The sequence below is a fragment of the Pelodiscus sinensis genome, chromosome 1 (genome assembly GCF_052426305.1).
Source record: "Pelodiscus sinensis isolate ZL-2025 chromosome 1, ASM5242630v1, whole genome shotgun sequence".
NCBI classification, from domain to species: Eukaryota; Metazoa; Chordata; order Testudines; family Trionychidae; genus Pelodiscus; species Pelodiscus sinensis.
In genome coordinates this window covers 317,283,070-317,411,451 of record NC_143052.1, presented here as the reverse complement: position 1 = coordinate 317,411,451, position 128,382 = coordinate 317,283,070, and the positions used below count along the sequence as shown (strand labels likewise).

At 46.0% G+C, this 128,382-nt stretch overlaps 2 protein-coding genes and 2 long non-coding RNA genes across 4 annotated transcripts; 1 reads left to right on the top strand and 3 right to left on the bottom strand.

Moving 5' to 3' along the window:
* Positions 1-22,194: 22,194 nt before the first annotated feature.
* LOC149525896 (uncharacterized) lies at positions 22,195-51,270 on the top strand. The gene is made up of 3 exons (XR_016348903.1): positions 22,195-22,474; positions 23,080-23,242; positions 50,142-51,270. It is a non-coding gene; the product is annotated as an uncharacterized LOC149525896 (long non-coding RNA).
* Positions 51,271-59,258: 7,988 nt separating this feature from the next.
* LOC149525895 (uncharacterized) lies at positions 59,259-63,048 on the bottom strand. The gene is made up of 3 exons (XR_016348902.1): positions 62,739-63,048; positions 61,700-61,765; positions 59,259-59,605 (listed from the first exon to the last, which is right to left on the bottom strand). It is a non-coding gene; the product is annotated as an uncharacterized LOC149525895 (long non-coding RNA).
* A 3,058-nt stretch (positions 63,049-66,106) lies between these two features.
* LOC149525894 (protein maestro-like) lies at positions 66,107-69,296 on the bottom strand. The gene is made up of 3 exons (XM_089776479.1): positions 68,954-69,296; positions 67,774-67,956; positions 66,107-66,889 (listed from the first exon to the last, which is right to left on the bottom strand). The coding sequence occupies exons 1-3, from the start codon at positions 69,140-69,142 to the stop codon at positions 66,713-66,715; spliced, it is 549 nt and encodes a 182-aa protein (XP_089632605.1). The 5' UTR covers positions 69,143-69,296; the 3' UTR covers positions 66,107-66,712.
* A 4,265-nt stretch (positions 69,297-73,561) lies between these two features.
* Positions 73,562-103,934, bottom strand: LOC149525893 (maestro heat-like repeat-containing protein family member 2B). Its single transcript, XM_089778055.1, has 16 exons — positions 103,798-103,934; positions 100,731-100,873; positions 97,267-97,389; positions 96,275-96,437; positions 95,676-95,774; positions 94,022-94,173; positions 92,945-93,088; positions 84,343-84,465; positions 82,772-82,895; positions 81,264-81,373; positions 79,016-79,168; positions 77,650-77,804; positions 75,969-76,131; positions 75,329-75,525; positions 73,888-74,025; positions 73,562-73,679 (listed from the first exon to the last, which is right to left on the bottom strand). The coding sequence occupies exons 1-16, from the start codon at positions 103,835-103,837 to the stop codon at positions 73,562-73,564; spliced, it is 2,145 nt and encodes a 714-aa protein (XP_089634181.1). The 5' UTR covers positions 103,838-103,934.
* Between the last annotated feature and the right edge of the window lie 24,448 nt (positions 103,935-128,382).

Genomic DNA, 128,382 nt, shown 5'->3' with positions numbered 1-128,382 from the left:
AAGCACTCTCTCTCTTACATACATTCCTTAATTAATGTTTCCCATACAATATTTTTGTATAAGAATAACTTTACATATCTCAGAGTTGTAGTTACAAAAAGTTTCTGGGTGGTATTGCTTAAAACATTCTCTGAGTGCTGAATAAAGTTGCAATGTTTTAAAGAGAACAGGCGTTAAGTAATAATGCCCTTAGTCAATTACAGGGCTTGGATCCCATAGCAGAGTTAGTGGATTGACAGTGCATTGTTACAATGTATTTCTGCAATGTCAATTTCAAGCAGCCCCTTGCACAAGCTTGAGCATGCCCTGGAGCACAGAGGGGGGGGCTGTTTCTGGCTACATAGGATTACATTCTTAACACTTCTAAATTACATAACCTAATACATTATATTCTAAAGGGGCAATAATAATGATAAATCTAAACATTTAACAATCTTAACAAATAATAATAATAATAAGAAGAAGAAGAATTAATAATAAATCTAAACACTTTAAGTTGTGGGGAACAAATTATGGGGAGTCACTTTCATTTGGGGGAATCATTTTCAATATATGAATATGTTATCCCTACATCTGCACATCCCCAACCTGACAGTCACGCTGGGGGAAGAATGTGCCAACCTCCAGCTAGTGGTAGAGGCTGGAATTCCTGAAAATGTGTGCATCGTGAGCTCTGCCAAACCACCCAACAAAAATGTCCATGAACTGTCCATGGTGGTAGACCAGGGCCTGCAGCACCATGCAGAAATAGCCCTTGCAGTTGATGTATTGGGCGGCTCGATGCTGTGGTGCATGCATGGGAATATGGGTTCCATCTATGGCCCCACCGCAGGTGGGGAAGCCCAGGGTGGCAAATCTGGCCATGATTGGGTCCAGGTCTCCCAAGCAGATGACCCTGTATAGCAGGATGGAGTTAGGCCTTCACCACCTGCAGAAGGAGACAAAGAAATACAGAAAACAAAGAATGAGAGGGGGTGCCTGAGCCCTTGGGAGGTTCCGGAGTCCCTCTTCCTCCTTTCCCCCTCAAACACCACAGGAGCCACCCCCTATGAGTCGTCCCCCACCCCCTGCAGGACTGTGTGAGGGCGGGATGGCACATCCCCCCCAGGGATGGGACTTTCCCTCCACTCCCAGCCCACCCCCCACAGCCTCACACCCCTTTTCCTAGGGTCCCCTTTTCCAAGACTTCCCCCTCCCCCAGAGATTCTGAGAACACCTTACTTCCATGAGGAGGGCCCGGACAGTGGACTTTCCCATGCCAAACTACTTGCCCATAGACCACTAACTGTCTGGGGTGGCGAGCTTCCAGACAGCGATGGTGACCCACTTGTCCAGGGGGATGGCGGGTCGTATCTGGGTATCCCGTCAATGGAGGGCAGGGGCAAGCCAGGCACACAGCTCCATGAAGGTGGCCTTCTTCATACGAAAGTTATGGAGCCATTGCTGGTTGTCCCACCACTCCATGACCAGCTGGTCGCACCAGTCGGAACTGGTGTCCAGCCTCCAAAACCGTCTCTTCACTGTGGGATGCAGTTGCCAGGGCCTTGCTCCGCACACAGGGAGAGGGTCTCAATGATGAGCTTGGTGTCGAGCTCGTGCAGGGCCAGGAAGCAGCCTGCACAAACAGAAGCTGCAGCAGTGTGGGGCCATCGCATGCCCACAGGCAGCTTCGGCTCCATGGCAAAGAGTATGCCGTGGTGTCCAAAAGCCGGGCAACCAGAGCACACACTGCAAAAGCTTTGCTGTCCCTCGGAGAGGTAGGCAAGCAAGCAGCGGGGTCCCTTTAAGCACATGTCTCAGCTAGCCTTAGGCAACAGCACCCAGAAGCAACTCCTGGTAAACCTCATTGCAGGAGGAATAACAGCTAATTCAATTTAGGGCTTTAATTTGGAATCCCGTTTCACTGCCGCGTGTAGACGCGGGCAGTTACTTCGGCCTAGTCAATTTCTAAAATGGCGACTGGCCGGGAACATGCTAATGAAACGCGGGATATTTAAATCCTGCGCTTCATTTGCAATTTCGGTCACCCTCGTTAGCCTCCCTAGATCGAACTAGGGGGCTAGTGTAGACATACCCTTCCAGAAAAGCTTATTCCAAAAGAAGCTTGCAGTCTAGACGTAGCCCTAAAGTCCATTGCTTTCAATGGATGTTAGAAGGCTAAATACCTTTATGGATCTGGGCCCTACTCCTACAAAATGATCCACACAGATAGATCTGTGTGTCTGCATTCATGTCAATGGTACTCTACACAGACACAATGAAAGATAAAGGAGTAAAGGATATTTATTTGTGATATATCTCTTCAGACACGCACATACATGCCTGCATACACAGTAGCCCAACAGTTAGTTTGTTCTTTTAAAGAAATAATGTGACACACATAAGGCTGACTCAAAGGCAGGGACTCATAAAAACGTGTAGTGATATATGCCTGTCAACTTGTACAACTATAATCATTAGGAAATACAACTTAAACCCGTTTTATTTCCTAACATGCAGAGCACATGTAGGCAGGGAATAGCAAGCACTTTGAAATGTATCCACACACTTGCTGAGCTGTATATGGAGAGCGACAGTCTCCATCCATAAACTCCAAGGCTAGCATGTCGGATCCAAAGCAATGAGCAAAAGTCTTAGGGTGTGTCTAGACTACATGCCTCCGTCGACGGAGGCATGTAGATTAGCCAGATCGGCAGAGGGAAATGAAGCCGTGATTAAAATAATCGCGGCTTCATTTAAATTTAAATGGCTGCCCCGCTCTACCGATCAGCTGTTTGTCGGGAGATCGGGGCAGTCTGGATGCGACGCGCCGACAAAGAAGCCATTCTTGATGGGCACAGGTAAACCTGGTTTCACGAGGCATACCTGTGCCGATCAAGAAAGGCTTCTTTGTCGGCGCGGCGCGTCCAGACTGCCCCGATCTGCCGACAAACAGCTGATCGGCAGAGCGGGGCAGCCATTTAAATTTAAATGAAGCCGCGATTATTTTAATCACGGCTTCATTTCCCTCTGCCGATCTGGCTAATCTACATGCCTCCGTCGACGGAGGCATGTAGTTTAGACGTACCCTTAGTGTCATCAACTTCCACAGATGTCAGTGGGAGCTCCAGATACTGAGAGCTTCTCAGCACAATATGATTATCTATGTGTGTGGCCAACTTTAGCAGGATTTTGTTTGGTTAGTTTTGTTTTTCCTCCAAGCCCTAGCTCTTGGATTCATGATTATGTACAACTCAGTTTTTGCCTTCAAAAAGTAAGTTTCTATCCGTCATGATTACAGAGAAGTTTAAAATATGACATGAGTTCACCCAAATGACTCAGAATCCAGAAAACAGTCCAAAAATAATTTTTTTTAAAAAAACCCTCATGATTTTTAAGCCAAATGAATGACTTTTTTCAGGCCTGACCTGAGATATTTGTTATGCTTGGGTTTAGAAATATTAATAACATGTTAGAAGCAATTTATATGCTGGGCTCTTGCAGTGCATTAGAAAGCCTGATGAGTGCTATCCCACGAGAAGTACTGTTTTCCAACTGAACAGGGGAGAGGATCTGTGGGATCACGTGAGGATTACTTGTATTCCCTCCCTCTGGGGTATCTGGTGTTGGCCACTGTTGGCAGACAAGATACTGGGTTAGATGCACCTTTGCTCTGACCCAGTCTGGCCATTCTTATGTTCGTATCAAGCTCCCATGCTGAGTGAGAATGTGAATGGAGCAGACAGGGTATGTCTACTAGGGATGTTAAAAGTTGATTAAATAGGTAACTATGTGACCACTGAAAATCTCATGGGCAACATGCTGCATGCTCTTAAATAAGCATTATATTGCTGAGCCCACAGCGATGCCTCCCTGAGAGCAGGCCTGTCAGCCCCTGCTGGCCTGGCTCCCAGGGAAGTGGTTTCCCTGCAACAGTGAAGCTACATCCCTGGGAACTGCCTAAGTTTAACCGACAAGCGTCAACTTATCCGTTAAACGGTTAGCTGGTTACACTCTAACATCCCTAATGTCTTCACCAGTGGCCACCAACCTTTTTATGCACAAGAACATTTTTTAAGTATTAGGGCAACTCGGGATTTACCCACCCTACCCCTGAGGCTCCACAGACTTCATTCCCTGCTCTCTCCATCACTTGCTCTCCCCACACACACACTTTCATTAGGCTGGGACAGGGGGTGCAGGCTCCAGGCTGGAACCAAGAGTTCTGGGAGCAGGAGGGGGTAAGAGATGCAAGCTCTGGGAGGGAAACTGGGTGCAGGAAAGGGGCGCTAGGCTGGAGCACAGTGTTAGGGTGCAGGTGAGGTATAGGGTACTGAGCAAACACCCAGGCCAAGGAGAAAGTCTCGGAGGGTATGTCTACACTAAGCCTAGTTCGAACTTACTAGTTCGAATTAAGGGGTGTGTAGCTCCTTAATTCGAACTAGTGGGAGGTTAGCCCTTCCCAGGTTTCCCTGGTGGCCACTCTGGCCAACACCAGGGAAACTCGTCTGCCCCCCTCCCGGCCCCGCACCCCTTAAAGGGGCACGGGCTGGCTACGGTGCCCGTGCCAGGTGCAAGCCTGCCAGCACCCAGCCAGCAGACCCTGCACCTGGCACGGCTCGAGCCACTCACCCGATGCCCCCCAGCCCTCCGCCTCTTCCCGGGAACAGGCTGGCGGCTCCTGGGAGCTTGCCCGGGACCGCAAGAGGCGGGCACCCACCTGGGCTAGTGCGGACATCGTGGACCTCATCCATGACCTCCACACTGGGCACAGGAAAGTGGCCGTCTAGGGCACGAGAGCTGCCAGCCTGGCCACCCGGGAGCAGGTGTGCATAAAAATCGAGGTGGTCCACAGAGACCCCTGACCCTGAGCCCTGAGCTTACAATGGCCGTACTGGCTCAGACCAAAGGTCCATCTAGCCCAGTAGCCTGTCTGCCGACAGTGGCCAACCCTAGGGACCCTGGAGGGGACGGACCGAAACAATGACCAAGCCATTTGTCTCGTGCCATCCCTCTCCAGCCTTCCACAAACTTGGGGCAGGGACACCACTTCTACCCCCTGGCTAAAAGCACTCCATGGACCCAACCTCCATCACTTTATCTCACTTCTCTTTAAACTCTGTTCTAGTTCTAGCCTTCACAGCCTCCTGCAGCAAGGAGTTCCACAGGTTGACTCTTTGCTTTGTGAAGAACAACTTTCTGTTACTAGTTTGAAGCCTGCTACCCATTCCTTTCCTTTGGTGTCCTCTAGTCCTTCTACTATGGGAACTAATGAAGAACTTTTCTGTATGCACCCTCTCCACCCCACTCCTGCTTTTAGAGACCTCTATCCGGTCCCCTCTCCGTCTCCTCTTTTCTAAGCTGAAAAGTCCCAGTCTCTTTAGCCTCTCTTCATATGGGACCTGTTCCGAACCCCTGATCATTTTAGTTGCCCTCCCCTCTTCCACCCTCTCTCTTTCCCTCTCCCACCTCCTTTTCCCAGTCTCCCCCAGTTTTGTTCAATAAAGACAGATTCCATTTTGGAAGACACTTGTCCTTTATTTTGTACATCAAGAAGAGGGGCTAAGGAGGGATAAGTGGAAGGAGGTGAGGGAGGAATGGGGTACGAGCCCCCGATGGGGAGGACTGGGCTGACTCTGCGGGCTTCTGGGGGTGGAAGCTCTCCTGCAGCCCCCCAATTGCCCCCTCTCCCCAGATGGCAGCCTGTGGCAAGTGCAGCTGGGCTGATGGCCGAGTGGTGTGATGTGCCCAGTGTGGGTACTCCGGGCAATCCAAGCCAGGACTGCTCTGCAAGCGGGGAACCCCTGAGAACTGTCTGTCCGGGGTGGGGGTCGGGACCCTTTAAGCACAGCCCTCGGCTAGCCTGAGAAAGCGTCTCTACGCTCTAAGTTCTTCTCTGATGCCCTGCCGGCACTGCTTCCGGCCATCCTTAACCCCGGTTTAGGGTCCACTTAATGTGGACATGCTAGTTCGAATTAGCAAAATGCTAATTCGAACTAGTTTTTTTGTCTGGATGCGTTAGTTCGAATTAGCTTAGTTCGAATTAACTTTGTAGTGTAGACGTACCCTAAGAGTGTAAAATGGGACAGTTGTAATGGGTTGGATCACAGGGGTCCACTTGGGATTGTAACATGGTGAGCTGAACTAGCCACTGATGCCCACCTCTGGAGTCCCCACCACCTTGTCCCGCAGGATCATCAGCTCTGGTCTCCCCCAGCCAGGCATAGACTTGGAGTTACTGTACCCCTGCAGAGCAACACAGATGCTGAACCAGTTTAGTTCTGAAAGGATTCAGCTATAACACTGTTGACAGCACCTAGGGACTCAACCCACAAGGGACCAAAACCCCAAATAAATCGATCTTACTCTGTAAAACATTTTCATAAAAAAAGGTCATAAAGATATTCCTCTCCTTAATCAATGAAAGAAAGATGAGCGTTGATTGCTCTGCCCAGTTAACAGTTATTTACAGTAGGCTCATTGAGAAACAAAAGTGCTTTTTGCTAAGTATTAAAAGTAGTTGCAAGTGAAAAAGAAAGGTCAAAGTAAGTTACTAAGGTAAAATAAATAAAACATGTCACCTAATTCAAATAGAATAAGAAACTTGTTCCATGCAAATTCTTACCCTATACAGCTGTTCTTATCTCAAGCCAAAGTTGATCTTTTTCTGACCTTGGCCTAGCAGCTTTGTTTTTACCCTTTTGCTACAGTTCTTTGTTTCCAGGTTTCTTCATGTGTATCCTCTTAGGATGGGGAGGCAGTTTTCAAGCCACTGAAGACAAATGCCTGATTGTTTTTCATTCCTTCCATAGACTTTTCCCTGCGGCAGGGACCCTTTATTCAGTCTCCCCATCCCTATTAAAAAGTACCAAATTCAAAATGGATTCTAGTGCCAGGTCTTTCTAGGACCAATCACAGTTTGGGCTTCCATGACAAACATGACCATTCACAAGTCATTGGTTTGAGTTCCTACAGTATCGCTAATGGCGCTCATTAGCACATTTAGAATTAAAAACAGATCCACATACAATAATGATACATACACAAAAATAGGATATACAGACCCAGCAGGTTATGAATTTAAAAATGATATGTTACATGACCTGTTTCACATAAAACATCTGTGAATTATGCATATTCATGTTCATAAGTCAATTTTCATACACCATGGGGTGTGATAGGGGGAATACCAGGAGAGATACTCCTAGAAATAAGGTTCAGATAAATTGGGCAATGTATGCAGCTGCATAAAATTTCATGGCATTTTATTCATAGGACCACTAGGTGGCACAATATACATCATTCTAATCTAAGCAATCCTGAAGAAATCAAAAGAAGTCACTGAAATGGAGATATGCAGTATTCTGCAAACTTGTAAAACAATTAGTGCTATACAATGCAATAGGTGATGGTGAACTCTTCAATGGGGAGCGGAATAACAAAGTTGACTCTGCAATAGAAGACACTGTAGCAAAAATTAAATGTGATCCTTTAAATTCTAACGTGAGCTTTATTATAATAGGAATTTTCAAGAGAGGTGCTATTCATTCTTTCGCTTTTGGGCAGAGCCTCAGTTCACAAACTGCGATGTTTTTAGCATGTACTGACAGCTTTTTAAGATTATTCCATGATGTTTGACAATTCTGACATCACTCACCCATAACTTCCAAGTTTTCATGACAATCCTCCAGCTTTCATGACAACCCTATAGCTATTACACACTGGAGCCAGTAGATGCCAGCAACCACACGCTGAAAGAGGTTCCAAAGACAAGGTGATTAAATACAAGTGTTGATTGCAAGTATAGACAGGATAAGCAGTAAGCAGTTAGCAGATGAGTTAGATTTAATACGCAAAAAGTCATGTGGACTCATAAAAGAAAATTTCATACAAATGAAAGTCAAGAATTTATAGTGTGATTGTTTATCTTTTCTGAAAAATTTCACCAACATGATCCATTAACCCATGTAAGCTCTTTGGGTCAGGACCATCTCTTTTGTTCTATGTTAGTAGAGTATCTAATACAAGACTGTCAAGTCCATGACTAGGGCTCCTTGTCTCTATGCCAATACAAATAATAAAAAAAAATAGATGGATGTTACCCTAAGAAAAGATAAAATACGAGTAAACGCCATTTAAAAGAAATTTAAAAGCTTGAAACCTTGCCTCTTTCCCTAGCAGGTAAATCCAGTAAAAGATATTACGTCCTTCAACTTGTCTCTCATTTAAAAGACATGTAATTTGACCAAATCTGACTCCCTATATTGCCAAACGTGTAAATATTTTTTTTTTAAACAGGGCAAATAGCCACATACTCTCAGCCTAACATTCACAACAAACAATGTAGAGCTGGGACTGAGTCATAAATATTTTCATAGAATTATAGAATACTAGGACCGTAAGGGACCTCGACAGGTCATCGAGTCTAGTCCCCTGCCCTCATGGCAGGACCAAATACTGTCTAGACCATCCCTGATAGACGTTTATCTAACCTACTCTTAAATATCTCCACAGATGGGAATTCCACAATCTCCCTGGGCAATTTATTCCAGTGTTTGACTACCCTGACATTTTGCTACATTTACATTGAAGTGTTATGGCAAATTAAAAAAAAAATAGTACTAAGAATATGCAATGTCATACAGGGCATCCCCGTTATACATCCATGATATGTTAAAAAAAAAGCGGGCATATAGTGAAAGGACATAACGTAGGGAATTTTTTTCCTATATCTGACTTCTAATTCCTTAAATTGGTCTTTTTTTTTGCAATGGAAGAGCGGGAAATGGGGAGACTTAAAACAGAACAGTTCCCACAAGCGTCTACGACACTAGTGCAGAACCAACATACACCAGGGCAATTTGTAGTAGGGGTGCTCTGTACCACTGTTATTATTGTGGAATATTCATATTGGTGTTTCACATCTTTTTATGAGTTTATCTATGCAAACTTGCTGCTGTATGGAAAGATTTTTTAATATAAATATCTTAGTTTAGCAAACAAAATAAGTTGTCCATGCTTAATAATGCTGACATTAGTATGGTACAAAAAGTTTATGGCTTATTGTGGGGATTTGGGTGGGGAAAAATTGAGTTCTCACCAACTCAGGCTATTGTTTGGCTGAAATAAATATATGGTGAGACTGGATAAACAGGGTAGCAGTACACAGATTTACAAAGTGAAGCTGTATCTTTTAAATGGAAAAAGATAGGAGGATAAGAGCTAATTCTCCTCTCATTCCTGTTTTAAACTGGTGTCACTCTAGGGAATATACACAAGAATCAGCGAGAAAAAAAATCGAGCCCATTATTTTTACTAAATGAAATTTTTTAACTTGAAGATAAATACAAATAGAATGTAGCAAAAATTAATAAAGACCCTAAATTAAAAAATTTTATTTCCACATGTGAAATTTTGTGAAGGTTTTGCTTTATGTGTGAATGTGAATCTCCTTGTGAATTCTGGCACAAGCAGTGTGTATACCTGCCAGGCTAGGCCTCGACAATGCACAGTGTTGTCAGAAAAAGGGTGGGATTCATTCGGTTAACATAAGAGCAACTATACTGGGTGAGAAGAAAAGCCCATGTCGCCCAATAGCCTAATTTCTGACTAGCCTCAGAACCAATGAACAGAGCAAGTAATCAAGTGATCCGTCCCATTGTCTAATCCCAGCTTCTGGCAAACAGATGCTAGGTTTGATCAGTTATGGAAAGTTTTATTCTAAATACTAAGGATCACCACCAGACTAATGTCGCACTTAAGTGATAAATTAATCTGCTAATAAATTAATCTGACAAATTAACTTTATGATAATGACAAATAAAATGAGTCCCTTCTTTAAAAGTAATGTTTGCTTTTAAATTCTTGACCTTTTTCTCGGTGAACAGTACAGCCCCACGCAGTCATTCCAACTTTATTACTCCTATGATGTAGCAAATTACACATCCAGTCTTAGTCATGCAGACCTCTATCAAGCAGTAAAGATGGGGTTAAAAGCATTGAGTAATGAAGCCCCATTAAAATTCATCAGAACAAGCACAGGGGAAACAGATCTGATCTGAAAGTGGAGATAAATATTCAAATCAGAACCACCATAAATAAGATCAAACATGTCTCTGTAATATTGTTAAAGGATAACACCTCTTACACCTTGAGATAAAATGGGCAAAACTGTGAAAATTAGTTGTTTGCTCAGAAAGTACAAAATATTTTATTTTGCACTAGACCCATAACGTAATCCTATTTTCTGACACCGTTTTAACTCTTATACTGTGTAGTCTAGGTGAACCTGTAGCTATGCATAGTATTGCATTGAAGGGGGGTTGAGAAATGTTCCTAGTCTGGATGAGTTCATTCTCCTACCTGCATGCAGCTAATTCATCCCCATGGACCCACATCACTCCAAGCCTAATCCGGGTCAACATATTTTAAGGACAATGAAGCCATCAAAAGCAGATGGAAGGAGAGATTTGAAGAGTCTCAGAGGGATAGCCATGTTAGTCTGTAACTTTAAAAACAATGAGTAGTCCTGTGGCACCGTAGGCTAAGACTACACTGCAGCACTATTTCGGGATACCTCTGATATCCCAAAATAGCTATTCCACATCTTTTGACCGTGCCTGTTATTTCAAAATATCCTGACAATGCACAGTTACAATGCACAAAACCTCATTCCACAAGGAGTAAGGGATGTGATTTATTTTGAAATAAGCTCTGCCTGGACAGCACTAAATTTGAAAATAAGCTATTTCAAAATTGACTTGAAATAAGCTACTCAAAAATAGTAGCATCCTGAGCTTTTGTGGGCAAAACCCACTTCTTCAGATGAGTTTGAGTGGAGGAAAAAAGGGGGACCCTCAGACCGAACCTTGAGTCAACTTTTTCTGGTGCCACTATTGAATTGATACTTCAACTATGTGAAAGAATCTCTTGCTGACATCCCCCTGCTTAAAGAAGTAACAAGTCATTATGAAACGAGAGCCACAAGGCATCAGGCCAGATAGCACGCCAGCTGAAGTCTGCAAGAATTGGTTAGGAAGTTCCACACACTTTTTCCTTCATGTCTGGATAATGAGATGATTACAGAAGACCTGAGTAATGTTAACATTGTTATAGTCTTTAAGAAAGAAGATAAGTCTGAGTGCAAAAACTATCAAAGCATTTCTGTGCTATCTATAACAGAAAATTTTTTGCCTATATCCTCTTAAATTGATTATTTTCCCTGCCAGAGGAAATATTGCCAGAAGCCTGTACATGGCCTTCATCGATTTGAGAAAAGCCTTTGATTCTGTCAATAGTGAAGCCCTGTGGAAGGTGCTGGCCAGATTTGTCTACCCTCCAACATTTATTAAGGTCTTAAGTCTTTTCCATGATCATATAACTGCCACACTTCTCTGCAATGGCCTTGAAACAGAACTTTTCGACATCAGAAATTGGGTTAAGCAAAGATGAGTTATTGCCCCAACCCCGTTCTCCTTTTATCACTCTATTTAGTAGTCTTTTTGGTCCTTGTTAATGCTGCTGATCTCTGACATTCAATTCAGAATGGATGGGTCACTCTTTAATCTTCAACATTTTTGCTCAACATCTAAAGTCTTAAGGTTGTCCATTATTGATCTCCAGTATGCCGATGACTGTGTCCTCAGGCACAATAAGCACGACATCCATACTGGATTTTCTTGCACAAGCTTACCAAAGACTAGGACTCTTTCTCAATATTGATAAGACTAAAGTGCACTATTATTGTGCTTCAGGACTTGGACATGACTCATCAAAGAAGCACCTTTGAGGGTCAGACTTGGAGACAATTGAGACTTTTTGCTACCTCAATAGCCAGCTTTCTCAAAATGCAAAAATGGACAGATCACAGTACACAAGTGCTTCCTTTGTGGTGGTCAAAAGAATTGCTACAAAGACACACTTAAGAATACTGACATGGACATCATAAACTGGAAAGAACAAGCTACCAACTGACCCCAATGGCACCACATCCTCCAGCTTCAAGGAGAAGCACTTTGCCCTGAAGCTGAAAAAAGAGAGAAGGAAGAGGTACTTTCTCCCAGAAGGCAGCTGGCCCACCATAAATGTCTGTGCCTACAGCAGGCAGATTTGTGGTTCAAGGTTTGGACTCCCGAGTCATCTCAAATCCATGCTAGAGATCATCCTCTAATAAAGGGATCACCAATTAATGAATTTGTCCCCATTCAAAGATGTCTTTTAGTCCTTGTTCATACATGTACTTGTACAAAGGGACATTCTGTCCTTGAAATGGCCCTTTAGTAGATATAAGATGGGAGATTTGTTTTGAGTTTTCATTTCCCGAGGAAAGGTACCAGCTTACAGTGATTTTCTTTCCTTGTGTGCAATTTTTTTCATTTGGGCAATGGTTATGAGATTTACGTGGACATAGGACTGGGAGGGATCTTCTTCATCACTGAATCCAGTTCCTTGCTATCACAAACAATCCCATCACATAACCCTGTTCATAAATGGATCAACACACACACACACACACACACACACACACACACACACACACACACACTATTTATTTTGGAAGGTTGTTCCACAATATCAGTCCTCTGATAGCTAGAATTCTTCATCCAAAAACCACCTTTAATTTCTTTGTGTCCAGTTTATATCCATTGTTTTTGTGCTGACATTGCCCTTCAGTGTAAGGAACTCTTCTCCTTCCTTGGTGTTTACCCCTCAGGGCTGTGTCTACACTAGCATGAATTTCCGGAAATGCTTAAAACGGAATACTATTCTGTTTTCAGTTTTTCCGGAAAAGGAGCGTCTACATTGGCAGGCTGCAGAATAGCGGGAGCAGAATAGTTTTTCCGGAATAGCGGCTGATTTTGTACAGTGGAGCATCGTTGCTTTTCCGGAAATTCAAGGGCCAGCGTAGACAGCTCGCAGCTAATTCCGGAAAAGCAGCTGATTTTCCGGAATAAGTGGCCCAGTGTAGACACAGCCGAAGTGTTTAGAGACAGTGATTATATACCCTTTTGGCCTTAATTCTGATAGGCTAAAGAAACCAAGCTCGTTAATTAGTTTAATGTCTTCTAGTTTCATCTCCTAAGATTTGATCGCCATTCCTCTGTGATTTTCCAAGACTGGATTGGCTGGCTCCACAGTTGATTTGTGCAAAGCCTGTGGAAGTTGGGACGAATACATACTTTTCCTGGCTGAGTTTGAACCTGTTTTGATCACTGAGACTCTGGTGGCATGAGGGGAGCTTTGGGCTCCAAATGTTATCTGAATCCATTCCAAATTTACTATGAGACTGGTAAAATTCAGGTTGATAGAACCCTAACTTTTCCCAGAAGCTCTGAGTTTTATTGTTCTGGGCATCTTGGCTGTGCAAGCTCAGGGCCTGAGTAATTATGCCTGGGACTTACATCCTCCACACCTCTTCTGTGTTGCTCTTAACCCAGACCACTTTGCTTTTCATTTCTTCTTTTCCTAGAATAACTTGCGAAATGCCCAGCCTGACACAAAGCCATTTCTATTTTCAATTACTGTAAATAGCTTGCGAGTCATATGCCTTTTCTGTACCAGGAGATGTTTGAAACATGCCTCACAACTCCTAAGGCTATGTCTACACTACTGAGGGTTTTTTTTGGAAAAATGGCTATTTTTCCAAAAAAACTTCATTTATGTCATCACTGCAATCACATTCTTTTGGGGAAAAAATCAAAAGAACAGAGGGGTTAAAATTGTTAAACCTCTTTCTACAAGGAAGAAGCCTATTCCTGAAAGAGCTCTTTCAGAAAAAGGCATGTGTGGGTGGGGAAGAGGGAGTTCTTTCGAAAGAAAAGGAAAGAGGAAAAAGTACAGGTGCCCTGGTGGTCACTCTGTCCATAGTAATCGTAGTTTCAATGTGAGATAGTATCCATTCAGTGTGGACACTATCTTTCAAAAAAGCAGATCACCTTTTCGATGCATTTTGGCAGTGTGGACGCTCCCTTTCGAAAAAAGTTTTTTGAAAGATCTCTTCTGGAAAAGCATCTTCCGAAGGAAGCCTGCAGTCCTGACATAGCCTAACAAACATCTGCTTGCAGCAAAAAAGAGGGGAAATGTCATGCTCAGGGAAAGCCTAACAATATGTTTTGGGGAGAGCTGTGTTCATGTGACACTCCTAGGGTATGTCTACACTACAGCACTAGTTCGAACTAACTTAATTCGAATTAGTGAACTCGAACTAAGCTAATTCAAACTAGTGCATGTAGACCTAAAAACTAGTTTGAACTGGCATTTTGCTAATTCAAACTAGCATGTCCACATTGAGTGGACCCTGAACCGAGGTTAAGGATGGCCGGAAGCAGTGCCGGCAGGGCATCAGATTAGGACTTAGAGCATGGAGCTGCTGTCTCTGGCTAGCTGAGGGCTGTGCTTAAAGGGACCCGACCCCTACCCCGGACAGACAGTTCTCAGGGGTTCCCCGCTCGCTTGTCCTACTCGATGAGGGACAGCAAAGCAGTCCTGGCTCGGAGTGCCCTGAATGCCCACACTCGGCACATCACAGCACTCGGCCATCAGCCCGGCTGCACTTGCTGCAGGCTGCCATCCCGGGGGGAGGTCAATCGGGGGGCTGCAGGAGAGCTTGCACCCCGAGGAGCCTGCAGAGCCACCCCAGTCCTCCCCATCGTCGGCTTGTACCCCATTCCTCCCTCACCTCCTTCCACTTACCCTTCCCTAGCCCCCCTTCCTGATGTACAAAATAAAGGACACGTGTGTTCAAAAGTAGAAACTCTCTTTATTGAACAAATCTCGGGGAGATTGGGAAAAGGAGGTGGGAGAGGGGAAGAGAGAGGGTGGGAGAGGGGAGGGCAACTAAAATGATCAGGGGTTTGGAACAGGCCCCATATGAAGAGAGGCTAAAGAGACTGGGACTTTTCAGCTTAGAAAAGAGGAGACTGAGGGGGGATATGATAGAGGTCTATAAAAGCATGAGTGGTGTGGAGAGGGTGCATAAAGAAAATTTCTTCATTAGTTCCCATAATAGAAGGACTAGAGGACACCAAATGAAATGAATAGGTAGTAGTCTTCAAACTAACAACAGAAAGTTCTTCTTCACAAAGCAAATAGTCAACCTGTAGAACTCCTTGCCGCAGGAGGCGGTGAAGGCTAGAACAATAACAGAGTTTAAAGAGAAGTTAGATAAATTCATGGAGGTTGGGTCCATGGAGTGCTATTAGCCAGGGGGTAGAAATGGTGTCCCTGGCCTCTGTTTGTGGAAGGCTGGAGATGGGTGGCACGAGACAAATGGCTTGGTCATTGTCTTCGGTCCATCCCCTCTGGGGTAGCTGGTGTTGGCCGCTGTCAGTAGACAGGCTACTGGGCTAGATGGACCTTTGGTCTGACCCAGTACGGCCGTTCTTATGTTCTTATGTTCTAAGCTCAGGGCTCAGGGTCTGGGGTCTCACTGGACCACCCTGATTTTCATGCAAACCTGCTTCTGGATGGCCAGGCTGGCAGCTATCCTGCCCTAGACGGCCACTTTCCTGTGCCTAGTGCGGAGGTCGTGGATGAGGTCCACGATCTCCGCACTACACCAGGCGGGCGCCCGCCTCTTGCGGTCCCGGGCAAGCTCCCGGGAGCCGCCAGCCTGGTTCCGGGAAGAGGCGGAGGGCTGGGTGGCAGCGGGTGGCTGGTTCGTGCCGTGCCAGGTGCAGGGTCTGCTGGCTGGGTGCTGGCAGGCTTGCACCTGGCACGGGCACTGTAGCCAGCCCGTGCCCCTTTAAGGGCTCCGGGGCCGGGAGGGGGGCAGAAGAATTTCCCTGGGGGTGCCCAGAGTGGCCACCAGGGAAAGCTGGGGAGGGCTAGCCTCCCTCTAGTTCAAATTAAGTGGCTACACAGCCCTTAATTCGAACTACTTAATTCAAACTAGGCGTTAGTCCTCGTAGAATGAGGTTTACCTAGTTCGAATTAAGCGCTCCGCTAGTTCGAACTAAGTTTGAACTAGCAGTTTACCTGTGTAGCACCTATTAAAGTTAATTCGAACTAACGTCTGTTAGTTCATATTAACTTTGTAGTGTAGACATACCCCTATAGAGGCAAAATCGTCTCTTGACGTCATACCAGACCAAAACCTTACAATAGTATCTGGCTGTTCTGCTGAGGCCCATTGGATTGGGCAGTATTTTTGGCAACCATACAGACTAGGAGAATTAAGCACCCAAATATCAGAATTTGGTGCCTGAGTCTCTTGGGCTCCTTTGCAATCCCTTCCACAAGCATGGGTAGGGTAGCATCCTGTTGGAGTGCAGAGGCAGACCACTTTCTCCCCCTTCCTGCCTATCTTCTTCTTTTTAATTCCTTCCTTTGGTTTCATTACCTGCCTTCTTTGGAGGATTTAAGATTTCAAGGAAAAATTGGAACTCCTCTGACAAGGAGGCAAGGAAGGAGCTAGTTTACAAGAAGCCATAAAACTACCAGGAAGAAAAGAGGAACTTAAAATGAAGAAAATCACTTGAATCATAGAATCATAGAATACTAGAACTGGAAGGGACCTCGAGAGCTCATCGAGTCCAGTCCCCGCCCTCATGGCAGGACCAAATACTGTCTAGACCATCCCTGATAGACATTTATCTAACCTACTCTTAAATATCTCCACAGATGGAGATTCCACAACCTCCCTGGGCAATTTATTCCAGTGTTTGGCTACCCTGACAGTTAGGAACTTTTTCCTAATGTCTAACCTAAACCTCTCTTGCTGCAGTTTAAGCCCATTGCTTCTTGTTCTACCCTCAGAGGCCAAGATGAACAAGTTTTCTTCCTCCTCCTTAGGACACCCTTTTAGATACCTGAAAACTGCTATCATGTTCCCCCTCAATCTTCTCTTTTCTAAACTAAACAAACCTAATTCCTTCAGTCTTTCCTCATAGGTCATGTTCTCTAAACCTTTAATCATTCTTGTTGCTCTTCTCTGGACCCTCTCCAATTTCTCCACAGCTTTCTTGAAATGCGGTGCCCAGAACTGAACACAATACTCCAATTGAGGCCTAACCAGCACAGAGTAGAGCAGATGAATGACTTCTCGTGTCTTGCTCACAACACGTCTGTTAATGCATCTGTGACGGGGCAGGCACAGGGTCCGCGCCGCCCCGCACTGAGACGGGGAACCCGGGAGCAGGAGCCCCGGCCGAGACGGCCGTCGGCCCGCCGCTTTCCCCGGCGCCGGGCGATGACGTCACCGGAGGCGACGGGGAGAGCGCGGAGAGGGGCGGGGCCTGGAGTCACGGGACCACGCCGTCCCCGGCGTCCGCAGGGGAGCGGGCCGTCCAAAAGGCGCCTGACCATGGACCGGGGGAGAGGAGCGCTGGAGGCAGGACGGAGGAACCTAGCCCGTTGGGAGGCCCTGGGGAGGAGACGCGTGACCCGCGGCGGCTGAAGCCCCACCCAAGACAGGGGCTCCGGGTGAGTCTGTCCCCTTGCTGGGGGGGGAACGTGCCGAACAACCGGCCGGGAAGAAGTGACCCAGGGCGGGGCCGTGGTCCCCGCGAGTGGAGGGTTTGGGGGAACGTAACCCCCTCCACTGACTAGGGACTAGCGTCCCCGTCTTAGGGCCCTGGGTCGGGGCTCGGAGTGAGGGAGGGCCCGAGCCCCCTTCCCGGCGTCTGCGAGCCAGTGCGGGCTCTGACATCCCACACGGTCGGTCGGGAGCTAGGATCAGACGGAGGGCCAGGAATCCGATCAGCTGGTTAGGACGAGGGTCACCCGAACTCGGGGTGACCACCAGGGCAACGGGTTACACGTGGTGGAGAATGTGGGCATGACCTGAGCCCCGGTTAAGGGGGCACATATACACACACTCAAAAAAAAAAAAAAAAAAAAAAAGGAGGGGGGGGGCCTAGAGTTAAGGGAGTGAAACAGGTCGGTCTTCCCAGGGGCAGGGTCCTTCCTCCGGTTATAACAAGCTAATTTCCCCAGGGATAATGGAGCTGAACAAAGTAGTGGACTGGTTAATAGATAACCAGAAACAGTGGCAGCAGCAGCAGTCGCAGGCGCTGCAACAGGTCCTGGATAAGCTCCAGGAGCATCAAGCGGGAACCAGCATGGCCGGTGGGGGCGCGACACCGGCGGGAAATGACGAAGACGTGGTGGGCCGCCAACTCCCCATCAGGTTGACGAAGCTGGGCCCTGAAGACGACCCAGAGGCCTTTCTGGTAACCTTCGAACGGGTGGCGTTGGCGGCGAAATGGCCACAGGACCAATGGGCAACACTCCTAGCTCCCTACTTGTTGGGGGCGGCCCAACTCGCTTACCGAGGAATGTCCGCAAGAGACGCGTTATGCTACTATAAGGTAAAGGAGGCCATCCTAGATCAACTGGGGATCTCCCCGGAATTCCACCGGCAAAAGTTCCGTGAGGCCCGGTACGGCCCAGGGGAACGCCCGCGGGCTGTGGCTCAGAGGGTACGGGAAGCGGGGATGCGCTGGCTGGAACCCGAAAATAAGTCCGGAACACAAGTGGCCGAGGCGGTGATCTTAGAACAGTATGTGAAGATCCTCCCAGCCGAGGGGCAGCGTTGGGTGAGACGACACCTCCCAGAGACTCTCGAGGAAGCCATCACCTTGATGGAACGCTTCCTTGCCGCCGAAGGAACAGAAACGCCACGTCCCCGCGCCGGGCCACGAGAACCACATTTAGGAGGCCTTGCCCCAGCGAGAAGTGGCACAAAAACACACGGCCCCAGAACACCGGCAGGCCCAACCATGGGACGAGGACTGGCACCCCGGTGGGACCACCCGGAGGGACGAACCCCAGATGCCGGAGGGCCAACCCCAGGGACGGAGAGGAACCCACAACCCGAAGGAGGAACCAAAGGAGCCTGCTACCAGTGCGGACAGGAGGGGCACTTTAAGAAAGACTGCCCCATGATGGATTGCACCTTCGGACAAGGCCCCATGCGAAAGGTAACCCGGGGCGAACAGGGGCGGAGGCAAATGTTGCATGAGATAAGGGTTAATGGACGCCGGGTGCAGGCGGTGCTAGACTCCGGGTGTGGGCAAACGATAATCCGGGCCAACATCCTGGGGTCCCAAGTGCCCCAGGGGCTGAGAGTGTACATGAAATGTGTACATGGGGATATCCACCCCTATGCGACGACAAGGGTGGAAATTGACGATGGGAGGATAAGGGACTCATGTATAGTTGCAGTGGGCCCCAATCTAGCGTACCCCGCGCTGCTAGGCCGGGACTGGCCCGGACTGGGGTACCTACTAAGTAATTGGGGGTTGGAACAACGGAGTAAAAAGGGGGAAAGGGACAAAAACCCCAGGTTTGCAGCTCACGGGGAGGAAGTAGACGACCCAGCCGCCGGAGAGGAGGGGACGAACGGGACAGAGACACCCATGCCCCACCTGGACCTGGACGAAGGCGATTTCCTCGCACTCCAGAGAGAGGACCCGACCTTGCAACACGCGTGGGCTCAGGTAGGAGAAGCCAGAGACACCGGAAGAGGGGGACAGGGTCCTCGGTTCGAGGTGCATCAGGATCGCTTGTTCCGAGTCACTCCACAAGAGGTGGGGACGGAGGAGAAGCACCAGCTGCTCGTGCCAAAGCCCTACCGGGGGGGGGGGTGCTAGAGCTCGCCCACGATCACACCTGGGCTGGACACCTAGGGACAGAAAAAACACAGCACCGGGTGCTCCAGAGGTTCTACTGGCCGGGGGTATATCAGGACATAAAAAATTATTGCGCCTCATGCCCCCAGTGCCAAAAGACGTCGCCTACCAGGGTGCCTCCGGCGCCTCTTATACCTTTACCCATCGTAGGGACGCCTTTCGAGCGTATTGCACTAGACCTGGTGGGGCCACTAGAAAAGTCCAGCAGGGGCTACGTCTACATCCTCGTCATTATAGACTACGCCACGCGATTCCCCGAAGCCGTCCCCTTGAGACGGGCAACCGCGGGGGCGATAGCTGAAGAGCTAATGAAGCTATTCTCGCGGGTAGGCCTACCAAAGGAACTATTGACAGACCAGGGGACGAATCTAACGTCCCGAATAATGACGGAGTTATGCAAGGTTTTACAGGTACGAAAACTACGGACGTCGGTATACCACCCTCAGACAGACGGCCTTGTGGAAAGATTCAATCGTACCCTGAAAGAGATGTTACGAAAATTTGTCAAGGAGGATCCGCGGGACTGGGACCAACTACTACCCGCTCTGATGTTCACGGTACGTGAAGTCCCCCAGGCATCGCTAGGCTTCTCGCCCTTTGAGTTGCTGTATGGGAGGCAACCCCGAGGGATCCTAGACCTGATAAAGGAGGGATGGGAGGAACAGAGAACACCGGCCCTGGGAGTAGCCCAGTACGTGGGCAAGTTAAAAGGGAACCTCCGCAGGTTGGCAGAATGGGCCCAGGAGAACCTGAGGAAAGCCCAAGAGAAACAGCAGGCCCACTATAACCGAAGGGCCCAGGTAAGGGCGTTCGCACCGGGTGACCTAGTCCTCCTCCTACTCCCGAAGGGAGACTCCAAGCTAATGGCCAAATGGCAAGGGCCCTTTAAGGTAGTGCGACAAGTGGGGCCCGTAGATTACGAGGTATTGATTAACAGCAACCGAAAGGAGACACAAGTCTATCATATAAATTTACTAAAAAGGTGGAACCCGCGGGAAGCGCTCCTAATAGACCCGCGACCCCTAGATATCGAGTTCGGGCCCTGGGGTGAACCGGAGGTAGCGGTCGGCCAGGCCCAAACAGGGGAGGGTCTGTCACCCACCCAACAAGACCAAGTGAGGGCAGTCCTGCGGCAGTTCCAAGAGACCTTGACCAGCCGACCGGGGCAGACACAGGAAGTCTACCATGAGATAGCAACTGAGCCAGGCAAGATAGTTCGAGACCACTTGCGGCCCGTACCCCGGAAAATGTGGGATACAGTGAAGAAAGAACTGCAGAAGATGCTAGAATGGGGGGTGATTCAGGAATCACGCAGTGAGTGGCGGAGCCCCATAGTGTTGGTCCCAAAACCAGATGGGACCACTAGATTTTGTATAGATTTTCGAAAGGTAAACGCCATATCACGATTCGACGCGTACCCCATGCCGCGCGTAGACGAATTACTTAACCGGGTGGGGAAGGCCCAGTACTTGTCAACAATAGACTTAACAAAGGGATACTGGCAGATACCCCTGTCCCCCGAAGCTCAGAAGAAAACGGCGTTCGCTACGCCCTTCGGACTATACCAATTCTTAAACATGCCATTCGGCTTACAGGGAGCGGCCGCTACCTTCCAGAGACTAATGGACCACCTGTTACGGGACCACCACGAATACGCCACCGCCTACATAGACGATATTGTCATTTTCAGCAGGTCCTGGGAACAACACCTCGAGCACATCGCGGCCGTTCTAGAGACACTCAGACGGGCAAACCTGACGGCTAACCCAAAAAAGTGTCATTTTGGGGAACGAGAGGTCTCTTACCTAGGATATACAGTGGGGCAAGGCAGGCTTAAACCCCTGCTGAGCAAAATCCAGGCAGTTCGGGATTACCCGGCCCCCACCACAAAGAAACAGGTCCGCCAGTTCCTCGGGCTAGCCGGATATTACCGACGGTTCGTAGATAACTTTGCGACGGTAGCCGCACCCCTAACGGACCTCACCCGGAAGGAGCAGCCCCAAAATGTGAAATGGACGGAGCAATGCAACAACGCATTCGAAAGACTGAAATATGAGCTCACTCATGCCCCAGTGTTAATTCAACCCGATTTTAATAAGCCATTTATCTTACAGACGGACGCGTCGGACCTCGGACTGGGAGCAGTACTCGCCCAGGAAGAGGAAGGGGCCGAACACCCCGTGTTGTACTTGAGTCGCAAATTGTTCCCACGGGAAAAAGCCTACGCTACTATTGAAAAGGAAGCCTTGGCCCTTAAATGGGCCGTTGACTCTTTACGATATTTCCTTTTAGGTTCCGAGTTCACGCTGGTAACGGACCACGCCCCCCTCCGATGGATCCAGGGGATGAAGGATACGAACCCCCGTATAATGAGATGGTACCTGAGCCTGCAACCCTACAAATTTGAAGTAAAACATAGGTCAGGTACTACAAACGGAAATGCTGACTGTTTGTCGCGGGTACCAGAAAAGGGGACCGGGGGAGAGGCGGGGGTAAATAGGAGCCTAAGGGGGGAGGGATGTGACGGGGCAGGCACAGGGTCCGCGCCGCCCCGCACTGAGACGGGGAACCCGGAAGCAGGAGCCCCGGCCGAGACGGCCGTCGGCCCGCCGCTTTCCCCGGCGCCGGGCGATGACGTCACCGGAGGCGACGGGGAGAGCGCGGAGAGGGGCGGGGCCTGGAGTCACGGGACCACGCCGGCCCCGGCGTCCGCAGGGGAGCGGGCCGTCCAAAAGGCGCCTGACCATGGACCGGGGGAGAGGAGCGCTGGAGGCAGGACGGAGGAACCGAGCCCGTTGGGAGGCCCTGGGGAGGAGACGCGTGACCCGCGGCGGCTGAAGCCCCACCCAAGACAGGGGCTCCGGGTGAGTCTGTCCCCTTGCTGGGGGGGGAACGTGCCGAACAACCGGCCGGGAAGAAGTGACCCAGGGCGGGGCCGTGGTCCCCGCGAGTGGAGGGTTTGGGGGAACGTAACCCCCTCCACTGACTAGGGACTAGCGTCCCCGTCTTAGGGCCCTGGGTCGGGGCTCGGAGTGAGGGAGGGCCCGAGTCCCCTTCCCGGCGTCTGCGAGCCAGTGCGGGCTCTGACATCCCACACGGTCGGTCGGGAGCTAGGATCGGACGGAGGGCCAGGAATCCGATCAGCTGGTTAGGACGAGGGTCACCCGAACTCGGGGTGACCACCAGGGCAACGGGTTACAGCATCCCAGAATCATGGTTACTTTTTTTGCAACAGCATCACACTGTAGTTGAGCGTGGCGGTTGCCCATTTGAGAAACATGTACAAGACTTAGCTTAGGACTGGGACACCTTTAGCTCTCCCTGACAAAAGAGGTTGATCCAAGCAGCAGTGAGATACACACACACACACACACACACACACCCCTCTAATTTCTTATTAAAGATAAAACTTTCATAAGAATAATCCCTACTCATTAGATACATTGCTTCCTCTTCCTATTCTCCCCAGTGTTGCCTGTGGGTGAGGCTAAGACAGAGACTAAAGGATAGAGAATTGGTTGTAGTGAATACAAAGAAGATTTTCCGTTGAAGCCACTGGCCACACACGCAACCTGCAGTTTTCCCTGGCTTTCTATCTGAGAGACTCATGCTGGATCCATCAAAGCACTTCAGTAAGTCCCAATAAAGACACTTGCATGCCTAAAGTTAACCATGAGCTCAAGAAATTTGCTGTATCATGGCCTAACTAAATGCAGCCTGTGATGTCCCCAGTCACCATGCAGGGTTTCCCAAAGTCTTAGCCTGAACATGAAGAGCAGAATCTGTAGCATGGACAGGACACTGGCATGCTCCATTCCCGCTCACAGCATGTTTATATGGGGCTGTGTAAATAATATAAAGAGTCCATATTTTCAACATCTACAAGTCAAACATTTCACTGTGGTATCTGGATATAAGATGATCCTTTTAAGACCTTGAAATACATTTGAGGAGGTGACCCAGGAGAAAGCTGGAACAAGATTTAATTTCTAAGATATATATGATTGTGATTGGAACAGATGTTGACAGGGCCACCAACAGGGAGGAGCAAAGGGGGAAGTTGCACCAGGGCCTGGTAATTTCAAAGGGCCCAGGGATTTGAGCTACTACTGCAGCAGCAACAGCAGCCATAGCCCTGGGCCCTTTAAATCATCACCAGAGCCCTATGTATTGAGATTCCGGTGGCACTGAGGCCTGGCCAAAAAAGGCTACCCCAAGTGCCACCTCTTCCACAAAGCCCCACCAGGGCCTGGAGTTGAGCCCCACCCACATTGCCCAGATCTGGGCAAAGTCTGTGGCCAGTCCTGGATGCAGAAAAGAAAACACAGATGGAAAGATGAGAGGAATTTGTACAAAATGATTGATTTGAATGATGGGTCTTTATTTGGGAGAAGAATCTATGTATTTGATTTGTAGAGCTCAAAGAATATTTTTAAAATGTCTGTATCAAAGGTAATCAACTCCAGTTAGGGTCCATTATATATTTGCTGTGAGGAAGATGCTGTATTGGAGGGCTTGCACGAAAAGGAGAACATACTTGCAGAGGCGATGGTTTTGTCCGGGAAATATTTGTGTCCTGGGGATTCCCAACCTTCTTACTTAATGTTGCAGTAATGAAGCTGCATTTTAAACAGAACAAATTAATTTCTTAGCATCAGGAACTGATATTTCATGTTACAGGAAATATGCAACTTCTCCTATGTTTTTTTGGTACTCTCTAGTCCGGAACTCTTGGGACCTGACCAATTCTGAAGGAGAGAATTTTTTGGACCACAGGATGTCAATATTGTCTAGCAGCATTACCAACACTTCTACAGCTTACTGTGCTGCTAGAGGGCACTTAGGGGTAAATTAGAACTAAATAATAACACAGAACACTAAGAGATAGGACAGGTGGATGTAAACAAACTTTATGGGACCACAGGAAACTTGGCCACACACATGAAATGATGGATGAGAGAGTTCTGGATTAGAGAGGTTCAACCTGTATAGTAAATTATGTGCTGCCCTTGTAATGGAAAAACTTTCACATCAAGTAGGTACAAAGAGAGGTGCCTAAAATAACAAGTATCTACTAATTTGCTCACCTGTTTTAGTATACTCAGAGGTGGGCTCCCCAGCCAGCAAGCCAGTCTTTAGTCAGGTTCTTTGCATATTAGCCTGATCCTCAATAAGTAATGTAGGATGTAGCGTTGTGACTTGTCTCAGTAAAATGTTTTTAAAAACCCACAGTGACTTGCATGGTGACAAATGTCAGAAGGGTAGCCATTTTTGTCTGTCTATACAAAAGCAATGAGAAGTCCTGCGGTACCTTAAAAACTAACAGATTTATTTGGGCATAAGCTTTTGTAGTTGAAAAGCTCCTCGTTGTTTAATAAAAAAATAGTGCCCCATCAGTGGTAGAGTAGGAGCAGGTTTCTTGACAATTGACAGAACTTTAGAAGCCAGAGCTGGAGAGTGAGCAACCTGTTTATAACAGTCCTGGAAGACCAGACTGAGACAGCAGCCACAACATTTAGGAGAGGGGCTCAATTTTGTTTGAAAATGTTTGTTTCTTAAACTTCTGGAGGATCTTTTCTTCCACGAGAAATTATGAAAATTCTACTTGTCATTCCAAAAATGGATTATTTTTCAGAATTTTGGAATTTTTTATAGAATGGAAACTTCTAATCTCTAATCAACCCCCATATTCACCAGAACAGAGTTTTAGATTTTGCAGAGCACCATACACTGTACAAGTCCTGTCTTTGGCACCAAACAAGGCCCAAAAGAAAAATCTATAGGCAAGAAAACCCTTGACTGCAAAATTCCCAGGTCAGATAATATAAAGGAAGACACTCAAACTTTATTTAAAGACTTCAAATGTTGGAAAAGTTTCCACGCACACTGATGACGTGTTTTAGTCATTAATTAGCCTCATTTAAAAATGTTAACAGCAAACTAAAAATTATTAATGAGAGCACAGTTTTGTCCCCCTTATTTTTTAGATTTAAATTATGATAAAGGAAGACATGCCAACAGCTCTAGGCACCCTGACACAGCATTATAAATATATACTACACCATTATTAAAATGAGCATTTCAACAGGCACTCAGCCAGACACATTACCCTAAGCCCAATTAAACAGGTTTCTATTGAAGCTTGGCTGGAAGATCACCATGTTTGGACTGTCTTGGACCATGGAGGTAAGTTTGTCAACCCTCCAAGAATTAAAGATCAATCTTTAATAAAGATGATGTCATAAGAGCTCCAGGAACAAGTCCAACTGAAATTAGCAACCCAACAAGGAGGGGAGCAAGTTCTGAGTTGTCGAGCCCTTTTACACAGAAAAGAGCAGTTCTGGTCCCAGGCCTCTCGGGGCTTTTTTTTGGATTAACCCAGACTTAATACCCCATCTGGAGACCAAAGTGTAGTGAATGCAAAAGCTGGAGTGCTGGTGTCATATGCTCCCAGCAAGACACCCCGCTCAGTGAGTCACTGCATTGTGCACTGGCTTCAGCCTGACTCATGCTGAGAGATCGCCCTGGGATTGTTTCAGACAGTTAGGATGGAAGAACTGGGCCCCCAGTTAGTTTCAGAGAAACCAACAACCCCTGTATAGCATATGTCATGTTTCACAGGGCCACGTTAGAGGGCAACCTGAGGGTTTCAACTGCAGCATCAACTGCAGGGGCTTTTGTGAAAACATGCAGCACACTGATGCAGCTCTTAAAACAAACTCTTCTTTACGGGAGATGAATGTTACAGGTGCATTCATTACTGCCTTTCTTTTTAGGAAATCTTTCCCTAGCTACAATGTTTTATTCTGTAGAATGAAAAAGGAGGTTGCTAAGTAGATTGCGAAGTCTGGGGTAAAGGGAATTCCACTCCCATAGGTTAAAGCCTGGGGAGGATAGCTAAGCAGTATCTGATACTTGAACACAGATACAAATCAGGAAAAGGCCTTTAATACACCTCAGGCCAACATTGCTACTGGTTTGAAAAATCACTAGTTTACAGTTAAAATTAGAACTGGTCAAAAATGTTTTGTCAAAAAAGTGACATCTTTCCATTTTCTCAATTAAAAATGATAACTAAAAAATTGATTTTCAGTCTCTCAGTGTTCCCCTTCCCCTCCTTTCTATATGCATCTTTTCTCATTTGCCACTGAAAAATCATGGGGGAATTAAAAAAAGATTAAGAGTTATTTTTTCCCCTCAAAAATGAATCCGATTTTTTTTAAATCTATGCACATTTTAATTTTCTAAATAAAAAAGGCATTTTGTCAGAATGATTGTTTACCAGATTTCAATCAGACCTACTTTAAAAATAGCAGTCTACACTTGACAAGCATTCTGTAAACTACGATACCCACATGAGGAAATGAGGAGACAGATTAACAGGGCCAAGCATGTACCCAGAAGCCTCCTGCTACAGGACAAGCCCAAGAAAGAAACCAACAGACCACCACTGGCCATCACCTACAGTCCTCAGCTAAAACCTCTTCAACATATCATTAGTGATCTACAACCCATCCTGGACAATGATCCCTCGCTTTCACAGGCCTTGGGAGTCAGGCCAGTCCTCGCCCACAGACAACCCGCCAACCTGAAGCATATTCTCACCAGCAACTATACACCGCACCATAATAACTCTAACTCAGGAACCAATCCATGCAACAAACCTCAGTGCCAACTCTGCCCACATATATACGCCAGCAACACCATCACAGGACCTAACCAGATCAGCCATACTGTCACTGGTTCATTCTCCTGCACATCTACTAACGTAATAAACGTCATCATGTGCCAACAATGCCCCTCTGCTATATACATTGGCCAAACTGGACAGTCCCTACGTAAAAGAATAAATGGACACAAATCAGATAGTAGGAATGGCAATATACAAAACCCTGTAGGGTTTTTTCAATCTCCCTGAACACACAATTGCAGATCTAAAGGTAGCCATCCTGCAGCAAAAATAATTCAAGACCAGACTTCAAAGAGAAACTTCTGAGCTACAGTTCATCTTCAAGTTGGACACAATCATCTCAGGATTAAACAAAGACTGTGAATGGCTAGCTAACTACAAAAGCAGCTTCTCCTCTCTTGGTATTCACACCTCCAGATAAGCTACTAGAAGTGGGCCTCATACTCCCTGATTGGATCCACCTCGTCATGTCTAGCCTGATTCTGGCCTGCATATTTATACCTCCCTCTGGAAATTTCCACAACATGCACCTGACGAAGTGGGTCTTTGCCCATGAAAGCTTATGCTCCGACACTTCAGTTAGTCTATAAGGTGCCACAGGATTCCTCACCACTTTTGCAGATTCAGACTAACACGGCTACCCCTCTGATACTCATGCACTTTACTAGCAGACAATATTGGAAGGTGGCAAGATGATAGGGAACAGCCAGCGTGGATTTGTAAAGAACAACTCATGTCAAACCAATTTGAAAGCTTTCTTTGATAGGATGAGTCTTGTGGATAAGAGAGAAGTGGTAGATGTGGTATACCTAGACTTTAGTAAGGCATTTGATACGGTCTCGCATGATATTCTTATCAATAAATTAGGCAAATACAACTTAGATGGGGCTACTATAAGGTGGGTACATAACTGGCTGGATAACCGTACTCAGAGAGTAGTTATTAATGGTTCACAATCCTGCTGGAAAGGCATAACAAGTGGGGTTCCACAGGGATCTGTATTGGTGCCGGCTCTCTTCAATACCTTCATCAACGATTTAGATATTGGCATAGAAAGTACGCTTATTAAGTTTGCAGATGATTCCAAGCTGGGAGGGGTTGCGACTGCTCTAGAGGATAGGGTCATAATTCAAAATGATCTGGACAAATTGGAGAAATGGTCTGAGGTAAACAGGATGAAGTTTAATAAAGACAAATGCAAAGTGCTCCACTTAGGAAGGAACAATCAGTTTCACGCATACAGAATGGGAAGCGACTGTCTAGGAAGGAGTACGGCAGAAGGGTATCTAGGGGTTATAGTGGACCACAAGCTGAACATGAGCCAGCAGTGTGATGCTGTTGCAAAGAAAGGAAACATGATTCTGGGATGCATGAACAGATGTGTTGTGAGCAATACACGAGAAGTCATTCTTCCACTCTACTCTGCACTGTTTAGGCCTCAGTTGGAGTATTGTGTCCAGTTCTCGGCACCGCATTTCAAAAAGGATGTGGAGAAATTAGAGAGGGTCCAGAGAAGAGCAACAAGAATGATGAAAGGTCTAGAGAACATGACCTATGAGGGAAGGCTGAAAGAATTGGGTTTGTTTAGTTTGGAAAAGAGAAGATTGAGGGGGGACATGATAGCAGTTTTCAGGTATCTAAAAGGGTGTCCTAAGGAGGAGGAAGAAAACTTGTTCATCTTGGCCTCTGAGGATAAAACAAGAAGCAATGGGCTTAAACTGCAGCAAGGGAGGTTTAGATTGGACATTAGGAAAAAGTTCCTAACTGTCAGGGTAGTCAAACACTGGAATAAATTGCCCAGGGAGGTTGTGGAATCTCCATCTGTGGAGATATTTAAGAGTAGGTTAGATAAATGTGTATCAGGGATGGTCTAGATAGTATTTGGTCCTGCCATGAGGGCAGGGGACTGGACTCGATGACCTCTCGAGGTCCCTTCCAGTCCTAGTAATCTATGATTCTATATAAAGTATGCTGAATGGATGTAATATTATTACAGTTGCTCAAACCAGTGAGCAAACACATTGCTTCATTCTGAACAAACTGCATGTACCAAAGCTGTTCATCTGAAAGCCACGTGAAGATATTAGACTGTGCAGCCAGAAGTACGTGTCTATTTTGCAAGGTCATGAACCATAGATTAAATAAATGCTGCATTGGAAAATCATGCAAGTGAAAAGCAATGACATATAACTGGTGTTTTGGTTGCCATGGTTGAGAATGGTCAAAATTGACACCAAAAACTTCTAGCCTAACTACCCCTCATTGCTGTGAGACTAAAGTATGGATCTGGAGGACACTGATAGTTGTTCCTGACATATTTTTTCCACCAATCCTAATCAATTTTCAGTTGACCTCAAACACACCTGCTAGCTCAGCAGCAAGGCTGTGTTCCCCTGAATATTTGTTGTCCTTCTCAATTTGTTCTTACTAGAAAGCTTGAGCTAAAGGAAGGTGTAAATTTGACTCTGACCCATAGGAGAAAATGTGGTATTAATCAGTTCCTCCTGAGGAGGTCCTTTTACAGGCCTCTCAGCCCCTTTTGGTCAAGTAGTTTCTTAGCCCTACTTATTATTTTTTCTAGTGTGCCTTTGTTCAAATGTTTCATATGTATAATTATTCTTCACAGTCCATCTCACAGCACTATATGGAACGTTTTACTGCAATCTACATACTGTGATACATTAGCAGCATTCCAGTTCACCACTCAGGGCAAGATTGTACCTACTCCAACACAGCTGCATAGGGGAAAGGTAAAGATTTCTGCACGCTCACTAAGTGTTAGAACAGGAATGGGCAACCAGGAATGAGGGATGGGTCACAGGAGTGGCCCTCCTTCACCTCAGTGGTCTGCAGCAGCCTATGGCCCACTGGGGCTCCACCTCTGGCCCTGTGGACCCCCTGTATTTGTCCATCGCCCCCCCCCCCATGCACCTCTCTCAAACACTGGGGTACCAGAGCCCTGCACTTACCTGCTCCTCACCATCCCTCCCAGCACTTTTGGCCTGTGTCTAGACTGGCATGATTTTGCACAAAATCTTGCCGCCTCTATACACTGGCCACGAGTATTTGCGCAAGAACACTGACTTTGTAATGTACAAAATCAGTGGTTCTTGTGCAAATACTCTGATGCTCCCACTCAGGGATAAGCCCTCTTGTGGAAGTATTCTTGCACAGGAGGGCCAGTGTAGACAGGTAACATCCATTTCTTGCATAAGAAAGCCCGATGGCTAAAATGGCCATCTGAGCTTTCTTGTGCAAGAGAGCGTCTACACTGGCATAGATGCTTTTGCACAAAAGCAAATCTTTTGCGCAAAGGCACATGCCAGTATAGATGTTTTCTTGCACAAATACTTTTAATGGAAAAACTTTTCTGTTGAAAGTATTGTGCAAAATCATACCAGTCTAGACGCAGCCTTGGAGTATGCAAACTGCCTGATTCGTGCTTCATCCCCTCGCCTACTCCCCCCCATTTACCAGAACTAGAATGCTGTGAACAGCTGATTCGTGATATTCCATATCTGGGAGAGAGGGGTAGGAGCGGGGATGGAACATGAATCAGATGATTCACATGCTCCAAAAGTGCTGGGAAGGAAGTGCAGGGCTCTGGTGCCCTGGTGCATCAGAGGTGTGTAGAGAAGGGCGGGGGGGGGGGGGGGGAAGGGGGAGGGGCAGCCAGGAGGTTTGTGGGCTGCATGTGGAGCCCAGTAGATCCACTGCGTTAGAGTTACTAGGGTCTTAGTCCCAACTGCTGAGGGAAGCTCAAGAATTGCACTCCAGATGTTTTCCAATAGATACTTCAGTTGGAAAATGGCAGGAACTGGGCAAAGTTTTAGCCCCAAATCTTCCCTTAAACTAGTCTCTGGAGTTGGCTAGCTATAGTGTGTGTGTGTTTGGGAGGGCAGTAAGTAACACCTTGAAAAGGGCTGTTAGCAAGCCCCTTTGTCCCCGTGCACCTTGGATGCCCCCATACTCTAGTTTTTGCATAAAATACACCAGCTAGTTTTCAATCAGTAACTACGCTGAAGAATGATTACTGTTCCAAGGATATTTTTATGTTACAAATAGAGACCTTGGCATAGGCCTATTCATGATAATGTCTTTATTAATTATATGATATTCCAAACTGATAGTCTCTTCTCCCAAAGCTATAGTGAGGAAAAAGAAAGATGGAAAAAGACTTCAAAGAGCGCTGGGTGAGGAGTCTGCAGGGATTAGAGGCAAAAGAGATGCAGCAACAGAAGTGAGTAGATAGTATTATACACACACATATGTAACAGTCCTAACACTCATGAACATTCGTGGGAGGAAGGCATGTAAGTAATAGACCCATTGTCATTCTCTATAAACAAATGGGTATTTTTTAAATAATACTGGATGATACCTTCAGCTGGTTTGAATTTACTTAGCTCTGTAGAGAGCTACTACAGTAGATGGGTTGCATGGGACTATTATATTGCCATACTAATTTCAACCCCCAATATTTGATATTAATTTTAACTAGCCTTTTTCATATTTACTTTTTAAATGTTCTGAAATCCTCCAATTTTCTGTTGAAAAAAACCTGCAAAATGCAAGAACTGAGTTCCCAGTTAAGAAAAATTCTTAATTTTCATCATTGTTTATGGGAAATGTTAATCCTCCTTGAACACACAGAGAAAAATAAACTATTCTTCTATCCATAAATGAATTGAAGACCTTCTACATATCACATATATAGTAGGGAAGCTCCAACGCCAAAATATCAATTAAGTTCAGCTTAATGTTAGAGTACACGTAATGCAAGCAAGTGACCGGTTCACATTGAGAATAGCCTGATACTGCTCTTAGCCGAAGTACTTGCTCCATCAGCTTAAGTGGTAACGGCCAACATTTTAGAGCAGAAGGTTTTGTGTTTAATAACCATTATAAAGGTCCAATGAATAAGCAACCCCTTGTCAATAGAAGAAACCTAGCCATAAAAGTAACTAAACATTTAAAATGTCTTATCTTCAGAATGTAATTTCCAAATATAAATTTGCTTATGTAAAAATTATGAAACCAAGAGTGCAGAGTTAAAAACATGATAAACATTATTTATACTAAGACAGATAACAATAACAATGAAAGCGCATCCAATAGGTTTTTACACTTTCAAAATTGGGACTCTCTGCTCCGGCAACATCCATGGTCCGGCAGAGCCGCAGATGTTGCTGGACCAGAGAGTCCCAGAGGCAAAGAGCTGAAGCCAGCCAGGAGAATGCAGGGCTGGGAAGCTCTGGCTGGGCCAGCAGTGGCTGGGCCAGGTGGTGCCTGGGGAGCCCTGGTCCGGCCAGAGAACCCCCGGCCTCAGCAGGACCATGTGGTGAACAGGGAGCCCCCGCCCCGGGCAGGGAACCCCTGGTGTCAGCCAGGCCAAGCAGCAAATAGGGAGTCCCTGCCCCGCCTGGGGAACCCCTTGCAGCAGCAGGGCCAGGCGGCAGCACAGGCAGCCCCAGGGAAGCCAGGTCGGAGCAGGACTGGCCCCCGCAGCGGAGCTGGTGGCAGCCAGGCAGCACCAGCCAGGGAATCCCGGGAAACACCCAGTGGCAGCTGGCTGGGCAGCTGGGTGGCCCCAGCCAGAGAACTCCCCGATGTTGTCAGGGGCAGGTGGCCAGGGAGCCCCAGCCAGGGAACCCCTGGAATTCCCAGTGCAGTGAGGTTGGGGTGGCCAGGTAGCCCTGGCCAGAGAACCCCCAGCAGCAGCGAGGCAGGCAGCAGTAGGTGAGCCTTGGTCAGGGAGCCCTGGGGAATCCCAAACGGTAGCGAGGCTGTGGCATCTGAACAGGCTGGTGGTATCTAGGTGGCCCCGGCAGCAGAACCTGGGGAACTCCGGGTAGCAGCAAGAAGGAGCCCCAGTTTGGGAAGCCTGGGAGTGGGACAGCCAACATGGGAACACTGACCTCCCCTGGTCTGGCAAGCCGCCTGGTTTGGGACTGCTCAGGTCCTGACAGTGCCGGACCAAGAAGGTCCAACCTGTAGTTGCATGTTACATTTTCAGGAGTTGTGCGTGTGTTCCAGTCAACACCAAACAAACAGACTGGCAGACCACTGTTTCCATTGGACCAGAACAAATTGTGGCAGTATCAAGAAAATGCATCTGGGAGTTATGTCTACTGACTACTGTGAAATCCTTCTTCACAACTCAATAAGAAAATGAGCTAGTGGTATTGCCGCTGGGCTTTTTAGCCTGAAGATACCAGGAGAGGCATTCTAGGGGCAGAATTGGCAGAGCTCTACTTCATCACAGCAACCCTCAACTGACCATTTAATTTATCAGAGGAATAAATTAAAGCTTCATGAGACGTTGTCTAAGGGTATGGCTACATTAGCAACCCTAGTTCGAACTAGGGTGGCTAGTGCAGCCATACCCTAAGTTACATCAAGGCCCATGCCTGCCCTTAGTAATTGGCTCCCTGGTGCTTCCCATCACAAGAAGAAGGTGATCAGAGAGGGTGTGCAGTCCCTAATGGATGAAGGAGGTAAGCTAGTGACAGAGGATGTGGGGAAAGCTGAAGTACTCAATTCTTTCTTTGCCTCTGTATTCACGGACAAGGTCGGCTCCTGGACTTCTGTGCTAAGTGATGCAAGATGGGAAGAAGATGGACAGCCCTTGGTGGGTAAAGAACAGGTTAGGAACTATTTAGAAAAGCTAAACGTACACAAATCCATGGGTCCAGACTTAATGCACCCGAGGGTACTGAGGGAGTTGGCAAATGTCATTGAGGAGCCTTTGGCCATTATCTTTGAAAAGTCGTGGAGATCGGGAGAAATCCCAGATGACTGGAAAAAGGCAAATGTAGTGCCCATCTTCAAAAAAGGGAAGAAGGACGATCCAGGGAACTATAGGCCGGTCAGTCTTACCTCGGTTCCCGGAAAAATCATGGAAGGGATCCTAAAGGAATCCATTTTGAGACACTTGGATGAGAGGAAAGTGATCAGGAATAGTCAGCATGGATTCACAAAGGGCAAGTCGTGCCTGACCAATCTGATTAGCTTCTATGATGAGGTAACTGGCTCGGTGGACATGGGAAAGTCAGTGGATGTTATATACCTTGACTTTAGCAAGGCTTTTGATACCGTCTCCCACAATATTCTTGCCAGCAAGTTAAGAGAATGTGGATTGGATAAATGGACGGTAAGATGGATAGAAAGATGGCTAGAAGGCCGGGCCCAGCGGGTAGTGATCAACGGTTCGATGTCAGGATGGCGGTCGGTTTCTAGTGGAGTGCCCCAAGGTTCGGTTCTAGGACCAGTTTTGTTCAATATCTTTATTAATGACCTGGATGAGGGGATAGATTGCACCCTCAGCAAGTTTGCAGATGACACTAAGCTGGGGGGAGAGGTAGATACGCTTAAGGGCAGAGATAGGATCCAGAGTGACTTAGACAAATTGGAGGATTGGGCCACTAGAAATCTCATGAGATTCAACAAAGACAAATGTAGAGTCCTGCACTTGGGACGGAAGAATCCCAAGCATAGTTACAGGCTGGGGACCAGCCAGTTAAGTTGTAGTTCTGCAGAAAAGGACCTGGGGGTTACAGTGGATGAGAAGCTAGATATGAGTCAACAGTGTGCCCTTGTAGCCAAGAAGGCTAATGGCATATTAGGATGCATTAAGAGGAGCATTGCCAGCAGATCCAGAGATGTCATTATTCCCCTTTATTCGGCTTTGGTGAGGCCACATCTGGAGTATTGTGTCCAGTTCTGGGCCCCCCACTACAAAAAGGATGCGGAAGCATTGGAGAGGGTCCAGCGGAGGGCAACCAAAATGATTAGGGGGCCGGAGCATATGACCTCCGAGGAGATGCTGAGGGACTTGGGTCTGTTTAGTCTGCAGAAGCGAAGAGTGAGGGGGGATTTGATAGCAGCCTTCAACTTCCTGAAGGGAGGTTCCAAAGAGGCTGGAGAGAGGCTGTTCTCAGTAGTGACAGATGGCAGAACAAGGAGCAATGGTCTCAAGTTGTGGTGGGAGAGGTCCAGATTGGATATTAGGAAAAACTATTTTACTAGAAGGGTAGTGAAGCATTGGAATGGGTTACCTAGGGAAGTAGTGGAGTCTCCATCCCTAGAGGTATTTAAGTCTTGGCTTGACAAAGCCCTGGCCGGGTTGATTTAGATGGGATTGGTCCTGCCTACAGCGGGGGGCTGGACTTGACGACCTTCTGGGGTCTCTTCCAGTTCTAGGATTCTATAAGGGGATGGTTGGATGAAATAACATGATCTTGGTAACTAATTGACCATTCATTATCAGTTGGAAATAGGTCAATGGAGGGATGATAGGAGTTGCTCTAGGGAACTTTCTGGGTGTCTGGCTGGTGAGTCTTGCCCACATGCTCAGGGTTTAGCTGATCGCCATATTTGGGGTCGGGAAGGAATTTTCCTCCAGGGTAGATTGGCAGAGGCCCTGGAGGTTTTTCGCCTTACTCTGTAGCATTGGGCACAGATTACAGCTGAAGGACTCTCTGCATGTTGGGTCCTTCAAAGTATTTGAATGCTTCAATATCTTTGATATAGGTGAGAGGATTATTCTAAGAGGGGTGGTTGAGATTCTGTGGCCTGCACTGTGCAGGGGGTCAGACTAGATGATCATAATGGTCCCTTCTGACCTTAAAGTCTATGAGTCTATGAGAATCCTCACCCCTTTCTTACTCATTGGCAGAGGAGACAATCACACCCTCTATATTTATATAGCCCTTAGTGCAATGGGGACCAAATCCTAAGTAGGAACTCTGGCACTATTATACAGACAAATGGAATACAGCTTGAACTTGACACTCTAAGCTTAGAGGCAGCAAAGGCCAAAGGAATCAGTAGCTGATGGATCATCATTTCATGACTACTGCTATAATTCTTCACTAAAGAAAGAGAAATACTGAATTCAGCTCTAGGGAGATTAAGTCTGCGTAATTTCTTATGCCTATGCTAATATGTAGCTCCAAAATTCTAATGGGCAATAAGAAAGAAAGAAAGAAAGAAAGAAAGAAAGACACAGAATATCTATCTGTTTTCAGCAAGCCAAACATTCTGCAAGCTCTCTGCACATGTAAATACAAAATATTGTGATAGAGCCCTTACAAGAAGTTAGTTTCTGCAATCAGCCTTTCCTCTTTTTATTTTAGGAAGCATTTTTTTCTTTCCTGGCCCTAAAAGCCCATACATTTGATAGGGATGAAAGATGTGGTTAGTGCTGTGACATCCGGTCCTTAGGTTGATTGCTAAAATGAAACTTGTATTAGATCATCAAATGCATCTGGTGAGAACTGAAAACTGGAGCACAAGGCCCAGAATACAGAATAGCCCCTTTCTGTCATTTTCCCTTTCACTGGTCATTTTGCAAAGTCATTGTTATCACTCAATTCAGAAAACACAAGACTGTTAAAACACAGTCTCTAATCTGTAGTCAGAAAGAGAGGAGGGGAGAGGACAAACCATGGGCCAGAGCAGACAAACAACCGCATACAAAGGAATCCAATGCATCAGGGAAGGGCAGACAAATAAGCAGTGGCAAATTTTTAAAGTGCTTGTACACAAATGCTAGGAGTCTGATTACTAAGATGGGTGAACTAGAGTATCTCGTATTAAATGAGGAGACTGACATAATAGACATCACTGAAACCTGGTGGAATGAGGAAAATCTGTGGGACACAATCATACTGGGATATAAAATAGATAGAAAGGATAGAGCAGGCCGAGTGGGTGGCGGAGTGGTACTGTATGTGAAAGATAATGTAGAATCAAACGAAATAAAAATATTAAGTGAATCAACATGTTCAATAGAATCGCTATGGATAGTAATTCCATGCTCCAATAATAAGAAATTAGCAGTAGGGATATATTACCGACCACCTGACCAGGACAGCGATACTGACATTGAAATGCTGAGGGAGATTAGAGAGGCTACCAAAATAAAGAACTCTATAATAATGGGAGATTTTAATTACCCCCATATTGACTGGATACATGTCACCTCAGGAAGAGAGGTGGAGATAAAATTTCTCAATGGCTTAAATGACTGCTTCTTGGAGCAGCTGGTGCAGGAACACACAAGGGGAGAGGCAATTCTCAGTTTAGTCCTGAGTGGAGTGCAGGATCAGGTCCAGGATATAACCGTTACCGGACCGCTTGGGAATAGTGACCATAATATAATAACATTCAACATTCCTGTGGTGGAAAGAACACCACAGCAGTCCAGCATCCTGGCATTTAATTTCAAAAAGGGGAATTACACAAAAATGAGGAGGTTAGTGAAACAGAAATTAAAAGGCACAGAGACTAGAGCCAAATCCCTGAAAGCTGCATGGAAACTTTTTAAAGACACCATAATAGAGGCCCAACTTAAATGTATACCCCAAATTAAAAAACATAGCAAGAGACCTAAAAAAGAGTCACTGCGGCTTAACCACCATGTAAAAGAAGCAGTGAGGGACAAAAAGGTATCTTTTAAGAAGTGGAAGTCCAGTCCTAGTGAGATAAATAGAAGAGAACATAAACACTGTCAAATCAAGTGTAAAAATGTAATAAGAAAAGCAAAAAAAGATTTTGAGGAACAGCTAGCCAAAAACTCAAAAAGAAATAACAAAATGTTTTTTAAGTACATTAGAAGCAGGAAGCCTGTTAAAAAACCTGAGGGTCCCCTACATGATCGAGCTATAAAAGGATCAATCAAGGACGATAAAGTCATTGCGAAGAAACTAAATGATTTCTTTGCTTCAGTCTTTACAGCTGAGGACGTTGGGGAGATTCCTGAATCTGCACTGTCCTTTGTGGGTGATGAATCGGAGGAACTGTCCCGGATTGCAGTGTCTTTAGAGGAGGTTTTGGAACAAATAGAAAAACTTAATGTTAACAAATCTCCGGGACCGGATGCCATTCATCCAAGGGTTCTAAAAGAACTCAAATGGGAAATTGCTGAGCTATTATCTGTGGTTTGTAACCTATCCTTTAAATCGGCTTCCGTACCTAATGTCTGGAAGGTAGCCAACATGACACCAATATTTAAAAAGGGCTCTAGAGGCGATCCTGACAATTACAGACCGGTAAGTCTAACTTCAGTACCGGGCAAATTAGTAGAAACAATAGTAAAGAATAAAATTGAGAAGCATGTAGAAGAACATAATTTGTTGGACAAAAGTCAACATGGCTTCTGTAAAGGAAAATCCTGTCTTACTAATCTGTTAGGGTACGTCTACACTACAACGTTAATTCAAACTAAGCTAATTCGAACTAACGGATCCAGACTAAAAAACTAGTTCGAATTAGCATTTTGCTAATTTGAACTAGCATGTCCACATTAAGTGGACCCTGAACCGGGCTTAAGGATGGCCGGAAGGAGTGCTGGCAGGGCATCAGAGGAGGAATTAGAGTGTGGAGATGCTTTCTCAGGCTAGCCGAGGGCTGTGCTTAAAGGGTCCCTACCCTCACCCCGGACAGACAGTTCTCAGGAGTGCCCCGCTTGCAGAGCAGTCCTGGCTTGGATTGCGTGGACTACCCACACTGGGCACATCACAGCACTCGGCCATCAGACCGGCTGCACTTGCCGCAGGCTGCCATCTGGGGAGAGGGGGCAATTGGGGGGCTGCAGGAGAGCTTCTACCCCCAGAAGCCCGCAGAGCCAGCCCAGTCCTCCCCATCGGGGGCTCGTGCCCCATTCCTCCCTCACCTCCTTCCACTTACCCCTCCCTAGCCCCTCTTCTTGATGTACAAAATAAAGGACACGTGTCTTCCAAAATGGAATCTGTCTTTATTGAACAAAAGTGGGGGAGACCAGGAAAAGGAGGTGGGAGAGGGGAAGAGAGAGGGTGGGAGAGGGGAGGGCAACTACAATGATGAGGGGTTTGGAACAAGTCCCATATGAAAAGAAGCTAAAGAGACTGGGACTTTTCAGCTTAGAAAAGAGGAGAAGGAGGGGGGACAGGATAGAGGTCTCTAAAAGCAGGAGTGGGGTGGAGAGGGTGCATACAGAAAAGTTCTTCATTAGTTCCCATACTAGAAGGACTAGAGGACACCAAAGGAAAGGAATGGGTAGCAGGCTTCAAACTAGTAACACAAAGTTGTTCTTCACAAAGCAGAGTCAACCTGTGGAACTCCTTGCTCCAGGAGGCTGTGAAGGCTAGAACTAGAACAGAGTTTAAAGAGAAGTGAGATAAGTGTCTTTCTGCCTGTTCTCCAAGGCTACAAGTGAGCTCTTGTTTGTATGGATGGATGTTTTTAAGTCAGATGTTTATAACTCAGGGATTGCCTGAACACAGCCTGGTGACATCAGGTAACAGTCTGTCATGGATTACATCCATACACACAGTGATGAAAAATATATTCATTACAAATGTAAAGGAAAATTAATGTATAGGAAAACTTGAGTATTGAAATTTCTCTGGTATTTTGCCATTCATTGATCTTTCTAGTCAAACAGGGCTTGTTCCCTAATAGTTATGGAAGAATGCAAATAATGAAGTCACAGGGAAACAAAATGGGCCATGTTGCAAAGGCTGGGGAAAAGCTGGGGATGATCGGCGAATATCCTGCTTCCTGTATTAAACATTAATGCAGAGATCCAAACATAACTAAAGTGCAGTTGTTCCTGGTTTGTGGTCAGGGAAAAATAATGGTGAATCATCTTCAGAACCAACAGATGACATAAAGATGGCCCATGGTGAGTAGATTACAAGCCAGCACAGCCGCGCAGCGCGGTCTGCACATGCGCAGTGTGCCGAACCGCACAGCTGGCGAGCGGGACTCGCTGCCACTTGGTGAGTCCCTGTTTATGGGCCTCACTGTAACATTCATTTTCCTCACAGACACAGTACAGGAGCAGAAGCTCAATAGAATGTGTCATATAGCAACATGCCTTACCTTACCTGGTGCCTTCTATGGGTACGTCTAAACTACATGCCTCCGTCGACGGAGGCATGTAGATTAGCCAGATCGGCAGAGGGAAATGAAGCCGCGATTAAAATAATCGCGGCTTCATTTAAATTTAAATGGCTGCCCCGCTCTGCCGATCAGCTGTTTGTCGGCAGATCGGGGCAGTCTAGACGCGCCGCGCCGACAAAGAAGCCTTTGTTAAGTCCGGTGCGGAGGGTGTCGAATTTTAGCATGAATGCCAGTTCAGAGGATTCCCTTTCAAGTGCAGATTTGAATGTCTTCTGAAGTAGGATGCAGGTTAGCAGGTCATTGAGACTGTGTCCTTTCTGGTTGAAATGACAAGAAACTGTTTTCTCTTTGTGATCTTGTCTGATATCTGTTTTGTGGGCATTAATCCTTTGGCGAAGTGTCTGAGATGTTTGTCCAATGTACATAGCAGACGGACACTTTCGGCACATGATAGCATAGATTATATTTCTGGATGCGCAGGAATATGTGTTCTTGATCTTATAACTCACTTGGTTAGGTCCAATAATGGTATCAGCAGAATGAATATGTGGACAAAGCTGGCAACGGGGTTTGTTGCAAGGGAAGGTACCAGGGTTGGTATTAGTGTGCTATGTCCTGTGGTGGTTGGTAAGAATCATCTTGAGGTTAGGTGGTTGTCTATAGGAGACTATGGGTCTGTCTCCCAGAGCCTCTTTGAGTATGGTATCCTGTTCCAATATAGGCTGTAGTTTATTGATAATGTGTTGGACAGGTTTAAGTTGGCATTCAAATCTGCACTTGAAAGGGAATCCTCTGAACTGGCATTCATGCTAAAATTCGACACCCTCCGCACCGGACTTAACAAAGACCCCAACTATCTTACACATTACAAAGATAGCTTCCCCAATTATCACCTCTAATACTATTAACTCACAGACATTTCCCCTTCCCCACCTCTAATATCATTAACTCACTGGCATTCACCTTCCTTCTTCCCCCCCCCCCCTCCACATCCTCCTTCTGTTCTGTAATGTGATTTGTCCTTTTCATGTGTGTTCATTTTCTTAAATTGTATCCTTTGGTATATATGGTTGTGACTGTTTTCTTCCATTATTTGATCTGAGGAAGTGGGTCTGGCCCACGAAAGCTCATCATCTAATAAACCATCTTGTTAGTCTTTAAAGTGCTACATTGTCCTATAAAGACTAAGAAAATGCTTGCAACTTTTAAAATATGCCAGTTACTTGCTGTTTGATGCACAAAGCTATTTTTAAAAAATTCCAGTATGTAATAGGTACTTTCCAGGCAGAAAAGAAAGAATCATCCCTGCTCCAAACAGCTAACAGTCTAAGCTTAGGTTGGTGGACAAATAGACATTGAATTATAGATTCTTTACCATTCCTGCCAATCCTTTTTTGTGTGGCTATTCTTTCTGCTTCCAAATCAAATTTAATACAACAAAAATTGCTTTCCAGAAAAAAAAAATCTTATATAACGCTGGTATGGGTCTGTCACCATGAAATAAAGAGATTAGATGTCCATGTAGATCAGGGTCTTGCCTTGATCTGGCCCCAAGGCTCAGGGTTCCCATCTTCCTTTTTTTTTTTTTTTTTTTTTTTTTTTTTTTGCTTCTCTCTTGTGTGTAGTTCCCAGCTGGCTTTTCTGTGGGTCTGGGAATGGAGATTATAACTGAAATATTCGTACTACTGAACAAAACAATATGGTTGTTCTTTCCAAAATGTACAACTGAGCACAGACCAGTGTAACTTTGAAAATTTACTAGACAGAAGAAAAATGCTGCTTTTAATCATCTTAATGCACATGAACAAGCACAGAAACAATTTCCTTGCCTTCTCATTTTCTTAAATTTTTCCCCTTTATTGTTTTAGTCCTAAACATTTTTCATGGCACTAGACTGTATTTTTTTTTGGGGGGGGGTGGTTTTTGGGGGTTTTTTTTGTCCCTTTTGCTGCCTGATTGGTCAGTTTCAGTTCCAAATGAGGTCTGGGGTTTGACTGGTAAGTTTGTAATTCTGGTGTTTGTAACTCTGAGGTTCTACTGTATTTCTAATTGTTAGATAGCTAGAAATGGGCATATCTGCTGAAAGAATGTGAGTTTGAGAAGACAGCTGTCTGAAAGCAGCAGTCCTTTCCCTCCCTGAGAATCCTTTGGTGTACAGTGAAAGTCAGTGTTAAGTTAATTTTTTTCCCTCAACATTACTATGAGGTGGTTTACACTAGAATATTAGATCAGTTTAACTTCTTCAGACAGAGGTGTGAAGAATCCACACTTCTGAGTGGAGTGAGGTGACAGAACTAGCTACTGCCTCATGGGAGGGCGGATCACCTACTTTGGCACGGTAATCCCTTTGGTTGGCATAAGTAGTATCTACACTTACCTGCTACAACGGGTCTCCTGCAGTGGTGCCACTATAGTTTAAATGTAGACAAACGATTTAAAAGTGCCTCCACACTCATCTGTTCTGTCAATCTGTCCAGTCAAAGCAATATTCACTTCCTTACTTCCCAAAATACATTTTTACCATCTTTAACACCAGTTACCACTGCAAAACCAATGCAGATATGGGAGAGTCTAATGTGGCTGCCCTGGCTCATCCACTTCTAATGGAGCAGTTAATTAAGTTTCCTGTGCATGTGCTTAGCTTTTCCTTCCCAGCTCCAATAAAGACAATGAGCTTCTGTGGGTGTAACTGAACACACATATTGAAAACAATGGTATTGAATAAGTGTAGCAGAGTTATCATCAGACCTGCAAAGTCTTTATTACTGGAGACAATGAGCAAACTAGAAAGAACATAACCTGAGTTCCTATTCCAGGATAGAATTTGTATGGATGGCAATTAGGAAATAATATATGTACTCATAATTGGCATAAAACCGACATGAAAAACTTTTATTATTAACAACAGCATCCCAGTAATGCCTAGAGACCCCAGATAAGATCAGAGACTCATTCAAATAGGAATTGTGCAAGTATGGAAACTACACCTCGCCTGAGGTACTTTCAATCTAAATAGATCAGCGGAAGTGAGGGAGAAAAGAAGCAATCTGATCCCTATTTTACAAATGAGGAACTGAGGCAGAGTCATTTAAGTAACTTAGTCTAGGTCACACAGGAACTTTGTAGCAAACCCAGGCATCAAACCCGGAAGGCCAGGAACAATGATTTAACCACATGCTCAGACTTCTTAGGTAGATTCACCATACTGAAAAAATGACCCCTCCCACGTCATTTATTTTAAACATAGATTTTGTTCAGTTCCATAAAATCTATGTGGGTTCTTGAAAGTCATGAGCTTCCAAAGGCTACTTCTACACTGTTCGTTTTTTGCAGAAAAGGAAATGCAAGTGAAGTGCTCATTAGTAAATCTTGCACTCTCATTTGCACATTCTCTTCCGATCCTTTTTGTGGAAGAGGTTTTTGAAAAAAAAACAAAAAACCCCACAGTGAATAGGAATAAGGGTTCTTGCGCAAAAGGTTTTTTTTTTTTCCAAAAAATGGCCCCATTTACACTGCATTTTTTCCATAAAAACCTCTTCCGCATATGCAAATGAGAGCGTAAGATTTGCTAATGCACACTTCATTTGCATTTCCACTTCTGCAAAAAACGAATAGTGTAGACGTAGCCAAAAGGAAGCTTAAAAACCTGTTAAAAAGGGAAGAATCCTATGCACTGGGGTTATAATAGTGGAGATGTTTGCAACAAAGGGAGACAGTTTACATAGAAGCTGAAGTTAACCTATGGAATTCACTCTTGCAAGAAATAAGTCTGATCACAGACTTCTCCCCACTTGCAGCAAGAAATGCAAACTCATTTATTTGACTGAGCTGCTTGTGACAGATGCAATAATCACAAACAACAAAAAACCCATAAGCCAACTAAACATTTTCTCCTAAAAAAAAGAAAGAAACATTTTGCATACTGTGATAAGGATTAGAAAAACAAACAGAGTAATGAATAAGTGGCACCCAGTGTGAAGTTAATGCATGGGAAATCTTGTGGGGGTTGCCTCTGCTGAAATAAACTTGGTTAAGAATAGTTAGAGAGCACAAAAGCAAAAGTGAGTAAAAAAATTAACAGAATAAGTTCTTCATTTCAGGCTATGGAGGAAGTTCTGAAAATGAGTCACTTTAAACAGGACTCTTGAGTTAAACAGTACTTCAGCCTCTGCTTCAAATATTGCCAGCGCCTGCCTTTAAATATGGGACATTTGAGCCTACCGTAGGTGTTCAAGTAAAGTTCCTGCACCAGGGTTTTTCTAACTAACCTGACAGGTGTAAAAGGCGTGGTCAGGTAGAAAGTACTACCACTCCTTTCCTAAACTATCACTACACAAATCCCAACTGCAGGAATCAAATTTTCCCCCTTTAACATGGAAACTCAGGTCATTCAAGTAGCAGACTGGCAACCGTCCTCCACAGCACCTCAGAGCTATTCAGAGCACACAGGCAGGCGTAAGGGCAGGCAGCCCAGAATGAAGCACTAATAGAGCCAATAGCAGCCTCTGTCCTCATCAGGTCTGGGGTACAGGTTGGAGGCAGTGTCTTACAATCACCTGTATGTAACTGCCTCTCTGTCCATGCCTGCGTACTAACCAGACAAGTGGATCTCTCCTGGTGGTGCAGAGGTGAGCCCTTCCTCTTCAGTTTTCACAGCCAGAGAATGCACTCTCCTGGTCAACGAGAGGACCACATGTACTTTGTCCCCGGGGGCTGTGGAGCAAGTTCTTCAGCTGTCACCTAGGACTTTGTGTGGAAATGCTGGGGGAGAAGGACCCACTAGCAGTCCTTCTGGGATTTGGCTTCACATTGTGCCTTTCACAAGGAACCCATTCTGGAAACCATTCAGCATCTAGTTTAAAGCTAGTTTTTGCCCTCCTCTTATGAGGCCGTGCAAGAGACAGTAAGACCCTGTCTACTCTCAAATGGCCATGGAAAGGGCCACACAGAATGGCAGCCTCTATGCTGAGGGAAGTGCAAGGGCTAATGCAAAGATGATTTCCCCACAAACCTCAGGGAAAAATTCAGCAGAGGTGGGATAGGGAGAAAGTGAACTCATGCTTCCCTCCTCCCTGCATGTACCAGCAAATAAAGCCTACAGTACAGGGCAAAGAGGCTGCACCCTTTAAAGGGGTACGGTGCATCAGTGCTGCGTCTGAAGTAGTGCAGCTTCATTTGGCACCTAGTGTGTATAAGACCTGCTCCAAAGCTTACTGAAGACAATGGAAGTTTTTCTGTTTACTTCAGTGAACTTTGGAGCAGGCCTATAAAATGGACGAGCCTCATTTCAGGAAAGATCATAAGCATTCAATGAGTCTACTCTACCATTACTTAATTGTACGGGGTCCTAACTTACCACTTACCAGGCCCAAATATGGAATGAAGACCAAACTGAGGGACACAAAAATATTATTCATGTAGAACACTTACAATGTTGTGAGATTACTGTAATCAGCTCTACATCTAATCTCCCTCTTATGACTCTGCATTTGTAATCTTCGTCATCTCCAGCAATAAAAGTGGAAGGACAGAAAATTTGCCATTTGATGGGTATAAAGGCGAGATTGGAAGGTGAATGACAATTTGGCTCCGTGTAAAACTTCCAGCAGGCTCAGAATGTAGGAGCAGACTCTGAATATAATCTTCATAAATGGTCAATTTTTCATAAATAAAAATGTGAACTGTAGCTTTTCCTGGTGAATTTAATAAATGCAGATATGAAAAATATATTTGTCAGACTGAATACTCAGACAGCATAGCAAAAAGGATTGAACGTCTTAGCTATCAAAAGTCTTGTAATAACAGATGTACAGTATAATAAAGTTCACAAGTGGGCTAACAGAAACGTTTCTCATGATTTCATGACTTTTTATGGCAATTCTTTCTTCTGAGCATCAGCCAATACACTTGAGTCACTCTTGAACTCTTCATTAAGGACAGGGTCAAGTGTTGCCTAAAATACATGTATTCAGAACTTGTCTCAGTTCTCTCATCCAACACAATGACCAGTGAATATTCAACAGTGAATCACTAGATTCTACTTCACTTTTTCACATATCTGAAGAAGATTAAAAACACTGAATGACAAAATATAGAATGTATTGTATCAGAAATTATACATAGTTCCTAGTGCAATGGGGAAATGCTGATAGGCACTTTTGCCTACAGCACTAAAATTCCCTGCTCAGTCAGTGGGACTATTCAACAAGCATTGTTTCTCATAGAATGATTACTTACCAGCATAAAGATCCTAGGTATGAAGCTTTAGATGGCAAGGTCATGAGCTTTTTTTATATAGTATTAAGATGCTTCATTGTGTGGAAAATAAATATTACAAAATAAATATTACAGAACAGCTCTTAGTCTAACATGCTATCGCTTTCAATAACTTTCATCTCCGAGGTTGAAATTTCCCAATTTGGGGCCAGGCTTTCTACTGCCCTCAGTTTCCATTAAGTACAGCAGAGTGAGGGGTGCTAGTGAGCTGGTTGTGGCTCCCTGATTCTCTGGTTCAGCTTTGGCCCTTGCCCCTGTAAGAGAATCCTAGATGCTGCTCTAATTAGTGTGGGCTAGTCATGGGCTTCATTGACCTTGGCATTTTTCTGATTTGTATGAGGAACAAGATCATTTCCCTGAATGACATTTCCTCAGAATGACAGAGCACAACGTGGCTTACATCTGTCTTTTAAGTATCACCCATTTTCAGCTGTGCCAAAGCACAGCTCAGCCACAGGCATCTTTGTATTAGCTTCAGTCAGAATAAAATGGGGCCCTAGGGTCCCTCTTCTGCAGTTAAATACACGCTTAACTTTATGCATGTGAGTAGTTCCATGGTGAAATACAACAGATACCTCTTACGCAGTCACAGTGCCGGATACTGCTGGGAGGAGGGCTATTTCTCCTTGTGCTGCAGCTTAGCTCCATTGTCACTAAGCTGTGCACCCAAAATGCAACAGTACGCTGATATTTGGCTGAAGTACCCTATGAAAGAAATTCATCCATTGCTTGCTGTAGCATTCCATGGAGCGCAAATGAGGCCTGCTGCTCACTGAAATCCACCAGAACTGAGTACGGCTCCTTACTCTTCCGTAGAAGCATCTGGGATTTTTTTCCACATAGGATCATTCTAGCTCCTTTATTTTATACTAAATAATCCTTTTTAAAGACTGATTCATCAGAGCTCATCAGATTTGAGGTCAAAAAACTTTAAGGGACTCCATAATCTTTCCACATATAGAAGTGGCCAGATTCAGAGCTTAGTTAAATATGGACAAACCTTATTAGCATCACTAAGGGTGTGTCTAGACTACATGCCTCCTTCGACGGAGGCATGTAGATTAGCCAGATCGGAAGAGGGAAATGAAGCCGCGATTAAAATAATCGCGGCTTCATTTAAATTTAAATGGCTGCCCCGATCTGCCGATCAGCTGTTTGTCGGCAGATCGGGGGAGTCTGGACGCGATGCCCCGACAAAGAAGCCTTTCTTCATCGACACAGGTAAGCCTCGTGAAACCAGGCTTACCTGTGTCGATGAAGAAAGGCTTCTTTGTCGGGGCATCGCGTCCAGACTCCCCCGATCTGCCGACAAACAGCTGATCGGCAGATCGGGGCAGCCATTTAAATTTAAATGAAGCCGCGATTATTTTAATCGCGGCTTCATTTCCCTCTTCCGATCTGGCTAATCTACATGCCTCCGTCGAAGGAGGCATGTAGTCTAGACACACCCTTAATTTCCTCTGGATTTTCAGAATTTGCACTAGAATGCTTAAATAGAAACTTTCACACGGGCAGGTATTACAAAGCATGTAGTTTTAAGTGATTTCTCTCGCACGGCACTTACACTTATGTAGTCACGTCCTCTGCAGTCAATCAACACATGTAGACTAGATATCAAGCCAGAAGGATGCTGCAATGTGCATTAATGGCACCAAGGTAATGTTGGAAAGCTGAGATTGGTCAGCAAGCAAATGTGTTGACTGAGGTTAAGAAAACTAACATCCCTCTGCCCCTGTGGTTTTTGCACCTGAATCATATGAAAGGAAGATAAAGAAAGTTGGCTGCTCTTAAATATCTCCAGAGATGGAGATTCCACAACCTCCCTAGGCAATTTATTCCAGTGTTTAACCACCCTGACAGTTAGGAAGTTTTCCTAATGTCTAACCTAAACTTTCCTTGCTGCAGTTTAAGCCCATTGTGTCTTCTCCTAGGCTACGTCTACACTGGCCCCTTTTCCGAAAGGGGCATGGTAATTTCAGAGATCATAATAGGGAAATTCGCGGGGGATTTAAATATCCCCCGCGGCATTTAAATAAAAATGTCCGCCGCTTTTTTCCGGCTTTTTTTGCCTCATTAGAGACAAACACAAATACAACAGAGCTTCTTTCCACTGTAGTCCAACGCAAGGGGGACTATTTTGGATTACAGTTTTATTTTAGGCTTCCAAGAAGTCTGAAAGGGGGAGAATGTGTGTGTATACGCACACATGCACATACTTTAGTTCCTCTCTCACTACAACTACAGGGCACCCCTCTTTCACAAAAGCCTATGCAACTGACGCACCGATTAGCATATTGTCATGCTTCATTTGCATAATTCATTAGAGGCCATTTTTGCGCAAGAGTCTTTGTGCAAAAAAGAGCCATCTACACAGCTCCTTTTTGCACAAAAACACCCTCTTGCGCAAGAGCTATTCTTTCTGAAAAAATTGAGAAGAATGGCTCTTGTGAAAGAGGGTGTTTTTGCCCAAAAAGGAGCTGTGTAGAGGGCTACTTTTTGTGCAAAAGCCTCTTGTGCAAAAATGTCCCCTGATTAATTATGCAAATGAAGCAGGAAAATATGCTAATCTGCACTTTGTTTGCATAGGCTTTTGTGCTAAAGAGATGCAGTGTAGACATACAAGTGTTAGTCCTCCTCTTAAGTGCTGTTTACACTAGATTTTTATTTTGATAAAGCTATGTCCCTCGGTCGGTCGGCTGTGTGAAAAATCCTGACCCTTGAGAGTCATCTATACTAGCCAGTGTAGACTAGTGCTAGGTCAAGAGGAGACTTCTCCCATTGACCTAGCTACCCCTTCTTGGGGAGGTGATGTACCTCCACCAAGGAGAGAACTCCTATTACTGTGGGCACTACTTATGCTGAAGTGCTACAGTGGTGCAGCTGTAGCATTCTGAGTGTAGCCAAACCCTTAAAGATTCATCCCCAAACATCCAATAGTACAATAATGTTGTACTGTCTTCCTGGGTTATGAATTTTTGACAACTGTCCTGCAAATCCTTGAATTCCAGCAAGAAATTGTAGCCCTTCTTATAGGCAGAAGAGGAGAGTCAACCTTTTCCATCCAACCTCCAGCTGAAGATCCAGACACCTCAGCCACTCTTACGGGAGATTCTAACAGAAGACACATTAAATTAGTTTACCAAATGAGAGGCTCAGTTTTTCAAAGCAGTGGTTCCCTAAAATCAATCACTTGAAGTAGTACAGGTAGTGCAGGTAGCATAATCTATCCTTATTATTGCCCAATGCTGTCAATTCTAGGACCTTGCCTTCAGATGCTTATAACTTTGCAAAACTTAAGCCAGACATTTTCTCACTTGGTTTCAGCCTCAGGCTGAAATTTTGGAAAGTTTCAGAGAAGATGATTCAGCCATTACTGAGAAAATGCCCTCCATAAGACAGAAGTCCATGGGAAAAAATAGTTTGCAATCATGGAATTAAAAACTGGACCATAATGTGCACACACATGGGAGCTGAGTTCATTGAACAGGCAATCTTAAGTGTGACATTTCCTACCTTTTGAATGTTTGACTTTGCAACCTTAACATCATTTTAGTCTCATTTTAATATATTATTATCTACAATGAATAAAAGCAAATTCTAAACTTCAAGATATGTAACTGTGTTTAAAATGAATCATTGTGTTAATTGATGACATATTAATTTCCTTTCCTATGCAGCACACGGCGACCAGTCTCCCTTTGATGGAAGGGGGGGAGTACTGGCTCATGCCTTTGCACCAAGCCCAGGGATAGGAGGAGATACTCATTTTGATGAAGCTGAGAAATGGTCACAAAATCATATAGGTAAAGTATTTCCTGTGCCCTTCGCAACAAATTCAGCTCCTTCTACACAAAGCCCTGGCGTTTTCTTCCTATAACTGTTCGTCCCTCTCTCTTATATATAATGTAACATACTTACCTTTGCCTGCCATAGCATATATATAAGGTCTGTATTCTGTGGAGCTTAAATCACTTTACAAAAGTGGGAGAGCAATATTATCCTGGTGTTTTTGTAAGTTAGACACAACTTTAAGTGATTTGCCTATGGTCAAAAGGTGGGCCATTAACAAAAGGAGAGTCAGGAATAGATTGCAGGTTTCCTGACTTCCCATTCATGGCCTCTGAAAAATTCTTACTAAAACATGGGAGAGCAGATAAACTTAAATTAAACCTATAGGATTTCATCACAATGAAAAGATGTGAATTCTCCTGCTTGTGATTCTCTGTTCCATTGTATGTTAACAATTCTTTTCCGCTTTTTTATATATGAAAATTTTAGGAACAAATTTGTTCCTTGTTGCTGCTCATGAATTTGGCCATTCTTTGGGACTGGGTCATTCAAATGTTCAAGGTGCTCTGACGTACCCTATTTATCGCTACTGGGATCCAAACACCTTCGTCCTTCCAGATGACGACAGACAAGGAATTCAGCGATTATATGGTAATTTCAGTGTCAGATGTTAATTTTGATATAAAAAATACCAAAAAGGGATAGATTTTGTCATACTTTAAGTCCCTTACTCAGACAGCCAAACTGGTTTGAATGGTCTACTCTCTGAGCAAGGTACTACTCAGTGAGAGTACCTAAATTTAGACCAAGCCAACATGATATACTTTATCCCTTCCGCCTATTCTTTCTGGAGTCTAAGAGTAAGCTGTCCATATCGCAAAACCACCTAATGGAGTTATAGACCGGGACTGACAAAGGGTCCCCTACACACCAGTGCTTTGCAGAAATCAATGATGGCATGCTGCTAACCTAACTGCCAGTGAGTAGTACCTTGCTCTACCAAAGAGGATATTGAAAGCAGTATGGCTGCTTGCTGAATGTGAGATTGTGTAATGTGGCTGTGTCTAGACTGGCCAGTTTTTCCGCAAAATCAGCTGCTTTTGCGGAAAAACTTGCTAGCTGTCCACACTGGCTGCTTGAATTTCTGCAAGAACACTGACGATCTCATGTAAGATTGTCATTGTTCTTGCGGAAATACTATGCTGCTCCAGTTTGGGCAAAAGCCCTCTTGCGCAAATCATTTGCGCAAGAGGGCCAGTGTAGACAGCACAGTACTGTTTTGCACAAAAAAGCCCTGATGGCTAAAATGGCGATCGGGGCTTTTTTGCGCCAAAGCGCGTCTAGATTGGCACAGATGCTTTTCCGCAAAAAGTGCTTTTGCGGAAAAGCGTCCATGCCAATCTAGATGCTCTTTTCTGAAAATGCTTTTAACAGAAAACTTTTCCATTAAAAGCATTTCCGGAAATCATGCCAGTCTAGACGTAGCCTGTAAGTATGGCAGAATCTGGCCCTCACATCACTGTTCTCGGGGTCAGGACCTACTCATTCTAGGTTACAGTGGCAAAACTGTTCTCTAAAACTATGGCACTTGTGTGTGAACATTTGCTTCCATCAGACACTTCACAAAGGGACAGCAATCATGGTACATATTTCTCTGAATTTTGTCTCAAACAAATACCTTATTGTTTCCGTATTTCTATTCCACAGGCAGAAAAAGAGAAAACTTCTAAAGAACCATGGTGTTTTTAAAGAGAATGAAGAAGTCAGCAAGTGTACTTTTCTTTCACACCAGAAATGTTTCATTTTATTTCTTTAAATGGCAAATGTTTGAAGATCAATTTCTGCTCCTATACATTTAGGCTACATCTAGACAGCAGTGCTATTTTGGGATATCCAAAGTATCCACAAATAGCTATTTCGCATCTTTAAATGCACCCATGACTTCGAAATATATTCCGGTGTCCCTGTAGCCCTCGTTCCATGAAGGTTAAGGGACTTGCTGGAATAGCGCTTTATTTTGAAATTTTAAAATAATCTATTTCAAAATTAGATTGAAATAAGATATGCAATTTGCGTAGCTCAAATTGCGTAGCTTATTTTGACCTACTGGTGCAGTGGAGATGCACCTTTCCTGAGATTTGAAAACCTCTTTAAATGTATTCAGTAGTTTCTATGAAAATAAAAATTCTCCCAGCACTATTCTGCCATCCTACATTCCTGTCTGTCAAACGCTGGTGGTTTGCATTTCACTGGGGGGCTCGGTGACTACTATATGGTCAATGCATGCAGGACAAAAATTGTCAGGTGGGTGCTTGAAGTGCATCTAACATCACGATTTAGGCTCTCTGTTCCCAGCCCATCCCCTTCTCCTCCTTACTGCATATACATACCCAGACTCTGAGTACCCTCCACAAGGCCCAGAGAAAGCATGTAAGGCAGTGAGTGGTTCACAAAGTGTGGGCTGCAACCATCTTGCAGGTAAGCTGCAGGCTCTGGGTTCACACACCCCTATACTGGGGAACCTACACTGGTGCTCCAGCTCTGCAGCTCCCCTCTTGGGGGAGGATCCTCATGGGCCAGATCTAGCTCATGGGGACAGGAAGCAGCTCCATGCACTCCCACTCCTCCTCCTCTGAGCTGGGGGATTGGCAGTCCAAGAAACTGTTCACCTGAAAGCTTTCCCTGCTGCTTCCATTGGCCAGATTCATGGTGCCTGAGAGCGACAGGAGGTACAGAGCCAGGTAAGTGTCGTCCCCTCCGCCCCACCTTCATATCCAAACTTCACACTCCCATTCCCGTCAGGCACCATTCCTTTTTACCCTGCAAGGTAAAGTAAGGGCTGGCAGAGCCTTGAGAAGATTGGATGGGTGGCTCACGGACTGGTGGTGTTATCGAGTTAACATCAAGTCAACTCAGGGATGGTCTAGACAGTATTTGGTCCTGCCATGAGGGCAGGGGACTGGACTCGATGACCTCTCAAGGTCCCTTCCAGTGCTAGTATTCTGTGATTCTATGATTCAAGCCTGAGAAATTCTTCCTCTTGCTGAAGGGGTAACAAGATGAGTCAGAGCCCTAGGCACTCCAAGAAAATGACATACATACCCCTGTAAGCTCCTTTTCCTCCTCCGTGTCTTGGCCAAACCCACATACGGCCAGACCTTCAAATATGTTCAAACCATGTTCATATATGTTATGGACTGTTATAAAGAGAATGAGATCAACTGTTCTCCATGTGGACTGAAAGTAGGAGAAGTAGCAATCAGCTTAATCTGCAGCAAGGGAGATTTAGGTTCAATATTAGGAGAAACTTTCTAAGTAACTATAAAAACAGTTAAGCTACGGAGTAGGCTTCAAAGGGAGGTTCTGGAATCTCCATCCCTGCAGGTTTTTAAGAACCAGTTAGACAAAAGTGTGTAGGAATACTTGGTCCTGTCTCAGCACAGGGAGCTGGACTAGGGGGTCTTTCTAGGTCACTTCCACCCTGCATTTCTATGATTCTCTGTAGAGCTTAACTGGTGATCATCACAGCGAAACTGACCCTCCAGCCTTCACCCAGCTCCCGTCCAATGTGAATTATTAACAAATGAGCTGGTCCCTGATATAGAGAAGTCATAAGACCAGTGAGCCTAGCAGCCCTGTCAGTGATATCTCAGGACAGCCATTCCCTCATAGAACAGTGGGGGAAGCTAGGGGATCCAATCGTTCCTCCCTGATAAAGGTCTGCAAAGCACAAACAGGGACTTAGCTTAAAAAAGCAGAGATGCCTTCCCTCAATCACTATTACAGGCACCTATCCTAAGTCTGTAAGTAAACACATGGGCTACGTCTACATTGGCCCCTTTTCAGGAAGGGGCATGTTAATTTCAGAGGTCGTAATAAGGAAATCCGCGGGGGATTTAAATATCCCCCGCGGCATTTAAATAAAAATGTCCGCTGCTTTTTTCCAGCTTTTAGAAAAGACGGAAAAGAGCGTCTACACTGGCCCCGAACCTCCAGAAAAAACACCCTTTTCCGGAGGATCTTATTCCTACTTATTCAAAGTAGCATCTACACAGCCAAACTGCTATTTCGAAATTAATTTGAAATAGCGGAGCACTTATTCCAAATTTGGTAAACCTCATTCCATGAGGAATAAAGCCAAATTCAAAATAGCTATTTCGAAATAAGTGCTGTGTAAACACATCAAAATAGGGGGCCTCCAGCCTTCCCAGGGTGCCCTGGTGGCCACTCCAGCCTCAACCAAGATCACTCCTCTCCTTCCTCCCTCCCTCCCCGGAGCCTTTAGGGGTTGACTCTGGCCACAGTGTCTGTGCCAGTTCCAAGCCTGCCAGGCCAGAGCCAGCAGTCACTACCCCTGACCCATTGGCCCCCAAACATGAGCCAGCAAAGACTGGCAGCCAGCCCTCCACCACTCGCCAGGAGCAGTCTGCCAGCTCCCAGGAGCCTGACAGGGGCTGGAGAAGGCGGGCGCCTTCCTGGTCCAGGGTGGAGATCATGGACCTTATTCAGGTTTGGGGGGATTGCCCCCAATGTCCATGATCTCTGCGCTAGAGAGAGGAATGCGGCCATCAATGGCAGGATAGCTGCCAGCGTGGCACTAAAGGCCACATGTGAACCCAGGAGCAAGTTTGCGTGAAAATCAAGTTGGTCTGGAGAGCCCCCCCAACCCTGAGCCTTGACCTTCCCCTTCCCTTTCTTCCCCTTGCTTCCTCCCCCCAAGTTTTCACCCTCCCCTCTCCCCCCCTCTTCTCCCCTCTCCCGCCTCCTTTCCCCAGTCTCACCAGAGTTTCATTCTCCCCCCTCTCCCCCGGGGTTTTGTTAAATAAAGATAGTTTGTGTTCATGAAAATACGTGTATTTTATTTGACATCAGCAAGGGGGGTTAGGGAGAGGTCAGTGGAAGGACGTGAGGGAGGAATGAGGCACAAGCCCCCAGTGGGGCAGACCAGAGAGGCTCTGAGGGCTCCTCAGGATGGAAGCTCGCCCGCAGGGCCTCCTGGATACTGACAGCCCCCTGATGGACCTCTCAGATGGCAGCCTGCAGAAAGTTCAGACAGGTCCGCAGCAACGCGTCCATGAAAAGCACCAGAGTGCCCAGAGGCAGCTCTGGCTTCATGTTGCAGAGTGCTGTGATGTCCCGAGTGAAGGCAACCAGAGCACACAGAGACAAAATGGTTTCCTGTCCCTCATGGAGGTAGGCAAGCAAGCAGGGAAACCTGAGAACTGGCTGTCCAGGGGGGTGCCTTTAAGCACAGGCCTCAGACAGCCTCAGGCAGCAGCCACATGAAGTAACTCCTGACCTGATGCCCTGCCGGACCTGGTTCTGTCCGGCCTTAAATGCGATTCACCGTCCACTCAGTGTGGACGCTCTATTTCAAAATAGCAAAAGGCTATTTCACAATGCATTTCGAAATAAGATATTTTGAAATAATGCTGTAGTGTAGACATACTCTGAAAGAAGAAATCAGGCCCCTGAGTAATTGAAACAGATACTTCAAAGAGTTTAATTGGAAACATGTGCACAGTAAATACAAACACTATATTATTTACAGGGGAGGGTTATTTACAGGTGACTGTTTGTGACACACAGCATGGCCAACACCTGAGAAATAAACTTAAAGAGTCATCAGCATTTGTACAATGCCCCTTAATAAATATAATAACATGGGTTGGGATTAAGCTGCTGGATATGGAATGGAAAACAATCTCCAAAACAGGAAACACCACAAGATTAGGGGAACTCCTATTACCTAATATAGTGAATTATCAGAAAGTGTCAATTCAACAGGGGAAAACACTGATCCCCTTCCCATATTCAGCCATCACAGGAAGATTCTCTCCCCACTGAGAACCACAGACAATGATATCCCAGACCCCCTCAGCCTTTTACCCTCCTTTGCTAACTGTTGTCTGGTGACTCCTCATAGGCCCAGAACCCAGGAGGGCAAGAGTAAAGTTCTGAGAGAGACTAGAAACCTAACTATTCAGGAAACTTTTTCTATAAGGTGGAGGATCATACCCTCTAAATTTGGAGGACGAATGATATGTGCACAGTAAAAACAAACACTATATTATTTACAGGGGAGGGTTATTTACAGGTGACTGTTTGTGACACACAGCATGGCCAGCACCTGAGAAATAAACTTAAAGAGTCATCAGCATTTGTACAATGCCCCTTAATAAATATAATAACATGGGTTGGGATTAAGCTGCTGGATATGGAATGGAAAACAATCTCCAAAACAGGAAACACCACAAGATTAGGGGAACTCCTATTACCTAATATAGTGAATTATCAGAAAGTGTCAATTCAACAGGGGAAAACACTGATCCCCTTCCCATATTCAGCCATCACAGGAAGATTCTCTCCCCATTGAGAACCACAGACAATGATATCCCAGACCCCCTCAGCCTTTTACCCTCCTTTGCTTACTGTTGTCTGGTGACTCCTCATAGGCCCAGAACCCAGGAGGGCAAGAGTAAAGTGCTGAGAGAGACTAGAAACCTAACTATTCAGGAAACTTTTTCTATGAGGTGGAGGATCATAGCCTCTAAATTTGGAGGACGAATGATATCTGCTGAGTACCTTCTTTGAAGGGCAGAGTGTTCTGAACTCCCAATAACATCAGAGGGAGTTTGAGGACACTCAGCAACTTATGGGACTGGACAATACAAGCACAGTTAAAGGCCCTGGATATCTAAAGGAAATCACCAAAATCCACAGTTAGATGTTTAAATGCCAATTAAAGCCACCCTTAGTGAATTCCTCCCGCATGTGTAATCCCCTAAGTAGTATAAGGGCCCTACCATCAATCAAACGTTAGCCCTGCCCCCTGCCCCCGGAAGTCCCGCCCCCTGACCGCCAGAATTCCCTTCTCCCCTGTCACCGGAAATCCGGCCACTGGATGGTAGTACATCCGGGTCAAGAGGGACAGCTGACCGGGTGTCATGTGACCCCCGTTAGGCCCGTCCCCTGTCACCGGAAGTCCCGCCCTTGGGGGTAATACATCCGGGGTCAAGAGGGGCAGGTGAGCGGAAGTAAGGAGTGTCATGTGACCCCTCTAAGGACTTGCCCCACCTCCCTCTACCAATCAGGAAGGGTTTTTCCCCTGTAGGACCGCCCCGCGAACCGCTTCGACCAATCGGGGGGGCAGTTCTGGGATCCGATGACTCGCCGAGCAGTGGGTCGTGTGACCCCTCTAAGAACTTGCCCCGCCGCCCTCTACCAATCAGGAGGGGGTTTTTCCCTGTAGGACCGCCCTGCGAACTCCTTTGACCAATTGGGGGGCAGTTTTGGGACCGGATGACCCGCCCAGCAGTGGGTTGTGTGACCCCTCTAAGAACTCGCCCCGCCTCCCTCTACCAATCAGGAGGGTTTTTTCCCTGTAGGACCGCCCCACGAATTGCTTTGACCAATCCGGAGAGTGCAGTTCCGGGACCCGTTGACCAGACCGGAGGCGGGTCGTGTGACCCCTCTAAGAGCTTCCCGTGACACCCTTTGCCAATCAGAGCATAGAACTTCCCCGTAAGTTCTAGCACCACACAAAAGAGGCCCTCTTGTTCCAAGAGCGCGTGTTTCAGAGAGCGTGCAAACGCTGAGCGGAAACATGGCTTCTTTCACCAACTTTGTTTTGGTGCCGAGAAGAAAGCGCTACATCAGCGACAGTTCCGAGGAGGAAGGAGAAGTTGAAGGGAGCCCTTTGGCCCAGCCGCTGATGGATACACCAATATCTGACGCCGAAACCCAACCGCTCACGATGCAGCCAGACAAGCTAGATGGCCTGGAGGAAGAAGGTGCCCATGGCTCCCAGGAGTCGGACAAGACACATGGAAAAGAAGCCAAATAGGTAAATGAAAGATCGAAGTTGGGGCATCATGGAGTTAGGAAACCGGGATTTTGAAAACTTTAAAAAAAAAATGACCAGAGCGTCTTACATTATTTCTTTCTGGCAATCTTTTGACAGCTTGATGATGCCTTTCTAGCTGACCGTCAGACCCGGGACAGCATTGCATCGGACGAGGAAGACGAACCGGGCCCACCTTGTTTTTGCTCAATACTGATACAAAGCATTGAAGAGAACGCCAAGGATGATACTGGTGTATCCAATAGCAGAGGGGGCAAAGGGCCCCTTTTCGCCTCTCCCTTGTCCTCGGAACTGTTGCTGATGTGGCGCTTTCTTCTCATGTGGTGGAAGGCCCTCGTCACCAAAACAAACTCCAAACTTCTGGTGGGGGTGGTGAAGGAGTCCATGTTTCCGCTCAGCGTTTGCACGCTCTCTGAAACACGCGCTCTTGGAACAAGATGGCCTCTTTTGTGTGGCGCTAGAACTTATGGGGAAGTGCTATGCTCTGATTGACAGAGGGTGTCACGGGAAGCTCTTAGAGGGGTCACACGACCAGCTTCCGGTCTGGTCAACGGGTCCCAGAACTGCACCCCCCGAATGGTGAAAGCGATTTGTGGGGCGGTCCTACAGGGAAAAAAACCTTCCTGATTGGTAGAGGGAGGGAGGGTGAGTTCTTAGAGGGGTCACACAACCCACTGCTGGGCGGGTCATCCGGTCCCGGAACTGCCCCCCGATTGGTCAAAGCAGTTCACGAGGCGGTCCTACAGGGAAAAAAACCCTCCTGATTGGTGGAGGGAGGTGGAGTGAGTTCTTAGAGGGGTCACATGACCCACTTCTGGGCGGGTCATCCGGTCCCGGAATTGCCCCCCCATTGGTCAAAGCGGTTCGCGGGGCGGTCCTACGGGGAAAGCCCTTCCTGATTGGTAGAGGGAGGTGGGGCAAGTCCTTAGAGGGGTCACATGACACCCCTTACTTCCGGTCACCTGCCCCTCTTGACCCCGGATGTATTACCCCCAAGGGCGGGACTTCTGGTGACAGGGGACGGGCCTAACGGGGGTCACATGACATCCTTTTTACTTCCGGTCACCTGTCCCTCTCGACCCGGATGTACTACCCTCCAGGGGCGGGACTGCCGGTGACAAGGGAGAAGGGACTTCCGGGGAGTCGGGGGGGGGGGGGACTTCCGGATTCAGGGGGCAGAGCTAATGTTTGATTGATGGTAGGGCCCTTATACTACTCCCTTACCCCATAGAGAGCTAGCAGATATATCGTTCAGTCACTGTAGCTGGCCGCATACCACCAAGCTGAAACAGAAGCTGGCACAGACAGAGCACATTGTTCTCCAGAAATCCCCACTGAAGCAATGGATGTGACAAGGTAGCAGGAGCTCTTCGTTCTATTTGTCTGTGCTTCATTCCCCGAGCACTCATCCAGGTCAGATGTCTCTTAGGACCTGAGTTGCCACCAGCTGGACAATGGGACTTGGGTCATTCTGTAGGACCTGGAGAGCTGGAATTACAGAGAATATGACTCACTTTTCATATAGTCACCTATGCCTGCAGTAGCTGGAGATTTAGTACCAGTGAGTACCAAGCTACAGCAGCTCTCTGTACAAACAAAGATTTAGGTTCCTCCATTGGGATCCTTCCAAGCTCCAAACTGAGATGGAGGAGGGGGGAGAGGGGAGACCCTGACCCTACCAGAAACTCATCCAATTGGAAGGTGCTCCATTGACTCAATAGCTTCTGCTTTTAAGTTATTTTACATCTCCTGACAGAAATAAATCTGATGGTGTGGAGTTTGGGGTAGCAAAAAGTGGCTCCCAGGGAGCCGATGGAGCCCAAAGAGTGGATCACACAGGTTGGGAAGAGGCATTGCCAGGATAGCCAGGAGATGCACTGACTTATATCACACTGGCTGCAGTTTCCTCCAGGTACGTCTACACCACAAAGTTAATTCAAAATAACAGCTGTTATTTTGAATTAACTTTAATAGCATCTATACATGCAAACCGCTATTTCGAAATTAATTCGAAATAGCAGAGCGCTTCATTCAAATTTGGTAAACCTCATTCTACGAGGAGTAACACCAAATTTGAAATAGCTATTTCAAATTAAGTGCTGTGTAGACAATTAATTCAAAATAGGGGGCCTCCAGCCCTTCCCAGGGAGCCCTGGTGGCCACTCTGGGCACAACCAGGAAAACTTCCTCTCCTCTCCCCCTGGCCCCAGAGCCATTAAAGGAATAGACCCTGGCCCGTGCCAGATCCAAGCCTACCAGCCAAGAGCCAGCAGTGGCCACCGGGGCCCCTGAGCCAGTAGCCACAAAACGTGAGCCAGCAAGGCACTGGCAGCCAACCCTCCACTGCTCCTCAGGAGCAGTCTGCCAGCACCCAGGAGCCTGACAGGGGCTGGAGAAGGCGGGTGCCTTCCTGGTCCAGGGTGGAGATCATGGACCTTATTCAGGTTTGGGAGGGATGCCCCAGCATCCATGATCTCCGCACTAGACAGAGGAACACGGCCGTCAATGGCAGGATAGCTGCCAGCCTGGCCACCAAAGGCCACATGCGAACCCAGGAGCAGGTTTGCATGACAATCAAGTTGGTGCGGTGAGACCCCCAACCTTGGGCCCTGATCTTCCCTTCTCCTTTCTTCCCTTTGCTTCTCCCTTCCAACTTCCTCCTCCCAGGTTTCACCCTCCCCTCTCCCACCCACTCTATTCCTCTCTCCCACCTCCTTTTCCCAGTCTCCCCAGAGGTTCACCCTGTTGTTCAATAAACCCAGTTTCTATTTTTGAACATACATGTCTTTTATTTGACATCAGGAAGGGAGGCTAGGGAGGAGTAAGTAGATGGACGTGAGGGAGGAATGGGGCACGAGCCCATGGTGGGGAGGACCGGGGTGGCTCTGAGGGCTCCTCGGGGTGGACACTCTCCTGCAGGGCCTCCTGGATCCTGACAGCCCCCCGATGGACTCCCCGGACGGTAGCCTGCAGCAAGTGCAGCTGGGCTGATGGCAACAACACTACGAGACGCACCGGTGTGCCCAGGGGCAGCTCTGGCTCCATGTGGCCGAGCGCTGTGGTGTCCCGAGTGCAGGCACTCAGGGCACTCCAAGACAGGACTGCTTTGCTGTCCCTCATCGGGGTAGACAAGCGAGCAGGGAACCCAAGAACTGTCTGTTCGGGGTGGGGGTAGGGTCCCGTGAAGCACGGAGCTCAGTTAGCCTGAGGCAGCAGCCCCACACACTATGTCCTAACCTGATGCCCTGCCAGCACTGGTTCCGGCCAGCCTGAACTTCGGTTCAGGGTCCACTCAGTGTGGACGCGCTATTTCAAAATAACAAAATGCTATTTTGAAATAGGTTTTGTGTATAGATGCATAATTCGAATTAGCTTATTTCAAATTAACTATTTCGAATTAAGTTAACTTGAATTAACGCTGTAGTGTAGACGTACCTCTTTCAGAGCAGACTAAAGCTGAATCTGTCCTTTGATGTGTGGCTGATGCACTTCACACCTGTGGTATCAGTTACTGCTTGCTTGTCAGCTAAATTTCTTTATAACTCACTAATGAATAGGATTTCACCTGTATTTGTTACTTACAGGTCAACAGATGTTCCATGTCCAGCCATTTCATATTCTTGGTGTCCGTATGTTCCAGGATGATGCCTAAATAAGCAGTGTAAAATAAACATCAATAAAAAACCTTCTCTTGTTAAGTGCAAGGTGATAACATTGGCCCTTTGGCTTCTATTGTGAGTCTAAGGTGAGCTGTAGGCAAGACAATACTAGAAAAGTTTAGCGTCCACACTGAAGAGAATAAGAGAAAAAAATTAAGAATGTTTACATAAAACCTCATTTGCTTTAAACAATCTATGTTCCTCTTGCCACTGCTGTCAGTTATTGGAGATATACTAGGATAGTGTATTAATCTAGTGGTGTGAACAAAGGGGCTGGGGCCAGGAATAAGTGCGTACTAAGCAAGGATCTCACCTGGATAAATTAATTAGGCCACAATGCTTGCCTGGCTTGCATGGGTGTGCTAAGGAAAGGATGGCACAGGGCCAAAGGGGAGGAATCTAGTGCTTCCTGGGCAAGGCAATCAGGAACCTGCAACAGCAGGCACTGTGTGGCGGTGGGCTGCCTACCTCCCAGTGATGAAGCACCAGTAAGGAACAGTGAACAACACTGAGCTTAGGTCTATAGTTTGAGTCCACACTAACTCTGACTACTAAAAATAGAGTGCAGGTAAGATGACAGAAGCAGTCGGAGGAGCTAGCCACCTTGAGAACAGACTTTTGGGTTTGGATGGGCTCATCCTTGGAATAGTTAACCCCTCCTGCTACTCCTGCCACAGCTACTCTATTTTTAGCACACTAGTTTGATCGGAGAATAAACATACCCTACGTGACAGTGTGCCAGCCTCTGCTACTAAATGACTGCGCCATCTCAAAGCATTCAATTGCAAATTACAAATTCCTCCTAACACCACACTGAAGAAGTAGGAGAACATTAACATCTCCATTTATGCATGAGAAGTCACAGCACGGAGAGATTAATAGTAGCTCAGTGCTGCACACAGGGACTTTTTCTGTCTACCTCAAAGGGAATACCAAAAGGGACACGGCACACTTTCTCTCACCAGCTAACTTGGCTGCAGCTGCCCGGATCTCTTCCCAGCTGCTGCGGAAGTATCTGATGGTGCTTTTGTAAAAGTTCTCCAGTAGCTCAGCCTTCTCTTTGGCCTAGAGAAAATCAGGGACACATGAGCTCTCTCTGGCTAGAAATGCCCTTTGACTGCCAACACATGCCTTTACAAACCACAAGTAAACAGTCTGTGTTCCTCTTGCCACTGCTGTCAGTTATTGGATTCACTCAGACTTTTTTTTTAATTTAAACAAGTAAATAGAAGAAAGGACAGGAGGCTGTGTAGAAGTGGGGAAAGTGGGAATCTATGGCAGATTTACATTCCTCTCACCCTCAGTCCTGTATCCCACTCTAATAGGGTACGTCTACACTACAACGTTAATTCGAACTAACTTAGTTCGAATTACTTAATTCGAACTAAGCTAATTCAAACTAACGGATCTAGACTAAAAAACTAGTTCGAATTAGCATTTTACTAATTCGAACTAGCATGTCCACATTAAGTGGACCCTGAACCGGGCTTAAGGATGGCCGGAAGCAGTGCCGGCAGGGCATCAGAGGAGGACTTAGAGCGTGGCGATGCTCTCTCAGGCTAGCCGAGGGCTGTGTTTAAAGGGTCCCAACCCCCACCCCGGACAGACAGTTCTCAGGGGTGCCCCGCTTGCAAAGCAGTCTTGGCTTGGAGTGCCCGGAGTACCCACACTGGGCACATCACAGCACTTGGCCATCAGACCGGCTGCACTTGCCGCAGCCTGCCATCTGGGGAGATGGGGCAATTGGGGGGCTGCAGGAGAGCTTCCACCCCAAAAGCCCGCAGAGCCAGCCCAGTCCTCCCCATCAGGGGCGCGTACCCCATTCCTCCCTCAACTCCTTCCCCTTACCCTTCCCTAGCCCCTCTTCTTGATGTACAAAATAAAGGACAATTGTGTTCAAAAATGGAATCTGTCTTTATTGAACAAAACTGGGGGAGACTGGGAAAAGCGGGTGGGAGAGGGGAAGAGAGAGGGTGGCAGAGGGGAGGGCAACTAAAATGATCAGGGGTTGGGAACAGGTCTCATATGAAGAGAGGCTAAAGAGACTGGGACTGTTCAGCTTAGAAAAGAGGAGACGGAGGGGGGACAGGATAGAGGTCTCTAAAACCAGGAGTTGGGTGGAGAGGGTGCATACAGAAAAGTTCTTCATTAGTTCCCATAAAGAAGGACTAGAGGACACCAAAGGAAAGGAATGGGTAACAGGCTTCAAACTAGTAACAGAAAGTTGTTCTTCACAAAGCAAAGAGTCAACCTGTGGAACTCCTTGCTGCAGGAGGCTGTGAAGGCTAGAACTAGAACAGAGTTTAAAGAGAAGTGAGATAAGTGTCTTTCTGCCTGTTCTCCAAGGCTACAAGTGAGCTCTTGTTTGTATGGATGGATGTTTTTAAGTCAGATGTTTATAACTCAGGGATTGCCTGAACACAGCCTGGTGACATCAGGTAACAGTCTGTCATGGATTACATCCATACACACAGTGATGAAAAATATATTCATTACAAATGTAAAGGAAAATTAATGTATAGGAAAACTTGAGTATTGAAATTTCTCTGGTATTTTGCCATTCATTGATCTTTCTAGTCAAACAGGGCTTGTTCCCTAATAGTTATGGAAGAATGCAAATAATGAAGTCACAGGGAAACAAAATGGGCCATGTTGCAAAGGCTGGGGAAAAGCTGGGGATGATCGGCGAAAGGAAAGGAATGGGTAACAGGCTTCAAACTAGTAACAGAAAGTTGTTCTTCACAAAGCACAGAGTCAACCTGTGGAACTCCTTGCTGCAGGAGGCTGTGAAGGCTACAACTAGAACAGAGTTTAAAGGGAAGTGAGATCAAGCCATGGAGGTTGGGTCCATGGAGTGGTATTAGCCAGGGGGTAGGAGAGGTGTCCCTGCCCAAAGTTTGTGGAAGGCTGGAGAGGGATGGCACGAGACAAATGGCTTGGTCACTGTCTTCGGTCCATCCCCTCCAGGGTCCCTAGGGTTGGCCGCTGTCGGCAGACAGGCTACGGGATAGATGAACCTTTGGTCTGACCCAGGATGGCCATTGTATGCTCAGGGCTCAGGGTCGTGGGGTCTCAGTGGACCACCTTGATTTTCATGCACTCCTGCTCCTGGGTGGCCAGGCTGGCAGCTCTCCTGCCCTAGCCGGCCACCTTCCTGTGCCTAGTGCGGAGATCGTGGACGAGGTCCACGATGTCCGCACTAGCCCAGGAGGGAGCCCGCCTTTTGCGGTCCCGGGCAAGCTCCCAGGACCCGCCAGCCTGGTCCCGGGAAGAGGGGGAGGGCTGGGGGGCATCGGGTGGGTGGCTCGATCCGCACCAGGTGCAGGGTCTGCTGGCTGGGTGCTGGCAGGCTTGCACCTGGCACGGGCACCGTAGCCATCCCGTGCCCCTTTAAAGGGTCCGGGGCCGGGAGGGGGGCATAGAGTTTCCCTGGTGTTGGCCGGAGTGGCCACCAGGGAAACCTGGGGAGGGCTAGCCTCCCACTAGTTCGCATTAAGGGGCTACACAGCCCTTAATTCGAACTAGTAAGTTTGAACTAGGCTTAATCCTCGTGGAATGAGGATTACCTAGTTCGAACTAAGCGCTCCGCTAGTTCGAATTAAATTCAAACTAACGGAGCGCTAGTGTAGCGCCTATGAAAGTTAGTTCGAACTAACGTCCGTTAGTTCAAACTAACTTTGTAGCGTAGACATACCCATAGATACTTACATTGCCCATCACACATTCCCCCTGCTTCTATATCACAAGCCTATGCTGTCAATAATCTCATATAATTCTATAGGTCACTCACAAGGTGTCTGCAGATATCCATCTGGAGCTCCTCAGGGTTCAGCTCGGTTCTCCAACTAAGATGCTCATTAAGTATAGTTTGGAGCCTCTTCAGTCCCAAAAATGGGGCACAGAGATGAAATGTAGCTCTGCACTCCTGAAAAAGAGGGTTGCACCAGTGAATTGTTCCATAACACGTATTGTGCTCATTCAAATGGAACTCATGTCCTTGACTGCTCATCTACCCCAAGAATAAAAGGGATTCCCCTGAAGTAATAGACAGAAAATATGCCAGCATGACTTTAATAGGGGGAAAGGGATTCTACTTCTGGAGTATTGCATCCAATTCTGGGCACCCCATTACTTAAAAAATGTTGATACATTGGAGAAAGTCCAACGGAGGGCAACAAAAATGATTAGGAGGCTGGAACACATGATTTACAAGGAGAGGCTGAGGGATTTGGGATTATTTAGTCTTCAGAAGAGAAGAGTGAGGGGAGCTTTGATAGAAGGCTTTAACTACCTGAAGGGGGATTTCAAAGAGGATGGAGAGAGGCTGTTCTCAGTGGTACTAGATGACTGAATGAGGAGCAATGGTCTCAAGTTACAGTGGGGGAGGTCTAGGTTGGATAGTCGGAAAAACTATTTTACTAGGAAGGTGGTGAAGCACTGGAATGGGTTACCTAGGGAGGCAACGGAACCTCTAAATCTAGAGTTTTCAAGTCCTAGCTTGACAAAGCCCTGGCTGGGATTGTTTAGTTGTGGCTGGTCCTGTTTTGGGCAGGAGGTTGGACTCAGTGACCTCCTGAGGTCTCCTCCAAACCTATGGTTCTATGATTTTATAATACTGAAAACTGGAGATAGCAGCAATGTTTTTTCAGAACAGATGTAGCTATGAAAGCTGCTTCACTAGGCATAGCTGTGATCTTTCCTCTGTTGTGGGGAGGCAGGAACGTGGGGTGCAGAGATAGGCAGGAATGAACTCTTGGGATCAGACCCATGACCTATCCTGAACTCCAGTGAGACAACCCTGGCTGCTAAGGACCAGCCTGTCTGGGATTGACTCAAAAGGAGGGCAATGAACTGAGGGAAGAATTTAGGTCTCCACTGCAGGAAGGAATAGCAGAGCTCCCCTGGCAACAGGAGGAAGATTCTTTTTGCTTAGTATTTAAGTCACTGTCATTCTTACCATTGAAACTTCAGGGCTTGGATCTTGCAGGTGCAGCAGAAGCGTGACCAAGCTCTGTCTAACCTGCTTGGCAAAATAGTCCTTCCATTTTCTCTTTGCAGAGCCGGCCAGGATACCAAACAGGACAAAGGCCAATGCACGAAGAGTGTTGTCCTTCTATAGCCAAGAAAGCCACACAGGTTGGTAACGAAGAGATAACCACATCATGTATCTAGCACAGCTGTCTCTTCTACATTAGAGTAGAGTGATTCCAACTACAGAAGTTTAGAAGAACTGGAATTAATCAAGTTTGGGCCAAATGTGTTGATTCTTCAAAATACTTTGAAGACAGTTCAATTTTGACAAAATTCTTCCAGAAGCCAAGTAGGGGTACTTGGTCAGCTTCTTGGTGACCCATCTAGCAGGCTAACTGAGATCTTGGGCTTCCTGGCCCTCACCTTCAGAACAGCCTGTTTGGCAGGCTGACAAGGAGCCAGGAAATGTGTACCCTGGCACCTCTAATTCCCAGTGCTTCCAGGTTCCCTGTCTCCAGCATAGTCTGCCAGTAGACTGCCCTCAGGCAAGGCTCCCAGTAGAGCTGGGTTGAGAATAGTATTACTGTTTCACAAAGAGATTTGAAATTTGGGCTGGGGGGTGTGTCCCCCAAATAGGAACAAAACCAAAATTTGAAATCTCAAACTTCTCTGCAAAATGGAATAATTTCAACCAGGTGACATAAAAATCGTATGGAGCAGGCCCAAAACAGTCCATTACACCCTGTATGCCCATTTTCCTTGTTATGCAGCTACCTAATCTAGTATTCATACTTCCTTTGCCATTCTCATTGGAAATAAAGATGAACAGAAGGGTGAGACTGAAGGAGCAGGGATGGCATCCTCATTTTCTTAATTCTCTGCTCCGCCATAAAACACATCTCTTCCCTAAGGCCTAAAATCACTTCATTCTGACATGAACAATGCCCAGTGAGGACACATCATGCATTGTAAATGGAGCCTCATCAATGTCAGCTGAACTGGGGTTGAAGGCTTCTGTTCACGTACATTATCGAAGTACTTCCGGATCTGTATGGTGAGGTCTCTGAAGGAAGAACCTATGTCCTTCCCTTTCAGCTCCTTCAGGACTTTGGCCAGTGCCTTCATGCATTCGATAATGATTTCAAAACTGAAAGTCTCTTCTAAAGTCCTGATCAGTGTCTCCAGAAGAAACTTCTTGTACTTTTTCACCTGTTCAGACATATGACATTAAAAAACACTTTCCACTAACCACATTTCTAATATGTTTTTTAGCAATTATGAAGCAGTGGGAATTTCATCTGCCCCCTAGTGACCTATAGCTATATTTTACATCAGGTACTAGCTACAATAAGCCAAACTCTGTGCCATATTACACCTATGTAATCCTATTAGATTTCTAATTACTTAGATTTGAAGGCCAAAAGGGACCATTGTGACCTCCTTCCCAACACAGAACCTCCCCAAAATAATGTCTGTTTGACTAGAGCACCTCTTTTAGAAAAACAGCCCATCTTGTTTTTAAAGTTGCTACTGATAGAGAACCCACCACAACCCTTGGTAAATGGTTCCAATGATTAAAATTACCATTAAAATGTATGCCTTACTATCAGTCTGAATTAGTTTAGCTTCATTCCTCCCCCCCTCCCCCCCATTGAATCTAAAGGCACATTTTCTAGCCCTTTGAAAATTCTTGTGACTCTTCTCCAATTTATCAGAATCCTTCTTGAATTGCAGGCATGATCCTGACATAGTATTCTAACAGTTCTCACACCAGTGCCATAAGCAGAGGTAAAATAACTTCTTTATTCTTATTCAGAATCCCTCTGTCTATGCCTCCGAGGATCACCTCAGCTCTTTTGGTCACAGCTTTGTACTGGGCGCTTACGTTCAGCTGATTATCTATCATGATTTGAGTTTTTTAGTGTCTCTGTTTCCTGGAATAGAATCTCTCATCTTGGAAGTATGGCCTACACTCTTCATTCCTAGGAGTATACATTTACATATGATCATATTAAGTACATATTGTTTCCTTATGCCCAGCTTACCAAGGGAACCAACCTGCTGTGTATTGACTGCAAAGAGGTTACAGGGGTATGAGAGAGCAGAAGTTGGCCTAGTGCATTGTGCATGGCCTCTGTAAATCCTGAGCAATTGTTTCCTTTAGTTTCTCTAGTTATGCTGCATTGTATTCAGTATTCTATCTTACCTTCTCAGGTGCCCCATAGACTACATTTCCCAGGCCTCTTACAGCCATTCGACGGACAATCCAGTAGTTGTCCTCTAACCTTTCTTCTAAGATGTGTAAGACACACTTAAGCAACTTCTTCTCCCTGAGTATGGGATCAGTCATTAGCTGAAATAAAATCAACATGTCCATTAGCTCTAATATGTTCATTAAGATAGCGAATATAATTTGAGGAGACACGTAATACACTGTAATTTATTATTCTATATGAATGAGTACTGTGTTAAAAACATGGATTTTTCCTTTTAGGCACTATAATGGGTGATTGCTCATCCCTTGAGAGCCTCTCAGTGACTGCATTTGATACCACAGTCCTTTTCTCGCCCAGGTGCATCCTGCCAGTCGATCTTAGTGAGTCTTCCATGGCTCAGCCCTCTGGCCAAGTCCCAAAGTCCAAACAAATGCCTTTTAGGTCCTGTTGCCCTCACTAGGGTCTTCAGCCCCAACTCTGGACCCTTTATATTCTGTTCTTTGTTCAACCTCTCCATAAGCCCTGTCCCCTTCATCGGGTTTATGCCACTGGGGAACCTGGGCCTGCCCACTACTCTTGGTTCCAACCTAGAAATAGCAGCGAGTCATTGCTTCATTTCAGTTCATTGCTACTTTTTCCTTGGGTTCTTCCTATGGGGCCACTTTCAGTTTCTCCCTCAAATTATATGTTTAAGGCTCGTAAGGACTCTCTCTCTGCAAATTCAGCTTCAGAAAATGCTGCCTGAAATAAACCCCTGTGAATTGGTTTGGCCAGAGAATAGCATCCTTTCTCGGCCCTCCACTTCCTGAAAGAAACTGACCTAATAAAGCCCTGTAGCTCCATATATCTGAGCCAGCTGGCAGCTTTCATGAGGCCTCTCTAGGCAGACCTTGAAAACCCACGTTTGTGACTCCTTTCCTAGGTGGGGTGTAGAAAGATTTTGGGGCACAAACAGATTCCTAGAACCACCAGATGAGCCTCTAAAATAGCGACTTAGCGTAAATGTGAAATATGACACAGACGTTATAGCAAGGCTGTGGAGAGGGAGGATGCTCCAGTAGTTAGCAGCCTAGGACTTAGGAGGTTCCAGTTCAATTTCCTGCACCCTCAAAGACTTCCTAGATGATGTTGGGCAAGTCACTTAGGCCTTCTGTGCATCAGTTTCCTCTTTGCAAAATGGGACTAATAGTGTTTCCCTGCCTCACAGGGGTATTGTAGGGATACATACTTTTAAAGAGTTTTGAGGCACTCAGATACTACATTATCGTTTTGAAGTACTCAGATAATACAAGTTTCTAAAAGGATGTTTTAAGGAAGATGGAGAAAAATTGTTCTCCTTGGCCTCTAAGGATAGGATAAGAAGCAATGAGCTTAAATTACATCAAGGGAGGTTTAGGTTGGACAGCAGGAAAAACGTCCTGCCTGTCAGGGTGGTTAAACCCTGCAATAAATTGCCTCAGGAGGTTGTGGAATCTGAATCACTAGAAATATTTAAGAGCAGGTTAGACAAACACCTGTCAGGGATGATCTAGACTGTGCTTGGTCCTGCCGTGATGGCTGGGGATTGGACTCGAAGACCTCTCAAGATCCCTTCCAGTTCGAATGTTCTATGAATCTATTATTCTACATTAATGAGAATCTAAGATAGATGTTAATGTATTTGTATGTTGCTTATTTTATAGTATTAGGACACTAGATTCATTTAGAAGATTTGCTGAGCTAGACCAAAATCAGGAGCTGTTGGTTAGTATTAGCCCTAGGAATTGTCAGAAAAGGTCTAGTAACTCAAATTCTATGGCTACATCTACATTGGCATGATTTTGCGCAAAAGCAGCTGCCTGTCTACACTGGCGGGGAGTTCTTGCGCAAGAACACTGACATTCTAATGTCTAAAATCAGTGCTTCTTGCGCAAAAACTATGATGCTCCCGCTCAGGAAAAAGCCCTCCTGTGCAACTGTTCTTGCGCAAGAGGCCAGTGTAGACAGGCCACATTAATTTCTTGTGCAAGAAAGCCCAATGGCTAAAATGGCCATCGGAGCTTTCTTGCGCAAGAGAGCGTCTACACTGGCACGGATGATTTTGCACAAAAGCGCCTCTTAGCGCAACAGCACATGCCAGTGTAGACGCTCTGTTGCGCAAATATTCTAACGCAAAAACTCTCACGTTAAAAGTATGGGTATGTCTACACTACAAAGTTAATTCGAACTAACAGCCGTTAGTTCGAATTAACTTTAATAGCGGCTATACATACAAACTGCTAGTTCGAATTTCAATCGAACTAGCGGAGCGCTTAATTCGAACTAGGTAAACCTCATTCTACGAGGAGTAACGCCTCGTTCGAATTAAGTAGTTCAAATTAAGGGCTGTGTAGCCACTTAATTCGAACTAGTTGGAGGCTAACCCTAATCAGGTTGCCCTGATGGCCACTCTGGGCCAAACCAGGGAAACTTTTCTGCCCCTCTCTCAGCCCCAGAGCCCTTAAAGGGGCACGGTTTGGCTACAGTGCCTGTGCCAGTTGCAAGCCTGCCAGCACCCAGCCAGCAGACCCTGCACCTGGCATGGCATGAGCCAGCCACCCGCTGCCACCCAGCCCTCCGCCTCTTCCCAGGACCAGGCTGGCGGCTCCTAGGAGCCTGCCCAGGGCCACGAGAGGCAGGCGCCCGCCTGGTCTAGTGCGGAGATCATGGACATTATCGAGGTTTGGGGGGGAGGCCTCCAGCGTCCACGACCTCCACACTAGGCACAGGAATGCAGCCGTCTAGGGCAGGATAGCTGCCAGCCTGGCCACCAAAGGCCACATCCAAACCCAGGAGCAGGTTTGCATGAAAATCAAGTTGTTCCAGTGAGACCCCCCGACCCTGAGCCCTGCGCTTAGAACATAAGAACATAAGAATGGCCGTACTGGGTCAGACCAAAGGTCCATCTAGTCCAGTAGCCTGTCTGCCGACAGCGGCCAACACCAGGTACCCCAGAGGGGATGGACCGAAGACAATGACCAAGCCATTTGTCTCGTGCCATCCATCTTCAGCCTTCCACAAACAGAGGCCAGGGACACCATTCCTACCCCCTGGCTAATAGCACTCCACGGACCCAACCTCCATGAATTTATCTAACTTCTCTTTAAACTCTGTTATAGTTCTAGGCTTCACAGCCTCCTGTGGCAAGGAGTTCCACAGGTTGACTATAAGAAGAACTTTGTGTGAAGAAGAACTTTCTTTTATTAGTTTTAAACCTGATGTCCATTCATTTCATTTGGTGTCCTCTAGTCCTTATATTATGGGAACTAATGAAGAACTTTTCTTTATGCACCCTCTCCACACCACTCATGATTTTATAGACCTCTATCATATCCCCCCTCAGTCTCCTCTTTTCTAAGCTGAAAAGTCCCAGTCTCTTTAGCCTCTCTTCATATGGGACCTGTTCCAAACCCCTAATCATTGTACTTGCCCTTTTCTGAACCCTTTCCAAGGCCATATCTTTTTTGAGGTGAGAAGACCACATCTGTACACAGTTCTGAAGATATGGCGTACCATAGGTTTATACTTCCCCTCCTCCTTCTTCCCCTGGCTTCCCCCTTGCAGCTCCCTCCTCCCAGGTTTCCACCTCCCCTCTCCCACCCTCTTTCTTCCCCTCTCCCACCTTCTTTTCCCAGTCCCCCAGAGGTTAATCCCTCCCACCCCCAGTTTTGTTAAATAAAGAGAGTTTCTATTTTTGAACACGTGTCCTTTATTTTTTACATCAGGAAGAAGGGGCTCGGGAAGGGTAAGTGGAAGGAGGTGAGAGAGGAATGGGGCACGAGCCCCCGATGGGGAGGACTGGGGTGGCTCTGCGGGCTCCTCGGGGTGGAAGCTTTCCTGTAGGGCCTCCTGGATCCTGATAGCCCCCTGATTGACCTCCCCTGGATGGCAGCCTGCGGCAAGTGCAGACGGGCTGATGGTCGAGTGCTGAAATGTGCCGAGTGTGGGCATTCAGGGCACTCCAAGACAGGACTGCTTTGATGTCCCCATCGAGTTAGACATGCAAGCGGGGAATCCTGAGAACTGTCTGTCCGGGGTGGGGGTCAGGTCCTTTTAAGCACAGCCCTCGGCTAGCCTGAGGAAGCAGCTCCACACCTTAAGTCCTAACCTGATGCCCTGACGGCACTGGTTCTGGCCAGCCTTAACTTCGGTTCAGGGTCCACTCAATGTGGACATGCTATTTCGAATTAGCAAAATGCTCATTCGAATTAGTTTTTAGGTCTAAATGCACTCATTCGAATTAGCTTATTTCAAATTAACTAATTTGAATTAAGTTAATTCGAATTAGTGCTGTAGTGTAGACATACCCTATTTGCGCAAAATCTTGCCAATGTAGACGTAGCCTATCTATATCTTTCTCACTCTCTCTTAACCACCAACTAGAATAGGCAGCTAGGCTAGGCTGGTATAGGCCCCAAAAATAACAAAGAGAAAATGATTAAGAAAGGTGTAATGAAGTTCCTTATGAGATTTCCTTATAAAGGACACATTCTACTATCTAAAATGAATTCCTATGAACTGAACTGTACAATTCCTCAGAGAAAGGTAAACAACAGATAACAGCCTAATGGTGGAACTGCTCATACCTGAGCAAAGAAAGCTGTGCTGGTGACTCGCTGGTTTTCTGATGGGGAATTTACCCAGGGAAGGAGGCTCTGTATGATCTCCACTGTTATTAGGCCAGATCTTTGCAGAACCCTGGAAGACAAAAGGAACCACTTATGGGGCAGACTGTGCACTTCAATAGCTTAGCTGCTATGACCATACAACTCTAAAACCTACGCATGGAAGCTCTGTGTTTCTCACCCAGGGCACCCCGCACAAAGCTATACCTGAAAGTTCCCTGTCAGTCACTCTATTTGTTGCCGATCCCTGAGGATGAAGTGCTGTCTCCTAGATCTCTTACCTCACCAGCAAACACACCCCCTCGTGGTGAGTCTGCAGATTTTCAAGAAGCATCCAAGTTTTCTGCTTCCAGAGAGTTCTTATCAGCTTCTCATTCATAGCCTTGAGAAGCACAGCCTCTAATGCTTCAATAGAACGCCTGGGGGAAAAGAGGCACAGAACTGTAGTAACCAATAGAAAGGCACAGCCTAAGCAGTCAGGAAACCCCAGTTACTTGTCAGGTCTGTTGTTCATTGACAGTTCATCCATTGACAGTGTCCTGGGGACCACTGTTTTTGGAAGGACTTAATTCCAGGAGGTATTTCAGTCTCATACATCTCATATTACTAGTGTTGCTATGGACAATATTTTGCAGTCACTTTCTCCTATCTGCAAGGTGTATGGGCACTAGCACAGTACAGTAATATGGAAAAAATACACAACCAGACCCCAAAAGCTGGGACACAGAGAGATTAGTGATCACTAATGGATATTTTGGGGCCCTATGTCCAGCGAGATGTGACAGGGTGCTGAGAGCTTGTACTTGGGGTCAGCACTCTGGTAACTACTAGTACTAATTAGCTTCCCCAGAGAAAGCCTAATTGGATAGAAATGTACCTGATTGCCTGGCTAGAGTGGGGCTATAGAATCAACAAACCTATTATCCCATTAATAAGGAATCTGCCTAAAGGGACATCCACAGGACTGTTTGAGGGAAACAGAGAGCAAAAGAGACAAAATGCTAGAGGCATCTAGATAGACTTATGTGTAGTGCTGTGGAGGAGCCGGTGGTCGTGGTACATGTAGGTCTCAATGACATAGGGAAGGGTAGGAGAGATGTCCTGGAGGCCAAATTTAGGTTGCTAGGAAAGAGACTGAAATCCAGGACCTCTATGGTGGCATTCTTGGAAATGCTTCCAGTTCCACGCGCAGGACCAGCTAAGCAGGCAAAGCTTCAGAGTCTCAATGCGTGGATGAGACGATGGTGTGGGGAAGAGGGGTTTGGATTTATCAAGAACTGGGGACACTTTTGGGAGAGGGGGAGCCTATACAGGAAGGATGGGCTCCACCTAAACCAGGGTGGAACCAGACTACTGGCACTAAACATTAAAAAGGCCGTAGAGCAGTTTTTAAACTAAGAGATGGGGGAAAGCCGATTCGTGGAGAGATGCACGTAAATCGCAGGGAGACTTCTCTTAGAGGAGAATCCGTTGATAGAGATTCTCTAAGTTGTAGTCAGAAAGAGAGGACAAAGAGACTGAGGCCTGAGGAGGCCTAGATAGTAGTGTTTGTGTTGCCAGAGCTTGGTGGTTTCAGGGAACTGACCTATAGCAAGCACAAACAAGACTTTCTCATATTAAAAGCAGGTGATGGTAAGGTGCCTCATAACCCTGAGAACTCCTGGGGAGTGTCACACAAATGGACTGGGATTCTCTTTGTTTTGCTCCCTTTCTTCTAATTACCTGCAAGGGTTGCCCTCACGTAGTTGTTGTCCTTTTCTAAATAACCTCTTTCGGCTGCTCATCCTGGGCAAAGGCATCTTTTGTCCTAGGGTTTGGCTGATCTGCTGCAGAAGAACAGTGAACAACTCCGGGAACAGCTCCTGCACAGTTTTGCTCAACTGCAATGCTGACACCACTTCAAAGATGGCACATGTTGCCTGAAAGGAGAGCATGGTAAAAGAAGAGGTCTCTTCCTAACACTATCACACTCTCTCCCCTTCTGATACCTGCTGGACTAAATTCTCACTCCTGTCACTAACTTGATGAATGACCGAGAGCAATTCACTCCATGTGTGCCTTAGCGTCCCATATCTGTAAAAATGTGTACGACCTATCAAGGCATGTTATGAGTTGCACAAAACATTTGCAAAGCACTGTAAGAAATCTGATTCAAAGACTTTCTAATTGCCAGATATTATTAAGTGAATCAGCCACATACTCTAAATCTGCCATCTGTTGTTCCACAGAAAGCACAGCTGGAATCCAGGAAACAGTACTTCAGAAAAGAAGTGCCCATATGACAATATTATACCACTCATCTAGCTTTCCATCAGCATGTTTGTCACAAGGCAGAGAAATACATGTCTGTCGTCTAACTTACTGTGAGAGGTTCAGCAGCTGCTAAATGCAGGTCAGTTTCTGTCTCTGAGGTCATGCTTCCTTCTTGGCTTGTTGGAGTCTTTATTCTTTCTATTAGGACCTTCAGGACTTGAGGGGCGAGCAAGGGATCTTTCCCCAGAGATCTCCACAGCTCAGTGGTGTCACTGCAATTTAACAGAAGTTATATGTGACCCCTGGAGACTTTTGTGGCTCTGACTATATGCATCATATTCAAGTAAAGAACACATTTTCTCCTTGACTATGATCAGGGCTCACCAGCCGCACTGTCCGGCGATCTGCGCATGCACAGATCGCCCGAACCCGGCTCTTCCAGGTTACAATCTACACGCCATGGATGAGTAGATTGTATTATTTGTCAAGCCCTGCCTATGATGAGCAAGTTCAGAGTGCTGTCCTCCTTATATGGTCCTCATGTTTTACATATTGAGTTTCTAGTTACAGAACTAAGTTAAGTTACATTTCAGGTTACATTTCTACAGTGCATGACTATTTTGGGATCCTGGAGGTATCCCGAAATAGCTACCCCACATTTACACAAGCAGCCCGTTATTTTGAAATATTTTTCAAAATAATGGGCACACTATTTTGCCATCCCAATAAACTTTGTTGCATGAGGGATAAGGGATGGCTTGAAATAGCACATTATTTCGACATTTGGTGCTGTGTAGAAGCGCCACATTTCAAAATAGGCTATGCAAAATATGATACGCAATTTGCGGAGTGCAAATTGTGCATCTTATTTCAAGTTTAGGGTGCTGTATAGACACAACCTTAGCCTTACTGCACCATAACCATTAATGCTAGACTTCAGAAGGAAAGGACACAGAGCTCTAATCACAGTTCCTGTTTTCCTACTTCTCAGTAGATATGGAATCATGAGCATGTGATGCCCAAAGATCTAGGGCCTGGGAGACAAGTTGAAGAAAGAAAAATGATCTTCCTACTAACTGGATGTACAACTATGAGAACAAATATTTGTGGCTAGCCCATGACCTCTTCACAAATGGCATTCCCTGGCCTCTATTTGCCAGAATGGGCATGTTCTGTTCACTCCCTATGGGGCACCTGGCATTGGCCACTGTCTGAAGACAGGATCCTGGGCTAGATGGACATTTGGTCTGACCCACTACAGCCGTTCTTATGTTCTTAGATTCCAGCACAGATGACTGATAATTCAGCTAGGGATGTTTGAATGAAATGATAGATATGCTTACCGCCCTGTCTTTAAGTACCAAGAATGACAACTCCATTCCAGCAGCCATACCCTTCCTGATACCAAAAGCCTGGTGCCCTATCCTTGCTAATCAGCCAGGAATTTGGATTTGAAGCTTTCATGCTACCAGAAAACGAACAGTCACTGGCAATTGCCAGGGTGATGTTAGTTCAGGGGTCTGGAGAGGCAAAAGTCCACTCCAGTGATGCCAGTAAAGGGAAGTCTTTAGGATGCCAAAGCAACTATTAATTAATGGAAACAGAATGAAACTTAATTTCTCCCTGCACCCACCTTGACATGGTCTTGGACCTTTCTGCAGAAAGACCCAAGCTATTAACCTTTAGGAATTATCTCAAACTGTCTGTGGCTTAAATGAAGCCTTACATCTTCCAGTGAAGCCGTGGGATCCATGGTTACCAAAATGAACACTGTAAGGAGCAGTATATACCTGTCCATCGGCAGAGGTTTGATGAGGAGGCTGAAGATCACTGCCTCTAGGTGATGGTGAGCAAGAATGGACACTGCCTCCACCAGGAACTGCCTCAAGCTACCCTGCTTGATGGTAGGCATATAATTATATATTCTACTCAGGATATCTGGCACCTGGACAGAATAAAACCAGAAAAAATGTCCCTTTTCCATTCTCTCCATTCATTCTGCAGAGCCAAAACGTTTATTTAGTCGTTTAGCAATTTGCTGTTCTTGTAGAAAATCCTCCCTTCAAAAAACAAGTATTTAGACATGGCTGCATAGATTTAACCCACAAACATTATGCATATCTCTGCCCATACCTGGCTGCAACACCGGGTTAAGACATGCTGAGGCCCTAAGCTATGTCAAGTTAAAGAGGCCTCATTGCATTTCCAAAAAAACATGTATTATTCTAACAGAAAGGACAATGAAAATAGAAATAATAAAGTTATCTATCTATCTATCTATCTATCTATCTATCTATCTATCTATCTATCTATCTATCTATCTGTACATAGGCAAAGAGGCAAGTAAAAACTAGTAATTTGGGGGTATTTTTAGAGACCCCTCATTATCTGAGGCCCTAAGATGTAGTTCACTTAGCTTGTCTCTTGGGGCCAGATATTCTCTTTTTGCATTTTACTCGGAGTCTAATTTTTCCAAGCCTTTCATGGCTGGAAACTGTGACAACAAGATAGACAAATAATCAAGCATCTTCCTTTTCCCTTGGGGTACGGCTACACTAGCTCGTTAGTTCGAGCTAGGTAGGGTAATGAGGGCAAGCAGAGTTGCAAATGAAGCCCAGGATTTAAATATCCCAGGCTTCATTTGCATGTTCCCGGGTGCTGCCATTTTAAAATCCTCCTTAATCTGAACTCCGTGCCCGCGGCTACACGCGGCACGGAGTAGGTAGTTCTAATTAAAGATCCTAATTCCATGAGGAGTAACGGTAGTTCGAATTAGGATCTTTAATTTGAACTACCTAGTCCATGCCGCATGTAGCCGCGGGCACGGAGTTTGGAGTAAGGGGGATTTAAAAATGGTGGCGCCAGGGAACATGCAAATGAAGCCCGGGATATTTAAATCTCGGGCTTCATTTGCAACTCCGCTTGCCCTCATTACACTCCCGAGCTCGAACTAACGAGCTAGTGCAGATGTACCGTTAGATTATCTCTGTCTTCTGCTGTTGATTCCCCCATTGCCTGACTCAGGATAGGAACACAGATGGAATTAACTTCCAATCCCAGGGGGAGAAACAGCAAGACTTGTGTTCACTGCAAATGATGGCAAAGATCTGAAAGCCTGCAGGTTAGCCAGAAAAACCTCTCCAGCTTCTATTTTACCTCATCCAGCATGGCACCTCCACACTCCTTCAGGATGATCTTCATCCACAGACCGGCTGCTGTGGCACAGGAGGGGCTAGCAGACAGCATACCATCCAGTATGGCCTCAATAAAATCTGTGGCTTGTTCAGAGGGAAAGTACTTACTAACCACCTGTGGACAGATCAAAAACAGGAAAGATTGCAATGATAGTCGGCTCCAGTACTTTTAAGAAAGGAGGCCTAAGAGCTGTATTGGAAAATAATGTATTCATCAGCAAATTGCTAATTGGGCTCATATCTGGCAAGGCAGTTGCAATTAACATTTTCTCTGTAATCTTTCTAGCTACCACATCTCTATTCTACACTAATAATATCAGGTTAGATCTTAGATTGTACAGTTAGCACAACATTGTATGGGACAAACAGGATGTAAATTTCCAGTTTATATTCTATTATGTACATGACATCTTTTCACAAAATATAAAAATATGCAAAGAGATGCATGCACACAAATATAGGTTCAGGTAAACACACAAGGTGCCAAGACTGGTTTCTCAGCTTGATGTCCCGCTCACATATTTTCCCCCTGGATGGATGGATGGATGGATGGATGTGCGCGCGCACATGCATGGGCATGTTCATGCAACTGTCTGGAATCTGTTTGTTTTTTACATGGCATTCATAGCATATACCTATGAAAAGCATGTTACTGATTACCCATGAATGCCTCACTCCCATAGCTCGCTCCAAGTGTGGAAAGACATCACAAAAGCATAAAACAATCACAGAATCATAGAATACTAGGACTGGAAGGGACCTTGAGAGTTCATCGAGTCCAATCCCCTGCCCTCATGGCAGGACCAAATACTGTCTAGACCATCCCTGATAGACATTTATCTAACCTACTCTTAAATATCTCCAGAAATGGAGATTCCACAACCTCCCTGGGCAATTTATTCCAGTGTTTGACTACCCTGACAATTAGGAACTTTTTCCTAATGTCCAATCTAAATCTCCCTTGCTTCAGTTTAAGCCCATTGCTTCTTGTTCTACCCCCATAGGCCAAGATGAACAAGTTTTCTCCCTCCTCCTTATGGCACCCTTTTAGATATCTGAAAACTGCTATCATGTTCCCCCTCGATCTTCTCTTTTCTAAACTAAACAAACCTAATTCCTTCAGCCTTCTCTCATAGGTCATGTTCTCTAGACCTTTCATCATTCTCGTTGCTCTTCTCTGGACCCTCTCCAATTTCTCCACATCTTTCTTGAAATGCGGTGCTCAGAACTGAACACAATACTCCAATTGAGGCCTAACCAGCGCAGAGTAGAGCGGAAGAATGACTTCTCATGTCTTGCTCACAACACCCCTGTTAATGCATCTCAGAATTATGTTTGCTTTCTTTGCAACGGCATCACACTGCTGACTCATATTCAACTTGTGGTCCACTATAACCCCTAGATCCCTTTCTGCCGTACTCCTTCCCAGACAGTCGCTTCCCATTCTGTATGTATGAAACTGATTGTTCCTTCCTAAGTGGAGAACTTGGCATTTGTCTTAAACTTCATCCTATTTACCTCAGACCATTTCTCCAATTTGTCCAAGTCATTTTGAATTAGTGACCCTATCCTGCAGATTAGTCGCAACCCCTCCCAGCTTGGTATCATCTGCAAACTTAATAAGCGTACTTTCTATATCAATATCTAAATTGTTGATGAAGATATTGAACAAAGCCGGTCCCAAAACAGACCCCTGTGGAACCCCACTTGTTATGCCTTTCCAGCAGGATTGTGAACCATTAATAACTACTCTCTGAGTATGGTTATCCAGCCAGTTATGCACCCACCTTATAGTAGCCCCATCTAAGTTGTATTTACCTAGTTTATTGATAAGAATATCATGCGAGACTGTATCAAATGCCTTACTAAAGTCTAGGTATACCACATCCACCGCTTCTCCCTTATCCACAAGACTCGTTATCCTATCAAAGAAAACTATCAGATTGGTTTGACATGATTTGTTCTTTACAAATCCAGGCTGGCTGTTCCCTATCACCTTGCCACTTTCCAAGTGTTTACAGACGATTTCCTTAATTACTTGCTCCATTATCTTCCCAGGCACAGAAGTTAAACTAACTGGTCTGTAGTTTCCTGGGTTGTTCTTATTTCCCTTTTTATAGATGGGCACTATATTTGCCCTTTTCCAGTCCTCTGGACAAGGGAAAATGAATGGTGCACAGCCACTAGGACAGTCACCTAGTGTTTGTTACCTTAGCCATTTTGGAAGATGCTTGAAACAGAGCCTCAGGGTCTGGAGTTGTTAGTGCCTCACGGAGACAACTCAGCTCCTCCTCTGCTGACCCCAGGTTAGTGCACTGACCTAGGATAGAGAAAAGGAGAAAAAGTATGGCAACATTAAATAAAACTGAACCTCTGATCCATAGATAATCATACAGGAGGATCTATGGGGTATGTTATTACCAGCTGTGTGTGAAATTTTGGCCCCACTAAAGCCAATGACGAAATTCTTATTGACTTTAACGGAGTCAGAATTTTACCGTCAGGCTATGTCTAGACTACATCCCTTTTTCGGAAAAGGGATGTAAATTAGACGTATCGCAATTGCTAATGAAGCGGGGATTTAAATCTCCCCTGCTTCATTAGCATAAAAATGGCTGCAGCTTTTTTCGGCACGGAGCTTTGCCGGAGAAAAGCGCCAGTCTAGATGCTGATCTTGCAGAAAATTAAGCCTTTTCCGAAAGATCCCTTATCCCTCCGAAAAAGGGATGTAGTCTAGACGTAGCCCCTATGTCTGAAAGTTAACAGTAATGGCATGTGATTCATTGTGATTCATACAGGATTAAACAGGCACTGTATTCTGTGTGGAGCATCTTTCTCTGTATATCTGGTTTCAGTAGCCACTCTGCTCTCAGTATTTAAATCTAATCTCATAGTCAAGCACAACTCATGTAGATTGATCTGAGGTTCTGATTTGGAGGAGAATCCCTCCACTGAACTCTCATTGTAAAAGAGATGGGGCTGACCAAAAGCTTAGGTAGGAAACCCAGGATCTTCGCTCACTTCTAAATCATGAACTGTCTCTTTAAGGGAAAGCTGTCCTGCTCTGTCATCTCCCTCTCCCCACCCCACTCTGCAGAGCGGGGGCATATGGGCATATGGCGGGGGAGAGAGTGTGTGTGAGACAATGTGTGTGTGTGTGTGTGTGAGAGAGAGAGAGAGAGAGAGAGAGAGGGACATGCTGGCTGCCAGAGAAATCTTAGAAACAGTGCCTCTTTAGATAGGCACTCCGTTACTCACCATACTTCAGACTGGAGCAGCACTATTGTATGTGTCCCTCTCCCCAAACTCTGCTCTGCAGAGATGATGACAGGGGCAAAGGGGTCACCCTGACTTCTGCACGTCTCCCTGCTCACCTCCCCTCCACACACCACTAGCAGCAGATAGGATGGAGCAAGGTCGGAGAGGGGCAGCTGAACACATGCTGCTGGCATGCTTGCTAATCAGCTGAGCGCTCCAGACAGAAATTCTGGGGAGAAGGGCAGATCTGGCCTGTGTGCTGTATTTTGTCCACCCTCTAATATTTGCAGATTATTTATTATTTGTGCAGTTCTCTTCCAGCAATGTACTTACAAGGCCCCAATCGTTCTGTTATATAAGTGTCGCTAACAAGACAGAAAGAATTACAGATGGAAAAAATGGTCATTACAACAATGAAAGAAAGTGAAGAGTTACTTACACCTGCTCATGGTCTCCTCACCTTGTATATTGAGAAGACAGTTGATACAGTCAACCACCCTCTGACGCGATGTCGTAACTGAAGCACAGGTATATGGTGCTAACAGCCCAATCAGAGATCCAATGTGATGAAAAGTTTCCTGAGGCTAATTTTAAAAGAATGAAGAATGAAAGTTCTCCGGCTATTATTTGCCTTCCTTATTGTGAACTCCATTACTGTACCTGGGTACGGCACATTGGAAAACATAATCCTTGTTGTACATGCAAATTGATGGGGTCTAAATTAGCTGTAGCACTCAAGAAAAATCTCAGAGTCATTGTGGATAGTCCTCTAAAAACATCTGTTCAACATGAGCTGCAGTTAAAAATGCTAATGGTATGTTAGGAACCACTAGGAAAAGGGATGAATAATAATATGATAAATATCATCATGCCACTGTTTCAAATCCATGGTACACCCACACCTTGAATATTGCAAGCAATTGTAGTCCTCCAACTTAAATAAAGTTAGGTTATAATTGGAAAAAGTTCAGAGAAAAGCAACAAAAATGATATGGGATATGGGACAAGTCATACAAGGAGAAGTTAAAAGGACTGGGACCATTCATCTTAGAAAAGAGATGCTTACAGGTGGGTATGATAGAGCCATATAAGATGATCAGAGATGCATGATATGGGTGTCCCTATATCTCTGACTGCCTGGGGCTGGGACTGGACAACAGGGGAGAGATCACTCAACAATTGCCTTGTTCTGTTTGTTCCCTCTGATGCATATAACATCCACCACTGTCAGAAGACAGGCTACATGAACCATTTGTCTGGGGGATCCAGAATGGCCATTCATGTTTTATGTTCTTATCTGATTAAATAGAAATAGAAATTCAACTTTAACAGCGATAGAAATGTAGCTGTGTTAGTCTGGGGTAGCTGAAGCAAATGCAGGACAATGTAGCACTTTAAAGACTAACAAGATTTATTTATTTTTATTTTTTTTTAAGATGGTTTATTAGATGATGAGATTTCGTGGGCCAGACCCACTTCCTCAGATCAGGAAGTGGGTCTGGCCCACGAAAGCTCATCATCTAATAAACCATCTTGTTAGTCTTTAAAGTGCTACATTGTCCTGCATTTTGCTTCAACTTTAACAGCCTGAGAGTATAGGAATGCATCTATGACACTGACACAGGCAACCTATGTGTGACCACAATAACTTAACAAGCGGCACTGCAATTGTATCAAGAGTCTATTTATAAAAAAGATGTGCTTCCTTATACAAGAGCATTTCACTGAAAGATTGTGTTGTCAGAATTTTCACTGACTTGCCCGAGGTCTAAGGAATGTAGGTCGCACTGTCAGATGTAAATATCCAGAATCAGATTCTGGTCTCTGTTCCACTTGTGTAAATCCAAAATAATGCCACTGAAGTCAGGGGCATTACCCTGGCTTTACACGAATATCACTGATCAGATTCTAGCTCTAATCCTTCAGTCCAGCTGCATCCTTGAGCATCCAAAGCTCCCACTGAAGTCAAGGGGAACAATCAGCATGCCAGAATGGCAGAACTGAGTCCTAAGTGTTAAGAACTCTCCTTACCAGATTTCTGGTGGACACATCGAGCTCTCTGAATACATAGGCGACCATATCCCCTGCTGCACAATTCTCCACACTTCCTGAACTGAGCAGCTTCAGGACAAAATGGAGACCTGCCATCCTCACCTGCAAGGGTAGAGATTATGCACGAGTTATTATTATCTCTTCTGCATGCAATATGAGACAGGATATGAGAGTCCTTTTGCTTTTGCTTTTATCTCTTTGGAATAGTGGCTGAAGTACAAATGATTAACACATCTGTTATGTAAATTCCTTGCAACACTGGCTACAGAAGTACCATGCAAATGCCAGTTTTCACTTTCAGGTGACACTGTAATTCGGAAAAAGGCAGCATTTTCTCCTATAAATGTAAACAAACTTGTTTGTCTTAGTGTCTGGCTGAACAAGAAGTAGGTCTGAATGGACTTGTAGACTCTAAAGTTTTACATTGTTTCGTTACGGTTAACAAAAAATATCTACATTTGTAAGTTGCATTTTCACGCTAAAGAGATTGCTCTACATCACTTCTATGAGATGAATTGAAAAATATTATTTCTTTTGTCATTTTTACAATGCAAATGTTTGTTATAAAAATAATATAAAGTGCATAGTACACACTTGTCATTGTGTTGTAATTGAAATCAATCTATTTGAAAATGTAAAAAACCACAAAAATATTTAATAAATTTCCATTTTTAATCGCATTAATTTTTAGTTAACTGTGATTAATTGAAACCCTATTAATAATCTCAGCCTAAAAATGTGTCTCATTGCCAGACTCTCCACTGAGTGAAATACTTCCCAGATATTAACAGCAATACCACTATTCCACACACAATCTTACCTTAGCACTCTGATCACTGAGAGCAGATTGCACTGCCTTCACAATCAGAAACTTTCTAACTCTTGTCTCAGGCACTGAAAGATAAGGAGAAGTGTGCAATATAGTATATCTTTGTTCCAAACACTCATGCTCCACATTAGAATGTGTCCTGTGCCCTATTTAAGAGTGCTACCAAGCTTCACTCATATACAGAATCAGCGGGGAAAATATAGGACCAGACTCTGATCTCAGTTACACCAGTCTAAGTCTGAAGTATTTCCACTTCTGTAAATAGCACCATCATACTATCCTGATGGAAATATTGTAAGAGAGTTAGACAAATGGAGGTCAGTGAAGTTAGTCTGTGTTTACCACCAGTATAGCAGAATTCGGAATCTATTCTAGAGTGTCTAATACTTATTCAGTCAGGAGTACTATTTTGTTTTTATCTCATTATTATTAACATGCATCCGCCACAAGATTACATTTGTATTTGTACCTTGAAAATATTTTAGGCTACATTCAGCACTTAATTAACCCTGTTGATTTCTGCGTGACCACATGGGAGTAACTTAGAGCAGCACTGGGTCCCTTTAGTGAATTTCCAACCCTCTGGTGAGCATGCATCTAAAAGGGTGTCACAAGGAGAAGGGAGAAAAATTGTTCTCTTTGGCCTCTGATGATAGGACAAGAAACAATGGGCTTAAATTGCAGCAAGGGAGGTTTAGGTTGGACATTAGGAAAAACGTCCCAACTGTTAGGTTGGTTAAACACTGTGAAAAATTGCCCAGGGAAGTTTTGGAATCTCCACCACTGGAAATACTTAAGAGCAGATTGGATAGACACCTATCAGGGGTGATCTAGACAGTGCTTGGTCCTGCCATGAGGGCAGGGGACTGGACTTGATAACCTCTCAAGGTCCCTTCCAGTTCTAATAATCTATGACTATATGACTCTATGTGTTGCAGCAGGGGCAGATGACCGTTTTGCGGGGCCCCGGGCAGCATAATTCCGCGGGGCCCCCCCTTTGCCACGGCGCATGCACAGTGACGCCATGCTCATGCACGGTGGCACCACGGCGCGTGCGCGGGGCTTTTTGAAGCGCGGGACCCGGGGCGGCCACCCCGCTCGCCCTGCCCTATATCCGCCCCTGTGTTACAGATCCTCTGTGCCCCGTTTGCAGAGATCATGAGTATGTTATAGCCCTACCATGCCTGCAAAGCCTTGGTTCTTTAGATCAACCTATAGCAGCTCATGCTTTTAGCTCTGGATGTCCCCAACTCAACCCCCAGCACGACGGCGATGATCGCAGCAGTCACAGTTACTCCTGTGTTACTTACAGTCAGCACCAATAATAGCTGTGAGCAGATTCAGGGATGCCACACGAACAGTCTCATTCTCAATCTTCAGCTGCGAGTGCAGATATGCTATGAGGTCATCAGGAGAAGAACGGGCTGCAAAGGAAGAAATCACATCCTCACTAACAACTGAAAGCTCATTCTTACCACACCTACAAAAGAAGGAAGTTACAAGGAAACGACTGTGTAATTTGGAGTCTCTTCCCCTACCTAGCAGTAGGATACAATAGCACAGCTCCATTTGATTTTCCATGATGAGCTGCTGAGTTGGAGAACAGATCTGTGGGAAGAAGAGAAGTGATCAAAGGAAAACTAATCAGAACAAGCAACTGAAAAGAAGATGCTCAATTAATTTCTAAGCACTCACTTCCTACCTTTCCAACCAAATAGAGCTCTGAACCCAAAATAAATGGTACTGACTGCACAACAAGAATCAGAAACAATGACCGATACACTGGATAACAGAAGTTCCTGCTTTCAAAGTGTTTTTAGCAGCAGAGCTAATTGAATCAAGACTTGACCCTTGGTAACTGGTTCAAATGGTTAATTATTCCACCATAAAAATGTAGGCCTTATTTGCAGTCTGAATTTGTCCAGCTTCATTTTCTAGTTATTGGCTCACGTTATGCCTTTCTCTGCTAGATTATTACATATGTTTCCCCACATAGATATTATAGACTGCAATTAAGTCACCCTGTCACAGGATAGGTCCTCCCCATTTGGATGGGATCAGTTTTTACTATATAACTCTAACTCCCTCTAAGAACTGGCTTATGCTAAAATTGCTTTACAAACTGAGCTGGATTTTAGCTAATAAAATGAGACCACTATCTGCTTATTCTTAAGCCAGCAGAAACCAATAAGGCATGAGAAGGTCTCCGGGCTCTTCACTAGCATTCAAAAGATGTTTATTCTTAATATGCTTCAGATCTGCTGTGCTTAAGCTCAAGTGATACAAGAACAAGTTCCCCTCACCCGGTCGTGCAGAGCACTGCAGATGGCTTGAAATTTCCCTTCAGGTAGAAGGATCTTATATTCACCAGAAACTTCCAAGAGCTGCCTCAGACTCTACAACAGAGGGTGAAAGTTAGAAGGTGGGCATACAAAGGAGCAATATGCAATGACTGAAGCAGGTTCATGGAATTCATAGATTCCAAGGCCAAAAGGGATGATTGTCATCAACTAGTCAGGCCTTCTGTATGACACAGGCCTTAGAAATTGCCAAACTAATTCCTAAAGCAGAACTTTCAGAAAAAAATCCCATCTTGATTTTAAAATGATCACCTTGACTCTTGGTAAATGGTTTGAATGGCTAATATCCCACCACTGAAAAGGTAGACCTTATTTCCCATCTGAATGGATCCTGTTTCAGTTTGTAGCCACTGGATCATGTCATGCCTTTCTCTGCTAGGTCATTACATAGATTTCCCCATGCAGATATTATAGACTGTAAGTAAGTCACCTGTCGCAGGGTAGGTCCACCCTGTTTGGATGGTATCAGGTTGTGGAGGAGTTAAAGAACTAAGGCAGCCCAAGTGACCTAGTCTCCCCAACCACCATAGCAGGCCTGGTTCTTAGAGCAGCATTGCCTAATAGTCAGGGTCAGTGCAGCAGCCCTTTAATGAGGCTCTTCAGCTCAATGACCCAAGCCCTTCTAGGTACGACCGTGCAACCTAGTGCTCAACCACCCTTTGGGGCAAACCAGTGTTGCCTAGTGGCCAGCCCTTCTCCACCAGGCTCTACCTACTCCACAGGGTCCCAGCCCAGGGCCTTGTCTTGCAGCTCAATGGGGTTTCTTCCAAAACATGCAGAGTCAAAGCCTAATACCTCAACTCAATAATGCTTAGTTCACATAGATTACTTCCCACCATTCTTCTGCAGCAGGTCATCTCAGTAACTCCATGGTCTCTCCTCCATCTGTGGCATTGGATGGTTGTGGGGGGGTCAACTGGAACCACAGGCTGGCTGGTTTCTGCATCCTAGGGCACTGGCAGTCCCTCCACAAAAGCCTGCAAAGCACCTCTGCTCCCTTCAGCTGTCAGCCTAGACAGAACTGAGCTGCTCCCTTTTATATCCTGGTTCCAGTTGGAGTATTCCCAGCAAGTATGAAGGGGCATAGCCCACAGATCATGATTAGCCCCCGCTGAACCATGCATGGTGGGTATCCTCTGTCACAAACACTCCCCCTTAAGAGGGTGTCCATTGGTGGACCTTCCTCTTCATCGTCTCCTTCCACTTGGGAGAAGTCTGTGTTTGCATGAGCCTTCCCTGGCCCAGTGTAACATACAGAAGTCATAGGGCTGGAGCGGGAAGTACTACCTCATGATTCAGGCACTGGTGTCCTTCATGTTATTAATCCATCTGAGGGGTGCATGGTTGGTGACCAGTTGAAAGGGCTTCCCCAGTACAGAATATCCCAGGGTATGTCTACACTACAGCGCTAATTCGAACTAACTTAGTTCGAATTAGTTAATTCGAACTAAGCTAATTCGAACTAATGCATCCAGACTAAAAAAACTAGTTCGAATTAGCGTTTTGCTAATTCGAACTAGCATGTCCACATTAAGTGGACCCTGAACCGGGGTTAAGGATGGCCGGAAGCAGTGCCGGCAGAGCATCAGATGAGGACTTAGAGCGTGGAGCTGCTGCCTCAGGCTAGCCGAGGGCTGTGCTTAAAGGGACCCGACCCTCACCCCGGACAGACAGTTCTCAGGGGTGCCTCTCTTGCAAAGCAGTCCTGACTTGGAGTGCTCTGAGTGCCCACACTGGGCACATCACAGCACTCGGCCATCAGACCGGCTGTACTTGCCGCAGGCTGCCATCTGGGGAGAGGGAGCAATTGGGGGGCTGCAGGAGAGCTTCCACCCCCAGAAGCCCGCAGAGCCAGCCCAGTCCTCCCCATCGGGGGCTCGTACCCCATTCCTCCCTCACCTCCTTCCACTTACCCTTCCCTAGCCCCCCTTCCTGATGTAGAAAATAAAGAAAAAGTGTGGTCAAAAATAGAATCTGTCTTTATTGAACAAAACTGGGGGAGACTGGGAAAAGGAGGTGGGAGAGAGGAAGAGAGAGGGTGGGAGAGGGGAGGGCAACTACAATGATCAGAGGTTTGGAACAGGTCCCATATAAAGAGAGGCTAAAGAGACTGGGACTTCTCAGCTTAGAAAAGAGGAGACTGAGGGGGGATAGGATAGAAGTCCATAAAAGCATGAGTGGGGTGGAGAGGGTGCATTAAGAAAAGTTCTCCATTAGTCCCCATAATAGAAGGACTAGAGGACACCAAAGGAAAAGAATGGGTAGCAGGCTTCAAACTAGTAACAGAAGTTGTTCTTCACAAAGCAAAGATTCAACCTGTGGAACTCCTTGCTGCAGGAGGTTGCGACGGCTAGAACTAGAACAGAGTTTAAAGAGAAGTGAGATAAAGTGATGGAGGTTGGGTCCATGGAGTGCTATTAGCCAGGGGGTAGGAGTGGTGTCCCTGCCCAAAGTTTGTGGAAGGCTGGAGAGGGATGGCACGAGACAAATGGCTTGATCACTGTCTTCGGTCCATCCCCTCCAGGGTCCCTAGGGTTGGCCACTGTCGGCAGACAGGCTACTAGGCTAGATGGACCTTTGGTATGACCCAATACGCCCATTGTAAGCTCAGGGCTCAGGGTTGGGGGTCTCAGTGGACCACCTTTATTTTCATGCACACCTGCTCCTAGGTGGCCAGGCTGGCAGCTCTCCTGCCCTAGACGGCCACTTTTCTGTGCCTAGTGTGGAGGTCGTGGACGAGGTCCATGATGTCCGCACTAAACCAGGCGGGTGTGGTCCTGGGCAGGCTCCCGAGAGCCGCCAGCCTGGTCCCGGGAAGAGGGGGATGGCTGGGTGGCAGCGGGTGGCTGGCTTGAGCCGTGCCAGGTGCAGGGTCTGCTAGCTGGGTGCTGGCCAGCCTGTGCCCCTTTAAGAGGTCCGGGGCCGGAAGGGGGGCAGACGAGTTTCCCTGGTGTTGGCCAGTGTGGCCACCAGGGAAAGCTGGGGAGGGCTAGCCTCCCACTAATTTGAATTAAGGGGCTACACACCCCTTAATTCGAACTAGTAAGTTCGAACTAGGCTTAGTCCTCGTTCAATGAGGTTTACCTAGTTCGAACTAAGCACGCCGCTAGTTCGAATTAAGTTCGCACTAGCGGAGCGCTAGTGTAGCACCTATCAAAGTTAATTCGAACTAACGTCCGTTAGTTCGAATTAACTTTGTAGTGTAGACATACCCTCAGGGTGTAGATCACCCACTTGATGGCCAGGGCCTCCCTTGCTATAGTAGGGCGGCAGGTCTCTCAGGAGAACAGCTTGCAGCTGAGATAAAGGATCTGGTGCTCCTTCCCACCTATTTCTTGAGATAGTACCACTCCTGGTCCTACCTCCGAGACCTCCATTTGAAGGATAGAAGGCTTTGTGAAGTTGGATGGGATAGGACCAGCTCTTGGTTCAGCTGTTTTCACAGGGCCTGGAAGGCTTCCTCACAGTCTTCTGATTACTGGACTTTCTGTGATTGGGTGTTCTTCATCAGGTCCAATAATAGGGTGCCCAGTGTGATGAAGTTGAGTAGTAAGCAGCCACTGTGTCTGAAGTATTGTGGCACCTGTTTCTTTGTCATGGAGGTGGGGCAGTCACACAAGCCTTAGACCTTATTTATCAAGGAGCTATAGTTTTCCCCTTCCTACTGTGTTCACTAAGATGGCACTTGGCTGGATTCACAGTGAGTCCTGCATCTATTGGGGCTTACAATACCTTGCTAAGATGTCAGAGGTGTTTCCCCCAGCTGGTGCTGTGGATGACAATATTCTTAATGCACACGGCTGTATATTGCATATATGTTTGCAATATTTGGTTCATGAGCTGCTGAAAAGTGGCTGAGGCTCAGTGCAGCCCAAATGGCATCCTGCTGAATTGCTATAAGCCAAGCAGGGTGTGGAAGGCACTCTTCTCACAGAAAGCCGGTATCAGGGGTATCTACCAATATCTGTTGGTCAGTTCTAGTGTGGAAATGAACTTTGCATTTCCCACTATATTCCTCCTTGAGATTTCCCCATGTATGCATCCCAGTATCACTTCAGCTTTTTTGGCCACAGCATCGCATTTGTAGGTCATGTTCAGCTGAGTATTCACCAAGTTTCCCAAAATATTTTTCAGAGTTACTGTTTCTCAGGAAGCATCCCTCAACATGTATGTATCACCTACATTGTTTTGTTCCTAGATGCATCTATTTACATTCAGCAATATTTAAATGCACATTTATTGTTAGCACCCAGTTTACCAAATGATCTATATCACTCTGAATCAGTGAGTTGTCCTTTCCATTATTTACCACTCCCCAATTTTTATTTCATCTGCCAATTTTATCAATGATGATTTTATGTTCTCTTCCAGGCTATTGATAATGAGATGACAGTCTAACTCCTTCCTGTACCTACACACTTTTCTTCTTTGCTGCTTGAAGCTTCCAGGATATCTCTGATGAAATCTACATATTTTACTACATTTAGGCTCTTGTGTAGTCCTCTGATACTTTTAGTCAAGTCCATGAGACATTGATTCCCTCAAAGTCATGGGCATTCCAATCCCAAAAGCAACCACATATTCTGGACCAGAAAGCCAACATAGATTGGGAGTAAACCATGGAGGAAGTGGGGAGGGGGGAAGGGCAGCAGGGTTGTGGCCCTGGATTTGCTGCTTGGCTTGTACTAAGCCAGCTCACATAGACTGAGCATGCTCAATCATACTACTGAAGCCAACTGCCCTCACTCCATCCTCTCACTATCAGCAGACAAGAGTTACCTTGGTCATGTGATACTGAGGGTAGATGAAATAAGAGAGACAAGGTGGGTGAAATAATATCTTTAATTATATTATCTCACCCACCTTGTCTCTCTAATATCCTTGAACCAACACAGCTACAACAGCCCTGTACACAACGGTAGATGAACTAGACAGTGATTTTATATCTATCTAGTTATATCATCTAAAGCAATGCACTTCAGGCCTTCTTAGTATTAATTTTCAGCTACTGGCAGTTTATTTAATACTGCCCAGAGACAACACACAGCAGCCCCTGCTCTGAGGAGTTTATTTATAATCTAAAAGAGAGACACAGAGTTGATAGGATGTACCAGTAAATCACAAGGAGGGAGTATCTTATGGGGGGGGGGCGGGGAGGGAACAGGTGTTTTGTTTCTTACCTCCTTATCATCTCCAGAAACAGAAGATACTTTTCATGAGAAGCTTTTACCTACAAAACTTGTCACCTGGGTCACCATGTCTATAAAATCAAGACTTGTGTGTTTATCTATTATCTAACAAGTCACTATGTAGACCAGGAAACGCCACTGGTAGCAGCTAGTGCAGTTCACCTATGCGCACACATTGATAGTTATTTTAATAAGTATCTCACCTTGGTGACATGAAAAACATTAACATCCTCTTTATATTGCTCAAGGAGCCATGGGATCTGTTCGAACACCTTATCTTGATGCTCTTCTTTATGCAGGAGGAGGCTCATCATAGTACCAAGGGCTTTGATAATGGCCTGCTTGCCCTACATAGAGACACAGAATTTATGTTCCTACAAATTCATTCAATATCATGCAATGGGCCCATCTTTTCTACTTCTGACGAGTGCAATTTCCCTTTTCCACTGTTGAAACAGCCCTATCTCAATATTTCCTGGTAAAGAGTTAAGACTCATGGGCTTTGTCTACACTGGCATGATTTTCCGAAAATGCTTTTAACGGAAAAGTTTTCCGTTAAAAGCATTTTCGGAAAAGCACGTCTAGATTGGCAGGATGCTTTTCCGCAAAAGCACTTTTTGCGGAAAAGCGTCCGTGGCCAATCTAGACACGCTTTTCCGCAAAAAAGCCCCAATTGCCATTTTCGCGATCGGGGCTTTTTTGCAGAAAACACTACTGTGCTGTCTACACTGGCCCTTTTGCGCAAAAGTCTTTCGGAAAAGGACTTTTGCCTGAACGGGAGCAGCATAGTATTTCCGGAAAAGCATTGACGATCTTACATGAGATCGTCAGTGCTTTTCCGGAAATTCAAGCAGCCAGTGTAGACAGCTGGCAAGTTTTTCCAGTCTAGACACAGCTATGGTGTTGGTTTCAGAATTATATTCTACTGCACCTCACAACTTTCCCAAGTGGGATATTTCCCCAGATTAGTATGCACACTAAAACAACTCATTCCTGCTGTAACTCTACTGGAACTGAATAGACATCTGCCAGGAATGAATTTAGCCCATTCTCCTATATTCATCTGCATGTCAGGTGACAAAACTGGAATCTATGTACACTATGTACAGACAGAATTTCCATGAGATTGTGACATTATAATCTTTTTTAAATGTTTTACATCATACTCCCTTCTATCCCAAAGAACCTGCCATTGAACTCCATCATCACAAAGAGTGCCATACACAGAGAATTTAACAATACAATTTCTCATCAAGGTTTAGAAAGCCTACAATTCTCACCTCCAAATCTTCACATGTGGTCCATTTGCTTGTCACATGACGATAGAGGGGAAGAATTTCATCACAGAATTGAGATTTACCCATTTTGGGAAATGGCCACCTTTCCCAGTTACTAAAATATACATTTACTGCCCTTGACCATTTTTCCAGAACTGCATGGAAGGAAAAAAGACAGGCAATATGAAAAGGATGCAATAGTAATAAGGATACGTTGTTTTATCAGTGAAGACACCCAGGCTTGTAGTTTATTACAATTCCATGCCCAATTCAGGAACAGCTGATGAAATCCAATAACAGTTTTGAATTATTTCTCTTCCCTCCTTTCCGTTTCTTGTTTCTCAAAAGGCTTTCTTCTCTTTTGTCTCTCTCCATCTCTTTTTAATTCCCATCATTTGAAAACATATTTTTTTCTCCCTTGTTACCTCTTAATTAGAGCTGATTGTAAAGGTAGTTTAAATTAAATTAAAAGTGTTTACTCTTGTTTTTTTCAAAATTTCAAATGACAAAGATCATTCACATGTTTCAAAAATCAACAAATTTCAGCCACCTTTTTAGCTGCACAAAAACACTGAACACATCCTGATTAAAACTGTCATTGACATTTTTTCAGTTTAATATTCCATCAACTTGGAAAAAAATATGAAAAATGTAATAAAAAAACAAAATATTTTGACCAGCTGTTTTCTGAATGATTCATGTCCTCTGCAGTTATTGCTTATTTAGCCCTAAAACTGTATGATTTCCTGTTGGGTTACAGTTTGTCTGAAAGATGTTCAGTGCCCCTAACTCCTATTAGCTATACTGAGATTTGACAGCATTTTGCCCTAAAATTAGATGCACCCGCTGCCCTTGAAAGGAAAATTAAGGCTCAATCCTATGTTCTATGAAGCTGATGGCAAAATTCCCATTTATCTCAAAGGTGCAGGATTAATCCCTTAGGCCTGATCTACACTAAAGGGGAAAGTTGACTTAAGGTACGCAACTCCAGCTATGTTAATTATGTAGCTGGAGTTGACGTATCTTAAATCGTGTTTTCAGACTGTCCACACAGTGGAAGGTTGACAGGAGTGTTATTCCTCATGAGAAGCAGGACTACCGGTGCCAACGGGAGCACCCACTCAGTTCGAATTAGTGGGTCTTCCCTAGACCTGCTAATTTGGACCCTGGTGATCAACTGCAGCAGCATTGATCTTCTGCATAGTGTAGACGTGGCCTTACTTGAGCATCAACTAAAAAGCAAAGGAAGAGAGAAGTGGAGAAGACCAGAGGACAGAGAAAGAGGGTGAAAGGAGATGATAATTAAGAAACTAAAGAGGAGGAATGGGTGGAGGGGTGGAAAACGGGAAATTTTTGAATGTAATTCAGTCTGTTGCCTGCACATTCTCCCCCAGGAGTTTCCTGGCACATGGGCAGCATCAGCTTTTGTTTATTTTTAAAATATCCACAAGTCATAAAGGGCCTGAACTTACAAATGCTCAGCCCCTCCAGCAAAGTAAGGAGCACTCTCAACTCCACTGAGTGCCACAGGAGCATGAGGACTCAGCCCCTGGTACAATCCAGTTCAGAGCCTGTTTGTAAACGATCAGTCACTTAACTCTGTACCAAGGCCCCTAAATATCCATTTTGGACATCTACAATAAGTGCTGGCACTTACCAACACAAAATGGTTGCATCAGCCTGCTCTCGCCGACTAACATCCGCATGGAGCTCATGCCGTACAGGGGCATTCCCACAAAAGGAATGCACTTGAGTGCTGAAAAGAAGGACCAGAAGAAAAGGAAGACAGACAATTGACTGTTATCTGCCTTTTTACTATCGCATTTAGAAACACCGCTGGGTCAGATGCTATGGGCTCCTAGGTCATTTTGTGCTGCGTACACAAATGATAAGGCAGAAGTAAAAAATCAGTGGGGGATTTACCCTGAGGAGGAGCATTCTCCACCAATGTGCAGCTGTGCCAGATGCCCAATCCTCTCCCAGAGTAGGAGAGAGAGCACTGGGGAGGGATGAGAAATGGAATGGAGAAGAGCTCCACTAGACCTGATTTTCCTCAATCCTGTCCTTTAAGAACTTCAAATGGGGCATAAGAGCTTGCCCCTTGGTGTGGATAGCTCATGGTCTAGCAACTGGAACCAGCCACAGCAGTTCATCTCATGCCCCCCAAATAGCACTCTGTGTAGCTGTACAGAGCGTGAACCTCTGTCCTTAAATGGAAGACAATAACTTTGAAACAAAAGATGGAAGTTGACATACGATAGGCTGATGATAGGTTGTCCAGCGTAATCAAAGTGAACACGTCAGACAGCTTCAGTGGATTCAGATGAGATTGAAGCTCATACATCACCTCACTGAAATAGCAGCGTGCCAGAGCCACTAATGTGTTGCTCGCTGCCACTTTTAGTTCATTTGTTGCTTCCTTAAAAAATACAAAAAGAGAGAGACTGAAGTGATTAAAGCCAACTACACCAGCCAATGCTGCTCAAATGAATCAAGTTCTTATTTCTGTTTTCCACCCAACTTTCTGAGAACAGAATCATGAGTCATAAATTATCATTGAATCGTTTGGCTAAACACTTGTCAGCCTTTCAGTTGTTTGCAAGCTGCTTAGACTATTCGCTATTAGCTATTTGTGGTGGATGATTGGCTATCATAGTGACATGATATTTTTCCCTCAGAGGAGGTGGGCAGCTTCAAGATATTCAGAGAATTTTCCTGAATAAACTATCCCCTAAATCCAAATACTGCTTCTTTTGAAAACAGCTCAGATTCTGTTTAAAGGTTTCATCCTGCTGCTTAACACCATAGTATCAGAGCACCTTCCACACAAAATCAGTATCAATAATGAAATCCCTAGTAGACTTCACAAAATACTTGCTTGTTAAGAAACGGTAGGCCTCTCTGCATCTGATATATGTCACAATATCCTGACCTTACAAAGCACTTAAGCACATGTGTAACTTGAACAAGATGAAACTAGTCACATGCTGCTTAGGACCTGGGATTTCTGGAGGACGGTGTGGGGATCTGTGGGCCCCTAGCAGTCATTAATCCTGGAGTTTCAGTATATAATTTACAAAAAATGTTTTAATTAGTTTAAGCTTTCATTCCTGTCATTAGCATATAGGGAAAACTAACTTACCTGAGTATCAGAGGGGTAGCCGTGTTAGTCTGAATCTGCAAAAGCAGTGAAGTGGGTCTTTGACCACAAAAGCTTATGCTCCAACACTTCCGTTAATCTAACTTACCTGAGTCTCTCTCATGTGGTTTGAGGCAAGTGTTATTATTTTGCTCATTAGCCTTCTCTCTAGGACCTGGGCATCCTGCTGTAATACTTCCTCCAGGATACAGTAAATGTCTACTCTGTTTTTCTGGGGACAAAACATAAAAGAACAATTGGGGAAAATGTTTCCTTGATGACAATATAGTAATGCTATAAGCTAATATAGTAACGCAATATAGTAACACTTACGCTAATAAGCTTCTGCCCAAAAGAGTTTACAATCTAAACATGAAACAACTAGCCCAGGCTAAAAGAGCAGATCAATAGCCAGGAAAATAATTCAGGTCTTCTGATTCACTATCTGGAGTCCTCTCCACTAGACCACACTGATTCCACAGCCTGCATACTCACTCAAGTAACCCCTAGTCTTCATTTGTATAAAACTTGCTATGCCCTCCACAATCACCCCAGCTAGCAGCATTTCAGAAGAAGCTGAGCAATTTACAAATTTTTTAATCTGAATAAGGGCCCTGCACTGCCCCCTTATCTAATTTCTTTTATTATTATTATTGTTGTTGTTGTTGTTGTTATTATTATTATTATTATTATTGTTATTGTTGTTCTTGTTATTATTAGCATCATGCCTTTTTTTATCCACTCCAGACAGAATTTGTAAATACAATTATAAGATACCCAACTCCTGCAGTAAATCTTCTGCAGCTTTTAGGGAAAATTAGCTCAGGAGTTACCTCTACATTGCCAGTAGCACACTTGAAGGTCTCTTTTATGGGGTCCATCAAAGTTCAAATTCACAGATGATACTAAATATGGAGGAGTTGAAGGTATGAGTTGTGACAGAGAAATAATAAAGAGGGGCACAGAGAAATTAGAAACCTGAGCAGAACAAGACTGATTTCAGAGAACTGCAAACTAGCGCACCTAGAGAGGGGGTCAATATAACTGACATAATGAGAGGGAGAAAAGTGGGAAACAACAAGTGACCTGGAGTGACAGTGAAAAAAAAAGTCAGCCATCTGGGTTGGGTTTGTTACATACAGGAATCCTGTCATAAAGCAGGAAGACAACAGTTTCTCATTGTTCATCTGAGGTGTGAGTGCTTCTGGCTTATTTCACTTTTTTGGCACCACATTCCCCAGAAAAGATCAACAGCTTGGAAGTAATTCAGGAGAAAATTTTAAAAAGTGCAGGGAGGCCAGCAGAACTGACTTTTAAATAGAGACCTGCAACCTCTATGGGATCTGACCTCATGCATCAGGGTGAGGTTGGGTGGGTGTAGGGGAGCCTGCCTTGACAATAAATGGCCACGTCTCCCTTTAACACGTGCGGATCTCTAACAAGCAAAACCCAGGCCTGTCTCAAGTCTGGTGCACATAAGCATGCAGGCAAGGTCATGGGAGAAGCTGTGAGAGGAAGGAATGTTTTGCATAACAATGCAGATGAAGCATGGTACCTGAGACTATGTCAAGAACACATGGCAAGCAATCTTGTACAGGTACTTCTGTTTCTGATAACCACAAATTACAGATGCAGCCATACAACTGTCAACTATGCACATAGCAGCAACATCCTGAGTGACAGGATGTACTCCAGATAGGGTATTGGGCATGTTACATATCCTACACAATACGTAATCAATTGGTAAATATTATTAGAACAACCAAGTCTCGCTTTGCTATCAAATGGGCTTAGTAAGAACAATCAGTGGGAGGGAATGAGCAGGATTGACCCACAGGTACTGCTCGATGTAACTAGAAGTAAATAGGCCCTTCACACCGGTGAGCCAGTGCATGGTGTTCCAATGCATGGGAAGAAAAGGAACCCTGACCTCCTGCCTGCTACTGTAGGTAGCATACGGGTGAAGTGTAAGTGAACTAGTCTTTATTATTGTATTATAGTAGCTCTTTTATTAATTGCTTTTGCATTGCTTTGCACTATATTATTGCTTTAGAATGTATGGCATTTAAGGTTTCAATTGTATAGTAATTGTTTTTAAGGCTTGTAAAACTTAAACAACTGTAATAACTGCTTAAAGCTTGCAATAAATAAGAAAGTGGTTAAGTATCCCTGGAGTGTCCTGGTTTCTCTTGGATCTAAAATAAATCATATCACATCACAGTGGGAAAACAACTGGACTCCCCTGGGCTCAGATCAGGTCAGCTCTCCTCCACAGAGTCAGCACAACCATGACTGCCTACTCCAGCCAGCCACCACCTCCTTGCTGCATAGCATGCACTGTGGAGTGAGGATGCTTAGGAGTCAGTGTTTCTTACCCTGCAGCACGTACATTGCACAGCAGGGGGCAGTATCAGAGACATAAAATTTAGACTTTAACATCAGGAAAAATGCCCCAGCTATAAGACATCTATCAGGTTATTACATAGTCTTCATTGGAAAGTGGTGGAAACCCAGTCACTAGGAGCTTTTAAAATTGGTTTGGCCCCAAAAAATGAAAAAGGCACTGCTGGGAAATTGGATGATCCAACAAGCCTTTCACATCTGTCTCCTGTGAGTCTATAACTCTGAATTCAGGCAGCTGAAGGTGTGAACTGCCTGCTAAGGTCATAAAGCACTTTGGAATGTTCAAAGCCAATGGTTGGCTACACATTCCAGTGGTTGTGCTTTTAAAGGATGCTGCTGCAAACTGCTATTATTACTGCTCTAGTGGGGAGAGGCTCTGCCTCTTTCCATTCATTTTTAAATGTAAGGAGGATTTTTAATTGAAAATCATAATTGATAACTTATGAATACAAGAGCCCCACACTATTCAAGCGAGCCAGAAATGAACTGCTTGTCTTGGCTTCCTGGTACTTGAAACTAAAATGCCTTCTGTGTTGACCCTTAATAGAGAAATGGACTTTGCTGGATGCGAGTATTAATAAAAGAAAAAGGGGTTTGGATTATTTAAGAACCCTTCAAAGCTATTGCCCAATCATATGTCATTATAATTAAGAAGTGTTGTCTTGGGTTTAGAGCAGAGAGTCAGTTCACATGGGTTTTATTCACCATTCTTCTACTAACTCACTATGTGGTGTTGAGCAAGTTATTTAATTCCCCATGACACAGCCCATCAGTAAATGGGGATGTTTATCACTCTCTCAAAGGTGCTGTAAAACCAAATTCATGAGTAAGTAGGTAAGTGCTTTGAGGTTTTTGGATGAAGATGCTAAAGGAGGACAAAATACTGCTATAAGAGATTATAGATAACCCTACAGTGCACTTTTATAATATACAGCCCATGTACTCCAGTGTGTACAAAAGGACAGTGCTCCTCTGAGTGTCTCTTTATTATATCATCCTGATCTGTAACAGAATTTTGCATGATGAGTTTTGCATGAAGACAGAAGGGTAAATACTGATTACACTGAAGGTGGGCTGAGCCAAGTTCTGTATTGAATTACTTCCATGAAGTCAAACAGAATTTGGAGTGGAAACATGGAAAACAGATGTGATTTGATGAAACTGCCCTACCTCATCCTGCTGAAGTTTTTCTAGCAGAACAGTCACAACGACAGCCAGTTTGGTCTCAGCTATCTTGACAATCTGAAGGACAATAGAGGCCTTATCTTGATCGTCCATATGGTCCAGGAGTAAAACAACCTCGCTGTAAACAGCTGAAATTAAAGGAAAGGATTCTGCTGGTTATCATTGATGTTGGGATTCAGTGCTTGTGTCTTTAATTCACTATCTAGTAAAGACTCTGTAGGAGACCAGACATGGTGATAAGTGGACCTGGGAATCATGCAAATCCTTTTCTTTCCTCATGGTGACCATGTCTGTTTGCAGAGCTATTGTGGGGGGACGGATTATAATAAGGAAAAGCTGCTCCTTTTAAATAAGATCCCCACATAAAATAATCTTTTCCACCTTTACTATTAATTTAGGCATTTTGATAGCACACAGAATAATTTATAGCCAAGATTTTTAAAACTGGGTGCCTAAACTAAAACTCCTAAATCCATATTAACACGCCTACATCCTGATTCAGCAACTTAATCACATGCCTAACTCTATGCCAACAAATAAATCTAAAGTTAAACACGTGCATGCTGAAGTGTTTTGCTTAGTCAGGGTGTCATTTCCAAAAGTGCTGAGCACCCAGAATTACCTATGGATGGTGCAAAGAACTTCTAGGGGTTCAGTATCTCTTGAAAATCAAGCCACTTTTTAAAGACCCCACTGTATGAATTTAGAAGTCAAACTTTATGCACTCTGTTTTGAAAAAAGGCTTCAGTTTTATTTTATGGTAATTTAAATACTTGCAGAGAAGACACATGGACTAGGTATTTGTCCAGTTGCCTCTAGAGACCCTAAAAGATTTTCCCCCAATGCACAACATAAGAACATAAGAACGGCCGTACTGGGTCAGACCAAAGGTCCATCTAGCCCAGTATCCTGTCTGCCGACAGTGGCCAGCACCAGGTGCCCCAGAGAGGGTGGACCGAAGACAATGATCAAGCGATTTATCTCCTGCCATCCCTCTCCAGCCTCTGACAAACACAGGCCAAGGACACCATTTTATCCCCTGGCTAATAGCCTTTTATGGACCTAACCTCCATGAAATTATCTAGCTAGGTGTTTTCCATGGGTAGGGTGATTGCCCCATACCTTTATGTGAAGCCTCAGAGATTAAGTCTTGGTAAGTCTTGCTCACATAGTCAGGATCAGTGTTACCTGTAAACTGAGCACTTAGGTGGCAGACATGTGTTTCTAATGGTTGTACACATCCGTACATGCCTCAATGCACATAAAATGTATTCTACACGTAGAATTGGAGAGAACATTGGTCAGGATGCAATTGATCTCCAGATTTGAGGGTGGGGAGGAATTTTCCCTGGGTCAGACTAGCAGGGATTATTGTTTGGGAGGTTGGGAATTTGTCTTCTTCGGGAGTATGGGGCACTGATCAACCACCAGGATCATCAGGGCATTTCTGACCTAATCATTTCTCTACCATTGCAAAGGCCTCAGGCATTGGTAGCATTTCAGTTTCTCCTATCCTCTGTCTGCAGCACACAGCATCTTAGTCTCCTAGGCCTTGGGCACATCTACACAGCAGGGCTAAAGCAGAAATAAGCTACACAACTTGAGCTATCAATTGTGCAGCTTAAGTTGAAATAGTTTATTTCGGCTTTTGGTGCTGTCTACACAGCAGGAAGTCGGGGAAAGAGCACTCTTCCTCCTACTTCCCTTACTCCCCATAAAATGCGGGTTATAGGAGTCGGAGAAAGAAGTCCTCCAGCTTGACATTATTTGACATTATGTTGAAATAATGGCTTGCTGTGTAGATGCGGACTATGTTATTTTGCAATAACATCAGTTATTCCAAATTAACACTGCTGTGTTGACATACCCTTCAAGAGTGACAATTTTTAGTCCAAGACAAGTTTTGGTTTCAGCATAGGGTTGCTAGGTGAAACGTAATGGTTTGTGACATACAGAAGATTAAAGTACATGATCTAATGACCTACCAGCCTTAAACTCTATGAAACTGTGAAATAGTTGATGTATTAATAAAATCAGGATTTTATCTCCCATGTGTCTCTCAGCAGAAATTCTCCTGGAGACTTAATATTTAACAAGAAATCTGAAATGCCATATTTATCTGTCTCCATTGTAACAGCATTCCAAGGCATGGAGAAGGAATTGGTCAGAATTTACCCTTCCCATGAAAGATTGCTCAAGATTAGGCGATTACCCATCCTTACCCTTCGATTCCAACACCCAGATGCAGATGGAATCAGAACTGTAACTTACATTGCCCATACAGTTGCAATAGTAATGGTGAAGGATTAAGAGCACTAGTGTTGCTAAGAAACGCTTTGTTATCCTCCATTTAATATGCTAGCTATCCACTTAATATCTTAAGTAGACAGCAGGTACATCTAGACTGCAGAGTTTTTCCAGGATACCAGAGATATCCCAGAAAAGCTCTGCCACGTCCAAGGAATGCGTCTGCTTTTCCAAAAAAATATTGGAAAAGCAGACATGTTTTTTCAGCATCTCAGTAAACCTCGTTCTACGAGGAAGAAGGGATGTTCTGAAAGAGGCTTTTTTTCTGACATTTGGCCCAGTGTAGACGGGCCAACTGTCAGAAAAGCCTCTTTCAAAAGAAAAGTGATAGAACTTTGTAGTCTAGACACAGTCAGCTAGAAGAGAAGTCCTTCTGTGTTTTCTCTTCTAATTTCTCCCATCTCTGATGCTTTGCACCACTAGATTTTGGCTCCAAGGATGCAGAAGTCATAAAATAAGGACCCATATTAACAACATAAAACAACTGGAGAAAGGAAAGAAGACCTTCCCCATAACATCCAATAGTGACACAGGTTGTCAGGAAAGTTTCCAGGTTCAGAGGCTGTAGGCCAGTCCTTCAACTCAAGTCAATTAAAAGGGAAGTCAGTAGAGGCTCACTGGATTTACAGCAGCTAATGATCTGGTCATCTAAATGGAGAATATTACACGTTTCTATGCACCCATGCTCTTGAATGTGTATGTGTGGATACAGGTTGGATATAAAAAATACAATAGTGACCCTTACCTCTATCAATTACCTCCTGTTCACTCACAAATGTATTCATGGTTTAGTCTTTCCTCAACACCTTCTCTCAATCCTTTCTCCAACTAGCTCCAGTACTGAGAGATAGATGGCCTCTCAGTCTGTCAACCAGAACTTCCAGTTAAACTTACACAAGCACTATTGTGACATCCTTGTGACCAAAGCAAATTCCATAAACTGTTGATGACCAGGTAGGCACACAGGGACTCTGTCACTTTGCTGGAGAGAACTATGGTTAAGATGACCTGTCACCTGTCTATGACTTTTACTAAAAATTGCCCTAAATAAATTTTAGGTGCTGGGGAAAGGCAGCACTCCAGCAGACTCCACTGCTCTGAGAGCAGGCTAGGGTGCCACTACTACTTCCACTCCAGGTGGGGGAACTGCCCAGGGTACCCTGACTGCTCTCCAACCAATGCTCCAGCACAGCATCTGGCCCCAGGGATGCCCTGAGATGTACCACGCCAACTACTGTGGAAGTCACAAAGGTCCCAGAAAGTCACAGAATCCATGATTTCTGTGACAGAAATGTAGCCGTGTTAGTCTCGTGTAGCTGAAACAAAAAACAGGACTATGTAGAACTTTAAAGACTAACAAGATGGTTTATTAGGTGATGAGCTTTCGTGGGCCAGACCCACTTCCTCAGATCAAATAGTGGAAGAAAATTGGCACAACCATATATACCAAAGGATACAATCAAAAAAATGAACACATGAAATTTGAGTTGTCCTTTTCATATGTGTTCATTTTTTTGATTGATATGGTTGTGTCAATTTTCTTCCACTATTTGATCTGAGGAAGTGGGTCTGGCCCACGGAAGCTCATCACCTAATAAACCATCTTGTTAGTCTTTAAAGTGCTACATAGTCCTGTTTTTTGTTTCATGATTTCTGTGACCTCCATGAATGATTCACAGCCTTATTCATAATCACTTTCTCCCAAATAGGCCTCTACCTACAGGTTCACAACCATCTCCTCCCTGTTGGTCAGAATCAATTCTTAAATGCCTATGCCCTGGGTTACTTCCTTCAGTTTCTGAAACAAAGCATTGTCCCCATGACATTCCAAGAACTTATTGGATATTTTGTGTTTTATCATATTACTTTTCCCACTGATGTCTAGGTAGGTCAAGTCCCTCATTACTATAAGGGTCTGGATATTTGTTTTATTTGTTCTAGAAATGCCTCATCTCCCTCCTCCTCCTGGTTTGGATGTGTTTTCCCCACTTCGTCCTTACCCAGAGACTTTCAGCTGGTCTGCCTCTTGCCTCTTTCTGGAACTCAGAACAAGTGTACAATACAACACCACCTCCCTTTTATTCCTACATGCTCTTCCTGAACAAGATGTACCCCTCTATGCCAATACTGCAGTTATGAGATTTATCCCATCAAGTATCTGAGATGCCACTTAAGCTCAGTTATGACTTGTCTATTAGTACTCCCAATTCTGACTGCTTAGTCCTGTTATTCCTTGAATTTGTGAGTAGACGTCTAAAGCAGTGATACTCAAAATGGTCCATGAAACCACTTTGAGAAAACTGCTAACTGGCTACACTGGTGTGTTTATTTACTGGTGCCGCAGCCACAAAGCCTCGTGGCTCCCATTGGATCCGATTTCCTGTTTGTAGCCAAAGGGAGCCATGGGAAGCAGCAGCCACAGCTCCTTTTGCTATGACTGGCTAACCAGAGCCAAAGGGACCTGCAAGGCTCTGTGGCCTCAGTGCTGGTAAATTGTAGGGTAAACTGAGGCAGCCCTAAATGTGCTAGTAGGCCTCTAAACAGCATAACTCCATTCTAGGATTAAGGCCTGGGAACACCACAGTCAGGATAAGAACTGCAGACAGTAAAAGACCCTGGGCACCATAGCAACCACGTTCTAAAACACTCGAACTGGGTCTCAGTTGGTAACGTAACACATTTTGCTTGAGATAACATTCATAAAATTTGCTTAAACTGTCTTGCTTCACTCCTAGATAATAAGCCTGAGAACCAAGTGCTGCACCAACTCAAGGCCATACCCGCCTCCTATAGCAACATCATCATCTATGGAGACTAAAATGTTATTACTGTTTTGCTGACATGTTTTGGCATTTGAACAATAACCACCTGTATATTAATTAACGAGCTGTTACTTTGCAATGGGCAGAGATATTATGTAATCTTGAGTAGTTCTATTGGCTTATGTGCTCATTTCGTCTTGCTGCTAGACCTATCAAATCATTTTTCCTCCGTCCACCTGCTGACTATATAATCTATTGTATTGTGTTAATTAACCAGTGTTCACCAGGGTAACCCCTGCGTGTCACTCCATCAGCTGATGTATAATAAATCCTCTGCTTGTTTTCACCTGCATCCAGAGTGTCCTGGCTTATTTCCAACATAAATAAACACACCGGCGCGGCCAGTTAGCAACTTTCTCAAAGTGGTTTCACGGATCACTTTGAGAAACACTGATCTAAGGTATTGATCAAATTCCCCCCAGGGATTTCCCTCTTGTTGCTCCTGTAATTCTACTCTAATTTTCCATATCTGATTCTCCCCAAAGAACTAGTCCTCTATTAAAGATACCTTTTGAACCTAGTTGCCTTTTGTCACCTGCCCTTACTCAACTTAGTTTAAAGCCCTTCTAATAAGATTGGTGAGTCACTGCATTAAGATGTCCTTCCCTTTTGTGGTCAGATCCACCCCATCTCTTCCCAGCAAACCACCTTCCTGCAACAGTATGCCATGACTAAGGAAGTCAAAACCTCCCATCCATCCATCTTCATCACACTATTATGTGGACATGCTTACCATTTAGTGTAAAAAGCAGAAAAAACACTCAGTGCAGGAAACAAGGGGACTGAAACTGAAGCTGTCAAGTTCACATGCTTCCATTTTCACTAACTGATACATCTGGATCTCTCAAGCTAGTGGGGATGTCCAAGGCAGAAAAATATTTCTGTAGATCAGCATGTGATTATTTGTATTGCGGTACTGCCTCATAGTCCCAGTCATAGGCCAGAATCTCATTGCCTTACGACCTGTACAAACTCAGAATAAGATGGTCCTTAACTGTCATTAAGTAATATTTATTCACAGCACAACAGAGAAGATAATTAAGCAAGAAGATAAGCCTACTTTGACCAGGTACCAACATGAAACTAGTGTAATAATACTACATATTTAGGAAACTTTCTCCCTGATTCAGGGTCTGTCATGGCTAAGCCCCAGTTCCATACCATTGTGCAAACTGGGGTCTTATACAACTGCGCTAGATAGAAAGTGTACAGCAGTACAGTTCAAGAGTACTCCATATTTAATACGTGCACAGGAGGTCACTTCCACAAGAAGCTAAGGGCATGGTCATCACAGAGAGACTTCCTGTCTCTGCTAGTTTTATGCACCCCTCACTGTCTACGCCTGCTCCATAAGTTCAGGCCTTTCAAAAACACAGCATCATGTACAGGTAACTGTAACAATGCTTGTTCGTTGTATCTGTTCACATGAGAGCAAGGCATCCAATATCAGTCCACTATGGGTGGATCAGCAATAGGAATAATGTTTGTGCATGTGACAAATAAGCCCAGGACCACAGAACAGATTAAGGACACCAATGTGTGTAGCAAAGTCATCACAAACACCGTGCAGACGTCAGGGAACTCATAAGTTAGCATATAACCTTAATTCAGATCTTGGTGCAATAGTATATCCTCAAAAGGAAACTTTACTTATTAATTGGTTGTATTTTACTTATCAGTTGGTTGTATTTTACAAGATAAAAAGCTGAATCGTTGGTTGAATGTTAGTTTATTTGCCCCAGGGCCAGATTTTTACAAAAACAAGTCATGTGCACATACGCAACTAAGAGTTCTGCAGCAACGCACACTGTCCTGCAGCAATTAGTAGTGGGATCCTGCCCTTAGCAAGTCCTGGGCTTACAATTCACATGCTTATCTCACTAATAGGTATCAATTGATCAGCCTGTACTGACTATGGCTTGACAATTTGCCATCACTCAAAACACATTACAGTCAGAGAGGATGATAAATATACCATTTATTCACCATTATGTACAAAGTCCAACATGTCCAAGGAGGCAAGAAAACAAAACTGGTGAATACAGAAAAAACATTACAGCCTCTCTCCGAGTTACAGACCAAACACTTGGCTGTAACTCGATCAGTTTGTAACTTGGACCCCATTGAGTTACACGTGACCGCGCTGTTTGTAAGCGCGGGTCACATTCGTAACACGGGGACCGCCTTTACGACTGCTCCATGGGAGCTTTGGTCGTAAGTGCGAACGGTCGTAACTCGACCATTTGCAACTCGGGGAGCAGCTGTACTGCAAAAAATAGACTGATAGCAAGAAGCTTTTGTACAATGTGCAGTAAGATGCACACCTTAATCCCGCTCAGTGTTTGACTGACTCTAATTCAACCTAAGTTTTGTCAGAGTAGGGTATGAGGCCCAGATCTTCAAAGGTATTTAGACTAATTTCCATTGAAACCAATGGGAGCCAGGAATCTCAATACCTGGGAGGATCTGAGCAAGGACGGCAGAATTTGATGCAACAACAATATGCATTTCTAGAGAGATTTTCCTTTTTAAATAATTTTACTAACCCTCTGATTCAAATATAAGCCATTATTAGCCAATAATTATATTTTTTCTATCCCTATTAGAGCACAGACAAATAGGAGAGTGGAAATAACATGATTTATTTAAAAGATTTTAACCAGGTTCTTTCATGGAAAAAAATTAAAGATCCAGCATTGTACAGATCACTCTGCTGAGATGTGAGCCAAATGACTTAAAGCAGAATTCCAATATTACTTCTCTTTTTTGAAAGTTTTCTCACAAACTCCTCAAAATATCTGCCTCCACCTAGTGGTGTGGGTTTGTTATTTATATTCCCTGTTGTAGAAATACATCAAATTATACTCCGCATGATTCTATGATTCTATCTGTAGGGACAGGGACAGGGACAGGGATAATCCTGGGAAGAGGCTCTTTTTTCCTTCACTGCTCTATAGAGGTTCTTATACTGCTTGTTGTCAGCAAGACATGAGAAGTCATTCTTCCACTCTACTCTGCGCTGGTTAGGCCTCAGTTGGAGTATTGTGTCCAGTTCTGGGCACCACATTTCAAGAAAGATGTGGAGAAACTGGAGAGGGTCCAGAGAAGAGCAACAAGAATGATTAAAGGTCTAGAGAACATGACCTATGAAGGAAAGCTGAAAGAATTGGGTTTGTTTAGTTTAGAAAAGAGAAGACTGAGGGGGAACATGATAGCCGTTTTCAGGTATCTAAAAGGGTGTCATAAGGAGGAGGGAGAAAACTTGTTCATCTTGGCCTCTGAGGATAGAACAAGAAGCAATGGGCTTAAACTGCAGCAAGGGAGATTTAGGTTGGACATTAGGAAAAAGTTCCTAACTATCAGGGTAGTCAAACACTAGGGCTGTGTCTAGAATGCATCCTTTTTCCGTAAAAGGGATGCAAATTAGACACATCGCAATTGCAAATGAAGCGAGGATTTAAATCCCCCCTGCTTCATTTGCATAAACATGGCTGCTGCTTTTTTCCGGCTCGGAGCTTTGCCGGAAAAAAGCGCCAGTCTAGACGCGGATCTTTCGGAAAATAAAGCCTTTTCCAAAAGATCCCTTATACCTCTTAAAAAAAGGAATAAGGGATCTTTCGGAAAAGGCTTTATTTTCCGAAAGATCCCCGTCTAGACTGGCGCTTTTTCCGGCAAAGCTCCGAGCCAGAGAAAAGCGGCAGCCATGTTTATGCAAATGAAGCGGGGGTATTTAAATCCTCGCTTCATTTGCAATTGCGATGTGTCTAATTTGCATCCCTTTTACAGAAAAAGGATGCAGTCTAGACACAGCCTGGAAGAAATTGCCCAGGGAGGTTGTGGAATCCCCATCTCTGGAGATATTTAAGAGTAGGTTAAATGAATGTCTATCAGGGATGGTCTAGACAGTATTTGGTCTTTCCATGAGGGTAGGGGCCTGGATTCGATGACCTCTCGCGGTCCCTTCCAGTCCTAGTATTCTACGATTCTATGATTCTTTTCATCCATAAACATTTTTACAGACAAAGGGAACGTGATGCAATTGACCTGGCCTTGGGATCCCCTCCTGGAGGCCCTATGGTCTGACCATACCCTAGAGACACAATAGAAAAGTCCTCCAGACAGACTGGAGTGGCTGTGGGAGAAGCAACCAATCAGGGCCAGGAAAGTCCTATAAAAGCAGCTGAAAGACCAGTATCAGTCAGTGTCTCTGGAGGCCACAAGGTATGCAGAGCCTCTTTTGAAAGAGCGCGTCTAGACTACAATACGTGGATCGAAAAATCGATCCGCTTTTTCGAAAAAGAGCATCCAGACTGCTGGACGCTCTTTCGAAATTGAAAGCCACCCGGAACTGCTTCTGCCAGGGCATGGGGGCAGCATTTCCTTCCGGGTGCTGCCTGCCTGCCCTTTGCAGAGACGCGTGGTGAGAGGGACACTCCTGAACACCCGTTGCTCTGCTCCTGCAGCTGCCTTTGCTGTCCCTCGAGGAAGTAAGCATGGCATTGCAGTGCTGGTTTGGAGTGCTCAGCTTCCTGGGACACCCTAGCAGCTTTTTTCTTTTGAGGTTTTTCGCTTTGAGACCCTTTTTTTTGGCATGGAGCCAGAGCTGCCCCTGGGCAGGCGATGGCCCCACACCACCATACTGCAGCTGTTGCTGCATCTGCATGACACTGTCATGAGGCTACTTCCCGAGCTGGACCCAGACCAGAGGTACGAGGGGCTCCTCCGTCAAGTAGCCGCACTGCCCTTGCCTCCAAACTTTTTCGTGGACAGGCGTGTTTGGAGGTTTGACACCAGCTCTGACTGGTGGGACCGGCTCGTGATGGAGATCTGGAATGACCAAGACTGGCTACGCAACTTCCGGATGCGAAAGACCACTTTCCAAGAGCTGTGTACCTGGCTCGCCCCTGCTCTGCAACGGCAAGACACCCACCTGCGGCCCGCCATCCCCCTGGAAAAGAGGATCGCCATTGCCCTCTGGAAGCTGGCAACCCCCGACAGCTACCGCTCCATGGGACACCAATTTGGCGTGGGCAGGTCTACCGTAGGATCCATCCTGATGGAGGTCAGTCATTGTCTGGGGACAGTCACAGTTTGGGGTGGGGGGAAGGGAGACTGTCAGGAAGGGCCAAGTGGAGTGGGAGTGGGAGGGAGCTCCTCCACTCACCCTGAATTGTTGGGGGGGGGTTCTGAGGAGGGGATTCCCGGGGTGTTTGAGAGGGAAGGTGGGCGGTGGGTTCTCCTCCTAAGAGATAAGGCACCCCTTCTAACATTTTGTTGTCTGTCTCGTTCTGCAGGTGGTGAGGGTCATCAATTCAGAGCTGCTCAACAGGCTCGTCTGTCTACCAGATCTGGACAGCGTCATGGCCGGCTTTGCTGCCCTCGGCTTCCCGAATTGCGGAGGAGCGCTCGATGGGACACACATTGCAATCCGTGCACCGCCCCATCGAGCAGCCCAATTCATCAACAGAAAGGGCTACTTTTCTATGGTCCTCCAGGCCCTGGTCGACCATCGTGGCCAGTTTTCGGACATTTGTGTTGGGTGGTCAGGGCGGGCACACGATGCCCGGATCTTCAGGAACTCGTACCTCTACCGGAGGCTTCAGGCAGGAACATTTTTCCCGCATCGTGAGTTTGCGGTTGGGGATGTGCACATGCCGGTGTGCATAGTGGCTGATGCCGCCTATCCCCTGATGCCGTGGCTGATGAAGCCCTACACCGGCCACCTGGATGCGAGCAAGGAGCAGTTTAATGCTCACCTTAACCGGGTTCGCAACCAGGTGGAATGTGCGTTCGGACGTTTAAAAGGCAGATTCCGGTGCTTGCTCACACGCCTCGACATGGGGGAGAGCAATATCCCCGAGGTGGTGGCCGCGTGTTGCGTTCTCCATAACCTGGTGGAGAGGAAAGGGGATGCCTTCCTACCAGGGTGGGGTAGAGGTGCTGATGGCCAGGAGAGGCACTTTGCCCAGCACCGGACAGCTGCCATCCGCCAGGCTCACCGGTCTGCTGTTGGCATCCGGGAGGCCCTCCGGGAGCAATTCTCCAGTGGAGGCCACTGACTCTACTGAGGGGCTTCTGCCTGGGGACTGGGCCCTGGCCCAATAGAAGCTTCCCTCCACAACCCATCTCCTGACCCTGTTTGGACACATCAGTAACACCAAGGTGTGTTGCAAAATAAAATGTTATGTTTAATTTTTGTACATATTCTCAAACAATAGTATAAATGTAGCAAACATAACAAATTTTTTTTTCATTTTTGTTGTTGAAAACACCATTTACATTAAAGAAACATTTTGTTGAACCCTTTGTTTGTGCTTTAACTGGGGTGATGGGGGTGCTTGAAACCTGGAGGGGGGAAGGGGACTGGAAACCTGGAGGGGGGAAGGGGATCAGGTTGCACGGTGCTTGCCAGATTTCCCTCTCCTGCCTGGGCCTCGTGTTTGGGGTGCTCCACGGCTACAGGATCGGGTGGTGCACCTGTCGGTTGGCTGGCTGGGGTGCTCTTGGGACGTGGAAGCCTGGGGGAGAGGAGGGCCAGGGGGAGAGAGGGGCTGGGGAACTGGGGGTGCGGGGGAGAGGAAGGTCCAAGGAGGGAAAGGGATGCTGTTGTGGAAGGGGGGTTTGGTGGGGTGGGGTCATGGGGTGCTGGAGGAGCAGGACCAGGCACAGGAGCAGGCAAGCCGCAGACCTCCCTGAGAGTGGCACACAGGGACGTGCGCTGCAGGACCAGCTCGTCCATGAGCCGGTCACGCCAGCGATCCTCTGCCTCCGCCCTCTCTCTGAGGATGGAGTTCAGCTCCTGCACAGCCTCCACGTGCTGCCTGAGGATGTCCGCATAGACACGCCTGTGTCTGCGGCTCCCATGTCCCCGAGATGGAGATGCAGGTGGGGCTGGGGTGCTGCGGCCCTCTTCCACGGCTGGTCCGGCTGTGGAGGAAAAGAAGAACACACAATCAGTCCTAAAAACTGGACTCTGTAGCACTTAAAATACTAACAGGATGGTTTATTAGGGGATGAGCTTTCCTGGGCCAGACCCACTTCCTCAGATCAGAGTAACACGGCTACATTTCTATCACAATCAGTCATGTGTGCAACAGCTGTCCAAAAGGGCATGCCCTCTCCCTTGAGACAGGGGAATCAGACATTCTGAAGGTTACACTGTGTGTGTGTGACCTGGGCATCAGCCTGAGCATGACAGGTTTCCCTTGTGCATCGCCCAATGTGCACCCACCTACCTCCTCCCCCCGCCCGGGTGTTACACAACCTCACTGCACTCACCTGCTGCTTCCTCTCCTGCTCCAGATGATGCCTGGAAGGCCTCTGGGGTCTGGGTGACTGGCTCCAGGGTGAGGGTCGCCGTCTCTTCACTGTCCTCCTCCTCTGGGACTATGTCCCCGTCTCCAGACTGCTCTGGGTCCTGCTCGGGAGCGTCCACCATGGGGTCTGCCAATCCAGACTGTACGAACCGCCGTGGTGTGCGTGCTTCTCCACTGCCACCCAGGATCTGGTTCAGCTCGGGGTAGTAGGGGCAGTAGTGGGGGGCTGCCCCAGAACGGGAGCTCTCCTCCCTGGCTTTGACGTACCCCTGGCGCAGCTCTTTTACTTTGGACCGCACCTGGTCCTGGGTGCGGGGGTAGTGGCCCGTCTGGGCCAGGGCTTCAGCCATGCGGCCATAAATATCTGCGTTTCGCCGCCGGCTTTTGAGGGCCTGTAAGGCCTCCTCCTCTCCCCAGAGCTCCAGCAGGCTCTTGATCTCTGCTCCAGACCAGGATGGTGCCCGGCGTTTGGAGCCCTTGGCTGGGTCCCCAGAAGGCTCTCTGGAAGGGCCAGGACGGTCTTGGGGCTGGGAAATGCTGCAGCAAAGTAGCCGTGTGCTCTGGCTCCTTCTCTGCAACAAGTGGCTGTGAGGGTGCCTGTCCCTTTAAGGAATGGCTGCAGCCAGGAACCACAGACATGCAACCCATGGCCCAGATTGTCCACCAGGGCTTCTTCCTGGAGGCCAATACTTTCGAAAAAAAGGGCTCCCCCCGTCCACACTCACTTACTTTCGACGGATCTCCCTCGAAAAAGGCGTTCTTCCTCGTAGAATTAGGTGTACCGCCGTCGAAAGAAAAGCCGCATTCTTTCGATTTACTTTCGAAAGAACACGGCTTGAGTCTGGACGCAGGGGAAGTTCTTTCGAAAAAAGGCTACTTTTTTCGAAAAAACCCCTGAGTCTGGACACAGCTCTTGTGAAGAGCTATTGGCGAGTGCTGGACTGTGATGGGACTTTGAAATAAAGCCCTGAGGTAAGGGCAAAAATGCTGTATTTTGGTGGGGTAGCTCTGGGGACACCACTCTCTTTGAGTGGGGAACAAACTTGAAAGGACATAAGAGAGCTAACCAAGATAGGCTCCAATTAGATGTGTACCCTGGAAGGGGTTTTGATGAGCACACACAATGAGTGAGACTCGGCCAGAGACTGTGTCACCGAAGTCAGACAAGAGAGTGCAGGCACATGTGCTTAGCCAGAAGGGGTACTCAAGAGAGGTGAATGCTGCTCTGTTACAGAGAGCAGTCCAATATTGTCATTAATTCCTGTTCATGGCTTGTTCCTTCATTAAAACCAGTTGTGTCTCTGCATATGATGTCCTCTGTGGACCCCGGGTGAGGTGAAGGGACATGGCTTCGCGCATAAGGGGTGTGGCACTTCCTCCCTCCGAGCTACCCAAAGTGTGTGGTGCTCCAGCAGCAATTTATAGGGTCTTGGGCTCTGGCTGCTGCTGCATTAGCAGCAGCCCTTATTGGAAAACTTGAGAGCCCCAAGCCCTCTCTATCCCTTCCCCCAAATCCCACTCCTGCTTCACCCCACTGGGTACTGAGACTAGGGCCAGGACACTCTGCTTCCCGGCCACCACCATAGTGAAGTAGAGCAACCCAGCTGGGAGATGGTGGAGCACAGTAGGCTGTTGGTTGTTCCAGGTCCCACCACTGTGGTGTGTGCTTGGGGGCATGACCCCCTCTGACTGCCCTGTGCTAGATTTTCCCAGATAATTACCTGGGCACCATGGGTCCCATCCATCAGATGGTTGAGGCATCCACTGTGGGGCCTGGACAGCTCGGAGAGGCCTATATAACCGTGTCTCTCATGGGCCAATACAAACTGCCTCCTGTGTTGCATCATTTAATGAAGCATCTCTTGTACACAGGCAAGACTAGGAAGAGCTGACAATTAGGCTTACCATTTTTCCCAACTGGATGGACTGGACGCCATTTACAGCAATGGTGTCCCATCCCTCTGGTCAGGAAAGATGATAACCCTAAGCTGACTCAATGCAATGGTAGCCACGTCAGGTGACAGAACAGTAGCACAAAAGAGTGGCAGGGGAAACTCAAAACAATATTTTTTTTTTAAAAAAGAGAAAATTGAAAGTTTCAGCAACAAGACAAAAAACAGGAGAAAATGACTCAAGTGGAGAATTAGGTGGGAGTGAGGGAGTGTCATGTCTTTCTTAGTATACCTGCGGGGCAGGAAACCCTATTCAGACCTAAAGGGCAGACACCAAGTCTAAGGGCCTTATGCCCAGAACCTCAGAGGTATTTAGGCTCTTAGGGTATGTCTACACTGCAGTGTTTTTCCAGAATAACTGCCATTAGTCCAGAAAAAAAGACTTGCATCCATACTGCTATTGCATTCTTTTGACAAAAAGTTGAAAGAACCAAGGGGTTCTTTCACGAGGAAGACGTCTTTGTCTGAAAGAGCAGAAGAGGGAGTTCTTTTGAAAGAAGAGGCCTCCAGGAAATAGCACAGGTGCCCTGGTGGCCACTCCGTCCAAACTAATCAGAACTCTATAGTCCCTGTCTCCGGCCAGCTCTTAAAGCTGCAGGCACCTGGGACAACACTTGTGGCAGGGGGCTGGCCCAGAGAGCTGCACCTCACTGCGTGGCTGTGACTGCCACACTAATTGGGACCCATGGCCCAGCCACAAGCCTCCTGAGACCTCTCTGGCCCTCACAGGGAGCATGACCAGGGCTCCCAGGACTCAGCCAGAGGCCCGAAGAGGTTTGTGCCATAGTGGTCCGGGGCAGAGATCCTGGCCTTCCTGTAGGTGTGGGGTGAGCAAGAGACCCTGCAGGATCTCGGCTCCCAGTGGCACAACGCCGACATATACGGTCGGATGGCCGAGGCTCGGGCCACAAGAGGCCACCACTTCCAGAACCTCATACAAGTATGGAGCAAAGTGAAGGAGCTCTGCCAGGGCTATGCGAGGGCAAGGGAGCACAGCTCTCTCTCTGGGGCAGGACCCCACTCCTAGCCCTACTACGCTGAGCTCCACCACATCCTGGGGGGTGGTTCAGCCCCTTCCTCACTCCTGGTGGTGGACTTGGGGCTGGAGATGCTCATCTTTGCCAACCCAGGGCTCCCAGGCCAGGAGGAGGAAGAATCCGACGACGAGCTGGAGGAGGAGGAGGAGACGGCCAGCACAGTCACCCTCACCCTCAAGCCCGTACCCCAGGGCCTGGATGTCTTACACGCATTGTCTGAGGACGGGGAGGAATCATCAGGTGAGTGCTCTGTTTTTCACACACACAGGGCAGGGAAGGCGGGCGCAGAGGGGATGGGATGCAATCGTCGCTTGGTCATCTTGGCCTGGATATTGTGCTACGCTCCGTGCACGTGGAACTACATGCAGTGCCAGTCTGCAACATGCAGCCCCAGGAGGCAGCCCCAAAGCACCTCCAGGCAGGGCCAGCCCTAGCTCTTTTGCACCCTGGGCCCAGACATGCGGCACCACCCCCAGGCGCAGGGTGCATGCGTGGGCCTGCCCCCCAGGGCGCTCGGCCCATGCGCGAGCTGGTCACAGCCACTGGCGCGCAGCCCGGGGCCGCCCCCAGGGTGCACAGCACATGCGCTGCCCAGCCTGGTCCGGCCAGCGCTGCTGGCACGCACGCTGGGCCGTGCAGGGCCCCGCAGCCATGGGTGGAAGGGTGCTGTTGGCCAGCGCCGCGGGGCCGGCGCTGCGGGATCCGGGCACGTGGCTCCTGATGGCAGCTGTAAGGGACGCCATGCACTCCTTACAGCTGCCATTAGGCGCCCCTCATCGGCTGGCGCCTTGGGCAGCTACCCGGCTCACCCATGCCTCCATCCGGCCCTGTCCCCAGGGTCCTGTTCACGGGCTCTGGGGAGGCCACACACACATCTGACCCCTGGGGGAGATGCCCTCCCACCACTAACCACTGCTGGAAGCAGGCTGGGGACAAGGGCACACACATGGCTGCACACAGACTTAGGAGTGCCGCACACGACACACGGGAATGCCTGCACACTTGAGGCACCACCCACTTCCACGGACAGCGCTGGCAGGTGTGCGTGCAGCCCCCATGGAAGAGCAGACTGCTCCAGGCCCCTCTCCTGCCCATGGCATCCCACTGTGGCCGACCACTTCCCTTGCCCTGCCTGTCTGTGGGATGAGGATGGGGGGGAGCAAGAAGCATGGTCCCCTGGGCACCTCAGGGCCTCTGTGAGGCAGGGCCGATGTCCAGGCCACACATAGCCTTGCTCCTGGAACATCCCTGCCCTCTAGCCTGAGGACTCTTGTTCTCAGCTCACAGAGGAGGGCACGGACTCAGGGACAGTGTCTGCATGGATGACTGACCGCCTCTTCCTCTTTATTCTCCACAGCCGGACTAGTGTCACTAATGGGCGATCACCGCCAGCTGAGGCAGCCGCCTGACCCTGGGGGAGCCACAAGTGCAGGAGGGTCCAGGGGGACCTGATGAGACAGCACGTGGTCATCCTCCAAGGCATGCAACGGATCCTGGCCCAGAAGGACCAGGAGGACGCTCAGGGGCCGTGTCTACATTTGCGAGATTTTGCGCAAAAACTTGCCGCCTGTCTACACTGGCTGCGAGTTCTTGCGCAAGAACTATGATGCGCCCGCTCAGGAATAAGCCCTCTTGAAGAAGTGTTCTTGCGCAAGAGGCCAGTGTAGACAGGCAACATGAATTTCTTGTGCAAGAAATCTCGATGGCTAAAATGGCCATCGGAGCTTTCTTGCGCAAGAGAGCGTCTACACCAGCATGGATGCTTTTGCGCAAAAGCACATCTCTTGCACAAAAGTACATGCCAGTGTAGACGCTCTCTTGCACAAATACTTTAATGCAAAAACTCTTGCGTTAAAAGTATTTGTGCAAAATCTTGCCGATGTAGATGTAGCCAGGGTGTGTCTAGACTACAGAGTTTTTTCCAAAAATGTGGCCTTTTTTTGAAAAAACTTCCCCTGCATCTAAACTGCTGCCATGTTCTTTTGAAAGTAAATCGAAAGACCATGGCTGGTTTTTTAACTATGGAAACCTCGTTTTACAAGGAATAACGCCTTTTTTCAAAAGTGCTCTTTCAGAAAAAGGCACTATGTATTGCAAACTGTGCTTTTTCGAAAGAGAGCATCCAGACTGTCTCGGTGCTCTCTTTTGAAAAAGTGGCTTGCTTTTTCAAAAGTACCGGTTGTAGTCTAGATGCTCTTTCGAAAGAGGCTTGCAGTCTAGATGGGACCCAAATATGGGCTCAGATGGTGCAGCAGAGCCAAAACATGTGTGCTACCATATATGAAATGATGGCACACCCAGCTCCTGTCCCTGTCCCTGTCCCCGCTGCTCCCACTGCCCTCCCTGCTCCTGCTTCTCCTGTTGTCCCAGGCCCCACCCACCTCCCGAGGTTGCCGAGGTCCTGAGACCTGAGGTGGCACTTCCAGCTGCACCACGCACCACTCCCAGCCCTGAGTCCCCCTCCTCCTTGGCCCTATCCAGGGAAGAAAAGGAGGAGTTGCACTATATGTAAGAGAGCACTATGACTGCTCTGAACTCCAGTATAAAGAGGGAGAAAAACCTGTTGAGAGTCTATGGGTTAAGTTTAGAGGAGCAAACAACAGCAGTGATGTTGTGGTTGGTGTCTGCTACAAGCCACCGAATCAGGTGGATGAGGTAGATGAGGCTTTCTTCGGACACCTGAGAGAAGCTTCCAGATCTCAGGCCCTGGTTCTTGTGGGGGACTTTAATCACCCTGACATCTGTTGGGAAACCAATATGGCAGTACACAGGCAATTCAGGAAGTTTTTGGACAATATTGGGGATAACTTCTTGACACAAGTGCTAAAGGATCCAACCAGGGGCCATGCGCAGCTTGACCGTCTGCTCACAAACAGGGAGGAACTAATAGGGGAAGTAGAGGTGGGTGACAACCTTGGAGGCAGTGCTCATGAGATGGTAGATTTCAGGATCCTGACCAAAGGAAGAAAAGAGAGTAGTAAAATACACACCTTGGACTTCAAAAAAGCAGATTTTGACTCCCTCAGAGACCTGATGGGCAGAATCCCCTGGGATGCTAACATGAAGGGGAAAGGAGTCCAGGACAGCAGGCAGTATTTTAAAGAAGCCTTATTGAAGGCACAGAAAGTAACCATCCCGACACGTAGCAAGAGAGGCAAACATGGTAGGAGACCGGATTGGCTTACAGGGGAAATCCTTGGTAAACTTAAGCCCAAAAAGGAAGCTTACAAAAAGTGGAAACTTGGACAAATGACCAGGGAGAGCTATAAATGTATAGCTCAAGAATGCCGGGGGGTTATCAGGAAGGCGAAAGCGGAAATGGAATTGCGATTGGCTAAAGATGTGAAGGATAACAAGAAAGGTTTCTACAGGCATGTTAATAATAAGAAAGTGATCAGACAGGGTGTGCGGCCCTTACTGGATGAAGGAGGTAACCTAGTGACAGATGATGTGGGGAAAGCTGAAGTACTCAATGCTTTCTTTGCCTCTGTATTCACGGACAAGGTGGGCTCCCGGACTAATGCGCTAAATGACACAAGATGGGATGAAGATGGACAGCCCTTGGTGGGTAAAGAACAGGTTAGGAACTATTTAGAAAAGCTAAACGTACACAAATCCATGGGTCCAGACTTAATGCATCCGAGGGTACCGAAGGAGTTGGCAAATGTCATTGAGGAGCCTTTGGCCATTATCTTTGAAAAGTCGTGGAGGTCGGGAGAAATCCCGGATGATTGGAAAAAGGCAAATGTAGTGCCCATCTTCAAAAAAGGGAAGAAGGACGATCCAGGGAACTATAGGCCGGTCAGTCTTACCTCGGTTCCTGGAAAAATCATGGAAGGGATCCTTAAGGAATCCATTTTGAGATACTTGGAAGAGAGGAAACTGATTAGGAATAGTCAGCATGGATTCACAAAGGGCAAGTCATGCCTGACCAATCTGATTAGCTTCTATGATGAGGTAACTGGCTCTGTGGACGTGGGAAAGTCAGTGGATGTGATATACTTGACTTTAGCAAGGCTTTTGATACCGTCTCCCACAATATTCTTGCCAGCAAGTTAAGGGAATGTGGATTGGATAAATGGACGGTAAGATGGATAGAAAGATGGCTAGAAGGCCGGGCCCAGCGGGTAGTGATCAATGGCTCAATGTCAGGATGGTGGTTGGTTTCTAGCGGAGAGCCCCAAGGTTTGGTTCTAGGACCGGTTTTGTTCAATATCTTTATTAATGACCTGGATGAGGGGATGGATTGTACCCTCGGCAAGTTTGCAGATGATATTAAGCTAGGGGGAGAAGTAGATACGCTTGAGGGCAGAGATAGGGTCCAGAGTGACTTAGACAAATTGGAGGATTGGGCCACAAGAAATCTGATGAGGTTCAACAAGACGGAAGAATCCAAAGCATAGTTACAAGCTGGGGACCAACCAGTTAAGTAGTAGTTCTGCAGAAAAGGACCTGGGGGTTACAGTGGATAAGAAGCTGGATATGAGTCAACAGTGTTCCCTTGTAGCCAAAAAGGCTAATGGCATATTAGGTTGCATTAAGAGGAGCATTGCCAGCAGATCCAGAGATGTCATTATTCCCCTTTATTCGGCTTTGGTGAGGCCACATCTGGAGTATTGTGTCCAATTCTGGGCCCCCCACTACAAAAAGGATGTGGACGCATTGGAGAGAGTCCAGCAGAGGGCAACCAAAATGATTAGGGGGCTGGAGCATATGACTTATGAGGAGAGGCTGAGGGAGTTGGGTCTGTTTAGTCTGCAGAAGATAGGAGTGAGGGGGGATTTGATAGCAGCCTTCAACTTCCTGAAGGGAGGTTCCAAAGAGGCTGGAGAGAGGCTGTTCTCAGTAGTGACAGATGGCAGAACAAGGAGCAATGGTCTCAAGTTGTGGTGGGAGAGGTCCAGGTTGGATATTAGGAAAAACTATTTCACTAGGAGGGCAGTGAAGCACTGGAATGGGTTATCTAGGGAAGTAGTGGAGTCTCCATCCCTAGAGGTGTTTAAGTCTCGGCTTGACAAAGCCCTGGCCGGGTTGATTTAGTTGGGATTGGTCCTGCCTAGAGCAGGGGGCTGGATTTGATGACCTCCTGAGGTCTTTTCCAGCTCTATGGTTCTATGATTCTATGATTCTAGGTTCTGAATCCTGCTCCTCCCCAGTTACTTTTATTATGGACAAAATACAAAGTTCTTGGTTTTCAACACAAAACTGGTATCTGTATTGATACCAAAGAAGGGGGGAAGGGAAAGATTGTTGTGGGAAAGGCAGAGAGGGGCAAGGCACAGGCCTCTAGTGGGGGGGGTCATGGGGAGAGTTGGTGGGGTCTTTCAAAGAAACTCTCCCTCAGAGCTTCCCAGATGTGCACCCTCATTTGATGGGCCTGGTGGATGGCAGCTGTGCACGGCGCATTCCACGTGGATACAGGCCCTGTTTAGGTGGGTATTAAATTGGTCCCTGCTGAAGTCCAGGTGGCAGGTGTATAGCTTCATCAGCCATGGCATGAGGAGTAGGCCACATCCCCCATGATGCACAGTGGCATCTGTGTTATACCAAATAAAAGCAAGCAGGATCTTATGAGGGGGATAAGGCAAAAAGCCACGTTTATTGTAAAGATAATAATAAAAAATAAAGAAAAGATAGAAGCAAACAACGTTGTTTAACTACTTAACCCTTATACATATAAACATTCGTTCATCCATTTATTCAGGTTCTGTGTATTTGTTATAGTTACCAGCCTGGAAGTTGCTTGTGACAGAAAAATGGCCAGGTATTCTGTACACAAGTGATGGTAGTGGGGAGCGAAGTCCTGATCAGATGTGCATCTGAAGCTCCTGGTAGGCTGGCAGCAGAACCTTGGACTCTGATTCCATAGTTTTTTAGTCCAGTTCTTATAGGAATTTTTTCCTATGCCAGTCTATGGAAATTGCTGCATCATGCTGATGTCTCCAGGGTGGCTGCCAGGTGCTTGTCGGTGATCTCATCGGGTGGACCTTCAGTACTTTCTTTTCTCCACTTGACACCTTTTGGTTGCACTGGCACCTGACGCCTTTTTCAGCCCTTTGTTGCTGTATTCTCAGGCTGGCACCTCTCAGAACCATTCACTCATCATCCAAGCACTCTCTCTCTTACATACATTCCTTAATTAATGTTTCCCATACAATATTTTTGTATAATAATAACTTTACATATCTCAGAGTTGTAGTTACAAAAAGTTTCTGGGTGGTATTGCTTAAAACATTCTCTGAGTGCTGAATAAAGTTGCAATGTTTTAAAGAGAACAGGCGTTAAGTAATAATGCCCTTAGTCAATTACAGGGCTTGGATCCCATAGCAGAGTTAGTGGATTGACAGTGCATTGTTACAATGTATGTCTGCAATGTCAATTTCAAGCAGCCCCTTGCACAAGCTTGAGCATGCCCTGGAGCACAGAGGGGGGGCTGTTTCTGGCTACATAGGATTACATTCTTAACAGTTCTAAATTACATAACCTAATACGTTATATTCTAAAGGGGCAATAATAATGATAAATCTAAACATTTAACAATCTTAACAAATAATAATAATAAGAAGAAGAATTAATAATAAATCTAAACGCTTTAAGTTGTGGGGAACAAATTATGGGGAGTCACTTTCATTTGGGGGAATCATTTTCAATATATGAATATGTTATCCCTACATCTGCACATCCCCAACCTGACAGTCACGCTGGGGGAAGAATGTGCCAACCTCCAGCTAGTGGTAGAGTCTGGAATTCCTGAAAATGTGTGCATCGTGAGCTCTGCCCAACCACCCAACAAAAATGTCCATGAACTGTCCATGGTGGTAGACCAGGGCCTGCAGCACCATGCAGAAATAGCCCTTGCAGTTGACGTATTGGGCGGCTCAATGCTGTGGTGCATGCATGGGAATATGGGTTCCATCTATGGCCCCACCGCAGGTGGGGAAGCCCAGGGTGGCAAATCTGGCCATGATTGGGTCCAGGTCTCCCAAGCAGATGACCCTGTATAGCAGGATGGAGTTAGGCCTTCACCACCTGCAGAAGGAGACAAAGAAATACAGAAAACAAAGAATGAGAGGGGGTGCCTGAGCCCTTGGGAGGTTCCGGAGTCCCTCTTCCTCCTTTCCCCCTCAAACACCACAGGAGCCACCCCCTATGAGTCGTCCCCCACCCCCTGCAGGACTGTGTGAGGGCGGGATGGCACATCCCCCCCAGGGATGGGACTTTCCCTCCACTCCCAGCCCACCCCCCACAGCCTCGCACCCCTTTTCCTAGGGTCCCCTTTTCCAAGACTTCCCCCTCCCCCAGAGATTCTGAGAACACCTTACTTCCATGAGGAGGGCCCGGACAGTGGACTTTCCCATGCCAAACTACTTGCCCATAGACCACTAACTGTCTGGGGTGGCGAGCTTCCAGACAGCGATGGTGACCCACTTGTCCAGGGGGATGGTGGGTCGTATCTGGGTATCCCGTCAATGGAGGGCAGGGGCAAGCCAGGCACACAGCTCCATGAAGGTGGCCTTCTTCATACGAAAGTTATGGAGCCATTGCTGGTTGTCCCACCACTCCATGACCAGCTGGTCGCACCAGTCGGAACTGGTGTCCAGCCTCCAAAACCGTCTCTTCACTGTGGGATGCAGTTGCCAGGGCCTTGCTCCGCACACAGGGAGAGGGTCTCAATGATGAGCTCGGTGTCGAGCTCGTGCAGGGCCAGGAAGCAGCCTGCACAAACAGAAGCTGCAGCAGTGTGGGGCCATCGCATGCCCACAGGCAGCTTCGGCTCCATGGCAAAGAGTATGCCGTGGTGTCCAAAAGCCGGGCAACCAGAGCACACACTGCAAAAGCTTTGCTGTCCCTCGGAGAGGTAGGCAAGCAAGCAGCGGGGTCCCTTTAAGCACATGTCTCAGCTAGCCTTAGGCAACAGCACCCAGAAGCAACTCCTGGTAAACCTCATTGCAGGAGGAATAACAGCTAATTCAATTTAGGGCTTTAATTTGGAATCCCGTTTCACTGCCGCGTGTAGACGCGGGCAGTTACTTCGGCCTAGTCAATTTCTAAAATGGCGACTGGCCGGGAACATGCTAATGAAACGCGGGATATTTAAATCCTGCGCTTCATTTGAAATTTCGGTCACCCTCATTAGCCTCCCTAGATCGAACTAGGGGGCTAGTGTAGACATACCCTTCCAGAAAAGCTTATTCCAAAAGAAGCTTGCAGTCTAGACGTAGCCCTAAAGTCCATTGCTTTCAATGGATGTTAGAAGGCTAAATACCTTTATGGATCTGGGCCCTACTCCTACAAAATGATCCACACAGATAGATCTGTGTGTCTGCATTCATGTCAATGGTACTCTACACAGACACAATGAAAGATTAAGGAGTAAAGGATATTTATTTGTGTTATATCTCTTCAGACACGCACATACATGCCTGCATACACAGTAGCCCAACAGTTAGTTTGTTCTTTTAAAGAAATGATGTGACACACATAAGGCTGACTCAAAGGCAGGGACTCATAAAAACGTGTAGTGATATATGCCTGTCAACTTGTACAACTATAATCATTAGGAAATACAACTTAAACCCGTTTTATTTCCTAACATGCAGAGCACATGTAGGCAGGGAATAGCAAGCACTTTGAAATGTATCCACACACTTGCTGAGCTGTATATGGAGAGCGACAGTCTCCATCCATAAACTCCAAGGCTGGCATGTCGGATCCAAAGCAATGAGCAAAAGTCTTAGGGTGTGTCTAGACTACATGCCTCCGTCGACGGAGGCATGTAGATTAGCCAGATCGGCAGAGGGAAATGAAGCCGTGATTAAAATAATCGCGGCTTCATTTAAATTTAAATGGCTGCCCCGCTCTGCCGATCAGCTGTTTGTCGGGAGATCGGGGCAGTCTGGACGCGACGCGCCGACAAAGAAGCCATTCTTGATGGGCACAGGTAAACCTGGTTTCACGAGGCATACCTGTGCCCATCAAGAATGGCTTCTTTGTCGGCGCGTCGCGTCCAGACTGCCCCGATCTGCCGACAAACAGCTGATCGGCAGAGCTGGGCAGCCATTTAAATTTAAATGAAGCCACGATTATTTTAATCACGGCTTCATTTCCCTCTGCCGATCTGGCTAATCTACATGCCTCCGTCGACGGAGGCATGTAGTTTAGACGTACCCTTAGTGTCATCAACTTCCACAGATGTCAGTGGGAGCTCCAGATACTGAGAGCTTCTCAGCACAATATGATTATCTATGTGTGTGGCCAACTTTAGCAGGATTTTGTTTGGTTAGTTTTGTTTTTCCTCCAAGCCCTAGCTCTTGGATTCATGATTATGTACAACTCAGTTTTTGCCTTCAAAAAGTAAGTTTCTATCCGTCATGATTACAGAGAAGTTTAAAATATGACATGAGTTCACCCAAATGACTCAGAATCCAGAAAACAGTCCAAAAATAATATTTTTTAAAAAAACCCTCATGATTTTTAAGCCAAATGAATGACTTTTTTCAGGCCTGACCTGAGATATTTGTTATGCTTGGGTTTAGAAATATTAATAACATGTTAGAAGCAATTTATATGCTGGGCTCTTGCAGTGCATTAGAAAGCCTGATGAGTGCTATCCCACGAGAAGTACTGTTTTCCAACTGAACAGGGGAGAGGATCTGTGGGATCACGTGAGGATTACTTGTATTCCCTCCCTCTGGGGTATCTGGTGTTGGCCACTGTTGGCAGACAAGATACTGGGTTAGATGCACCTTTGCTCTGACCCAGTCTGGCCATTCTTATGTTCGTATCAAGCTCCCATGCTGAGTGAGAATGTGAATGGAGCAGACAGGGTATGTCTACTAGGGATGTTAAAAGTTGATTAAATAGGTAACTATGTGACCACTGAAAATCTCATGGGCAACATGCTGCATGCTCTTAAATAAGCATTATATTGCTGAGCCCACAGCGATGCCTCCCTGAGAGCAGGCCTGTCAGCCCCTGCTGGCCTGGCTCCCAGGGAAGTGGTTTCCCTGCAACAGTGAAGCTACATCCCTGGGAACTGCCTAAGTTTAACCGACAAGCGTCAACTTATCCGTTAAACGGTTAGCTGGTTACACTCTAACATCCCTAATGTCTTCACCAGTGGCCACCAACCTTTTTATGCACAAGAACATTTTTTAAGTATTAGGGCAACTCGGGATTTACCCACCCTACCCCTGAGGCTCCACAGACTTCATTCCCTGCTCTCTCCATCACTTGCTCTCCCCACACACACACTTTCATTAGGCTGGGACAGGGGGTGCAGGCTCCAGGCTGGAACCAAGAGTTCTAGGAGCAGGAGGGGGTAAGAGATGCAAGTTCTGGGAGGGAAACTGGGTGCAGGAAAGGGGCGCTAGGCTGGAGCACAGTGTTAGGGTGCAGGTGAGGTATAGGGTACTGAGCAAACACCCAGGCCAAGGAGAAAGTCTCGGAGGGTATGTCTACACTAAGCCTAGTTCGAACTTACTAGTTCGAATTAAGGGGTGTGTAGCTCCTTAATTCGAACTAGTGGGAGGTTAGCCCTTCCCAGGTTTCCCTGGTGGCCACTCTGGCCAACACCAGGGAAACTCGTCTGCCCCCCTCCCGGCCCCGCACCCCTTAAAGGGGCACGGGCTGGCTACGGTGCCCGTGCCAGGTGCAAGCCTGCCAGCACCCAGCCAGCAGACCCTGCACCTGGCACGGCTCGAGCCACTCACCTGATGCCCCCCAGCCCTCCGCCTCTTCCCGGGAACAGGCTGGCGGCTCCTGGGAGCTTGCCCGGGACCGCAAGAGGCGGGCACCCACCTGGGCTAGTGCGGACATCGTGGACCTCATCCATGACCTCCACACTGGGCACAGGAAAGTGGCCGTCTAGGGCACGAGAGCTGCCAGCCTGGCCACCCGGGAGCAGGTGTGCATAAAAATCGAGGTGGTCCACAGAGACCCCCGACCCTGAGCCCTGAGCTTACAATGGCCGTACTGGCTCAGACCAAAGGTCCATCTAGCCCAGTAGCCTGTCTGCCGACAGTGGCCAACCCTAGGGACCCTGGAGGGGACGGACCGAAACAATGACCAAGCCATTTGTCTCATGCCATCCCTCTCCAGCCTTCCACAAACTTGGGGCAGGGACACCACTTCTACCCCCTGGCTAAAAGCACTCCATGGACCCAACCTCCATCACTTTATCTCACTTTTCTTTAAACTCTGTTCTAGTTCTAGCCTTCAGAGCCTCCTGCAGCAAGGAGTTCCACAGGTTGACTCTTTGCTTTGTGAAGAACAACTTTCTGTTACTAGTTTGAAGCCTGCTACCCATTCCTTTCCTTTGGTGTCGTCTAGTCCTTCTAGTATGGGAACTAATGAAGAACTTTTCTGTATGCACCCTCTCCACCCCACTCCTGCTTTTAGAGACCTCTATCCTGTCCCCTCTCCGTCTCCTCTTTTCTAAGCTGAAAAGTCCCAGTCTCTTTAGCCTCTCTTCATATGGAACCTGTTCCGAACCCCTGATCATTTTAGTTGCCCTCCCCTCTTCCACCCTCTCTCTTTCCCTCTCCCACCTCCTTTTCCCAGTCTCCCCCAGTGTTGTACCAAATAAAAGCAAGCAGGATCTTATGAGGGGGATAAGGCAAAAAGCCACATTTATTGTAAAGATAATAATAAAAAATAAAGAAAAGATAGAAGCAAACAACGTTGTTTAACTACTTATTCCTATCACTACTTAACCCTTATACACTTGTGTGTATATATATATATATATATATATATATATAACCATTCATTCATACATCCATTCATTCAAGTTCTGTGTATAGTTACTAGCCTGGAAGTTGCTTGTGACAGAATACTGGCCAGGTATTCTGTACACAAGTGATGGTAGTGGGGAGCGAAGTCCTGATCAGGTGCACATCTGAAGCTCCTGGTAGGCTGGCAGCAGAACCTTGGACTCTGATTCCATAGTTTTTTAGTCCAGTTCTTATAGGAATTTCTTCCTATGCCAGTCTATGGAAATTGCTGTATCATGCTGATGTCTCCAGGGTGGCTGCCAGGTGCTCATCAGTGATCTCATCGGGTGGACCTCCAGTTTCTCCACTTGACACCTTTTGGTTGCACTGGCACCTGACGCCTTCTTCAGCCCTTTGTTGCTGTATTCTCAGGCTGGCACCTCTTAGAACCATTCACTCATCATCCAAGCACTCTCTCATACATTCATA

What these genes read in the sequence shown, in the direction of transcription:
- LOC149525894 (XM_089776479.1), bottom strand. Translation starts at nt 69,142, where the DNA reads ATGAACATATTAGAGCTAATGGACATGTTGATTTTATTTCAGCTAATG. An exon ending in TCTATGGGGCACCTGAGAAG is followed by an intron (nt 67,957 to 68,953) that starts GTAAGATAGAAT and finishes ATGTCTGAACAG; the next exon opens with GTGAAAAAGTACAAGAAGTT. An exon ending in TCCGGAAGTACTTCGATAAT is followed by an intron (nt 66,890 to 67,773) that starts GTACGTGAACAG and finishes TCTTGGCTATAG; the next exon opens with AAGGACAACACTCTTCGTGC.
- LOC149525893 (XM_089778055.1), bottom strand. Translation starts at nt 103,837, where the DNA reads ATGAATACATTTGTGAGTGAACAGGAGGTAATTGATAGAG. An exon ending in GATGCAACCATTTTGTGTTG is followed by an intron (nt 94,174 to 95,675) that starts GTAAGTGCCAGC and finishes CCTTCCATGCAG; the next exon opens with TTCTGGAAAAATGGTCAAGG. An exon ending in CGTGAGGGCAACCCTTGCAG is followed by an intron (nt 74,026 to 75,328) that starts GTAATTAGAAGA and finishes CTTTTCCCCCAG; the next exon opens with GCGTTCTATTGAAGCATTAG.